Source organism: Ranitomeya variabilis, chromosome 2 (genome assembly GCF_051348905.1).
Source record: "Ranitomeya variabilis isolate aRanVar5 chromosome 2, aRanVar5.hap1, whole genome shotgun sequence".
Classification (NCBI taxonomy): Eukaryota; Metazoa; Chordata; class Amphibia; order Anura; family Dendrobatidae; genus Ranitomeya; species Ranitomeya variabilis.
Genome location: NC_135233.1, coordinates 45,681,977 through 45,826,155, shown reverse-complemented (window position 1 = coordinate 45,826,155; position 144,179 = coordinate 45,681,977). Strand labels below are relative to the sequence as shown.

Sequence of the window (144,179 nt, the reverse complement as noted above, 5' to 3'; positions counted from 1 at the left end):
GAAGCGCACTGCTCCCCTGCCTGTCGGCTTTCTGCTTTGCTGGGGGGTGCTGCGTTCCTGAAGACTGACAACTGCGACTGGCAGCATGTTTGCGCTGTCTGTCATGATTCTCAATGGCGAGAGAACATAGCCCAGCATATATGATAACTAGCTCTTGGAAGATGGAAACTATACTGACCATGAACTAAACCTGCCGCACAACTAGAAGTGGCCGGGTAGCATGCCTACGTTTTTTTATCCCTAGATGCCCAGCGCCAGCCGGAGAACTACCTAATCCTAGCAGAGGAAAAGACAGTCCTGGCTCACCTCTAGAGAAATTTTCCCAAAAGGCAGACAGAGGCCCCCACATATATTGGCGGTGATTTTAGATGAAATGACAAACGTAGTATGAAAATAGGTTTAGCAAAAATCGAGGTCCGCTTACTAGATAGCAAGAAGACAGAAAGGGCACTTTCATGGTCAGCAGAAAACCCTATCAAAACCCATCCAGAAATTACTTTAAGACTCTAGCATTAACTCATAACACCAGAGTGGCAATTTCCGCTCACAAGAGCTTTCCAGACACAGTAACGAAACAGCAGCTGTGAACAGGAACAAAATGCAAAAACACACAAGGACAAAAGTCCAACTTAGCTGGGAGTTGTCTAGTAGCAGGAACATGCACAGAAAGGCTTCTGATTACATTGTTGACCGGCATGAAACTGACAGAGGAGCAAGGTTATATAGTGACTCCCACATCCTGATAGGAGCAGGTGAACAGAGGGGATGATGCACACAAGTACAATTCCACAAGTGGCCACCGGGGGAGCCCAGAATCCAATTTCACAACAGTACCCCCCCCTCAAGGAGGGGGCACCGAACCCTCACCAGAACCACCAGGGCGATCAGGATGAGCCCTATGAAAGGCACGGACAAGATCGGAGGCATGAACATCAGAGGCAGTGACCCAAGAATTATCCTCCTGACCGTATCCCTTCCATTTGACCAGATACTGGAGTTTCCGTCTGGAAACACGAGAGTCCAAGATCTTTTCCACAACGTACTCCAACTCACCCTCAACCAACACCGGAGCAGGAGGCTCAACGGAAGGCACAGCCGGTACCTCATACCTGCGCAACAATGACCGATGAAAAACATTATGAATCGAAAAGGATGCAGGGAGGTCCAAACGGAAGGACACAGGGTTAAGAATCTCCAATATCTTGTACGGGCCGATGAACCGAGGCTTAAACTTAGGAGAAGAAACCCTCATAGGGACAAAACGAGAAGACAACCACACCAAGTCCCCAACACAAAGCCGAGGACCAACACGACGACGGCGGTTGGCAAAAAGCTGAGTCTTCTCCTGGGACAACTTCAAATTGTCCACCACCTGCCCCCAAATCTGATGCAACCTCTCCACCACAGCATCCACTCCAGGACAATCCGAAGATTCCACTTGACCGGAGGAAAATCGAGGATGAAACCCCGAATTACAGAAAAACGGGGACACCAAGGTGGCAGAGCTGGCCCGATTATTGAGGGCGAACTCCGCCAAAGGCAAAAAAGCAACCCAATCATCCTGATCCGCAGACACAAAACACCTCAAATATGTCTCCAAGGTCTGATTAGTCCGCTCGGTCTGGCCATTAGTCTGAGGATGGAAAGCAGACGAAAAAGACAAATCTATGCCCATCCTAGCACAGAATGCCCGCCAAAATCTAGACACTAATTGGGTCCCTCTGTCAGAAACGATATTCTCCGGAATACCATGCAAACGAACAACATTTTGAAAAAACAGAGGAACCAACTCGGAAGAAGAAGGCAACTTAGGCAAGGGAACCAGATGGACCATCTTAGAGAAACGGTCACACACCACCCAGATGACAGACATCTTATGAGAAACAGGCAGATCCGAAATAAAATCCATCGAGATGTGCGTCCAAGGCCTCTTCGGGATAGGCAAGGGTAACAACAATCCACTAGCCCGAGAACAACAAGGCTTGGCCCGAGCACAAACGTCACAAGACTGCACAAAGCCTCGCACATCTCGTGACAGGGAAGGCCACCAGAAGGACCTTGCCACCAAATCCCTGGTACCAAAGATTCCAGGATGACCTGCCAACGCAGAAGAATGAACCTCAGAGATGACTCTACTGGTCCAATCATCAGGAACAAACAGTCTACCAGGTGGGCAACGATCAGGTCTATCCGCCTGAAACTCCTGCAAGGCCCGCCGCAGGTCTGGAGAAACGGCAGACAATATCACTCCATCTTTAAGGATACCTGTGGGCTCAGAATTACCAGGGGAGTCAGGCTCAAAACTCCTAGAAAGGGCATCCGCCTTAACATTCTTAGAACCCGGTAGGTAAGACACCACAAAATTAAACCGAGAGAAAAACAACGACCAGCGCGCCTGTCTAGGATTCAGGCGCCTGGCAGACTCAAGGTAAATTAAATTTTTGTGGTCAGTCAATACCACCACCTGATGTCTGGCCCCCTCAAGCCAGTGACGCCACTCCTCAAAAGCCCACTTCATGGCCAAAAGCTCCCGATTCCCAATATCATAATTCCGCTCGGCGGGCGAAAATTTACGGGAAAAAAAAGCACAAGGTCTCATCACGGAGCAGTCGGAACTTCTCTGCGACAACACCGCCCCAGCTCCGATTTCAGAAGCGTCGACCTCAACCTGAAAAGGAAGAGCAACATCAGGCTGACGCAACACTGGGGCGGAAGAAAAGCGGCGCTTGAGCTCCCGAAAGGCCTCCACAGCATCAGGGGACCAATCAGCAACATCAGCACCCTTCTTAGTCAAATCAGTCAATGGTTTTACAACATCAGAAAAACCAGCAATAAATCGACGATAAAAGTTAGCAAAGCCCAAAAATTTCTGAAGACTCTTAAGAGAAGAGGGTTGCGTCCAATCACCAATAGCCTGAACCTTGACAGGATCCATCTCGATGGAAGAGGGGGAAAAAATGTATCCCAAGAAGGAAATCTTTTGAACCCCAAAAACACACTTAGAACCCTTCACACACAAGGAATTAGACCGCAAAACCTGAAAAACCCTCCTGACCTGCTGGACATGAGAGTCCCAGTCATCCGAAAAAATCAGAATATCATCCAGATACACAATCATAAATTTATCCAAATAATCGCGGAAAATGTCATGCATAAAGGACTGGAAGACTGAAGGGGCATTTGAAAGACCAAAAGGCATCACCAAATACTCAAAATGGCCCTCGGGCGTATTAAATGCGGTTTTCCACTCATCCCCCTGCTTGATTCGCACCAAATTATACGCCCCACGGAGATCAATCTTAGAGAACCACTTGGCCCCCTTTATACGAGCAAACAAATCAGTAAGCAGTGGTAACGGATATTGATATTTAACCGTGATTTTATTCAAAAGTCGATAATCAATACACGGCCTCAAAGAGCCGTCTTTTTTAGACACAAAGAAAAAACCGGCTCCTAAGGGAGATGACGAAGGACGAATATGTCCCTTTTCCAAGGACTCCTTTATATATTCTCGCATAGCCGCGTGTTCAGGCACAGACAGATTAAATAAACGACCCTTAGGGTATTTACTACCCGGGATCAAGTCTATGGCACAATCGCACTCCCGGTGCGGAGGTAGTGAACCAACCTTGGGTTCTTCAAAAATGTCACGAAAGTCAGACAAGAATTCAGGAATCTCAGAGGGAATAGATGATGAAATGGAAACCAAAGGTACGTCCCCATGAGTTCCTTTACATCCCCAGCTTAACACAGACATAGCTCTCCAGTCGAGGACTGGGTTATGAGATTGCAGCCATGGCAATCCCAGCACCAAAACATCATGTAGATTATACAGCACCAGAAAGCGAATAACCTCCTGGTGATCCGGATTAACACGCATAGTCACTTGTGTCCAGTATTGTGGTTTATTACTAGCCAATGGGGTGGAGTCAATCCCTTTCAGAGGTATCGGAGCCTCCAATGGCTCCAAATCATACCCACAGCGTTTGGCAAAGGACCAATCCATAAGACTCAAAGCAGCGCCAGAGTCGACATAGGCGTCCGCGCTCCGCGGTAATAGATGACAAAGAACAAATCAGGGTCACAGATAGAATAAACTTAGACTGTAAAGTGCTAATTGAAACAGACTTGTCAGGCTTCTTAGTACGCTTAAAGCATGCTGATATAACATGAGTTGAATCACCACAATAGAAGCACAACCCATTTTTTCGTCTAAAATTCTGCCGCTCGCTTCTGGACAGAATTCTATCACATTGCATATTTTCTGGCGTTTTCTCAGTAGACACCGCCAAATGGTGCACAGGTTTGCGCTCCCGCAGACGCCTATCGATCTGAATAGCCATCGTCATGGACTCATTCAGACTCGCAGGCACAGGGAACCCCACCATAACATCCTTAATGGCATCAGAGAGACCTTCTCTGAAAATCGCCGCCAGGGCGCACTCATTCCACTGAGTAAGCACAGACCATTTGCGGAATTTTTGGCAGTATATTTCAGCTTCATCTTGCCCCTGAGACAAGGACATCAAGGCCTTTTCCGCCTGAAGCTCTAAATGAGGTTCCTCATAAAGCAACCCCAAGGCCAGAAAAAACGCATCCACATTGAGCAACGCAGGATCCCCTGGTGCCAATGCAAAAGCCCAGTCTTGAGGGTCGCCCCGGAGCAAGGAAATTACAATCCTGACCTGCTGTGCAGGGTCTCCGGCAGAGCAAGACTTCAGGGACAAAAACAATTTGCAATTATTTTTAAAATTTTGAAAGTGAGATCTATTCCCCGAGAAGAATTCAGGCAAAGGAATTCTAGGCTCAGACATAGGTGCATGAACAACAAAATCTTGCAAATTTTGTACCTTTGTGGCGAGATTATTCAAACCTGTAGCTACACTCTGAAGATCCATTTGAAACAGGTGAACACAGAGCCATTCAAGGATTAGAAGGAGAGAAAGAGAGGAAGGCTGCAGTATAGGCAGACTAGCAAGTGATTAAATTAAGAGCACACTCAGAACTAGAGGAAAAAAAAAAAAAAAAAAATTGTAGCAGACTTCTTTTTTCTCTCCTTTCTCAGCCAGTAATTTAACCCTTTCTTTTGGGCCGGTCAAACTGTCATGATTCTCAATGGTGAGAGAACATAGCCCAGCATATATGAGAACTAGCTCTGGGAAGATGGAAACTATACTGACCATGAACTAAACCTGCCGCACAACTAGAAGTGGCCGGGTAGCATGCCTACGTTTTTTTATCCCTAGATGCCCAGCGCCAGCCGGAGAACTACCTAATCCTAGCAGAGGAAAAGACAGTCCTGGCTCACCTCTAGAGAAATTTTCCCAAAAGGCAGACAGAGGCCCCCACATATATTGGCGGTGATTTTAGATGAAATGACAAACGTAGTATGAAAATAGGTTTAGCAAAAATCGAGGTCCGCTTACTAGATAGCAAGAAGACAGAAAGGGCACTTTCATGGTCAGCAGAAAACCCTATCAAAACCCATCCAGAAATTACTTTAAGACTCTAGCATTAACTCATAACACCAGAGTGGCAATTTCCGCTCACAAGAGCTTTCCAGACACAGTAACGAAACAGCAGCTGTGAACAGGAACAAAATGCAAAAACACACAAGGACAAAAGTCCAACTTAGCTGGGAGTTGTCTAGTAGCAGGAACATGCACAGAAAGGCTTCTGATTACATTGTTGACCGGCATGAAACTGACAGAGGAGCAAGGTTATATAGCGACTCCCACATCCTGATAGGAGCAGGTGAACAGAGGGGATGATGCACACAAGTACAATTCCACAAGTGGCCACCGGGGGAGCCCAGAATCCAATTTCACAACAGCTGTCCTGAACGGACTCCTCCCCGATGCTGCAAACAGAAGCAGTCCTTGGCCCAAATAAGACGAGTAATATTATAAAAAATGAGGGAAACTTGGGAGGCCCCACTGTAGGGATTGTATTGGAGCCCACAAGCTTCAAGTTACGCCACTGGTGCCCAGCAGCGAGGTGGACACTATGGAATTAAAAAATCCCTCTAACTGGGAATTAGTTAAGAGGTAAATTGCAAAGTTGCTTATTTTTACAAGCACTATGCAATTTTACCCCTTTAAGAACTGGAGGCAACCCCTTTAATTCTATGTGGCATATCTTCAATGGCACTATACCACGTCAGTGTTAAAGTACTCACAAGTTGGGGGAACCCAGCGCCGAACCAACCATGCCTTGGCATCTGCTGACTTCCCAACATCAACCATACCAGCACGGTTGACGTCCGGCTGGATTAGTAAAAAACCGGGAGCGTCGGGGAAATGGGAGCGAGGCGCATGTGGGTTTTCTTTTTCATATGCGCATGGAATGTGTACATGTATATAGGGGGCTTTGTGTGGGCTCACACAGTATATAGGAGGCTATATGGGGGGCTCACACAGTATATAGGAGGCTATGTGGGGGCTCACACTATATAGGGTGCTATGTTGATGCTCACACTGTGTATAAGAGGCTATATGGTGGCTCACAGTACAAAGGAGGCTATGTGGGGGGCTCACACAGTATATAGGGGGCTATGTGGGGGCGCACACAGTATATAGGGGCTATGTGGGGGCTCACACAGTATATAGGGGGCTATGTGGGGGCTCACACTGTATATAGGGGGCTAAGTTGATGCTCACACAGTATATAGTGGGCTTTGTGGGGCTCACACAGTATGTAGGAGGCTATGTGGGGGGCTCACACAGTATATAGGGAGCTATGTGGGGGCTCACACGGTATATAGGGGCTATGTGGGGTCTCACAGTATATAGGGGGCTATGAGGGGGCTCACACAGTATATAGGAGGCTATGTGAGGGGCTAGCACAGTATATAGTGTGCTATGTGGGGGCTCACACAGTATATAGGGGGCTATGTGGGGGCTCACACAGTATATAGGAGGCTATGTGAAGGGCTCACGCAGTATATAGTGGGCTATGTGGGGGCTCACACAGTATATAGGAGGCTATGTGGGGGCTCACACAGTATATAGGGAGCTATGTGGGGGCTCACACAGTATATAGGGGCTATGTGGGGGCTCACACAGTATATAGGGGGCTCACACTGAATATAGGGGGCTATGTTGATGCTCACACTGTTTATAAGAGGCTATATGGTGGCTCACACAGTATATAGGAGGCTATGTGAGGGGCTTACACAGTATATAGGAGGCTATGTGAGGGGCTCACACAGTATATGGGGGGATATATGGGGGCTCACACAGTATATAGGGGGCTATGTGGGGGCTCACACAGTATATAGGGGCTATGTGGGGGCTCACACTGTATATAGGGGGCTATGTTGATGCTCCCACTGTATATAAGAGGCCATATGGTGGCTCACACAGTATATAGGAGGCTATGTGAGGGGCTCACACAGTATATGGGGGCTCACACAGTATATAGAAGGCTATGTGGGGGGCTCACACAGTATATAGGGGGCTATGTGGGGGCTCACACAGTATATAGGGGCTATGTGGGGGCTCACACAGTATATAAGGGGCTATGTGGGGGCTCACACTGTATATAGGGGCTATGTTGATGCTCACACTGTATATAAGAGGCTATACGGTGGCTCACAAGGAATATAGGAGGCTATGTGAGGGGTTCACACTGTATATAGGGGGTTATGTTGATGCTCACACTGTATATAGGAGGCTATGTGGAGGTTCATATTGTATATGGGGGCTATGACGAGGCTCACACAGTATATAGGAGACTGTGGGGGGGCTCACACTATATATAGGAGGCTATGTGGAGGCTCACATTGTATAAAGAGGGCTATGTTGATGCTCACACTGTATATAAGAGGCCATATGGTGGCTCACAAAGTATATAGGAGGCTATGTGGGGGGCTCACACAGTATATAGGGAGCTATGTTGGGGCTCACACAGTATATAGGGGCTATGTGGGGGCTCACACTGTATATAGGGGGCTATGTTGATGCTCCCACTGTATATAAGAGGCCATATGGTGGCTCACACAGTATATAGGAGGCTATGTGAGGGGCTCACACAGTATATGGGGGCTCACACAGTATATAGAAGGCTATGTGGGGGGCTCACACAGTATATAGGGGGCTATGTGGGGGCTCACACAGTATATAGGGGCTATGTGGGGGCTCACACAGTATATAAGGGGCTATGTGGGGGCTCACACTGTATATAGGGGCTATGTTGATGCTCACACTGTATATAAGAGGCTATACGGTGGCTCACAAGGAATATAGGAGGCTATGTGAGGGGTTCACACTGTATATAGGGGGTTATGTTGATGCTCACACTGTATATAGGAGGCTATGTGGAGGTTCATATTGTATATGGGGGCTATGACGAGGCTCACACAGTATATAGGAGACTGTGGGGGGGCTCACACTATATATAGGAGGCTATGTGGAGGCTCACATTGTATAAAGAGGGCTATGTTGATGCTCACACTGTATATAAGAGGCCATATGGTGGCTCACAAAGTATATAGGAGGCTATGTGGGGGGCTCACACAGTATATAGGGAGCTATGTTGGGGCTCACACAGTATATAGGGGCTATGTGGGGGCTCACACAGTATATAGGGGGCTATGTGGGGGCTCACACTGTATATAGGGGGCTATGTTGATGCTCACACTGTATATAAGAGGCCATATGGTGGCTCATACAGTATATAGGAGGCTATGTGAGGGGCTCACACAGTATATGGGGGGCTATATGGGGGCTCACACAGTATATAGGAGGCTATGTGGGTGGCTCACACAGTATATAGGGGGCTATGTGGGGGCTCACACAGTATATAGGGGGCTATGTGGGGGCTCACACAGTATATAGGGGGCTATGTGGGGGCTCACACTGTATATAGGGGGCTATATGGGGGTTCACGTTGTATATAAAAGTCTATGTGGAGGTTCACACTGTATATGGGAGCTCTGTGCGGTCTCACACTGTATATATGTGTGCTGTGCGTGGTCTCATATGGCATATAGGGGAATTTCAGCATAACTAATTCTGCTCAATATTAAGTGATACAATTAATATTAATATAAAACAATTATAAGTAATATGTTAATATTAATATTGAGTAGAATTACTTTCAGCCTATTGGTTCGGCCCCCACAATACTCACGGTCTCTCATGTTGCCTCTCTTGAAAATTAATTGTCCAGCCTATGTCTAGATACATAGAAAAAAATTAAATTAAATAAATAAATGCAAAATAAAGGCAAATTAATAATAAAAAAATAATCTAGATAGAAAAAAAAATGAAATAAAAAATAAAATATGAAATGGAGATAAAAATAATAATAAAAAAATCCATCTATCTGTATAGATAGAAAAAAACCTGAAGATAATTATAACTAAAAATAATCTATCTACCCATCTATTTATCTATCTGCCCTTCTATTTATCTGTAAAGGTAGAACAAATAAAGTTATATATATTAACCCCTTAATCCCATATGACGTACTATCCCGTCGAGGTAGGGTGGGCATTAATTCCCACCGACGGGATAGTATGTCATATGCGATCGGCCCACGGGGGGAGCGCGGCCGATTGCGGCCGGGTGTCAGCTATCGCAGCTGACATCCGGCACTATGTGCCAGGAGCGGTCACGGACCACCCACGGCACATTAACCCCCGACACACTGCGATCAAACATGATCGCTGTGTTCCGGCGGTATAGGGAAGCATCGCGCAGGGAGGGGGCTGCTTGCGGGCTTTCCTGAGACCCTCGTAGCAACGCGATGTGATCACATTGCTCCGAGTGTCTCTTACCTCCTATCCCTGCAAGCCAGGAGCGCTGTAAGTCAGATCGGTGATCTGACAGAGTGCTGTGCAAACTGTCAGATCAGCGATCTGTGATGTCCCCCCCCGGGACAAAGTAAAAAAGTTATAAAAAAAAAATCCTAAATAAAGAAAAAAAAATATATATATATATTATTCCCATAAATACATTTCTTTATCTAAATAAAAATAAAAAAAACAATAAAAGTACACATATTTAGTATCGCCGCGTCCGTAACGACCCGACCTATAAAACTGTCCCACTAGTTAACCCCTTCAGTGAACACCGTAAAAAAAAAAAGAGGCAAAAAACAACGCTTTATTATCATTCCGCCAAACAAAGTGGAATAACGCGCGATCAAAAAGACGGATATAAATAACCATGGTACCGCTGAAAACGTCATCTTGTCCCGCAAAAAACGAGCCGCCATACAGCATCATCAGCAAAGAAATGAAAAAGTTATAGTTTTCAGAATAAAGCGATGCCAAAATAATTATTTTTTCTATAAAATAGTTTTTATCGTATAAAAGCGCCAAAACATAAAAAAATTATGTAAATGAGGTATCGCTGTAATCGTACTGACCCGACGAATAAAACTGCTTTATCAATTTTACCAAACGCAGAACGGTATAAATGTCCCCCTCAAAAGAAATTCATGAATAGCTGGTTTTTGGTCATTCTGCCTCAAAAAAATCGGAATAAAAAGCGATCAAAAAATGTCATGTGCCCGAAAATGTCAACTCGTCCCGCAAAAAACAAGACCTCACATGACTCTGTGGACCAAAATATGGAAAAATTATAGGTCTCAAAATGTGGAGACGCAAAAACTTTTGTGCTATAAAAAGCATCTTTCAGTGTGTGACGGCTGCCAATCATAAAAATCCGCTATAAAAAACACTATAAAAGTAAATCAAACCCCACTTCATCGCCCCCTTAGTTATGGAAAAATAATAAAATTAAAAAAATGTATTTATTTCCATTTTCCCATTAGGATTAGGGCTAGGGTTAGGGCTAGGGTTAGGGTTAGGGTTATGGCTAGGGCTAGGGTTAGGGCTAGGGTTAGGGCTAGGGCTAGGGTTAGGGTTAGGGTTGGGGATAGGGTTGGAGCTAAAGTTAGGGTTAGGACTAAAGTTAGGGTTAGGGTTGGGGCTAAAGTTAGGGTCAGGGTTTGGATTACATTTACGGTTGGGATTAGGGTTGGGATTAGAGTTAGGGGTGTGTCAGGGTTAAGGGTGTCGTTAGGGTTACCGTTGGGATTAGGGTGAGGGGTGTGTTTGGATTAGGGTTTCAGTTATAATTGGGGGGTTTCCACTGTTTAGGCACATCAGGGGCTCTCCAAACGCGACATGGCATCCGATCTCAATTCCAGTCAATTCTGCGAAGAAAAAGTAAAACAGTGCTCCTTCCCTTCCGAGCTCTCCCGTGCACCCAAACAGGGGTTTACCCCAACGTATGGGGTATCAGCGTACTTGGGACAAATTGGACAACAACTTTTGGGGTCCAAGTTCTCTTGTTACCCTTGGGAAAATAAAAATTTGGGGGGCTAAAAATCATTTTTGTGGGAAAAAAAGATTTTTTATTTTCATGGCTCTGCGTTGTAAACTGTAGTGAAACACTTGGGGGTTCAAAGTTCTCACAACACATCTAGATAAGTTCCTTGGGGGGTCTAGTTTCCAATATGGGGTCACTTGTGGGGGATTTCTACTGTTTAGGTACATTAGGGGCTCTGCAAACGCAATGTGACGCCTGCAGACCATTCCATCTAAGTCTGCATTCCAAATGGCGCTCCTTCCCTTCTGAGCTCTGCCATGCACCCAAACGGTGGTTCCCCCCCCACATATGGGGTATCAGCGTACTCAGGACAAATTGCACAACAACTTTTGGTGTCTAATTTCTTCTCTTACCCTTAGGAAAAAAAAAAAATTGGGGGCGAAAAGATCATTTTTGTGAAAAAATATGATTTTTTATTTTTACAGCTCTGCATTATAAACTTCTGTGAAGCACTTGTTGGGTCAAAGTGCTCATCACACATCTAGATAAGTTCCTTAAGGGGTCTACTTTCCAAAATGGTGTCACTTGTGGGGGGTTTCAATGTTTACGCACATCAGGGGCTTTCCAAACATAACATGGCGTCCGATCTCAATTCCAGTTAATTTTGCATTGAAAAGTCAAATAGCGCTCCTTCCCTTCCGAGCTCTGCTATGCGCCCAAACAGTGGTTTACCCCCACATATGGGGTATCAGCGTACTCAGGACAAATTGTACAACAAGTTTTGGGGTCCATTTTCTCCTGTTACCTTTGGTAAAATAAAACAAATTGGAGCTGAAATAAATTTTGTGTGAAAAAAAGTTAAATGTTCATTTTTATTTAAACATTCCAAAAATTCCTGTGAAACACCTGAAGGGTTAATAAACTTCTTGAATGTAGTTTTGAGCACCTTGAGGGGTGCAGTTTTTAGAATGGTGTCACACTTGGTTATTTTCTATCATATAGACCCCTCAAAATGACTTCAAATGAGATGTGATCCCTAAAAAAAAATGGTGTTGTAAAAATGAGAAATTGCTGGTCAACTTTTAACCCTTATAACTCCCTAACAAAAAAAAATGTTGGTTCCAAAATTGTCCTGATGTAAAGTAGACATGTGGGAAATGTTACTTATTAAGTATTTTGTGTGACATATGTCTGTGATTTAAGGGCATAAAAATTAGAAGTTGGAAAATTGCGAAATTTTCAAAATTTTCGCCAAATTTCCATTTTTTCACAAATAAATGCAAGTTATATCGAAGAAATTTTACCACTATCATGAAGTTCAATATGTCACGAGAAAACAATGTCAGAATCGCCAAGATCCGTTGAAGCGTTCCAGAGTTATAGCCTCATAAAGGGACAGTGGTCAGAATTGTAAAAATCGGCCCGGTCATTAACGTGCAAACCACCCTTGGGGGTAAAGGGGTTAAATTAAAGCTAATGATAAATACATCCCTCTACTAGATATATGTATTATCCATGCTATCTAATCGCCTATGGAATTGTTGCAGCCTTCAATGATTCCTGCCGTGTAATCTCCCCCGGTGTCCGTGGATCACACACGGAAACCTCCACAATAATAAATTACTTTATAAATCCTGCAGGAAAAATTTCTGCTCCAGGTGAGGCTCGAACTCACAACCTCGGCATTGCTCTGCATTGTACTGCTGTATAAGTACCGCGCGCTAACCGATTGCGCCACTGGAGCTCTGGCTTGTCTGCCTGCAGAACGCTTCATCAGCCTTCTCAGAGGGCGGGCTGATGACGTCATAGGGCACGCCCCTCTCTGTACTCTCAGTGCCATGTCAGCCTGCAGCCTCGAGGTTCCCGCAGAAGTCAGTGAGTGCGCGCTGCCGGCCCCGCTTTGTGCGGCTCATATACTGCGGATTTGGCATTGTTGCACTGACCTCTAGCGGCGGATCGTCATATTGCAATAATAAAATATCAGCTTTTTACTCACTGATGACAGCGGCTGTGTGTGTGCAGATACAATGCCAGGCAGGATGCCCAGGATCAGCAAGCCACAAAATATCCCACAACAGGACGCCAGCTACAAAACGCTACCTGCCTAGTCACTCCTCCCCCCCATAACGCTGTCACAGGAGCCCCCTAACACTCATAGTCACAGGAGCCCCCATAACACTCATAGTCACAGGAGCCCCCATAACTCTGTCAATCACAGGAGCCCCCATATCTCTGCCAGATACAGGAGCCCCCATAACACTGCCAGAGGAACCCCCTAACACTCATAGTCACAGAAGCCCCCATAACTCTGCCAGTCACAGGAGCCCCCATAACTCTGCCAGTCACAGGAGCCCACTAACACTCATAGTCACAGGAGCCCCCTAACACTACACCGCTCACCACTAGTACTGCCTGACTCACTGACACCGCTCACCACTAGTACTACCTGTGCCCCAGCCATCGTTCCCTTCCTGCATTCAATTTCCTTTGCGTTTTAAAGACATGAATACACTTGATGTGAGCGCTGGTACCACAGCAGAGGAGGTCTAGTCAACTCCCTGATCTACTGGCAATTCCTTTAAGCCGCAGGCTACTTCAGACCTGTGCCCTATTGGAGTACGGTGCAACACAGGAGACCTCAGGCAGTGCGATGACATCACTGTATCGCACCGCACAGCACTCGCTGCAGGTATGCCAGATGGAAGAGAAGACGGCAGCCGCATTGGACAGCAACCTAGATTAGATGAGTGTAAGCTTTTTTATTTTTCCTATATTTTTGGCCACTGAATAGGGTCTGTGATTACATATATTATATGAGAGACTGTGGAGGACATTATATCTGGGCTGTAGGGACTTCATGCTGAATAGAGGTGTGAAGGACATCATACTGGGGGCTGTGGGGGACATTATTCAGGGGACTGTGCAGAACATTATAATGGGGGCTGTCTGGACACCATACTTTATAGGGGGCTATAGGGGATACTACTGTAACAAGAAGCCATGAGACCTCTAGTGAACTCGTGCAGGATGTGCCATTAATGAGGAGAGACGGCCATCTGCTGGCCAGCCAAAATCAAGTGGAACTAAAGTGTGCTGGACAATTTGCAGGGGGCACTGGATCAGGTGACCTACAGGAAGGACTTTCCTGATATAGAAGCCCTGCATGTCCTACCAGGATGAGATTTGGCGCTAGGAAAGAGAGCGGAGAAGATGTGCTCCAAAGACATCGATGAGACTAATGTGGCATGCCTCTGCAGGAAGTCTGCACCACCCTGGTACCAGTCACCACATGGAAAGGTTCGGATTCCCCGGGAAGATATCCCCAAGTACTGCTTATGATGGTCAGAGCCAGTATCTGCCTCCTGCGCTGGTCAAGCCATGAGGCCCGAGTACGCCTGTCAAGAGCTGAGGCCCGGTCCTCTCTGAGCCTGACAGACTTCCGCTGATAAGAGCCATGCGGCGACTGCGACAGGAGAGGCATGCCTGTGAGACAGGAGGAACAGTGCAAGTGAGCAGGGCCATCATTTCCAGCTATCACCTACAGAACAGGGGTCGGCTAGGTTTAGGAGTACAGGTTGGGAAGGGGCGTAACTGCAACAGGTGCAGGGGTTGCAATCGCACCTGGACCCTGGAGCCTAGGGGGCCCTAAAATTCCCTTTGGCCTATATAAAAAGACTATTGCTATTAAAGATTTAAAATATTTGGGGGCCCCGTTGGAGCTTTCGCATCGGGGCCCATGAGTTTCAAGTTACCCCACTGGTGGTGGATATAGCTGATTATAGCAGACAGTGTGGTGGTTATAGCGCAACAAGGTGGAGGCCATATTCCATAGGAGGCTTATTTAGGCTACAGTATGGACAGATATTTTCATGCAGAGGGTATTATAATGACACTCTTATTTTTAAGGGCACTGTGTCAGATGTGCTGCAGAAAATCAGAGAAGAGGTAACTCTACAGAGACTGAAAGGCTGTGAAAAGTCATCATGGCGTATGAACAAGATGGAGGCAAAAAGAAAGAACGACTTAATCGGAGAAGGAGTCACCTATAGGATGTATACATATACCTGGATGTAAATGTTTATATGTCATACCACCTGCATGTCATCAGTTCTGTGGTTTATGTATGGTCCACAGTCTGATTATGGCTGTTAACAACAACTCCCAATTGTTAAAGGGACTGTGTCAGCACAGAATGGTTGTTCAAACTAAAGGTACCGTTACACTAAATGATTTACCAACGATCACGACCAGCGATACGACCTGGCCGTGATCGTTGGTAAGTCATTGTGTGGTCGCTGGAGAGCTGTCACACAGACAGCTCTCCAGCGACCAACGATGCCGAAGTCCCCGGGTAACCAGGGTAAACATCGGGTTACTAAGCGCAGGGCCGCGCTTAGTAACCCGATGTTTACCCTGGTTACCATTGTAAATGTAAAAAAAAACCCCACTACATACTTACATTCCGGTGTCTGTCACGTCCCTCGCCGTCAGCTTCCCGCACTGACTGTGTCAGTGCCGGCCGTAAAGCACAGCACAGCGGTGACGTCACCGCTGTGCTCTGCTTTTACTTTACGGCCGGTGCTCACAGTCAGTGCGGGAAGCTGACGGCGAGGGACGTGACAGACACCGGAATGTAAGTATGTATTGTTTTTTTTTTTTTTACATTTACAATGGTAACCAGGGTAAACATCGGGTTACTAAGCGCGGCCCTGCGCTTAGTAAGCCGATGTTTACCCTGGTTACAAGCGAACACATCGCTGGATCGGCGTCACACACGCCGATCCAGCGATGACAGCGGGTGATCTAGCGACGAAATAAAGTTCTGGCCTTCTAGCTCCGACCAGCGATGTCAGAGCAGGATCCTGATTGCTGCTGCATGTCAAACACAACGAGATCGCTATCCAGGACACTGCAACGTCACGGATCGCTGTCGTTCTCGTTCAAAAGTTGCTCAGTGTGACGGTACCTTAAGTCCCAACATACAGTGCATCCTGGCAGGGCCAATTATTTAAATACACTTTCCCACCTGCATGTTGTCCCTTTGTCGCCACCCTCCCCCACTCCTCTCCCAGCTCCGGTTTCATAGAGCCAGAGAAGGGCAGATATAGATGGAAAACAAGTAGATGGGAAGGTGCATTTAGAAGATGGGCCATGTTGCACCGAGTGCCTCTATTTGGTTCAAACAGTCATTCTGTGCTGACAGAGTTCCTTTTGACATACTGGAAGTTGTAGTTTCATGTCATACAAATGCGTCTGATGCTGACCTAACATTACAATTGATTACTGTACTAAGCTTGGTTCTTGTAGTCAATTGCTGTTGGTGGTTCTAGTGGTGAAGTCATGTACTGATGATGTACTGGTGCTTTATTTATGTACTGGTTATGATCTGGTGCTATATTCATGTAATGAAATTGGTTGTGGTTCCATATCCATGTACTATTGAGGGAACTGATGTTCTATTTAGGTACTGGGGATGATTTTGGTTCTGTATTCATGTACTAAAGAACATTATTACTTTAATATCATTATCACTACTTTAATACATCACTAGAGGCATCAGTAGTACATGAATACAGCACCGGAACAACCCATTGCTACATGAATGTGTCAGAACCACCATTAGTACAGGAATACTGCACAAAAAACCACACTCAGTTTTGTGGCAAGCTGTATTTGTCTCATGATGGATGCAAATACCATCAGAAGTATCACTTTACCTACAATGGGATCTATTTAGTTTCCATTATGGTATACGCTTTAATTATATAGCGCCATCATATTCTACAGCGCTTTACAAACATCATCATCACTGTCCCCATTGGGGCTCACAATCTAAATTCCCTATCAGTGTGTCTTTGAAGAGTGGGAGAAAACCCACGCAAACATGGGGAGGACATACAAACTCCTTGCAGATATTGTCCTTGTTGGGGTTTGATCCCAGGTGCTATAAAGCTACAGTAGTAACCACTTAGCCACTTTAATATAAACCAAATGTCCCCATTATAGTTGAGCTATATTTGTTTCCATGACTCTCATTAGGTCAGGCATTTAAAATATGAGATGTCATGGATGAATATTTGGAGCGCCCCCAGACGCAGGGCCGCGGGGTACTCGGTACCGGGCCTCTCTGTCTCGGTCCTGGGGTTGTGACGGTGGCTAGACCCGGTCCGTGACCCTGCTAAGGGGCGTCCAATGAAAGATGGTGGTGGTTTGGTGCGTGGTGCAAGGCGCAGTAAATAACGAGGACACAGGGTTGCACTCTCTTTACCTCTTTACTGAAGGCTTCAGGATCCACAATCCAGAGTACTGCTAACAGGGCTGGCTGAGACCGGCCGGTCCGAAGGCACATCCAGAGTTCCCTTTGCAGGTGGAAATCAGTGTCTACCTTCTAGCGCCTGTGTGTTATAGTACTTCCCTGCTGAGCACCACGGGATAGTCCTCACAACTGTTGTGTCTGTTTCTGATGTTCTTTCTCTGATGTTCTTTCTCTGATGTTCTTTCTCTGATGTTCTTTCTCTGATGTTCTTTGTCTGATGTTCTTTCTCACAACTATTCTGATGTTCTTCTCCGTCCCCCAGATGATATGGATAGGATGCACCCGTATGACGGGTAGGCCTGGAGTTCTTCCGGGACCCTAGCGTCGCCCCTCTCCCACAATTGCCCCCTATGTCTGCTTAGGTGATTTAGGTGAGACAGCCAACCTGTAATCAACTGTCCTGCTGCTGTTTGAAGTAAATACCTGGAGCTAATACTTCCTCGGCGTTCCGGCCACCGGCTACGCGCCTCAGTAGGATGTTGCCACGATCTTAAGGCACGACTCCTACTGGCTTTTATCTCCTTTTTGCTGCAATCTCGTTTCTCACTTCTCCACAATAAACCTCTCTTCATTTCCTCTCTTAGGATGCCACCGCATTCGAGTGCAGGCACGGCTCCATAACGTTCTGTTCTGTTCGCTAGGTCACTGTCAGGATCCCACCCCTGACAGAGACCCCCCTGAATCTTTCCCTGCAACACCCTCTGCCACAGGATGTCGCCTGGATCCAACCCAGTCAACTTCTGACTAACTTCCTATCCAGCCCCCAGTTTTACCAGATTGTGAGGAGTGGCCTAATACATAGAACCTTTTACTCCCCCTGGTGGCCAGAGTGTGAAGTGTAATGTGTGACTGTGATACCTGGTCAGGTGAACTCCTTAAGTGCCATCAGACGTACCATCATTCCCCTTAGTGGCGGAGCGTCAGTACTGCAACGACCAGGACTCTGGGGCGCTGCACTCCCCCCCGGTTAAATCCAGTACTCCTGGACTGGGAAGAAAACAACAATACATGTCAGCAAAAGACATACAAAATTTTGAAATGCAATGAACAAGTAAATATAACAGTGCTTCCCTTTATGGGAGGTGAGGACTCTTGAACGTTACAAACAGAAACATATTTACATAGCACTCAAAGTTATAAATAACACTTATTAAATAACTGACTATAAATAACTATCTTTACCCAGCCGGGTACTCTACTAAGTGCAAATTCTGAACAATAATTTAACTTTTCCTTTAAGGGCATATAGGCTGAACCCACTAAAGGCCTACCATAAAACTCTAATATACAAATTAACTTTTTCTTTATTTTCTCTTTTCTAAGTGCAACATTTTTCTTTTTACTCTCTGATTTCTCATATGCAGGACCGCCTGTCTATCTGCCCAGGCCTACTGCCTCTTTTCTTAGTACAGGATCAATTAACCATCTCTCTATGGTTCTCAGGAGGACTCACTAACTAACCCCTATGGGTTCACTTTATTGAAATTCGGTAACATCATTAAACATTCCTTACTACCAGGGGCGGACTGGCCCTGGTTGCAGGAATGCATATGCCCCCCGGGCCGGTGCCTGAGCAGCTGCACAGGGCCGCTGGAGGACCGGCAGCGATTTTAATATATAGCGCATCTCGCCAGCCGACCCTTTAAATCTTGTCAGTCAGGTCCTATGTGCGCGCATTGCCCGCGCTGAGAAGTGCCGCGGCGGCCCGGGTAGTGCACGAGCACGGCCGCATTACTAGTTCCTGCGTGTGCTCGTCTGCTGCCTGTGCCAGCACAGGCAAGCAGGAGACCACGCGCGCACATGGAGAGATTTGAAAAGTCCGGCGCGCATAGAGGGCGCCTCCACCTGACTGTGTGTCTGACGCTGGCCGGCCTGTACCAGTGTCAGAGAAGACTGTTCTCCTCACCAATGCCTGGGATCCTCTCCTCTTCACCGCCTATGCTGGACAGGACCCGACCCACTTCAGCTCTTCATCCTCCCGACCTCCCCCCCCCCCCCCCCATCTCAGGGACCTGGGTGAGTCCCAAGATTAATTTTTTTAATGTATATACAGCAGTTGCACCTATATAATGTGTATAGACTGCTATATATACATTATATAGGTTAAGCTGCTGTGTATAATCACTATACCACCTATATGATGTATGTATAGCAGTCTATATCTTATATAGGTGACACTGCTACTGATGAGTATATACCTTATATAGGAGACACTGCGGGGTGGGTGTGTATGTATGTATATATATATGTACATGTATACACAGCAGTATCACCTATATAACGTATATACATCAGTAGCAGTATTGCCTATATAAGATATAGACTGCTATACGTACATTATATAGGTGGTATAGTGATTATATACAGCAGTATCACCTATATAATGTGTATAGGCTGCTATATATACATTATATAGGTGATACTGCTGTATATAATCACTATACCACCTATATAATGTACGTATAGCAGTCTATATCTTAAATAGGTGAGACAGCTACTGATGTGTATATACCTTATATAGGTGACACTGCGGGGGGGGGTGTATATATCACACCACTGTATACACAGCAGTATCACCTATATAACGTATACACACATCAGTAGCAGTATTGCCCATATAAGATACAGACTGCTATACATACATTATATAGGTGATACTGGCTGCTACTCCTGTATATAATCACAGTATCACCTATATAATGTATATATGGCAGTCTATATACATTATATAGGCAATACTGCTACTGATGTGTATATACGTTATATAGGTGATACTGCTGAGTATATACTGTATCGTTATATAGGCGATACTGGTGTGTGTGTGTATATATATATATATATATATATATATATATATACACACACACACGTACATATATACACAGCAGTATCACCTATATATAATGTATATAGACACTAGTAGCAGCATTGCCTATATAATCTATATAGACTGCTGTATATACACTATATAGGTGATACTATCATACACAGCAGTAGCAGTATCGCCTATATAATATGTATCCAACATTTGCAGTATCACCTGTATAATGTTGACTACTGCATATACGTTATATAGGTGATACTGCTGTGTACAGTCGCACTATATATCTATGTGTGTATGTATATATATATATATATATATATATCAGTTTCACCTAAATAATGTGTGTACAGCAGTCACAGTATCACATACAATATATAGGTGATACTACAACTATGCACATCAGTCGCAGTATCAACTATATATTGTATATACAGTAGTTTCAAAGTGATATATATTCAGCAGTCGCGGTGTCTCTTATGTGATGTATGCATCATAATATAGTATAATGGTGTCTTAATTATAATATATTGAGAGAGAGGGAGAGATGTTTATATAGTGTGGCGCTATGTACATAGTGTGGAATTCACACTATATATACACTGCTGCCACATCTCTACACTATATAATATATACACCGCTCTATATTCCTTAACACGATATATAATATGCAGCTGTGTATATAATAGATTGTAGTATACTGTATATACTCGTGTATAAGCCGAGGTTTTCAGCATATTTTTTTTAGTGCTGAAAACGCCCCCCTCGGCTTATACACAAGTCATTGTCACAGAAAGACGGAGGGGCAGCAGCGGGTCATAGAGGTAGGAGCCGGCGGCTGAGGCTAAAGTCTGTGCCGCTGCTAAAGAGAAATGAATATTCACTGCGCTGGCAGTGAATATTCATTTCTCTGAGGGCAGTCTCACACGTTCCGATAATTCCAGTACCGGAGTAATGTGTGCCCGTGAGCTCACGTAGGCCATACGTGCGGCACACGTGTGCCGCCCGTGTCGCGAGTGGGTACCACACGGAGCGTGCAGGAGACAGCGCTAAAGTTTAGCGCTGTCCCCTGCATCGTGCTGAAGCTGCGATTCATATGTTCCCTGCAGCAGCGTTTGCTGCAGAGAAGATATGAATAATAGTGTTTAAAATAAAGATCTATGTGTCCGCCGCCCCCCCACCCCCTGTGCGCCCCCCCGCTGGTCAGAAAATACTCACCCGCGTCCCACGTTGGCTGTCGGTGCTTCCTGGCCGGCGCCGCGGCTTCCACTGTATGCGGTCACGTGCGGCGGCCGATTACAGTCATGAATAGGCGGCTCCACCTCCCATAGGGGTGGAGCCGACTATTCATGATTTTAAATGAGCGGCCCCACGTGACCGCATACAGTAGAAGCTGGGGGGCAGAGAGGAAGGAGTGACAGCCAACGAGGAAAGCGGGTGAGTATTTTCTGACCAGCGGGGGGGGGGCGCACAGGGGGTGGGGGGGCGGCGGACACATAGATCTTTCATTTAACCCCTTCACCCCCGGAGCTTTTTCCGTTTTTCCGTTTTCGTTTTTCGCTCCCCTCCTTCCCAGAGCCATAACTTTTTTATTTTTCCGTCAATTTGGCCATGTGAGGGCTTATTTTTTGCGGGACGAGTTGTACTTTTGAACGACATCATTGGTTTTAGCATGTCGTGTACTACAAAACGGGAAAAAAATTCCAAGTGCAGTGAAATTGCAAAAAAAGTGCAATCCCACACTTGTTTTTTGCTTGCCTATTTTGCTAGGTTCACTAAATGCTAAAACTGACCTGCCATTATGATTCTCCAGGTCACTACGAGTTCATAGACACCTAACATGACTAGGTTATTTTTCACCTAAGTGGTGAAAAAAAATTCCAAACTTTGCAAAAAACAAAACAAAACAAAATTGCGCCATTTTCCGATACTCGTAGCGTCTCCATTTTTCGTGATCTGGGGTCAGGTGAGGGCTTATTTTTTGCGTGCCGAGCTGGCGTTTTTAATGATAGCATTTTGGTGTAGATACGTTCTTTTGATCGCCCGTTATTGCATTTTAATGCAATGTCGTGGCGACCAAAAAAACGTAAATCTGGCGTTTCGAATTTTTTTCTCATTACGCCATTTAGCGATCAGGTTAATGCTTTTTTTTAATTGATAGATCGGGCGATTCTGAACGCGGCGATACCAAATATGTGTAGGTTTTTGGTTTTTTTTATTGATTTATTTTGATTGGGGCGAAAGGGGGGTGATTTAAACTTTTATGTTTTTTTTATTTTTTTCACATTTTTAAAAACTTTTTTTTTTTACTTTTGCCATGCTTCTATAGCCTCCATGGGAGGCTAGAAGCAGGCACAGCCCGATCGGCTCTGCTACATAACAGCGATCATCAGATCGCTGTTATGTAGCTAAAATGCAGGTGTGCTGTGAGCGCCGACCACAGGGGGGCGCTCACAGCCACCGGCAATCAGTAACCATAGAGGTCTCAAGGACCTCTATGGTTACAATGGAGGAGCATCGCCGACCCCCGATCATGTGACAGGGGTCGGCGATGCGCTCATATCCGGCCGCACGGCCGGATGCGGTAGTTAAATGCCGCTGTCTGCGCTTGACAGCGGCATTTAACTAGTTAATAGCGGCGGGTGATCGCGATTTCACCCGCCGCTATTGCGCGCACATGTCAGCTGTAAAAAACAGCTGACATGTCGCGACTTTGATGTGCGCTCACCGCCGGAGCGCACATCAAAGCGGGGGTCCCGACATGTGACGTACTATACCGTCACATGTCGGGAAGGGGTTAAACACTATTATTCATACAGTATCTTCTCTGCAGCAAAGGCTGCTGCAGAGAAGATATGAATCGCGGCTTCAGCACCATGTCTCCTGCACGCCACAGGGACCGCACACGGAGAACGTCCGTGTCAGGTCCGTGTTTTACACGGACCCATTGACTTTAATGGGTCCGTGTAATACGTGCGCTCCCACGAACACTGACATGTCTCCGTGTTTGGCACACGGAGACACGGTCTGCAAAAAATCAATGACATCTGCACAGATGCATTGATTTTAATGGGTCTACGTGTGTCAGTGTCTCCGGTACGTGAGGAAACTGTCACCTCACCTACTGGAGACACTGACGTGTGAAACCGGCCTCACAGTGTGCACAGCCACAGCCGCCGGCTTCCAGCACACATCCTACTTACCTTCCCTGCGCGCCCTCACTGAATCTCATTCCGGGGCCAGCAGCTCTTCAGGCCGAGCGATCACGTGTCCTCCGCTCATTAAAGTAATGAGTATTCACCCCTCTCCACTCCCATAGGTGTGGGTAAATATTCATTACCTTAATGAGTGGGGGACATGTGATCGCCCAGCCATAGGAGCTGCTGGCACCAGAACGAGATGCTGCGAGGGCATGCAGGGAAGGTAAGTAGGAAGTGTTTTTTTTTTTTTTTTTTTATAGGAACCATGCATACAAGGGCGGGGGTAAGGAGCCATGCATACAAGGACGGGAATAAGGAGCTATGCATACAAGGACGGGGATAAGGAGCTATGCATACAAGGACAGGGATAAGGAGCTATGCATACAAGGACAGGGATAAGGAGCCATGCACACAAGGACAGCGGAGCCATGCAGACAAGGATGGGGATGAGGAGCTATGCATACAAGGACAGGGATAAGGAGCTATGCATACAAAGACAGGGATAAGGAGCTATGCATACAAGGATGGGGATAAGGAGCCATGCACACAAGGACAGGGGAGCCATGCAGACAAGGATGGGGATGAGGAGCTATGCATACAAGGACAGGGATAAGGAGCTATGCATACAAGGACGGGGATAAGGAGCCATGCACACAAGGACAGGGGAGCCATGCAGACAAGGATGGGAATGAGCAGCTATGCATACAAGGACAGGGATAAGGAGCTATGCATACAAGGACAGGGATAAGGAGCCATGCATACAAGGACAGGGATAAGGAGCCAGGCATACAAGGTCAGGGATGAGGAGCCATGCATACAAGGACGGGGATGAGGAGCCATGCATACAAAGACGGGGATAAGGAGCAATGTATACAAGGACAGGGATAAGGAGCCATGCAAACAAGGACAGGGATAAGGAGCCATGCACACAAGGACGGGGATGAGGAGCTATGAATACAAGGACAGGGATAAGGAGCCATGCACACAAGGACGGGGATAAGGAGCCATGCATACAAGGACGGGGATGTGGGGACAATGTATACCCGGCTTATACTCGAGTCAATAAGTTTTTGCAGTTTTTTGTGGCAAAATTAGGTGCCTCGGCTTATACTCGGGTTGAATTATACTCGAGTACATACGGTATGTTGGGAGCTGTGTATACTTCTACTGTCCTGCATAAATGGTGTAATTCTCAGTATCTATTCTTACTGTGTATGTGTGTGTATCTATATATCTATCTATCATTCCAATTAATTGTGAGAAAACTAGCGGACTCTTTATTAGTCCATGTGGCAACGTTTCAGATCCATAACTGAACATTTCTCTGATATGGAAGTGAAATGTTGCCACATGGACTAATAAAGAGTATCAAAAAAAATCGGTTCCATTTTCTTCCACAAAAGTGGTACGATTTTCTTCTCACATCCGATACCATATTCTACTGTGATTCCACCCTAATGAGTACCTGTATTAAGCCCACGTTCACACTATCAGTATTTGGTCAGTATTTTACATCAGTATTTGTAGCCAAAACCAGGAGTGGAACAATCAGAGCGAAAGTATAATAGAAACATATGCTCCACATATCACCCACTCCTGGTTTTGGCTACAAATACGGATAAAAAATACTGACCAAATACTGAACCTGTGGCCTTATTCTGTATATATACACTGCACAGTACCACTCCTCCTGTATATATACACTGCACAGTACCACTCCTCCTGTATATATACACTGCACAGTACCACTCCTCCTGTATATATACACTGCACAGCACCACTCCTCCTGTATATATACACTGCACAGTACCACTCCTCCTGTATATATACACTGCACAGTACCACTCCTCCTGTATATATACACTGCACATCACCACTCCTCCTGTATATATACACTGCACAGTACCACTCCTCCTGTCCTGTATATATACACTGCACAGCACCACTCCTTCTGTCCTGTATATATACACTGCACAGTACCACTCCTCCTGTATATATCCACTGCACAGTACCACTCCTTCTGTCCTGTATATATACACTGCACAGTACCACTCCTCCTGTATATATACACTGCACAGTACCACTCCTCCTGTCCTGTATATATACACTGCACAGTACCACTCCTCCTGTCCTGTATATATACACTGCACAGTACCACTCCTCCTGTCCTGTATATATACACTGCACAGTACCACTCCTCCTGTCCTGTATATATACACTGCACAGTACCACTCCTCCTGTCCTGTATATATACACTGCACAGTACCACTCCTCCTGTATATATACTGCACAGTACCACTCCTCCTGTATATATACACTGCACAGTACCACTCCTCCTGTCCTGTATATATACACTGCACAGTACCACTCCTGTATATATACACTGCACAGTACCACTCCTCCTGTATATATACACTGCACAGCACCACTCCTCCTGTATATATACACTGCACAGTACCACTCCTCCTGTATATATACACTGCACAGTACCACTCCTCCTGTATATATACACTGCACAGCACCACTCCTCCTGTATATATACACTGCACAGTACCACTCCTCCTGTCCTGTATATATACACTGCACAGCACCACTCCTTCTGTCCTGTATATATACACTGCACAGTACCACTCCTCCTGTATATATACACTGCACAGTACCACTCCTCCTGTATATATCCACTGCACAGTACCACTCCTTCTGTCCTGTATATATACACTGCACAGTACCACTCCTCCTGTATATATACACTGCACAGTACCACTCCTCCTGTCCTGTATATATACACTGCACAGTACCACTCCTCCTGTCCTGTATATATACACTGCACAGTACCACTCCTCCTGTCCTGTATATATACACTGCACAGTACCACTCCTCCTGTATATATACTGCACAGTACCACTCCTCCTGTATATATACACTGCACAGTACCGCTCCTCCTGTATATATACACTGCATAGTACCACTCCTCCTGTATATATACTGCACAGTACCACTCCTCCTGTATATATACACTGCACAGTAACACTCCTCCTGTATATATACACTGCACAGTACCGCTCCTCCTGTCCTGTATATATACACTGCACAGTACCGCTCCTCCTGTCCTGTATATATACACTGCACAGTACCGCTCCTCCTGTCCTCTATATATGCACTGCACAGTACCACTCCTCCTGTCTTGTATATATCCACTGCACAGTACCACTCCTTCTGTCCTGTATATATACACTGCACAGTACCACTCCTCCTGTCCTGTATATATACACTGCACAGTACCACTCCTCCTGTCCTGTATATATATATACTGCACAGTACCACTCCTCCTGTCCTCTATATATACACTGCACAGTACCACTCCTCCTGTATATATACTGCACAGTACCACTCCTCCTGTCCTCTATATATACACTGCACAGTACCACTCCTCCTGTATATATACACTGCACAGTACCACTCCTCCTGTCCTCTATATATGCACTGCACAGTACCACTCCTCCTGTCCTGTATATATACACTGCACAGTACCACTCCTCCTGTCCTGTATATATACACTGCACAGTACCACTCCTCCTGTCCTGTATATATACACTGCACAGTACCACTCCTCCTGTCCTGTATATATACACTGCACAGTACCACTCCTCCTGTCCTGTATATATACTGCACAGTACCACTCCTTCTGTCCTGTATATATACACTGCACAGTACCACTCCTCCTGTCCTCTATATATGCACTGCACAGTACCACTCCTCCTGTCCTGTATATATACACTGCACAGTACCACCTCTTCTGTCCTGTATATATACACTGCATGGTGCCATTTCTCCTGTTCGGTTGTCAGAGAGGCGACATTGGTCTTTGGGAAGGTCAATACTGGTTTATTATTTTCAGGTTTTTTATAGGAAAATTTTAAAAAATATTGGAAAATCCATTTAAATGGATTATCCCAAGTAATCTCCTATGCCGAGATCTTGGAATCGCCGGGGTCCAACCGCTGAGACCCCCATGATCCCGAGAGCTGGAGCTCTAAAGAGCACCATGTAAATGGACCTGTGGTCGATCATGCGCACTTCGGCGCCATTCACATATGGCTCTTCAAATAACTCCTTTAAGAGGATTGTTGAAGGGCAGAACAAAGTATAGCAAAATTCACTGATTGGGGGTGGGGAGTGTTTGAGTATGTGGACTGGTGGGGTTTTTTGTGGCAGGGCTGCTTTTTTGTCCCTGTCCGGCCCTGTGTGTGTGTGATTATACAGTGGGGCTGTGCGTGAGTGTGATTATACAGTGGGGCTGTGCGTGTGTGTCACTATACAGTGGGGCTGTGCGTGTGTCACTATACAGTGGGGCTGTGCGTGTATGTCACTATACAGTGGGGCTGTGCGTGTCAATTTTACAGTGGGACTGTGCGTGTGTGTGTCATATTATATATTGCAGTCACAAGACCACTTGTTCCCGGCGCAGGCACCGGAGAATCCTCACAGCGCACAGTGCGCACGATATGAGGATTCACACATAATGACTAGACCTGTAGCTTAAGATCCGACAACCCCTTTAAGGATGGGCCGCTACTCATGGGCCACTGCTGTGTGCTTGCCCCCCAGGCTAAAATTTGCCAGCCAGCCCCTGCTCATAGCTCCCCTATAAACAGTATGATGGTCCTATAGCTCCGCTATACACAGTATGATGGTCCCACAGCTCCACTATACACAGTATGATGGACCCATAGCTCCACTATATACAGTATGATGGACCCGCAGCTCCCCTATAAACAGTATGATGGTCCCACAACTCCCCTATATACAGTGTGATGGACCCATAGCTCTACTACATACAGTATGATGGTCCCATAGCTCCACTATACACAGTATGATGGTCCCATAGCTCCACTATGTACAATATGATGGGCTCATAGCTCCCTTATAAACAGTATGATGGTCCTATAGCTCCGCTATACACAGTATGATGGACCCATAGCTCCACTATATACAGTATGATGGTCCCACAGCTCCACTATATTCAGTATGATGGTCCCACAACTCTCCTATATACAGTGTGATGGACCCAAAGCTCTACTACATACAGTATGATGGTCCTATAGCTACACTATACACAGTATGATGGTCCCATAGCTCCGCTATACACAGTATGATGGACCCATAGCTCCACTATATACAGTATGATGGTCCCACAGTTCCCTTATAAACAGTATGATGGTCCCACAACTCCACTATATACAGTATGAAATCCCACTGCTTCCCTAAAACATAGTATAATGCGCCCCACAGAAGCCCTCACACTATATAATGACCTCCACAGTAGTCCCCACACTAGCTCTCAAACTGTATCATGGCCCCACATTAGCTACCATACTTTATGAAGACCCCTCACAGATGTCTCTACAGTGTATGAGGAGTCCGTCCACTGAATCATGGCCTCCATAGTATCCCCCAAACTGTATAATGGCCCCCACATTAGTATATACACTGTATAATGTCCCCTGCAGAGAAAAGGATGCAGAACTGAAACAGCCCGCATTTTCATAATGGGATTAAGAGGTGGAAGAGATCATAAACTGATGACATAGCCTAGTGAAAGTTGTGCTTTCCCTGCCCGATCTGTTTCCTGTGCTGTGGCGAGACGGAGTCTATAAACCACAGCAGATCAGTAGTGGAGGCATCCATATACCACCTGCACATATAGCACCCCCCTGCTGGACAAGGATGCACATGCGTTTTTCATGGGAGCAGGGAACAAGCAGTTGGCAGACACATCTGGCCGGGGGCAGATAAAGGGTAGCGAAGGAAGGCCCTGGGCAGTTTAGATTTTGTGGGTCACCTGACGTGTAATCTAAAAAAAAACTGACCATCACATCCAAACATGAACCAAGTGTGAACAGGTGCTGAACCTAGAGTCGCCAACTCGTAAACAGTCAAATAGATAAGGCAGCACACTGCGGCGCTAAGACATGCAAACATGAAAACTGAACTGCATTACTGCACTAGAAATATGAAAAATGAGAGCGTTTAGCGCACAAATTGGCCAATTTATGTGTACCTGGTAGCCACTTTACGGCATCTTTCGTATACCAGGTCCTACACTTGCCTTACCTGAATGAGAATAAACGTCTTCATCTGAATGGGAACCTACTGTGAATCCTCTTCTCAGACTAAATTTCTCTCTCTCTATGGAGGGGTAACAGACCGCAGTGTGCTGCCTTATCTATTTGACTGTTTACGAGTTGGTGACTCTAGGTTCAGCACCTGTTCACACTTGGTTCATGTTTGGATGTGACGGTCAGTTTTTTTTTAGATTTGTATCCATTAGCCTTCTGACTGAGCACTCCACCTCTTAGCCACAGGTGTTTTAATTGCAGCAGGTTCATTACCCCTCCATAGAGAGAGAGAAATTTAGTCTAAGAAGAGGATTCACAGTAGGTTCCCATTCAGATGAAGACGTTTATTCTCAGTGAGGTAAGGCAAGTGTAGGACCTGGTATACGAGAGATACCGTAAAGTGGCTACCAGGTACACATAAAATTGGCCAATTTGTGCGCTAAACGCTCTCATTTTCATATTTCTAGTGCAGTAATGCAGTTCAATTTTCATGTTTCATGTTTGCATGTGTTACCTGACGTGTAATATGACCGATCATATGACGTGTGGTATGTAGCGTTAGCGGGGACTCCTGTTGCTAGCAGTGTTAAGGGGGTTATGTGACTGGCAGAGTTATGGGGGCGCCTGTGATTGACAGTGTTAAGGGGGCTCCTCTGACTGGCAGAGTTATTGGGGGCTCCTGTGATTGACAGTGTTATGGGGGCTCCTGTGACTGGCAGAGTTATGGGGGCTTCTGTGACTATGAGTGTTAGGGGGTTCCTCTGGCAGTGTTATGGGGGCTCCTGTATCTGGCAGAGATATGGGGGCTCCTGTGATTGACAGAGTTATGGGGGCTCCTGTGACTATGACGTGTAAGTGAGTCAGGCAGTACTAGTGGTGGTGAGCAGTGTCAGTGAATCTGGCAGTACTAGTGGTGACCGGTATTGGTGAGTCAGGCAGGACTAGTGGTGAGCAGTGTCAGTGAGTCAGGCAATACTAGTGGTGAGCGGTATCAGTGAGTCAGGCAGTAAGAGTGGTGAGCGGTGTCAGTGAGTCAGGCAGTACTAGTGGTGAGCGGTATCAGTGAGTCAGGCAGTACTAGTGGTGAGCGGTGTCAGTGAGTCAGGCAGTACTAGTGGTGAGCGGTATCAGTGAGTCAGGCAGTACTAGTGGTGAGCGGTGTCAGTGAGTCAGGCAGTACTAGTGGTGAGCGGTGTCAGTGAGTCAGGCAGTACTAGTGGTGAGGGGTGTCAGTGAGTCAGGCAGTACTAGTGGTGAGCGGTGCCAGTGAGTCAGGCAGTACTAGTGGTGAGCAGTGTCAGTGAGTCAGGCAGTACTAGTGGTGAGCAGTGTCAGTGAGTCAGGCAGTACTAGTGGTGAGCGGTGTCAGTCAGGCTGTGCTAGTGGTGAGTGGTGTCAGTGAGTCAGGCAGTACTAGTGGTGAGCGGTGTCAGTGAGTCAGGCAGTACTGGTGGTGAGCGGTGTCAGTGAGTCAGGCAGTACTAATGGTGAGCAGTGTCAGTGAGTCAGGCAGTACTAGTGGTGAGCGGTGTCAGTCAGGCAGCACTAGTGGTGAGCGGTGCCAGTGAGTCAGGCAGTACTAGTGGTGAGCAGTGTCAGTGAGTCAGGCAGTACTAGTGGTGAGCGGTGTCAGTGGGTCAGGCAGTACTAGTGGTGAGCGGTGTCAGTGAGTCAGGCAGTACTAGTGGTGAGCGGTGTCTGAGTCAGGCAGTACTAGTGGTGAGGGGTGTCAAGTGAGTCAGGCAGTACTAGTGGTGAGCAGTGTCAGTGAGTCAGGCAGTACTAGTGGTGAGCGGTGTCAGTCAGGCTGTGCTAGTGGTGAGCGGTGTCAGTGAGTCAGGCAGTACTAGTGGTGAGCGGTGTCAGTCAGGCTGTGCTAGTGGTGAGCGGTGTCAGTGAGTCAGGCAGTACTAGTGGTGAGCAGTGTCAGTGAGTCAGGCAGTACTAGTGGTGAGCGGTGTCAGTGGGTCAGGCAGTACTAGTGGTGAGCGGTGTCAGTGAGTCAGGCAGTACTAGTGGTGAGCGGTGTCAGTGAGTCAGGCAGTACTAGTGGTGAGGGGTGTCAGTGAGTCAGGCAGTACTAGTGGTGAGCAGTGTCAGTGAGTCAGGCAGTACTAGAGGTGAGCGGTGTCAGTCAGGCTGTGCTAGTGGTGAGCGGTGTCAGTGAGTCAGGCAGTACTAGTGGTGAGCGGTGTCAGTGAGTCAGGCAGTACTGGTGGTGAGCGGTGTCAGTGAGTCAGGCAGTACTAGTGGTGAGCGGTGTCAGTGAGTCAGACAGTACTAGTGGTGAGCGGTGTCAGTGAGTCAGGCAGTACTAGTGGTGAGCAGTGTCAGTGAGTCAGGCAGTACTAGTGGTGAGCGGTGTCAGTCAGGCAGTACTAGTGGTGAGCGGTGTCAGTGAGTCAGGCAATACTAGTGGTGAGCGGTGTCAGTGAGTCAGGCAGTACTAGTGGTGAGCGGTGTCAGTGAATCAGGCAGTACTAGTGGTGATCAGTTTTGGTGAGTCTGGCAGGACTAGTGGTGAGCGGTGTCAGTGAGTCAGGCAGTACTAGTGGTGAGTGGTGTCAGTGAGTCAGGCAGTACTAGTGGTGAGTGGTGTCAGTCAGGCAGTGCTAGTGGTGAGCGGTATCAGTGAGTCAGGCAGTACTAGTGGTGAGCAGTGTCAGTGAGTCAGGCAATACTAGTGGTGAGCGGTGTCAGTGAGTCAGGCAATACTAGTGGTGAGCAGTGTCAGTGAGTCAGGCAGTACTAGTGGTGAGCAGTGTCAGTGAGTCAGGCAATACTAGTGGTGAGCGGTGTCAGTGAGTCAGGCAGTACTAGTGGTGAGCGGTGTCAGTGAATCAGGCAGTACTAGTGGTGATCAGTTTTGGTGAGTCTGGCAGGACTAGTGGTGAGCGGTGTCAGTGAGTCAGGCAGTAAGAGTGGTGAGTGGTGTCAGTGAGTCAGGCAGTACTAGTGGTGAGTGGTGTCAGTCAGGCAGTGCTAGTGGTGAGCGGTATCAGTGAGTCAGGCAGTACTAGTGGTGATATTATAACACACAGCATTGAAGCAAATAACCACAGAGATAGATATACAATAAATGTATCTTTTATTAACAATACATTACATTAATAAAATAGTGCCAACCAAAATAGTATATTACATGTAGGTAAATGCAACCAGAGAGAGTTTGTATAAGGTACAGACGTGCACTCACTAAAATGTGTGGCACAGTGGAGACCGCATGGGACTTAAAATTGGAAGATACAGGGCAAATAGCAACTACTATAGGTAATAATAAAGTGCTAATGCATATCGCCAATAGTTGCCTGTTATTCAGTGTTCATTGCATAAATACAATAATAGTAACAGCCCATCTAGCTCACAACACCAAAAGAGCTACTATATCCCATAAGAACAGTGTTCCCAATTGATAGTCTTACCCATGCTGAGATCCACGTGCACACACCCGCGCCCCAATGCGCGTTTCGCCCTCGGCTTCCTCGGGGGGCTACTTACTACTAGTGGTGAGCGGTGTCAGTGAGTCAGGCAGTACTAGTGGTGAGCGGTGTCAGTGAGTCAGGCAGTTCTAGTGGTGAGCGGGGTCAGTGAGTCAGGCAGTACTAGTGGTGAGCGGTGTCAGTGAGTCAGGCAGTACTAGTGGTGAGGGGTGTCAGTGAGTCAGGCAGTACTAGTGGTGAGCGGTGTCAGTGAGTCAGGCAGTACTAGTGGTGAGCGGTGTCAGTGAGTCAGGCAGTACTAGTGGTGAGCGGTGTCAGTGAGTCAGGCAGTACTAGTGGTGAGCGGTGTCAGTGAGTCAGGCAGTACTAGTGGTGAGCGGTGTCAGTGAGTCAGGCAGTACTAGTGGTGAGCGGTGTCAGTGAGTCAGGCAGTACTAGTGGTGAGCGGTGTCAGTGAGTCACTGACACTGCTTTCTTGTGCCTGCTCTTCAAGAGGCAAGAGGTAGCTCTCTAGGAGGTACCAAGCTTGCCTAAAAATCATTCTGGCCCTGTGCTGAGGCAAAGGAATAATAGTTAACATACATTTTTAACCTCTTCCTTCTTTCCTATTTTCTTGGATTAGCCGAAATCAAATCCCAAAAAGAATCCAAATTTTGGGGAAAATTTTACCGAAAATAATCCATTTAGAATCAATTTGCTCACTTCTAGCATTGTCATATCCTTGCTATACTCCATAATTTTATAACATGGAAACACCTAGTTGATATTAGGGCATTTTCCATTTCATTTAGAAAGTAATAATAATAACAAACAATCTAATTAATGTATTAGGTATTAATTAAAAAAAATATAATTGCTATTTTACTGGTATTCTGGTATTTTCCAGCTGGACCCTCATCTTGCCTTGTCACCAACTGGTTATGTAAGTGATCGCGTGGAGCTTGGCGGCCCATGATGCTCCTATCAGTCAATGCTTATTGTTTGCTATTGAAGTTGTGCCGCCAGAGAGAGTGACGGTTCAGTTTTCCAAGCCTCAGGCAGCTGCCGTCTTTGCTGAACTTTCTTCTCCATGAGAACCAAAGTCATTAAAACTTTCCAGTCTGTGGCTAATTGCCCCCTGCCAAGCACAAACATGTCCCCTCCATGTCATACAACTCACTTCAAAAGCTGAAATGAAATGATACTGATGGGACAAAAAACACATAACAGTGTCCTGCATCATAACGGAGGGCAGAACTGCTCATGTTGGCGATGACACCGGCAGATTGTCATTCTGTTTCTTAAAACTTCTGCCTATTTAGGCAATGGTGCGTCACCATGTGCCATAAGGCTCCATGTATACAGTCGATCTATGAGAACAAAACCTATATGACTTTCATAGTGCTCTGTGTGCTGCATTATGGTTCTATATGACTTTCATAGTGCTCTGTGTGCTGCATTATGGTTCTATATGACTTTCATAGTGCTCTGTGTGCTGCATTATGGTTCTCTATGACTTTCATAGTGCTCTGTGTGCTGCATTATGGTTCTACATAATATTCATAGTACTCTGTGTGCTGCATTATGGATCTATATGACTTTCATAGTGCTCTGTGTGCTGCATTATGGTTCTATATGACTTTCATAGTGCTCTGTGTGCTGCATTATGGTTCTATATGACTTTCATAGTGCTCTGTGTGCTGCATTATGGATCTATATGACTTTCATATTGCTCTGTCTGCTGCATTATGGTTCCATATGACTTTCATAGTGCTCTGTGTGCTGCATTATGGATCTATATGACTTTCATATTGTTCTGTCTGCTGCATTATGGTTCTGTATGACTTTCATAGTGCTCTGTGTGCCGCATTATGGTTCTATATGACTTTCATAGTGCTCTGTGTGCCGCAATATGGTTCTATATGACATTCATAGTGCTCTGTGTGCTGCATTATGGTTCTATATGACTTTCATAGTGCTCTGTGTGCCGCATTATGGTTCCATATGACTTTCATAGTGCTCTGTGTGCCACATTATGGTTCTATATGACTTTCATAGTGCTCTGTGTGCTGCATTATGGTTCTATATGACTTTCATAGTGCTCTGTGTGCCGCATTATGGTTCTATATGACTTTCATAGTGCTCTGTGTGCTGCATTATGGATCTATATGACTTTCATATTGCTCTGTCTGCCGCATTATGGTTCTGGATGACATTCATAGTGCTCTGTGTGCTGCATTATGGTTCTGTATGACTTTCATAGTGCTCTGTGTGTCGCATTATGGTTCTATATGACTTTCATAGTGCTCTGTGTGCTGCATTATGGTTCTATATGACTTTCATAGTGCTCTGTGTGCCGCATTATGGTTCTATATGACTTTCATAGTGCTCTGTGTGCTGCATTATGGTTCTATATGACTTTCATAGTGCTCTGTGTGCCGCATTATGGTTCTATATGACTTTCATAGTGCTCTGTGTGCCGCATTATGGTTCTGGATGACATTCATAGTGCTCTGTGTGCTGCATTATGGTTCTATATGACTTTCATAGTGCTCTGTGTGCCGCATTATGGTTCTATATGACTTTCATAGTGCTCTGTGTGCTGCATTATGGTTCTATATGACTTTCATAGTGCTCTGTGTGCTGCATTATGGATCTATATGACTTTCATATTGCTCTGTCTGCTGCATTATGGTTCTGTATGACTTTCATAGTGCTCTGTGTGCCGCATTATGGTTCTATATGACTTTCATAGTGCTCTGTGTGCCGCATTATGGTTCTATATGACTTTCATAGTGCTCTGTGTGCCGCATTATGGTTCTGGATGACATTCATAGTGCTCTGTGTGCTGCATTATGGTTCTATATGACTTTCATAGTGCTCTGTGTGCCGCATTATGGTTCTATATGACTTTCATAGTGCTCTGTGTGCTGCATTATGGTTCTATATGACTTTCATAGTGCTTGTGTGCTGCATTATGGATCTATATGACTTTCATATTGCTCTGTCTGCTGCATTATGGTTCTGTATGACTTTCATAGTGCTCTGTGTGCCGCATTATGGTTCTATATGACTTTCATAGTGCTCTGTGTGCCGCATTATGGTTCTATATGACTTTCATAGTGCTCTGTGTGCTGCATTATGGATCTATATGACTTTCATATTGCTCTGTCTGCTGCATTATGGTTCTGTATGACTTTCATAGTGCTCTGTGTGCCGCATTATGGTTCTATATGACTTTCATAGTGCACTGTGTGCTGCATTATGGTTCTATATGACTTTCATAGTGCTCTGTGTGCCGCATTATGGTTCTATATGACTTTCATAGTGCTCTGTGTGCTGCATTATGGTTCTATATGACTTTCATAGTGCTCTGTGTGCCGCATTATGGTTCTATATGACTTTCATAGTGCTCTGTGTGCCGCATTATGGTTCTGGATGACATTCATAGTGCTCTGTGTGCTGCATTATGGTTCTATATGACTTTCATAGTGCTCTGTCTGCCGCATTATGGTTCTATATGACTTTCATATTGCTCTGTCTGCTGCATTATGGTTCTGTATGACTTTCATAGTGCTCTGTGTGCCGCATTATGGTTCTATATGACTTTCATAGTGCTCTGTGTGCCGCATTATGGTTCTATATGACTTTCATAGTGCTCTGTGTGCTGCATTATGGTTGTATATGACTTTCATAGTGCTCTGTGTGCCGCATTATGGTTGTATATGACTTTCATAGTGCTCTGTGTGCCGCATTATGGTTCTATATGACTTTCATAGTGCTCTGTGTGCCGCATTATGGTTCTATATGACTTTCATAGTGCTCTGTGTGCTGCATTATGGATCTATATGACTTTCATATTGCTCTGTCTGCTGCATTATGGTTCTGTATGACTTTCATAGTGCTCTGTGTGCCGCATTATGGTTCTATATGACTTTCATAGTGCTCTGTGTGCTGCATTATGGTTCTATATGACTTTCATAGTGCTCTGTGTGCCGCATTATGGTTCTATATGACTTTCATAGTGCTCTGTGTGCTGCATTATGGTTCTATATGACTTTCATAGTGCTCTGTGTGCCGCATTATGGTTCTATATGACTTTCATAGTGCTCTGTGTGCCACATTATGGTTCTGGATGACATTCATAGTGCTCTGTGTGCTGCATTATGGTTCTATATGACTTTCATAGTGCTCTGTGTGCCGCATTATGGTTCTATATGACTTTCATAGTGCTCTGTGTGCCGCATTATGGTTCTATATGACTTTCATAGTGCTCTGTGTGCCGCATTATGGTTCTATATGACTTTCATAGTGCTCTGTGTGCTGCATTATGGTTGTATATGACTTTCATAGTGCTCTGTGTGCCGCATTATGGTTCTATATGACTTTCATAGTGCTCTGTGTGCCGCATTATGGTTCTGGATGACATTCATAGTGCTCTGTGTGCTGCATTATGGTTCTATATGACTTTCATAGTGCTCTGTGTGCTGCATTATGGTTCTATATAATATTCATAGTGCTCTGTGTGCTGCATTATGGTTCTCTATGACTTTCATAGTGCTCTGTGTGCTGCATTATGGTTCTATATGACTTTCATATTGCTCTGTCTGCTGCATTATGGTTCTATATGACTTTCATAGTGCTCTGTGTGCCGCATTATGGTTCTATATGACTTTCATAGTGCTCTGTGTGCTGCATTATGGTTCTATATGACTTTCATAGTGCTCTGTGTGCTGCATTATGGTTCTACATAATATTCATAGTGCTCTGTGTGCTGCCTTATGGTTCTATATAGTATTCATAGTGCTCTGTGTGCTGCATTATGGTTCTATATAATATTCATAGTGCTCTGTGTGCTGCATTATGGTTCTGTATGACTTTCATAGTGCTCTGTGTGCTGCATTATGGTTCTATATGACTTTCATAGTGCTCTGTGTGCTGCATTATGGATCTATATGACTTTCATATTGCTCTGTCTGCTGCATTATGGTTCTGTATGACTTTCATAGTGCTCTGTGTGCCGCATTATGGTTCTATATGACTTTCATAGTGCTCTGTGTGCCGCATTATGGTTCTATATGACTTTCATAGTGCTCTGTGTGCTGCATTATGGTTCTATATGACTTTCATAGTGCTCTGTGTGCCGCATTATGGTTCTATATGACTTTCATAGTGCTCTGTGTGCCGCATTATGGTTCTGGATGACATTCATAGTGCTCTGTGTGCTGCATTATGGTTCTATATGACTTTCATAGTGCTCTGTGTGCTGCATTATGGATCTATATGACTTTCATATTGCTCTGTCTGCTGCATTATGGTTCTATATGACTTTCATAGTGCTCTGTGTGCCGCATTATGGTTCTATATGACTTTCATAGTGCTCTGTGTGCTGCATTATGGTTCTATATGACTTTCATAGTGCTCTGTGTGCTGCATTATGGTTCTACATAATATTCATAGTGCTCTGTGTGCTGCCTTATGGTTCTATATAGTATTCATAGTGCTCTGTGTGCTGCATTATGGTTCTATATAATATTCATAGTGCTCTGTGTGCTGCATTATGGTTCTGTATGACTTTCATAGTGCTCTGTGTGCTGCATTATGGTTCTATATAATATTCATAGTGCTCTGTGTGCTGCACTATGGTTCTCTATGACTTTCATAGTGCTCTGTGTGCTGCATTATGGTTCTATATGACTTTCAAATTGCTCTGTCTGCTGCATTATGGTTCTATATGACTTTCATAGTGCTCTGTGTGCCGCATTATGGTTCTATATGACTTTCATAGTGCTCTGTGTGCTGCATTATGGTTCTATATGACTTTCATAGTGCTCTGTGTGCTGCATTATGGTTCTATATAATATTCATAGTGCTCTGTGTGCTGCATTATGGTTCTCTATGACTTTCATAGTGCTCTGTGTGCTGCATTATGGTTCTATATGACTTTCATAGTGCTCTGTGTGCTGCATTATGGTTCTATATGACTTTCATAGTGCTCTGTGTGCTGCATTATGGTTGTATATGACTTTCATAGTGCTCTGTGTGCTGCATTATGGTTCTATATGACTTTCATAGTGCTCTGTGTGCTGCATTATGGTTGTGTATGAATTTCATAGTGCTCTCTGTGCTGCATTATGGTTCTATATGACTTTCATAGTGCTCTGTGTGCCACAATATGGTTCTATATGACTTTCATAGTGCTCTGTGTGCTGCATTATGGTACCATATGACTTTCATAGTGCTCTGTGTGCTGCATTATGGTATGGTTCTATATGACTTTCATAGTGCTCTGTGTGCCGCATTATGGTTCTATATGACTTTCATAGTGCTCTGTGTGCCGCATTATTATTATTATTATTATTTATTGTTATAGCGCCATTTATTCCATGGCGCTTTACAAATGAGGAGGGGTATACATAATAAAAACAAGTACAATAATCTTGAACAATACAAGTCATAACTGGTACAGTAGGAGAGAGGACCCTGCCCGCGAAGGCTCACAATCTACAAGGGATTGGTGAGAATACAGTAGGTGAGGGTAGAGCTGGTCATGCAGCGGTTTGGTCGATCGGTGGTTACTGCAGGTTGTAGGCTTGTCGGAAGTGGTGGGTCTTCAGATTCTTTTTGAAGGTTTCGATGGTGGGCGAGAGTCTGATGTGTTGTGGTAGAGGGTTCCAGAGTAGGGGTGATACGCGAGAGAAATCTTGTATACGATTGTGGGAAGAGGAGATAAGAGGGGAGTAGAGAAGGAGATCTTGTGAGGATCGGAGGTTGCGTGTAGGAAAGTACCGGGAGATGAGGTCACAGATGTAAGGAGGAGACAGGTTGTGGATGGCTTTGTACGTCATGGTTAGGGTTTTGTACTGGAGTCTCTGGGCAATGGGGAGCCAGTGAAGGGATTGACAGAGGGGAGAGGCCGGAGAATAGCGGGGGGACAGGTGGATTAGTCGGGCAGCAGAGTTTAGAATAGATTGGAGGGGTGCGAGAGTGTTTGAGGGGAGGCCACAGAGCAGGAGGTTGCAGTAGTCAAGGCGAGAGATGATGAGGGCATGGACTAGGGTTTTTGCAGATTCTTGGTTGAGGAATGAACGGATTTGTGCAATATTTTTGAGTTGAAGTCGGCAGGAAGTGGAAAGGGCTTGGATATGTGGTTTGAAGGAGAGATCAGCGTCAAGGATAACCCCGAGGCAGCGAGCTTGTGGGACTGGGGAGAGTGGGCAGCCATTTACTGTAATGGATAGGTTCGTTGGGGGGGTCACGTGAGATGGGGGAAAGATGATGAATTCTGTTTTGTCAATGTTAAGTTTCAGAAATCTAGCGGAGAAGAAGGATGAAATAGTGGACAGACATTGAGGGATTCTGGTTAGTAGGGAGGTGATATCTGGTCCAGAGATGTAGATCTGTGTGTCATCAGCATAGAGGTGATACTGAAAGCCATGAGATTCTATGAGCTGTCCCAGGCCAAAGGTGTAAATGGAGAAGAGCGGGGGCCCAAGGACTGAACCTTGTGGGACTCCGACAGATAGGGGGCGAGGTGAGGAGGTGATGTGTGAGTGGGAGACGCTGAATGTCCGGTCTGTTAGGTATGATGAGATCCAGGATAGGGCCAAGTCTGTGATGCCAAGGGATGAGAGGGTCTGTAATAATAGGGAATGGTCCACTGTGTCAAAGGCAGCCGACAGGTCGAGGAGGAGGAGAACAGAGTAGTGTCGCTTGCTCTTGGCGGTTAAGAGGTCATTGGTGACCTTAGTTAGGGCAGTTTCAGTGGAATGGTGTGACCGGAAGCCATATTGTAAGCGGTCAAAGAGGGAGCAAGAAGAGAGATGGGAGGACAGTTCAAGGTAGACGTGTTGTTCCAGTAGTTTTGAGGCATAGGGGAGAAGTGATATAGGGCGATAGCTAGATACAGAGGATGGGTCAAGAGAGGGCTTTTTGAGGATAGGTGTGATGGAGGCATGTTTAAAGCTTGAGGGGAAAACACCAGTTGTTAGTGATAGGTTGAAGAGATGGGTTAGGGTTGGGATGAAGATTGTGGTGAGGTTTGGGATGAGGTGGGATGGGAGCGGGTCAAGTGCACAGGTGGTGAGATGCGATCTTGAGAGTAGAGTGGCGAGTTGATCTTCTGTAATGGTGGAGTAGTTGGTTTTGGAGGTGGAGGGTAGGGAAGTTGGGAGGAAGGGCTCTGGGGCTTGTTGACCAAAACTGTCTCTGATGTTATCAATCTTCTGCTTGAAGAATGAGGCAAAGTCTTCAGCAGAGATAAGTAGGGAGGGAGGAGGTGCTGGGGGACGGAGGAGAGAATTGAAGGTGTTGAATAACTGTTTAGGGTTGTGAGACAGGGAGGATATAAGAGATGAGAAGTAGGTTTGTTTAGCTGTGGCGAGTGCGGTCTTGAAAGTAGTGAGGGACTGTTTGAATGCGATTAAGTGGTCGTTGGAGTGGGATCTTTTCCATCTGCGCTCAGCAGCCCTGGAAGCTCGCCTCAGTTCTTTGGTCAGGCTGGTGTGCCAGGGCTGTCTGTTGATTTTGCGAGCTTTGGTATGTGTAAGTGGGGCAGCAGATTCCAAAGCTACAGCTATTGTGGTGTTATATAGAGCGGCAGCGTCATCCGCATTGTGTATGGAACTTATGTCTGTGAGAAGGAGGAGGGATTCAGAGAATGAATGTAGGTCAAGATGTTTAAGATTTCTGCGAGGGTGTGAAAGTTTGTGGGGTGGGGACTCTAGACATGGAGTGGAGAGAGATGAGAATGTGAGAAGGTTGTGGTCAGAGAGTGGAAGAGGTGAGTTAGAGAGGTTAGATAGGGAGAAGAGGCGGGTGAAGATGAGGTCCAGTGTGTGACCATCTTTGTGAGTGGCTGCAGAAGACCATTGAGTGAGGCCGAAGGAGGAAGAGAGAGATAGAAGTTTAGTGGCAGCTGAGAGGGAAGTGTCAATGGGGATGTTGAAATCGCCCATGATGATAGTGGGGATGTCTGCAGAAAGGAAATGAAGTAGCCGGGTGGTGAAGTGGTCAAAGAAGATGGTGGCTGGCCCTGGGGGGCGGTAAATGACAGCCAGTTGGAGGTTGGAGGGGGAGTAGATGCGCACAGAGTGCACCTCAAAGGAAGGGAGGGTAACAGAGGGTGGCAGTGGGATTGGGGTGAAGGAGCAGTTATCTGACAGGAGAAAACCAACTCCTCCACCATGCTTGCTGCTGGGGCGGGGTGTGTGAGAAAGGTGGAAGCCACCGTAAGAGAGTGCAGCAGGAGAGGCTGTGTTAGAAGGGGTGAGCCAGGTTTCGGTGATGGCGAGGAAGGAAAGTTTGGTAGTAACAAAAAGATCATGGATGTAGGAAAGCTTGTTACAGACAGAGCGAGCGTTCCACAGAGCTCCTGTTAGTGGGACTGGGGAAGCGGGGGCTGGGCGAATGGGTATAAGGTTAGAGAGGTTACGGAAGTTTGTGATGGAGCGTGGATGGGAGGTAGAAATTACTGTGGGAATGTGGTGAGGAGAACCAGGATTTGGAGAGATATCACCAGCAGTGAGAAGGAGCAGAGATAGTGTTAGCAGGTGGGAGCAGGAGAGGGCATGAGGGGGCTGCCTGTGTTTTGAGACAGAGGATTGTATGTTAAGGAACAGTTCTGAGGAGCAGGTGAGATGGATGGGGAGGATTGAAGAGCAGATGAACAGTTCCTTACTTGGTGTGGTTATGGTTATGGTTATGGTTCTATATGACTTTCATAGTGCTCTTTGAGCTGCATTATGGTTCTATATGACTTTCAAAGTGCTCTGTGTGCTGCATTATGGTTCTATATGACTTTCAAAGTGCTCTGTGTGCTGCATTATGGTTCTATATGACTTTCATAGCGCTCTGTGTGCTGCATTATGGTTCTATATAATATTCATAGTGCTCTGTGTGCTGCATTTTGGTTCTATATGACTTTCATAGTGCTCTGTGTGCTGCATTATGGTTCTATATGACTTTCATAGTGCTCTGTGTGCTGCATTATGGTTCTATATGACTTTCATATTGCTCTGTCTGCTGCATTATTGTTCAATATGACTTTCATAGTGCTCTGTATACTGCATTATGGTTCTATATGACTTTCATAGTGCTCTGTGTGCTGCATTTTGGTTCTATATGACTTTCATAGTGCTTGTGTGCTGCATTATAGTTCTATATGACTTTCATAGTGCTCTGTGTGCTGCATTATGGTTCTATATGACTTTCATAGTGCTCTGTGTGCTGCATTATGGTTCTATATGACTTTCATAGTGCTCTGTCTGCTGCATTATTGTTCAATATGACTTTCATAGTGCTCTGTATACTGCATTATGGTTCTATATGACTTTCATAGTGCTCTGTGTGCTGCATTTTGGTTCTATATGACTTTCATAGTGCTTGTGTGCTGCATTATAGTTCTATATGACTTTCATAGTGCTCTGTGTGCCGCATCATTGTTCAATATGAATTTCATAGTGCTCTGTGTGCTGCATTATGATTCTATATGACTTTCATAGTGCTCTGTGTGCTGCATTATGGTTCTATATGACTTTCATAGTGCTCTGTGTGCTGCATTATGGTTCTATATGACTTTCATAGTGCTCTGTCTGCTGCATTATGGTTCTATATGACTTTCATAGTGCTCTGTGTGCTGCATTATGGTTCTATAAGACTTTCATAGTGCTCTGTGTGCTGCATTATGGTTCTATATGACTTTCATAGTGCTCTGTGTGCTGCATTATGGTTCTATATGACTTTCATAGTGCTCTGTGTGCTGCATTATGGTTCTATATGAATTTCATAGTGCTCTGTGTGCTGCATTATGGTTCCATATGACTTTCATAGTGCTTGTGTGCTGCATTATGGTTCTATATGACATTCATAGTGCTCTGTGTGCCACAATATGGTTCTATATGACTTTCATAGTGCTCTGTGTGCTGCATTTTGGTTCTATATGACTTTCATAGTGCTCTGTGTGCTGCATTATGGTTCTATATGACTTTCATAGTGCTCTGTGTGCCACATTATGGTTCTATATGACTTTCATAGTGCTCTGTGTGCTGCATTATGGTTCTATATGACTTTCATAGTGCTCTGTGTGCCGCATTATGGTTCTATATGACTTTCATAGTGCTCTGTGTGCCGCATTATGGTTCTGTATGACTTTCATAGTGCTTTGTGTGCCGCATTATGGTTCTATATGACTTTCATAGTGCTCTGTGTGCTGCATTATGGTATGGTTCTATATGACTTTCATAGTGCTCTGTGTGCCGCATTATGGTTCTATATGACTTTCATAGTGCTCTGTGTGCCGCATTATGGTTCTATATGACTTTCATAGTGCTCTGTGTGCTGCATTATGGTTCTATATGACTTTCATAGTGCTCTGTGTGCTGCATTATGGTTCCATATGACTTTCATTGTGCTCTGTGTGCTGCATTATGGTTCTATATGACTTTCATAGTGCTCTGTGTGCTGCATTATGGTTCTATATGACTTTCATAGTGCTCTGTGTGCTGCATTCTGGTTCTATATGAATTTCATAGTGCTTGTGTGCTGCATTATGGTTCTATATGACTTTCATAGTGCTCTGTGTGCTGCATTATGGTTCTATATGACATTCATAGTGCTCTGTGTGCCACAATATGGTTCTATATGACTTTCATAGTGCTCTGTGTGCTGCATTATGGTTCCATATGACTTTCATAGTGCTCTGTGTGCTGCATTATGGTATGGTTCTATATGACTTTCATAGTGCTCTGTGTGCTGCATTCTGGTTCTATATGACTTTCATAGTGCTCTGTGTGCCGCATTATGGTTCTATATGACTTTCATAGTGCTCTGTGTGCTGCATTATGGTTCTATATGACTTTCATATTGCTCTGTGTGCTGCATTATGGTTCTATATGACTTTCATAGTGCTCTGTGTGCTGCATTATGGTTCTATATGACTTTCATAGTGCTCTGTGTGCTGCATTATGGTTCTATATGACTTTCATAGTGCTCTGTGTGCTGCATTATGGTTCTATATGAATTTCATAGTGCTCTGTGTGCTGCATTATGGTTCCATATGACTTTCATAGTGCTTGTGTGCTGCATTATGGTTCTATATGACTTTCATAGTGCTCTGTGTGCCGCATTATGGTTCTATATGACTTTCATAGTGCTCTGTGTGCCGCATTATGGTTCTGTATGACTTTCATAGTGCTTTGTGTGCCGCATTATGGTTCTATATGGCTTTCATAGTGCTCTGTGTGCTGCATTATGGTTCTATATGACTTTCATAGTGCTCTGTGTGCTGCATTATGGTTCTATATGACTTTCATAGTGCTCTGTGTGCTGCATTATGGTTCTATATGACTTTCATAGTGCTCTGTGTGCTGCATTCTGGTTCTATATGAATTTCATAGTGCTTGTGTGCTGCATTATGGTTCTATATGACTTTCATAGTGCTCTGTGTGCTGCATTATGGTTCTATATGACATTCATAGTGCTCTGTGTGCCACAATATGGTTCTATATGACTTTCATAGTGCTCTGTGTGCTGCATTATGGTTCCATATGACTTTCATAGTGCTCTGTGTGCTGCATTATGGTATGGTTCTATATGACTTTCATAGTGCTTGTGTGCTGCATTCTGGTTCTATATGACTTTCATAGTGCTCTGTGTGCCGCATTATGGTTCTATATGACTTTCATAGTGCTCTGTGTGCTGCATTATGGTTCTGTATGACTTTCATAGTGCTCTGTGTGCTGCATTATGGTTCTATATGACTTTCATAGTGCTCTGTGTGCTGCATTATGGTTCTATAAGACTTTCATAGTGCTCTGTGTGCTGCATTATGGTTCCATATGACTTTCATAGTGCTCTGTGTGCTGCATTATGGTATGGTTCTATATGACTTTCATAGTGCTCTGTGTGCTGCATTATGGTTCTGTATGACTTTCATATTGCTCTGTGTGCTGCATTATGGTTCTATATGACTTTCATAGTGCTCTGTGTGCCGCATTATGGTTCTATATGACTTTCATAGTGCTTTGTGTGCTGCATTATGGTTCTATATGACTTTCATAGTGCTTGTGTGCTGCATTATGGTTCCATATGACTTTCATAGTGCTCTGTGTGCTGCATTATGGTTCTATATGACTTTCATAGTGCTCTGTGTGCTGCATTATGGTTCTATATGACTTTCATAGTGCTCTGTGTGCTGCATTATGGTTCTATAAGACTTTCATAGTGCTCTGTGTGCTGCATTATGGTTCCATATGACTTTCATAGTGCTCTGTGTGCTGCATTATGGTATGGTTCTATATGACTTTCATAGTGCTCTGTGTGCTGCATTATGGTTCTATAAGACTTTCATAGTGCTCTGTGTGCTGCATTATGGTTCCATATGACTTTCATAGTGCTCTGTGTGCTGCATTATGGTATGGTTCTATATGACTTTCATAGTGCTCTGTGTGCTGCATTATGGTTCTGTATGACTTTCATATTGCTCTGTGTGCTGCATTATGGTTCTATATGACTTTCATAGTGCTCTGTGTGCTGCATTATGGTTCTATATGACTTTCATAGTGCTTTGTGTGCTGCATTATGGTTCTATATGACTTTCATAGTGCTTGTGTGCTGCATTATGGTATGGTTCTATAAGACTTTCATAGTGCTCTGTGTGCCGCATTATGGTTCTATATGACTTTCATAGTGCTCTGTGTGCTGCGTTATGGTTCTATATGACTTTCATAGTGCTCTGTGTGCCGCATTATGGTTCTACATGACTTTCATAGTGCTCTGTGTGCTGCATTCTGGTTCTATATGAATTTCATAGTGCTTGTGTGCTGCATTATGGTTCTATATGACTTTCATAGTGCTCTGTGTGCTGCATTATGGTTCTATATGACATTCATAGTGCTCTGTGTGCCACAATATGGTTCTATATGACTTTCATAGTGCTCTGTGTGCCGCATTATGGTTCTATATGACTTTCATAGTGCTCTGTGTGCTGCATTATGGTTCTATATGACTTTCATAGTGCTCTGTGTGCCGCATTATGGTTCTATATGACTTTCATAGTGCTCTGTGTGCTGCATTATGGTTCTATATGACTTTCATAGTGCTTTTGTGCTGCATTATGGTTCTATATGACTTTCATAGTGCTCTGTGTGCTGCATTCTGGTTCTATATGAATTTCATAGTGCTCTGTGTGCTGCATTATGGTTCTATATGACTTTCATAGTGCTCTGTGTGCTGCATTATGGTTCTATATGACTTTCATAGTGCTCTGTGTGCAGCATTATGGTTCTACATGACTTTCATAGTGCTCTGTGTGCTGCATTATGGTTCTATATGACTTTCATAGTGCTCTGTGTGCAGAATTATGGTTCTACATGACTTTCATAGTGCTCTGTGTGCTGCATTATGGTTCTATATGACTTTCATAGTGCTCTGTGTGCAGCATTATGGTTCTATATGACTTTCATAGTGCTCTGTGTGCAGCATTATGGTTCTATATGACTTTCATAGTTCTCTGTGTGCTGCATTATGGTTCTATATGACTTTCATATTGCTCTGTGTGCTGCATTATGGTTCTATATGACTTTCATAGTGCTCTGTGTGCTGCATTATGGTTCTATATGACATTCATAGTGCTCTGTGTGCCACAATATGGTTCTATATGACTTTCATAGTGCTCTGTGTGCTGAATTTTGGTTCTATATGACTTTCATAGTGCTCTGTGTGCTGCATTATGGTTCTATATGACTTTCATAGTGCTCTGTGTGCTGCATTATGGTTCTATATGACTTTCATAGTGCTCTGTGTGCTGCATTATGGTTCTATATGACTTTCATAGTGCTTTTGTGCTGCATTATGGTTCTATATGACTTTCATAGTGCTCTGTGTGCTGAATTTTGGTTCTATATGACTTTCATAGTGCTCTGTGTGCTGCATTATGGTTCTATATGACTTTCATAGTGCTCTGTGTGCTGCATTATGGTTCTGTATGACTTTCATAGTGCTCTGTGTGCTGCATTCTGGTTCTATATGAATTTCATAGTGCTTGTGTGCTGCATTATGGTTCTATATGACTTTCATAGTGCTCTGTGTGCCACAATATGGTTCTATATGACTTTCATAGTGCTCTGTGTGCTGCATTATGGTTCCATATGACTTTCATAGTGCTCTGTGTGCTGCATTATGGTATGGTTCTATATGACTTTCATAGTGCTCTGTGTGCTGCATTCTGGTTCTATATGACTTTCATAGTGCTCTGTGTGCCGCATTATGGTTCTATATGACTTTCATAGTGCTCTGTGTGCTGCATTATGGTTCTGTATGACTTTCATAGTGCTCTGTGTGCTGCATTATGGTTCTATATGACTTTCATAGTGCTCTGTGTGCTGCATTATGGTTCTATAAGACTTTCATAGTGCTCTGTGTGCTGCATTATGGTTCCATATGACTTTCATAGTGCTCTGTGTGCTGCATTATGGTATGGTTCTATATGACTTTCATAGTGCTCTGTGTGCTGCATTATGGTTCTGTATGACTTTCATATTGCTCTGTGTGCTGCATTATGGTTCTATATGACTTTCATAGTGCTCTGTGTGCCGCATTATGGTTCTATATGACTTTCATAGTGCTTTGTGTGCTGCATTATGGTTCTATATGACTTTCATAGTGCTTGTGTGCTGCATTATGGTTCCATATGACTTTCATAGTGCTCTGTGTGCTGCATTATGGTTCTATATGACTTTCATAGTGCTCTGTGTGCTGCATTATGGTTCTATATGACTTTCATAGTGCTCTGTGTGCTGCATTATGGTTCTATAAGACTTTCATAGTGCTCTGTGTGCTGCATTATGGTTCCATATGACTTTCATAGTGCTCTGTGTGCTGCATTATGGTATGGTTCTATATGACTTTCATAGTGCTCTGTGTGCTGCATTATGGTTCTATAAGACTTTCATAGTGCTCTGTGTGCTGCATTATGGTTCCATATGACTTTCATAGTGCTCTGTGTGCTGCATTATGGTATGGTTCTATATGACTTTCATAGTGCTCTGTGTGCTGCATTATGGTTCTGTATGACTTTCATATTGCTCTGTGTGCTGCATTATGGTTCTATATGACTTTCATAGTGCTCTGTGTGCTGCATTATGGTTCTATATGACTTTCATAGTGCTTTGTGTGCTGCATTATGGTTCTATATGACTTTCATAGTGCTTGTGTGCTGCATTATGGTATGGTTCTATAAGACTTTCATAGTGCTCTGTGTGCCGCATTATGGTTCTATATGACTTTCATAGTGCTCTGTGTGCTGCGTTATGGTTCTATATGACTTTCATAGTGCTCTGTGTGCCGCATTATGGTTCTACATGACTTTCATAGTGCTCTGTGTGCTGCATTCTGGTTCTATATGAATTTCATAGTGCTTGTGTGCTGCATTATGGTTCTATATGACTTTCATAGTGCTCTGTGTGCTGCATTATGGTTCTATATGACATTCATAGTGCTCTGTGTGCCACAATATGGTTCTATATGACTTTCATAGTGCTCTGTGTGCCGCATTATGGTTCTATATGACTTTCATAGTGCTCTGTGTGCTGCATTATGGTTCTATATGACTTTCATAGTGCTCTGTGTGCCGCATTATGGTTCTATATGACTTTCATAGTGCTCTGTGTGCTGCATTATGGTTCTATATGACTTTCATAGTGCTTTTGTGCTGCATTATGGTTCTATATGACTTTCATAGTGCTCTGTGTGCTGCATTCTGGTTCTATATGAATTTCATAGTGCTCTGTGTGCTGCATTATGGTTCTATATGACTTTCATAGTGCTCTGTGTGCTGCATTATGGTTCTATATGACTTTCATAGTGCTCTGTGTGCAGCATTATGGTTCTACATGACTTTCATAGTGCTCTGTGTGCTGCATTATGGTTCTATATGACTTTCATAGTGCTCTGTGTGCAGAATTATGGTTCTACATGACTTTCATAGTGCTCTGTGTGCTGCATTATGGTTCTATATGACTTTCATAGTGCTCTGTGTGCAGCATTATGGTTCTATATGACTTTCATAGTGCTCTGTGTGCAGCATTATGGTTCTATATGACTTTCATAGTTCTCTGTGTGCTGCATTATGGTTCTATATGACTTTCATATTGCTCTGTGTGCTGCATTATGGTTCTATATGACTTTCATAGTGCTCTGTGTGCTGCATTATGGTTCTATATGACATTCATAGTGCTCTGTGTGCCACAATATGGTTCTATATGACTTTCATAGTGCTCTGTGTGCTGAATTTTGGTTCTATATGACTTTCATAGTGCTCTGTGTGCTGCATTATGGTTCTATATGACTTTCATAGTGCTCTGTGTGCTGCATTATGGTTCTATATGACTTTCATAGTGCTCTGTGTGCTGCATTATGGTTCTATATGACTTTCATAGTGCTTTTGTGCTGCATTATGGTTCTATATGACTTTCATAGTGCTCTGTGTGCTGAATTTTGGTTCTATATGACTTTCATAGTGCTCTGTGTGCTGCATTATGGTTCTATATGACTTTCATAGTGCTCTGTGTGCTGCATTATGGTTCTGTATGACTTTCATAGTGCTCTGTGTGCTGCATTCTGGTTCTATATGAATTTCATAGTGCTTGTGTGCTGCATTATGGTTCTATATGACTTTCATAGTGCTCTGTGTGCTGCATTATGGTTCTATATGACATTCATAGTGCTCTGTGTGCCACAATATGGTTCTATATGACTTTCATAGTGCTCTGTGTGCTGCATTATGGTTCCATATGACTTTCATAGTGCTCTGTGTGCTGCATTATGGTATGGTTCTATATGACTTTCATAGTGCTCTGTGTGCTGCATTCTGGTTCTATATGACTTTCATAGTGCTCTGTGTGCCGCATTATGGTTCTATATGACTTTCATAGTGCTCTGTGTGCTGCATTATGGTTCTGTATGACTTTCATAGTGCTCTGTGTGCTGCATTATGGTTCTATATGACTTTCATAGTGCTCTGTGTGCTGCATTATGGTTCTATAAGACTTTCATAGTGCTCTGTGTGCTGCATTATGGTTCCATATGACTTTCATAGTGCTCTGTGTGCTGCATTATGGTATGGTTCTATATGACTTTCATAGTGCTCTGTGTGCTGCATTATGGTTCTGTATGACTTTCATATTGCTCTGTGTGCTGCATTATGGTTCTATATGACTTTCATAGTGCTCTGTGTGCCGCATTATGGTTCTATATGACTTTCATAGTGCTTTGTGTGCTGCATTATGGTTCTATATGACTTTCATAGTGCTTGTGTGCTGCATTATGGTTCCATATGACTTTCATAGTGCTCTGTGTGCTGCATTATGGTTCTATATGACTTTCATAGTGCTCTGTGTGCTGCATTATGGTTCTATATGACTTTCATAGTGCTCTGTGTGCTGCATTATGGTTCTATAAGACTTTCATAGTGCTCTGTGTGCTGCATTATGGTTCCATATGACTTTCATAGTGCTCTGTGTGCTGCATTATGGTATGGTTCTATATGACTTTCATAGTGCTCTGTGTGCTGCATTATGGTTCTATAAGACTTTCATAGTGCTCTGTGTGCTGCATTATGGTTCCATATGACTTTCATAGTGCTCTGTGTGCTGCATTATGGTATGGTTCTATATGACTTTCATAGTGCTCTGTGTGCTGCATTATGGTTCTGTATGACTTTCATATTGCTCTGTGTGCTGCATTATGGTTCTATATGACTTTCATAGTGCTCTGTGTGCTGCATTATGGTTCTATATGACTTTCATAGTGCTTTGTGTGCTGCATTATGGTTCTATATGACTTTCATAGTGCTTGTGTGCTGCATTATGGTATGGTTCTATAAGACTTTCATAGTGCTCTGTGTGCCGCATTATGGTTCTATATGACTTTCATAGTGCTCTGTGTGCTGCGTTATGGTTCTATATGACTTTCATAGTGCTTTGTGTGCTGCATTATGGTTCTATATGACTTTCATAGTGCTCTGTGTGCCGCATTATGGTTCTATATGACTTTCATAGTGCTCTGTGTGCCGCATTATGGTTCTATATGACTTTCATAGTGCTCTGTGTGCTGCATTATGGTTCTATATGACTTTCATAGTGCTCTGTGTGCCGCATTATGGTTCTATATGACTTTCATAGTGCTCTGTGTGCTGCATTATGGTTCTATATGACTTTCATAGTGCTTTTGTGCTGCATTATGGTTCTATATGACTTTCATAGTGCTCTGTGTGCTGCATTCTGGTTCTATATGAATTTCATAGTGCTCTGTGTGCTGCATTATGGTTCTATATGACATTCATAGTGCTCTGTGTGCCACAATATGGTTCTATATGACTTTCATAGTGCTCTGTGTGCTGAATTTTGGTTCTATATGACTTTCATAGTGCTCTGTGTGCTGCATTATGGTTCCATATGACTTTCATAGTGCTCTGTGTGCTGCATTATGGTATGGTTCTATATGACTTTCATAGTGCTCTGTGTGCTGCATTATGGTTGTATATGACTTTCATAGCGCTCTGTGTGTTGCATTATGGTTCTATATAATATTCATAGTGCTCTGTGTGCTGCATTATGGTTCTATATGACTTTCATAGTGCTCTGCGTGCTGCATTATGGTTCTATATGACTTTCATAGTGCTCTGTGTGCTGCATTATGGTTCTATATGACTTTCATAGTGCTCTGTGTGCTGAATTTTGGTTCTATATGACTTTCATAGTGCTCTGTGTGCTGCATTATGGTTCTATATGACTTTCATAGTGCTCTGTGTGCTGCATTATGGTTCCATATGACTTTCATAGTGCTCTGTGTGCCGCATTATGGTTCTATATGACTTTTATAGTGCTCTGTGTGCCGCATTATGGTTCTATATGACTTTCATAGTGCTCTGTGTGCTGCATTATGGTTCTATATGACTTTCATAGTGCTCTGTGTGCTGCATTATGGTTCTATATGACTTTCATATTGCTCTGTGTGCTGCATTATGGTTCTATATGACTTTCATAGTGCTCTGTGTGCTGCATTATGGTTCTATATGACTTTCATAGTGCTCTGTGTGCTGCATTATGGTTCTATATGACTTTCATAGTGCTCTGTGTGCTGCATTATGGTTCTATATGACTTTCATATTGCTCTGTGTGCTGCATTATGGTTCTATATGACTTTCATAGTGCTCTGTGTGCTGCATTATGGTTCTATATGACTTTCATAGTGCTCTGTGTGCCGCATTACGGTTCTATATGACTTTCATAGTGCTCTGTGTGCAGCATTATGGTTCTATATGACTTTCATAGTGCTCTGTGTGCTGCATTATGGTTCTATATGACTTTCATAGTGCTCTGTGTGCTGAATTTTGGTTCTATATGACTTTCATAGTGCTCTGTGTGCTGCATTATGGTTCTATATGACTTTCATAGTGCTCTGTGTGCTGCATTATGGTTCCATATGACTTTCATAGTGCTCTGTGTGCCGCATTATGGTTCTATATGACTTTTATAGTGCTCTGTGTGCCGCATTATGGTTCTATATGACTTTCATAGTGCTCTGTGTGCTGCATTATGGTTCTATATGACTTTCATAGTGCTCTGTGTGCTGCATTATGGTTCTATATGACTTTCATATTGCTCTGTGTGCTGCATTATGGTTCTATATGACTTTCATAGTGCTCTGTGTGCTGCATTATGGTTCTATATGACTTTCATAGTGCTCTGTGTGCTGCATTATGGTTCTATATGACTTTCATAGTGCTCTGTGTGCTGCATTATGGTTCTATATGACTTTCATATTGCTCTGTGTGCTGCATTATGGTTCTATATGACTTTCATAGTGCTCTGTGTGCTGCATTATGGTTCTATATGACTTTCATAGTGCTCTGTGTGCCGCATTACGGTTCTATATGACTTTCATAGTGCTCTGTGTGCAGCATTATGGTTCTATATGACTTTCATAGTGCTCTTCGGCTAAATTGTACAGCGGCTCAGGTGAGCCTACAGCGCCCTGCGCTACAATACACACTTCTGGCCAATCAGAAGCCGGCATCCATGAGGATACATTGCAGTTACAACATACACCATGGCAGACATGCTGAAGTCAGCTGCTGGTTTCTATGGCGGCTGTAGAAGAGAACGCCGTGTAATGTGTGAGCATGGGGGAAGCTTAATAGTATCATTTTGTCTGTTTTTAATGTATTGGAGAACAGAGAACATTATATAGGAAATGGAAAGGGATGGGACACATTTTCAAAGGTTGGGGACCAGGATAGAGCCATTATACCAGAAAGAGGACCAGGATGGGAAACATTATATCAAGAAGGAGCCCAGATTGGGAAATATTATTATTAAAGAGCATTCAAAAATGTTTCTGGATTGAACTTATGATATATAGAGTACTATGCGCTTTGTTTTACACTTCGAAGATATATAACTCTCAAAAAAAATTGCAAACATTTTCAGAGTTGAATTTGTTATCCATAGAGTATTACATGCTTTACGGTGGTATTAGGCTACTTTCACACATCAGGCACAATCCGGCGAATGTTGGAAAAAACGGATCCGGCGCAGATTGTGAAAAACTGATGCGACAGATCCGTTTTTTCAACGGATCCGACTAGCATATCCAGATAATTGGATAAAAAACATTTTGGAGCATGCTCAGTTAAAAAAACGGAATCCGGAGCCGGAATCCATCATTTTCCTGATCCGGCTCCCATAGGCTTCCATTCTAGCAAACAGCTGGAAGCGCCGGATTTGGCGCTTCCGGCTTTTACACCAGAGACAAAAAACGTTGCTATGGACTTTTTTTCCTGAAACCGGAAATGGCAGATTTGCTGGATCCGGCGAAAACCGGATGAAACACAATGTTATCCGGCGCAATCCGGCACTAATATAAGTCTATGGGAAAAAAATATGGATCTGGCGGCAACATTCGCCGGATTCGTTTTTTTTTTTTTTTTATTTAGCCGGATTGAGCCTGACAGTGAAAACCTGATGTGTGAAAGTAGCCTTACACTCCAAAAAAATCTTCGCCTGCTGCAGGTGACCAATTATTATTTTATCATTAAAAATAAAACTTGGTCTCCAGAGACCTAGCAATTAGAAAATGCCTAAGGCGTGCGGTAAGAGACAGAGAAGTGTAAGTGATGATGATGGTGCACGCGGATACCAAGGACGTGGGGCAGGTGCGACTATGCCTGTTGCAAGAGCACAAGGAACACGCCCATCCATGACACATAGCTTCCTGTCCCACTTTCCAGGGAGGCATGGTACACCACTTCTGAAGCCCAGGGTGCACAGGTGGTAGGTTGGATATCAGATCATGTTTCCAGCATAATTTCCAGCACCACCCAGTCTTCTACACAGTCCAGTCACTCCATCCAACAGTCTGGATCACTTAAAGGGAACCAGTCAGCAGAATTGTGCACAGTAACCTATAGACAGTATCAGGTTGGCGCTGGAATACTGATTAAAATGATACCTTAGTTGATGAAATCCGTCTTGTGGTTGTTGTTCAATCTATATTTTCAGTTTTGAGTTAATGATATGCTCGTGCTTCGTGGGGGCGGGGGTCTTCATGTGGTGCTCTGCTTAAGTATTCACCAGTGTGGCTTCTGACCGGTCACTGATCCTTCACTGACCTGCCCCCAGTTTACATAATGAATATTATATACTGTATATACAGTGTACATAAAGTCATAGTGCACTTTTGACGAGTACATTTTGGCGCCCTTTCTCTCGCCCTGTTCATGAGGAGAGATAACAAGAACCAATCAAACACAAGCTCATTTAAGCTGTTGCTGAGCCCCCAGTCAGATTAACCCCTGATAAACTGAACTTTGATTAATACACTGTAATACACTGATTAATACACTCCTCTATCGTTTGGATGTGTGTAGAGCAACAAATGGAGCCCACATTGAACTGTGCTGAATAGGTACCGTATGAAACTAGGAGAGTTTTTCTTTTATTTGGAGCAGATTTCACATTTCTAGCATTTTTTGTTGCTTTCCAGTGACTGGTCAAAAGTGCACCATGACTTTACTGACACACTGTATATATACATACAGCTCTGGCAAAAATTAAGAGACCACTGCAAAATGTTCAGTTTGTCTAATTTTTCTCTTTATAGGTATATTTTTGAGAAAAATGTAAGTTGTTCATTTATTCTATAAACTTCTGACAACATGTCTCCGAATTTCTAAGCAATAAATATTGTATTTTTTTTTCTGAAAAGGAGAAATGGTCAAAATTACAAAAAAAAACACTGCTTTCAGACCTCAAATAATGCAAAGAAAACAAGTTCATAATCATTTAGAAACAACAATACTAATGTTTTAACTCACGAAGAGTTCAGAAATCAATATTTTGTGGAATAACCATGATGTTTAATCACAGCTTTCATGCGCCTTGACATGCTTTCCACCAGTCTTTCACACTGCTCCTGGCACAAAAATGTAAGCAGTTTGATGGCTTGTGACTCTCCATCATCCTCTTGATTACATTCCAGAGGTTTTCATCGGGGTTCAGGTCTGGAGATTGGACTGCCCATGCCATATATATATCCTGGAGAAAAAAATCCCCTTCTGCAGGCAGGCGCCGGTGGTGGGCGCCTGCTCTGCAGCATGATTGTATATATAATGTGTATGTACACTGGGGGACATAAGTATTTGATCCCATGCTGATTTTGTAAGTTTGCCCACTGACAAAGACATGAGCAGTCTATAATTTTAACATTGAGAGATAGAATATAAAAAATAAAATACAGAAAATCACATTGTATAAATTATATAATTTGCATTTTGCAGTGAGAAGTAAGTATTTGATCCCTCTGGCAAATAAGACTTAATACTTGGTGGCAAAACCCTTGTTAGCAAGCACAGCAGTCAGACTTTTTTGTAGTTGATGATGAAGTTTGCGCACATGTCAGGAGGAATTTTAGTCCACTCCTCTTTGCAGATCATCTCTAAATCATTAAGATTTTGAGGCTGTCACTTGGCAACTCGGAGCTTCAACTCCCTCCATAAGTTTTCTATGGGATTATGGTCTGGAAACTGGCCAGGCCACTCCAAGTCTTTGTCAGTGGGCAAACTTACAAAATCAACAAGGGATCAAATACTTATTTCCCCCACTGTAATTCATTTGTTTGATGTTATCCTGAAATGTATAAAAAAAAATCCAATCGATGATAGCTGCTACTGCGCAGGCGCCATCTTTGAGGGGGATTTTTTTTTTCAACAAGATGGTGCCACGAGCGCCTGCACAGTAGCAGGTATCGGATCACCTATATCTGCTACTACGCAGGCTCAGCCGGCGACATTTTCAAATGGTTATTTTTTCTTTTTTTTATGAATTTCAGGATAACCTCAAACAAATGAATTATATAAAAAATATATGTGATCATGCTGCGGCGCAGGCGCCACCGCCGGTGCCTGCCTGCAGAAGGGGATTTTTGTTTTTTCCAAGATATATATACTGAACAGCACGAAAACGTATTGACAAATCTAGTGTTTCTGGTCTTTGATTCCGGAAGGAAAAGATGGTCCATAGAGTCAATAACTAATAGACTAACTAACGAAAGGCTTTCTTGCGGCCTTGTGTCTTTTGGCGCCAAAATACATTGTGATGCGTGTACATTTACTTACTGCATTACTGCGGGGTCGCAGTGGTTTTTAATGTTCCTTACCACCGGGTCTGCTCCGAACGATACAATCAGGACATGCAAGTGGATGCAGAGCTCTTCCAGCCGGTGAGCAATACCGAGGAGGCTTGTGCTATAGCGCTTCCACAGGATGCAGCACCTTTCACTTCACAGGACCCGGGCTCCTTCTGTTCTTTAACAGCTTTTACAGCAGGAATTCTCTCCTATCCGGGCAGGTTCGGATACAGTTTCAGTTCAGTTTCACTTTGCCGATGTTCTTTGCTCAGTCGGGCGCTGTCACGAGGGGATGTCACCATATTCCTCTCCAGCACAGCCTCATACACTACTCATTCCTGCAGGCTCTGCCCAAGAAGGCTTCCTCTTCCTGTCTTTCACTTTATAAAACATCTTACAGACATATCACAGTCTCTTAACCATGTTCAAACAGCGACATCTTGTGGCCAGTTATCAATATTAACTATAAAGAAACAAATCTATTGACAACAAGTACAATGATTATTCAGGAGTGAGTACAATAACATTTATCTTCAATTATACCACCCTGGTGAGCCGACACACACCTGACACATTTGCTGCATCTTTCCCCATTGGGCTTCTGCTCTCTTTTAGGCCTGTCCCACACGTCCAGATAATTCCGGCACCGGAAAAAATCGGTACCGGAGTTATCCGTGTCCGTGTGTCCGTGAGCTCACGTAGGCCATCCGTGTGGCACACGTGCGGCAGCCGTGTGCCGCCTGGGTACCACATGGACCATGCAGGAGAGACAGCGCTACAGTAAGCTCTGTCCCCCCAGCATGGTGCTGAAGCCGCCATTCATCCGTTCTCTCCAGCTCGCTGGGGAGAAGGGATGAAAAATCTTTTTTTTTGTTGTTTTTATGTGTTTAAAATAAACTTTAGGGCATCCTCCCCCCTCCTGTGCGCCCGACCGCCGGCATTAAAATACTCACCCGCCTCCCTTGACGCTTGCTCTTCACCCCGCAGCTTCTCCTGTATGAGCGGTCACGTGGTGCCGCCCATTACAGTTGATGAGTATGCGGCTCCACCTCCCATAGGGGACCGCTCATACAGGAGAAGCTGCGGGGCGGAGAGCAAGCGTCGAGCGAGCGCTGGAGAGAACGGATGAATGGCGGCTTCAGCACCATGCTGGGGGGACAGCGCTTACTGTAAGCGCTGTCTCCAGCACGGCACACGGACTGCACACGGAAAACATGGGTCCGTGTAATATGTGCGCTCCCACGAACACTGACATGTCTCCGCGTTTGGCACACGGAGACACGGTCCGCAAAAAATCTATGACATTTGCACAGATGCATTGATTTCAATGTGTCTACGTGTGTCAGTGGCTCCGGTACGTGAGGAAAACTGTCACCTCACGTACCGGAGCCACTGACGTGTGAAACCGGCCTTAGACTGATGTGTAAAACGCACGTCTTGGGGCCACACAAATGATGTTTAAATGTGAATTCTGTCTCTTCGACTGAACCTTGACCCATTAAAGTCAATAGGAAAATTGACATGAGCAATTTTCCGAAAGAGCTGTTGGTCCTTGCAGAATGTGCTACTTTGGTGCAATTATTGGATGAGTCCTCACTATTCAATGTCAATAAATTCATGAAAAAATGGAAAGCACAAAGACACAAACCTGATTTTTTTGTCCTATGAATATTCATATATACATAAATTCAGTATATGTGCCTAAATACATTACATGGGTACACCCGAATAGGCACTTCCCCCTATTACAGTGCTATTTAAAGTGCCCCCATTAAATGTTACCCGGCCACTAGAGGGAGCTACACAAATTCCAAAGAAACAATGCAAGCATTAGTAAGCCAGTGGCTCTGGGGTCCTTGATTTTTCAAGGATCCCTGGCTGACAAATCCGCACATAAGCTATGTATGGAGGTGGCTTCATCATAGGTAAAGGGAAAAATAATCATTACAAAATTATTCAGGATGATGTGCAATTCTACATCACAGGCACAAGAGGGAGACAAAGGGCAGTTATCATTCATAGTAACAGTAACACTTCCATTTCACTGCACTTTTTTTTCATTTCCTGAGATGGAGTTTGGATATGCATCATAGTAATAGAAATATATTCAGTACTGACTCTCCGGTGCCAAGCATGATTGTGCATCATAAAGGAATCCATAGCTGAATTCCTGCAGAAGTGTATAATCAGATCCAAGGTTGCAATATACCGTTCTTATACCATACAAGCAGGGGCAGACTTTTCATTTGTGCAACCTATGCAGCCGCACAGGGGCCCCGAGAGGAACAGGGGCCATGTCCACCTAAAAAGCAGGTGAAATTGTGCTGTATGATGAGCTATTGGACTCCAAAGGGCCGATATATTGTTCTGGCACAGGAAACCGACATACAGGCATGTGTTCTTTAACCCCTTAATCCCGTATGACGTACTATCCCGTTAAGGTGACCTGGGACTTAATTCCCAGTGACGGGATAGTACGTCATATGCGATCGGCCACGCTCACGGGGGGAGCGCGGCCGATCGCGGCCGGGTGTCAGTTGTCTATCGCAGCTGACATCCGGCACTATGTGCCAGGAGCGGTCACGGACCGCCCCCGGCACATTAACCCCCGGCACACTGCGATCAAATATGATCGCAGTGTACCGGCGGTACAGGGAAGCATCGCGCAGGGAGGGGGCTCCCTGCGTGCTTCCCTGAGACGATCGGTACAGGGCGATGTACTCACCTTGTACCGAGCGTCTCCTCCCTGCAGTCCCCGGATCCAAAATGGCCGCGGGGCTGCATCCGGGTACTGCAGGGAGTACTTCCGGGTCCACAGCAGGCACTGGTAAGCCTGCAGCCCTGTCAGTCAGATCGCTGATCTGACAGACTGCTGTGCAAACTGTCAGATCAGCGATCTGTGATGTCCCCCCCTGGGACAAAGTAAAAAAAAAAAAATTCCACATGTGTAAAAAAAAAAAAAAAAATTCCTAAATAAAGAAAAAAAAATATTATTCCCATAAATACATTTCTTTATCTAAATAAAATGAAAAAAACAATAAAAGTACACATATTTAGTATCGCCGCGTCCATAACGACCCAACCTATAAAACTGTCCCACTAGTTAACCCCTTCAGTGAACACCGTAAGAAAAAAAAAAAAAAACGAGCCAAAAAACAACGCTTTATTATCATACCGCTGAACAAATAGTGGAATAACACGCGATCAAAAAGATGGATATAAATAACCATGGTACCGCTGAAAACGACATCTTGTCCCGCAAAAAACAAGCTGCCAAACAGCATCATCAGCGAAAAAATAAAAACGTTATAGTCCTCAGAATAAAGCGATGCCAAAATAATTATTTTTTCTATAAAATAGCTTTTATCGTATAAAAGCGCCAAAACATAAAAAAATATAAATGAGATATCGCTGTAATCGTACTGACCCGAAGAATAAAACTGCTCTATCAATGTTAACAAACGTCGAACGGTGTAAACGCCTTCCCCAAAAGAAATTCATGAATAGCTGGTTTTTGGTCATTCTGCCTCACAAAAATCGGAATAAAAAGCGATCAAAAAATGTCATGTGCCCGAAAATGGTACCAATAAAAACGACAACTCGTCCCGCAAATAACAAGACCTCACATAACTCTGTGGACCAAAATATGGAAAAATTATAGCTCTCAAAATGTGGAGACGCAAAAACTTTTTTGCTATAAAAAGCGTCTTTTAGTGTGTGACGGCTGCCAATCATAAAAATCCGATATAAAAATACGCTATAAAAGTAAATCAAACCCCCCCTTCATCACCCCCTTAGTTAGGGAAAAATAATAAAATTAAAAAAATGTATGGATTAGGGTTAGGGTTAGGGCTAGGGTTAGGGTTAGGGCTAGGGTTAGGGTTAGGGCTAGGGTTAGGGCTAGGGTTAGGGCTAGGGTTGGAGCTAAAGTTAGGGTTAGGGTTGGGGTTGGGGTTAAAGTTAGGGTTAAGGTTGGGGCTAAAGTTAGGGTTAGGGTTTGGATTACATTTACAGTTGGGATTAGGGTTAGGGGTGTGTCAGGGTTAGGGGTGTGGTTAGGGTTACCGTTGGGATTAGGGTTAGGGGAATTGGGGAGTTTCCACTGTTCAGGCCCATCAGGGGCTCTCCAAACGCGACATGGCGTCCGATCTCAATTCCAGCCAATTCTGCGTTGAAAAAGTAAAACAGTGCTCCTTCCCTTCCGAGCTCTCCCGTGCGCCCAAACAGGGGTTTATCCCAACATATGGGGTATCAGCGTACTCGGGACAAATGGGACAACAACTCTTGGGGTCCAAGTTCTCTTGTTATCCTTGGGAAAATAAATATTTGGGGGGCTAAAAATCATTTTTGTGGGAAAAAAAAGTTTTTTTTATTTCCACGGCTCTGCGTTGTAAACTGTAGTGAAACACTTGGGAGTTCAAAGTTCTCACAACATATCTAGATATGTTCCTTGGGAGGTCTAGTTTCCAATATGGGGTCACTTGTGGGGGGTTTGTACTGTTTGGGTACATCAGGGGCTCTACAAATGCAACGTGATGCCTGCAGACCAATCCATCTAAGTCTGCATTCCAAATGGCGCTCCTTCCCTTCCGAGCTCTGCCATGCGCCCAAACAGTGGTTCCCCCCACATATGGGGTATCAACGTACTCAGGACAAATTGGACACCAACTTTTGGGGTCCAATTTATCCTGTTACCCTTGTGAAAATACAAAACTGGGGACTAAAAAATCATTTTTGTGAAAAAATAAATAATTTTTATTTTCACGGCTCTGCATTATAAACTGTAGTGAAACACTTGGGGGTTTAAAGTTCTCACAACACATCTAGATAAGTTCCTTGGGAGGTCTAGTTTCCAATATGGGGTCACTTCTTGGGGGTTTCTACTGTTTGGGCACATCAGGGGCTCTGCAAATGCAACGTGACGCCTGCAGACCAATCCATCTAAGTCTGCATTCCAAATGGCGCTCCTTCCCTTCCGAGCTCTCCCGTGCGCCCAAACAGTGGTTCCCCCCCACATACGGGGTATCAGCATACTCAGGACAAATTGCACAACAACTTTTGGGGTCCAATTTCTTCTCTTACCTTTGGGAAATTAAAAAATTGGGGGCGAAAAAATCATTTGTGTGAAAAAATATGATTTTTTATTTTTACGGCTCTGCATTATAAACTTCTGTGAAGCACTTGGTGGGTCAAAGTGCTCACCACACATCTAGATAAGTTCCATAGGGGGTCTACTTTCTAAAATGGTGTCACTTGTGGGGGGTTTCAATGTTTACGCACATCAGGGGCTCTCCAAACACAACATGGCGTCCCATCTCAATTCCAGTCAATTTTGCATTGAAAAGTAAAATGGCGCTCCTTCGCTTCCGAGCTCTGCTATGCGCCCAAACAGTGGTTTACCCCCACATATGGGGTATCAGCCTACTCAGGACAAATTTTACAACAACTTTTGGGGTCCATTTTCACCTGTTACCTTTGGTAAAGTAAGACAAATTGGAGCTGAAATAAATTTTGTGTGAAAAAAAGTTAAATGTTCATTTTTATTTAAACATTCCAAAAATTCCTGTGAAACACCTGAAGGGTTAATAAACTTCTTGAATGTGGTTTTGAGCACCTTGAGGGGTGCAGTTTTTAGAATGGTGTCACACTTGGGTATTTTCTATCATATAGACCCCTCAAAATGACTTCAAATGAGATGTGGTCCCTAAAAAAAATGGTGTTGTAAAAATGAGAAATTGCTGGTCAACTTTTAACCCTTATAACTCCCTAACCAAAAAAAAAAATGTGGTTCCAAAATTGTGCTGATGTAAAGCAGACATGTGGAAAATGTTATTTAATAAGTATTTTGTGTGACATATCTCTGTGATTTAAGGGCATAAAAATTCAAAGTTGGAAAATTGCAAAATTTTCAAAATTTTCTCTAAATTTCAATTTTTTTCACAAATAAACGCAAGTTATATCAAATAAATTTTACCACTATCATGAAGTACAATATGTCACGAGAAAACAGTCTCAGAATCGCCAAGATCCGTTGAAGCTTTCCAGAGTTATAACCTCATAAAGGGACAGTGGTCAGAATTGTAAACATTGGCCGGGTCATTAACGTGCAAACCACCCTCGGGGCTTAAGGGGTTAACCCCTTCATGACCTTGGGATTTTCCGTTTTTCCGTGTTCGTTTTTCGCTCCCCTCCTTCCCAGAGCCATAACTTTTTATTTTTCCGTCAATATGGCCATGTGAGGGTTTATTTTTTGTGGGAGGAGTTCTACTTTTGAACTACATCATTGGTTTTACCATGTCGTGTACTAGAAAACAGGAAAAAAATTCCAAGTGCGGCGAAATTGCAAAAAAAGTGCAATCCTACACTTGTTTTTTGATTGGCTTTTTTGCTAGCTTCACTAAATGCTAAAACTGACCTGCCATTATGATTCTCCAGGTCACTACGAGTTCATAGACACCAAACCTGTCTACGTTCTCTTTAATCTAAGTGGTGAAAAAAAATTCCAAACTTTGCTAAAAAAAAAAAAATTGCGCCATTTTCCGATGCGCCATTACCCGTAGCGTCTACATTTGTCATGATCTAGGGTCACGTAAGGGCTTATTTTTTGCGTGCCGAGCTGGCATTTTTATTGATACCATTTTGGTGCAGATACGTTATTTTGATCGCCCGTTATTTCATTTTAATGCAATGTCGCGGCGACCAAAAAAAATTCTGGCGTTTCGATTTTTTTCTTGCTACGCTGTTTAGCGATCAGGTTAATGCTTATTTTTATTGATAGATCGGGCGATTCTGAATGCAGCGATACCAAATATGTGTAGGTTTGATTTTTTTTTAATTGATTTATTTTGGATGGGGCGAAAGGGGGGTGATTTAAACTTTTATATTTTTTTATTTTTTTCACTTTTTTTAACTTTTTTTTTTACTTTTGCCATGCTTCAATAGTCTCCATGGGAGGCTAGAAGCTGGCACAACTCGATCGGCTCTGCTACATAGCAGCGATCATCAGATCGCTGCTATGTAGCTGAATTGCAGGCTTGCTATAAGCGCCGACCACAGGGTGGCGCTCACAGCTAGCCGGGATCAGTAACCATAGAGGTCTCAAGGACCTCTATGGTTACTATACAAAAGTATCGCTGACCTCCGATCATGTGACGGGGGTCAGCAATGCGCTCATTTCCGGCTGGATGGCCGGAAGCACTGGTTAAATGCCGCTGTCAGCGGCATTTAACTAGTTAATAGCGGGGACTGAATCGCGATTTCACCCGCCGCTATTGCGGGCACATGTCAGCTGTTCAAAGCAGCTGACATGTCCCAGCTTTGATGCGGGTTCACCGCCTGAGCCCTGCATCAAAGCGGGGGATCTGACCTCAGACGTACTATCCCGTCCGAGGTCAGAAAGGGGTTGAAGGGGACATGTCACGTTGTACATGCAGTCTGGGAGAAGCTGAGCAGAATCATATACGGGTTTGTTGGAAAAAAATTCAGTATAACGTGTACTTTATTTATTGAAATGTTTGTATGTAGAGTAGTCCAATGGGTGTTCCAAATAGTGATTGGCAGCTATCTCTGCACAGTCATTCCCCCTGACGACGGATTATCCAAAACGCACGTCGGGGTGCGCTGTGCTTGGAAAGTCGGGCATTAAAGGTATACACCATCTTTGAATTTATGTACAGTCTTGGTGTGCACGTTGTGTATAGATATAGGAAATATATGTATATATATCATATTACCCTCACTTTGGTTATTTGCACCTTTTTGACTATACTATCATTATCTGTTTGATTCTTTGTATCATACATATATTTTTGTATTGCACATGCACTTTCGCTTTTTTACACTACACTTAGTGAATATTGATTAGTGTCCATTGCACATATGCAGCGCCCCAGAGTCCTGGTCGTTGCAGTACTGTAGCTCCGCCACTAAGGGTATGTGTCCACGTTCAGGATTGCATCAGGATTTGGTCAGGATTTTTCATCAGTTTTTGTAAGCCAAAACCAGGAGTGGAACAAGTAGAGGAAAAGTATAACAGAAACATATGCTCCACTTCTGCATTTATCATCCACTCCTGGTTTTGGCTTACAAATACTGATGAAAAATCCTGACCAAATCCTGATGCAATCCTGAACGTGGACACATACCCTTAGGGGAGTGATGGTACGTCTGATGGCACTTAAGGAGTTCACCTGACCAGGTATCACAGTCACACATTACACTTCACACTCCAGCCACCAGGGGGAGCAAAGGTTCTATGTATTAGGCCACTCCTCACACTCTGGTAAAACCCCCAGCTGGATAGGAAGTTAGGAGAACCTGGGTTTTGCCCAGGCAACACCTAGTGAGAGAAGAGGTTGCTTGGGAAGATTCAGGGGGGTCCCTGTCAGGGGTGGGATCCTGACAGTGGCCTAACGAAAAGGACAGATTGTTACGGAGCCGCGCCTGCACCTCATTGCGGCGGTATCTTAAGAAAGGATAAGAAGCGAGGTTTATTGTGGAGAAGTGAGAAACGAGATCACAGCACAAAGGCGAAAGAACCAGGAGGAGTCGTGCCCCGAGATCGGCAACATCCTACTGAGGCGCGTAGCCGGTGGCCGGAACGCCGAGGAAGTATTGGGCTCCACGCATTACTTCAAACCAACGGCAGGACAGTTAATTATAGGTTGGCTGCCTCACCTAAATCACCTAATGAAGACAACGGAGGCAATTGTGGGAGAGGGGCGTCTCTAGGGTCCCTATAAAATAACTCCAGGCCTACCCCGTCATACGGGTGCATCCTATCCATATCATCTGTGGGACGGAGAGAAAGAACAGAAACATACATGACAGTTGTGAGGACTATCCCGTGGTGCTCACCAGGGAAGTACTACAACACCCAGGCGCTAGTAGGTAGGCTACTGATTTCCACCTGCAAAGGGAACTCTGGATGTGCCTTCGGACCGGCCGGTCTCAGCCAGCCCTGTTAGCAGTGCTCTGGATTGCGGATGCCGAAGCCTTCAGTAAAGAGGTAAAGAGACTGCAACCCTGTGTCCTCGTTATTTACTGCGATCTACACCGTCACCTACACCTTTTATTGGGCGCCCCTTAGCAGGACCACGGACCGGGTCAGGCCACCGTGACATCCTCAGAACCGATAGACCCGGTACCGAGTACCCCGCCGTCCTGCGTCTGGGGGCCGCTCCACATATATTGTTGCATTTTTATACATATATCTTTTTGTGGGACTGATTATATGTATACACCATTGTCCCATTTTCAGATTGATTTTTGTCTACTACACACATATTAGTTATTTTTTATATATATAAATATATATATATTTCTTTTTTTTGTGGGACTGATTGTATGCGCACACCATTGTCCTATTTTTTCTGATGGTTGCATAATCTTTTGTATAATTTATATTTTATATTTTATCTCCCTCTTTTGTGTTATTATTTCCATTTATATTTTGTAATACATATGTATTCTTATGTATTTTTGTGGTATTCATTACATCCAAGTACGTGCACATTGTTTTTGCCATTGTCTGCCAATAATACGAGTATATACTGTAATAAAGGCATATTTTATTGTACTTATTTCGTATATATTGTCTTATTATATATCTATATACAGTATACATTTTTTTGAACTCCTATATTGTGTTTTTTTTCTTTTTTTTTTTTTTACAGTCATAGAGGGAAGACTGTCAATCACTGAGCAGGACCGCCCACTGGATTTATGCATACAAATAACAGGGGTTTCAATGAGTAAAATGGAAATTTTGCAGAAACTTTTCCCACAAAAATGTATATATACTCTTATCAGCTCCTCCTGCCTGCAGATCAGATCCCATTCTCACTGTGACAGGTTCCCTTTAAATTGTCACCCGCTCTGCACAGCTTTACCTTTGCACCTTTCAACCTTTGCTTGGTAAACATTCACTAGTTTTAAAATGCGCAGTCTGCTTTTCTCCATCAAGGCTTTTATATTAGCCGGTTATCCATTTTCCTACATACGGCGAACCTCTGCTGTCAGATAAGGCGATGCCACCGATTAATGTAAAGAGATGGGTACAAGAGAACAAGGCGAATTTCTTACCCCCCGTGTGCAACAAACTGATGTAAGTGCAAAGTGTTTATCCCGGATATTGCTGTCATATGGTGATTGTAAGTGCTGCTTTACCAGACCGACCACAGACAAATGGTTCTCATTTTACAGATAATATCATAAAGAGACAATCTGCAATTCACTTGCTTAAAGAGATAGGCTGCGTTCACACGTTGCTTTTTTTGCTGCAATTTTTTTCCGCAGGCAAAACCTGCTCTCATGGCTGTAAAGAAGCTGATAACAAAATGCAGATTTTGCCAAGTTTTTACTGCGTTTTTGTTGTCTCTTATGCATGTTGATAAAGTTCAGTGCCCCCCCAAAAAAGCACGATTTAACTTCCTTAGGTATCTGCACTAAAAAAATGATTTTTGCTACGGTTTTGCATTTACCCATTGTTTCCTATGGGTAAAAAAAACGTTGCAAATATGCAGAAAAAACGCTGAAAGAAAAGACATGTTGCAGTTTCACAAATCAGTCAGAAAAAAAAATGTATGTGCAGGAGATTTCTGAAATCTCATAGAACTTTTCTGGTACTGTAAAGCAAAGCTTAAGCTTAAAATTTGAATAAAAAAGCGCAGCAAAAACGCAACATGTGAACATAGCCTAACAGTCATTTCATTTTTTTATTTCATAAATCAATAGTGCACATGAAAATAAGCAACTTTTTAATATATCTTATCAGAGAAATCTGCTTCTTTCTCTGACAAAATTGATCGGTCATTATGAAAATTCTCAATTGTTAGGTAAAATCTGTATTCAGTGAAGACTTTCCCATCACTGAGATAGTAGATAAGAGCTGATACTTATGAGATTCTATCTAGCTAGGGGGAGAGGGGGATGAAGGAGATCTGCCTCTAGCTCCTCCATCCTTCCGTCTACATAGAATTCTATCCATAGCAACAGTCATTTGCTTTCCTAGTAATGGGAAAGTCTTCACTGAATACAGATTTTACCCCCGAATTGAGAATTTTGATAATGGCTGATCAATTTTGGCAGAGAAAGAAGCAGATTTCTCTGATACAGTATATCACACATATATATTTCATGTGTACCGTTGATTTATGAAATAAAAATTAAAACAATGGTTACTCTTTAAGCATGAAATACCACTCCAAAGTGTCGGCTAATAGGTGTCTCCCTTCTGAGTAACTTGGTGTCTGCTGCCTGTTGTCAAGTATAATCAGTCACTAGCAGCTGGGTCATCAAGACAGATAACAGGAAGAGGCAGCAGGTCTTTCTCGCTACAGAAAGTGGAACTTTTTTTCTAAAGGAAGTGATGGCAGGTAGAGATGAGCGAGCACTCAAATGCTCGTTACTTGAACCAAGAAATTCCTAATCCTCTGATGCTCAGTTCGAGTATAATGGGAGTCAACAAGAAATCAGACTCTACATGGAGGTCTGCGGGGCAGTGAAAATATTGAAGTAGATGTCCTTTTATAATTCCTGATGATGTCACACGGCCATCCAATCACAGTAGTGGCACTACCAAGATGGCTATGGCATTACAGGCAATCGCTCCATGCTTATTGGCTGTATAACAGGCACCAAACAAGTGGGGATTCGCATTTGAAATCATGTAGCGGCTAATGCTCGCAGAGTGCCGAGCACTCATATACTCAAGTGACAGACATCTGAGTATCACCGAGGATGTTTGCTCATCCCCAGAGATAGGTTTATGTCTCGTTAAGAAGTGGGGATGGGTCTTTGTCTTTACAGGAAGTGGGGGTGGATCTTTGTCTCTACAGTAAGTGAGGGAGGGTCTTTGTCTCTACAGGAAGTGGAGGGGTCATTGTCTCTACAGGAAGAGGAGGGGTCTTTGTATATAAAGTAACTTGGGGTGGATCTATGTCTCTGCAGGAAGGGGGGTGAATCTTTTTCTCTACAGGAAGTGCGGGAGGGTCTTTACCTATACAGTGGAAGTGGAGGCAGATCTTTGTCACTGCAGAAAGTGAGGGTGGATCTTTGTTTCTCTACAGGGAGTGTAAATAGGTCTTTCTTTGTCTCTACCTGAAGTGGGGATGAGTCTTTGTCTCTAGAGGAAGTGGAGGCATATCTTTATCTCTACAGGAAGTGTGTATTAATGGACCTTAAATAGGCCTAGGCCGATGATGCCATTGATCCAGGAAAGACAACTTGCAAATCCCAACATGCAGCATAACAGAGAGAAATGGACCCAGGGAAATGAAGTGGAGTCCGAGATACCCGAGATAGGTACATCACTTTAAAAGGTCCCAAAATATTGGCTGATGTCTATGTCTTCATCACCTTACCTAGTGGAGCCAATCACTATACACCCCTACTTTAAACTGATGAACAATAGTAAATGTAAGGGAAAGTAGCTGACCCACAATTTCATACACAACCCCTAAATAAGAATGATTTTGTTTAGGGAAAAAGCTGAACTTTTCCTAGTATCACACAACCCCAATTAAAATGTACACTGCTCAAAAAAATAAAGGGGACACTTAAACAACAGAATCTAACTCCAAGTAAATCAAACTTATGTGAAATCAAACTATCCACTTAGGAAGCAACACTGATTGACAATCAATTTCACATGCTGTTGTGCAAATGGAATAGACAACAGATGGAAAGTATTGGCAATTATCAAGACACTCTCAATAAAGGAGTGGTTCTGCAGGTGGGGACCTGTTGTGAATTCTGCTCTTGGGCTCCCTCCGGTGGTTGTTAGTGGTAGTGCAATGGTCTCTGGATTATAGGCCAGGGCAGGTGTTTCTGCTTATTGCAGCTCTGTTAGGTATTTAGGTTTGTAGGATCCATCAATCCCTGACAGTTGTCCATTGTATCTTGGAGGGATTGCATCTCTGTCTGGCTCCACTGCCCTGCTGTCATTTCAGCTAAGATAAGTGCCCTGTTTTGGTTCTCTGTAGCTCGCATGCAGTGTGCTTTTATGTGCAGTGCAATCTATTTTGTTTTTGTCCAGCTTTGACTTGTTTGGATTTTTCTGTCATGCTGGTTTCTCTGGAGATGCAGATATACATCCTATGTCTTTAGTTAGAAGTAGTATATAGTATATTCTGCTGTGGATTTTTCTAGTGTTTTAATGCTGACCGCTTAGAACTCTGTCCTATCCTTTCTATCTAGCTAGAAGTGCCTCTTTTGCTAAACTCTGTCTTTTCTGCCTGTGTACGTATTTCCTCTTAAACTCACAGCCAATATTTGTGGGGGGCTGCCTATCCTTTGGGGCTCTGCTCTGAGGCAAGATAGGATTTCCCATTTCCATCTTTAGGGGTATTTAGTCCTCCGGCTGTGTCGAGATGTCTAGGCCTGGTTAGGTACATCTACTTCTAGTTGCGGTATCAGTATTAGGATTGCGGTCAGTACAGGTTCCACCTACTCCAGAGATAGTCTCATGCGGCTCCAGGGTCACCGGATCATAACAGTACAACTGGCCATCAATGAGTTAAATGCATCTCAGAAGAAGGGAAGAAAAGTCTTGAGCCATTTTTTTTTTCTGCAGTCTGTTTTGTCTTTCCTTCCCTCTTTTCCTCTGGGTGACTGAGGAGCTGTGTGCTAGCATGGATGCTCAGGGATTAGCTTCTCGTGTAGACCAACTAGCTGCTAGGGTACAGGGTATTTCCGATTATATTGTTCAGACTCTGGTTTTAGAGCCTAGGATTCCTACTCCTGAGTTATTTTTTGGGGACAGGTCTAAATTTTTGAGTTTTAAAAATAACTGTAAACTGTTTTTTGCTCTGAAACCTCGTTCTTCTGGTGATCCCATTCAGCAGGTTAAAAATGTCATCTCCCTGCTGCGTGCCGATCCTCAGGATTGGGCATTTTCCCTGGAATCTGGGAATCCTGCCTTGCTTAATGTAGAAGCCTTCTTTCAGGCTCTAGGGTTATTATATGATGAACCAAATTCTGTGGATCATGCTGAGAAGACCTTGTTGACCCTGTTTCAGGGTCAAGAAGCGGCAGAATTGTATTGTCAGAAATTTAGAAAATAGTCTGTGCTGACTAGATGGAATGAGGATGCTTTGGCGGCAATTTTCAGAAAGGGTCTTTCTGAATCTGTTAAAGATGTTATGGTGGGGTTTCCCACGCCTATTGGTCTGAGCGATTCTATGTCTCTGGCCATTGAGATTGATCGGCGCCTGCGTGAGCGCAGAGTTGTGCGCGCTGTGGCGTTGTCCTCAGAGCAGATACCTGAGCCTATGCAGTGCGATAGGATTCTGTCTGGAGCTGAACGACGGGGATTCAGAAAGGGTTGTGTTTTTACTGTGGCGATGCTTCTCATGTCATTTCGGTCTGCCCAAAGCGTATTAAGAGAATCGCTAGTTCAGTTACCATTGGTACCGTACAACCTAAATTTCTGTTATCTGTGACATTGATCTGCTCATTGTCGTCATTTTCTGTCATGGCGTTTGTAGATTCTGGCGCCGCTTTGAATTTAATGGACTTTGAATTCGCTAGATGTTGTGGTTTCCCCTTGCAGTCTTTGGAGAACCCTATTCCTTTAAGGGGCATTGATGCTACACCTTTGGCTAAAAATAAACCCCAGTTTTGGACACAGGTGACCATGTGCATGGAGCCAGCCCATCGGGAGGATTGTCGCTTTTTGGTGTTGCATAATTTGCATGATGCTATTGTGCTGGGTTTTCCATGGTTGCAGGTACATAATCCAGTGTTGGATTGGAAATCTATAAGTAGAAAATACTTGGCACTCTGGAGAGTTTTTTTGCAAGTTTAAGAAATAGATTTTTATTCGGTGCATCCAGCTCAATATTTAAACGTTTTCGGTCTTATACAATCAGACCTTCATCAGAAATAGTTGTGAGAACTGGAGACCGCAGTATGTGTGTGTGTGGATATACACACAACGGTCAGAAGACAGCAGGGAAGCAGGAGCGCAGGGCGTCTTGCTGCTGGTGGCAATAAGTGAGAACAGCGCTGAGGAGGGCGAGAGACTGGCAGGGACAAAAGCGCTTAGACCGCCAGTGTTGCGTGCGCCGTGCCACGAGGATAGACGTCTATCCTCGTGGCACGGCGCACGCAACACTGGCGGTCTAAGCGCTTTTGTCCCTGCCAGTCTCTCGCCCTCCTCAGCGCTGTTCTCACTTATTGCCACCAGCAGCAAGACGCCCTGCGCTCCTGCTTCCCTGCTGTCTTCTGACCGTTGTGTGTATATCCACACACACACATACTGCGGTCTCCAGTTCTCACAACTATTTCTGATGAAGGTCTGATTGTATAAGACCGAAAACGTTTAAATATTGAGCTGGATGCACCGAATAAAAATCTATTTCTTAAACTTGCAAAAAAACTCTCCAGAGTGCCAAGTATTTTCTACTTATGTTTGACGGGTTGGATACCTAACTTGGGCACCTCCAAGAAGCCCTGAGTGCCGTGGTTTATATCTCTACGGATTGGAAATCTATGTCTGTGACTAGTTGGGGTTGTCGGGGAGTTCATGGTGACGTTCCTTTGATGTCAATCTCCTCTTCCCCCCTTCTGAAATTCCAGAGTTCTTGTCTGATTTTCAGGATGTGTTCAATGAGCCCAAGTCCAGTTCCCTTCCACCGCATAGGGACTGTGATTGTGCTATTGACTTGATTCCAGGTTGTAAGTTTCCTAAGGGCCGACTTTTCAACCTGTCTGTGCCTGAACATACCGCCATGCGGAGTTATATTAACTCCACCATTGGGAGCGGGATTTTTTTTTGTTGCCAAGAAGGATGGCTCCTTGAGACCTTGTATTGATTATCGCCTCTTGAATAAGATCACGGTCAAATTTCAATACCCTTTGCCTTTGCTTTCTGATTTGTTTGCTAGGATTAAGGGGGCTAGTTGGTTTACTAAGATTGACCTTCGAGGGGCATATAATCTTATTCGTATTAAGCAGGGTGACGAATGGAAAACTGCGTTTAATACGCCCGAGGGCCATTTTGAATACCTTGTGATGCCCTTCGGGCTCTCTAATGCTCCATCTGTTTTTCAGTCCTTCATGCATGATATCTTCCGGAATTATCTTGATAAATTCATGATTATATATTTGGATGACATTTTGATTTTTTCCGATGATTGGGAGTCTCATGTGAAACAGGTCAGGATGGTTTTTCAGATCCTTCGTGACAATGCTTTGTTTGTGAAGGGGTCTAAGTGTCTTTTTGGAGTGCAGAAGGTTTCTTTTTTGGGCTTTATTTTTTCTCCCTCATCTATAGAGATGGATCCGGTTAAGGTTCAGGCCATTCATGATTGGATTCAGCCCACGTCTGTGAAGAGTCTTCAGAAATTTTTGGGCTTTGCTAATTTTTATTGCCGTTTCATTGCTAACTTCTCCAGTGTGGTTAAACCCCTGACCGATTTGATGAAAAAGGATGCTGATGTGATGAATTGGTCCTCTGCGGCTGTCTCTGCCTTTCAGGAGCTTAAACACTGATTTACTTCTGCTCCGGTGTTGCGTCAGCCAGATGTTTCTCTTCCATTTCAGGTTGAGGTTGACGCTTCTGAGATTGGGGCAGGGGCCGTTTTGTCTCAGAGGAATTCTGATGGTTCCTTGATGAAACCATGTGCCTTCTTTTCCCGAAAGTTTTCGCCTGCTGAACGTAATTATGATGTCGGCAATCGGGAATTGTTGGCTATGAAGTGGGCGTTCGAGGAATGGCGACATTGGCTTGAGGGAGCTAAGCATCGCATTGTGGTTTTGACCGATCATAAAAATCTGATTTACCTCGAGTCTGCCAAGTGGCTGAATCCTAGACAGGCTCGATGGTCTTTGTTTTTCTCCCGTTTTGATTTTGTGGTCTCGTATCTTCCGGGTTCTAAGAATATTAAAGCTGATGCCCTCTCTAGGAGCTTTTTGCCTGATTCTCCGGAGGTCCTTGAACCGGTCGGCATTCTAAAGGAAGGGGTGGTTCTTTCTGCCATCTCCCCTGATCTGCGACGGGTTCTTCAGGAATTTCAGGCTGACAAACCTGACCGCTGTCCAGTGGGGAAACTGTTCGTTCCTGATAAATGGACTAGTAGGGTGATTTCGGAGGTTCATTGTTCTGTGTTGGCTGGTTATCCTGGTATTTTTGGTACCAGAGATTTGGTTGGTAGGTCTTTTTGGTGGCCCTCTTTGTCGCGGGATGTGCGTTCTTTTGTGCAGTCCTGTGGGACTTGTGCGCGGGCTAAGCCTTGTTGTTCCCGCGCTAGTGGGTTGCTTTTGCCTTTGCCGGTCCCTGAGAGGCCTTGGACGCATATTTCTATGGATTTTATTTCAGACCTTCCGGTTTCCCAGAGGATGTCAGTTATCTGGGTGGTTTGTGACCGGTTTTCTAAGATGGTTCATTTGGTGCCTTTGCCTAAGTTGCCTTCCTCTTCTGATTTGGTTCCATTGTTTTTTCAGCATGTGGTTCGTTTGCATGGGATTCCGGAGAATATTGTGTCCGACAGAGGTTCCCAGTTTGTTTCTAGGTTTTGGCGAGCCTTTTGTGCTAGGCTGGGCATTGATTTGTCTTTTTCTTCCGCATTTCATCCTCAGACAAATGGCCAAACCGAGCGAACCAACCAGACTTTGGAAACTTATTTGAGATGCTTCGTGTCTGCTGATCAGGATGATTGGGTGGCTTTTTTGCCATTGGCCGAGTTTGCCCTTAATAATCGGGCTAGTTCGGCTACCTTGGTTTCGCCTTTTTTTGTAATTTTGGTTTTCATCCTCGTTTTTCTTCAGGGCAGGTTGAGCCTTCTGATTGTCCTGGTGTGGATTCTGTGGTTGACAGGTTGCAGCATATTTGGGTTCATGTGGTGGACAATTTGGTGTTGTCTCAGGAGGAGGCGCAACATTTTGCTAATCGTCGTCGGTGTGTTGGTTCCCGGCTTCAGGTTGGGGATTTGGTCTGGTTGTCTTCCCGTCATGTTCCTATGAAGGTTTCTTCCCCTAAGTTTAAGCCTCGGTTTATTGGTCCTTATAGGATTTCTGAGATTATCAATTCGGTGTCTTTTCGTTTGGCCCTTCTGGCATCTTTTGCTATCCATAATGTTTTCCATAGATCTTTATTGCGGAAATATGTGGTGCCCGTTCTTCCCTCTGTTGATCCTCCGGCTCCTGTGTTGGTTGATGGGGAGTTGGAGTATGTGGTTGAGAAGATTTTGGATTCTCGTTTTTCGAGACGGAAGCTTCAGTACCTTGTCAAATGGAAGGGTTACGGCCAGGAGGATAATTCTTGGGTTTTTGCCTCTGATGTCCATGCTGCTGATTTGGTTCGGGCATTTCATCTGGCTCGTCCTGATCGGCCTGGGGGCTCTGGTGAGGGTTCGGTGACCCCTCTTCAAGGGGGGGTACTGTTGTGAATTCTGCTCTTGGGCTCCCTCCGGTGGTTGTTAGTGGTAGTGCAGTGGTCTCTGGATTATAGGCCAGGGCAGGTGTTTCTGCTTATTGCAGCTCTGTTAGGTATTTAGGTTTGTAGGATCCATCAATCCCTGCCAGTTGTCCATTGTATCTTGGAGGGATTGCATCTCTGTCTGGCTCCACTGCCCTGCTGTCATTTCAGCTAAGATAAGTGCCCTGTTTTGGTTCTCTGTAGCTCGCATGCAGTGTGCTTTTATGTGCAGTGCAATCTATTTTGTTTTTGTCCAGCTTTGACTTGTTTGGATTTTTCTGTCATGCTGGTTTCTCTGGAGATGCAGATATACATCCTATGTCTTTAGTTAGATGTAGTATATAGTATATTCTGCTGTGGATTTTTCTAGTGTTTTAATGCTGACCGCTTAGAACTCTGTCCTATCCTTTCTATCTAGCTAGAAGTGCCTCTTTTGCTAAACTCTGTCTTTTCTGCCTGTGTACGTATTTCCTCTTAAACTCACAGTCAATATTTGTGGGGGGCTGCCTATCCTTTGGGGCTCTGCTCTGAGGCAAGATGGGATTTCCCATTTCCATCTTTAGGGGTATTTAGCCCTCCGGCTGTGTCGAGGTGTCTAGGCCTGGTTAGGTACATCCCACGGCTACTTCTAGTTGCGGTGTCACTATTAGGATTGCGGTCAGTACAGGTTCCACCTACTCCAGAGATAGTCTCATGCGGCTCCAGGGTCACCGGATCATAACAGGGACCATAGACTACATCTCAGTACCAATGCTTTCTGGCTGATGTTTTGGTCACTTTTGAATATTGGTTGTGCTTTCACACTTGTGGTAGCATGAGACGGACTCTACAACCCACACAAGTGGCTCAGGTAGTGCAGCTCATCCAGGATGGCACATCAATGCAAACTGTGGCAAGAAGGTTTGCTGTGTCTGTCAGCGTAGTGTCCAGAGGCTGGAGGTGCTACCAGGAGACAGGCCAGTACACCAAGAGGTGTGGAGGGGGCCATAGGAGGGCAACAACCCAGCAGCAGGACCGCTGCCTCAGCCTTTGTGCAAGGAGGAACAGGAGGAGCACTGCCAGAGCACTGAAAAATGACCTCCAGCAGGCCACAAATGTGTATGTGTCTGCACAAATGGTTAAAAACCGACTCCATGAGGATGGTCTGAGTGCCCGACATCCACAGATGGGGGTTGTGCTCACAGCTCAATACTGGGCAGGATGCTTGGCATTTGCCACAGAACACCAGGATTGGCAAATTCGCCACTGGTGCCTTGTGCTCTTCACAGATGAAAGCAGGTTTACACTGAGCACATGTGACAGACGTGACAGAGTCTGGAGACGCCATGGAGAGTAATCTGCTGCCTGCAACATCCTTCAGCATGACTGGTTTGGCAGTGGGTCAGTAATGGTGTGGGGTGGCATTTCTTTGGAGGGTCGCACAGCCCTCCATGTGCTCACCAGAGGTAGCCTGACTGCCATTAGGTACCGAGATGAGATCTTCAGACCCCTTGTGAGACCATATGCTGGTGCGGTTGGCCCTGGGTTTCTCCTAATGCAGGACAATGCCAGACCTCGTGGCTGGAGTGTGTCAGCAGTTCCTGCAAGATGAAGGCATTGAAGCTATGGACTGGCCCGCCCGTTCACAAGACCTGAATCCGATTGAACACATATGTAACATCATGTTTTGCACCATTCACTGTCACGTTGCACCACAGACTGTCCAGGAGTTGGCAGATGCTTTAGTCCAGGTCTGGGAGGAGATCCCTCAGGAGACCATCCGCTGCCTTATCAGGAGCATGCCCAGACATTGTAGGGAGGTCATACAGGCACGTGGAGGCCACACATACACTACTGAGCATCATTTCCTTGTCTTGAGGCATTTCTGTTGAAGTTAGATCAGCCTGTAACTTCATTTTCTGCTTTGATTTTGAGCATCATTCCATCTCCAGACCTCCATGGGATATGAGTTGTAATTTACGTTCATCATTTTTAGGTTTTATTGTTCTCCACACATTCCACTATGTAATGAATAAAGATTTACAACTGGAATATTTCATTCAATGATATCTAGGATGTGGGATTTTAGTGTTCCCTTTATTTTTTTTGAGCAGTGTATATTTAAGGGGCAGTCAAGGCTTATGATACTGATGAAATTTCACTTGGATTGATCATCAAAACAATTGGTGTGGGATCCAACATTCAGGCAAGAGACTTGTAATGAAGTCTATGGCGAGTGAGCCGTGAGTGTGTTGCGACCAATGACAGAAAATCAAACACATACAGAAACATTTAGATCACTGTGTTGCCGTTTCAGGTCGCATGTTGCAATGAGATACCATAGGAAATATTTAGATGCGTTGTGTCAATGCGACACTGCGATCTCAATGTCAAACGACAGGAAATATCAAGCTTCCCCTTCCATACACACTCTCATTAGACACTTCAATATAAACGATAGGGTCGAGGTCTGACCTTTGTGGATAAAGTACATGTGTTGTTTTCTGAAAAAAAAACCAGGTGGCTTTAGTTTAAAAAAAAAAAAAAAAACCCCGGTGGCCAGTGTGAAAATTGCAAGATTTCTTATTTTTATTTTTTAATATAGTTTGTGATATGAGAAAAAAAATTGCCAAATATTAAAAAGAAAACAAATTTCACATAAAAATCTAAATTTAAACAATCTGATGGCACAATCCTGTTAGGATTAACTCAAATAATCAGCTACATTATTACCACCTGATATATTCTTAGTTTATTTTTTCAGTTTCAAACCACTGGGCGAAAACAAAACTTTATGTAATATACCTAAGTGTTGACTGGATACTTATTACTGTGCAAGGGAGACCGGACTGTTCTCCTCTCCATTACCTTGTGTATACTTTAATCCTAATGCACCAATGTATCCCATAATGTAATTACGGCATGAACACGATAGAAAGAAAAACAACAGCAAAGGAAGTTATCTCTGTGGCCGGACTAACAATTAGCTTGCAGGAAAGCCAAGAGAATTACAAATTAGGATTTGCTTTCGGGGGTCATCATTTTCAAATTGTAATATTTTATAATTGTTTTTACAGGCACAATAATCAGCTGACAGTAATGTTCGTAGGAGGTCCGAACCAGAGGAAAGATTATCACATCGAAGAGGGGGAAGAGGTAATGCAGACCTTTTAGTGACCGGGCCAAATTTTTCAAATCTTACTTGTCACTTTATGCGGGAATAATTCTGGAATGTTTTAACATATCCCAGTGATTCTGAGATTGTTTTTTCATGACACATTGCACTGTATGATAGTGGTAAAATTAGGTCTATATATTTTGTGTTTATTTATGAAAATTTCATAAATTTGCGAAAAATGGCCGAAAAATTTGCAATTTTTTAACTTTAATTGTTTATCCCTTTAAAGGGACACTGTCACCTGAATTTGGAGGGAACAATCTTTAGCCATAGGGGCGGGGTTTTCGGGTGTTTGATTCACCCTTTCCTTACCCGCTGGCTGCATGCTGGCTGCAATATGTGATTGAAGTTCATTCTCTGTCCTCCATAGTACACGCCTGCATAAGGTAAGATTGCCTCGTGCAGGCATGTACTACGGAGGTGTATGGAGCAGAGCTGTGTGTGTACGAGGTGTATGGAGTGGAGCCGTGTGTGTATGAGGTGTACGGAGCAGAGCCATGTGTGTGCGAGGTGTACGGAGCGGAACAGTGTGTGTACGAGGTGTATGGAGTGGAGCCGTGTGTGTATGAGGTGTATGGAGCAGAGCCGTGTGTGTATGAGGTGTATGGAGCGGAGCCGTGTGTGTATGAGGTGTACGGAGCGGAGCCGTGTGTGTATGAGGTGTACGGAGCGGAGCCGCGTGTGTATGAGGTGTATGGAGCGGAGCGCATGTGTACGGAGTGGAGCCATGTGTGCAAAGTGTACGGAGCGCAGCCGCGTGTGTAGGAGTAGCTATGTGTGGCCATTATACACGGTATGGAGCATCATGTGCGGTCATTATACAGTATGGAGCATCATGTGTAGCCATTATACAGTATGGAGCATCGTGCGGTCATTATACAATATGGAGCATCATGTGTGGCCATTATACACGGTATGGAGCATCATGTGTGGCCATTATACAGTATGGAGCATCATGTGCGGTCATTATACAGTTTATACAGTATGGAGCATTATGTGTGGCCATTATACACTGTATGGAGCATCATGTGTGGCCATTATACAGTATGGAGCATCATGTGTGGCCATTATACAGTATGGAGCATCATGTGTGGCCATTATACAGTATGGAGCATCGTGCAGTCATTATACAATATGGAGCATCATGTGTGGCCATTATACACGGTTTGGAGCATCATGTGCGGTCATTATACAGTATGGAGCATCATGTGCGGCCATTATACGGTATGGAGCACTGTGTGGCCATATTTTTTTGTTTATAATTATTGCATATGAAACAGTGTGATCAGCAGTGCTAAATGGGTGTGGTTGGGACGTGGATATGGGTGTGACTAATTATCAATGGGTGTGGTCAGAGGCGTGGCCTAAAATTTGCTACCAAACTTTGTCACTCTTTCCCATCTTCAAAAGTTGGGAGGTATGCATTAGGACCACACAATTGTGATCTCAGGATGCTGATGAGGTTAAAGAGGGAGCTCCCATGCTCTGTTAACTATCTAGATGCCGCTGTTACTATTGACAGCAGCATCTAGGGGGTTAAACAGCCATGGTCAGTGCCAACACCATTCATGGCTGGTGCAACAGGGTGTCAGCTACTGTGTACAGCTGAGAAATGTTGCATTTTCACCCATTAGGGGATGCTTTCTCCTTATATATCAGGTCTGTAAATAGGTGTATTGGTGGTCACTAAGGTGATAGCACAATCAGGGCCGGAACCAGGGTCCTTTCTGTCTGTTGCGACATTTACCGTACTGTACAGCTGATGGATTTGCACACTACAAATGCGGAGTTGGTGATGGCTGTGTTACACAGCTGGCAAACAAGTGTAATTAAGGTTGAGGCTACATAGCGACTTTGGCTGTGACACCTGTTGAGATATAAAAGTTCACTAGGTGTCGGCGTTACATTGTAGTGTAATACAAGTGAATAGGAGAAGATGTACCAGCGAAAATATTAAACTACATGATATTAGGATAACCAGGCACACTGACCAACGCATTTCAGCTTAGAAAGCCTTATTCATGGTATTCAAGCCATAAATAATTCTTTCTAAGCTGAAACGCATTGGTCAGTATGCCGCTGGTTATTCTACCTTGATGTTTTTTAATATCTTCTAATAAAGTTTTTTCTAATATTTTACCACATTTTCATCTGGAACATCTCCTCCTATTCACTTGTACTCCCACAGATAAGAGTGCAGAGTAAGTACAGTGGCTTTTTGGCACAGTACTCCCACAAGCGGGACTGCAGAGTACACACAGAGGCTTTCTGGCACAGCACTCCCACAGGCGTGGGTGCAGAGTACACACAGCGGCTTTTTGACACAGTACTCCCACAGATACGGGTGCAGAGTACAACAAGCAGCTTTCTTGCAGAGTGGGCAGTCTAATTCTGACCCTTACTCCAGCTGCATTCTATCCCTATACTAATCAAAGCAGAAAGGCGGTGGCACTCATGATCCGGCATTTATACAGACCGGGTCACGTGGTGTGCCGGTCAATCACAGCCATGCTAATAAGTGCAGTCTTTCAATAAACTTTATGGCATCTGAACCTGAACAGCAAACCAAACATCCTGTTAAAAATCAATGTTTGGGGTTCGGTACCGGACACTACGGACCCCGAACTTTGCAGTTCAGGTTCGCTCATCCCTATGCAGCACGTATCGCAAAAAAAAGGTACAACTCTTGGAAGGCGAAGAGGAAAAATTTGAAAGTGAAAAGGGGCAAACTGGAACTCTGTCACCCATGGGCCCACAGAAACCTGAAGCCGGTTTTGAGTACAGTAAGTGGAGGCCACATTTGAATCTCCTGAGTCCCAATGCAAAATATGCAATTGATCCCCCTTATCTACCATGTATGACACTTGTTTATCATACATGCCGCTGTGACAGTGGTCAGCGCGTGGCTCCGCTCCGTGGGGGCGATAGGGACTTCTTTCTTAAGGGGTTGATGCTGTGTGGCGGTCATTGTTGCTGTGGTTTTGTACTGTTGGGGCGGCACGGTCTGAAGACAACGGGCTGTCTGCCCTGCCTGTGCATTGCCACTGTGACCGTGGTCGGTACGTTAGGGCGATAGGGACGCACTAAGAGGTTCATCGTCAAGTGACAGTGGGCTTCATACAGTCTGATCAGTATGTTAAACTAAGAACCTCATGTTCAATTACATATACATTTATATATACATATATATATACATTTATACATGCCCCCTGAGGAAGGTGTTTAAATCCGAAACGTGCGTCGGGGAGGGCGCACGGATCCTGTGTACACCCCACCCTGTCTCCTACTAAAAGGTAAAATACGTCCTACTTATTTGTTATGCCACTATTGGATGTTTTGACTTATATTAGATGGACCATTTTGTTAGGCCCAATTATGGGTATTCAGTCATTACATACGTTTTATATCTATTTCTTCTTGGTCGACATATATATACTGAGTAACATGGGTGGGTTTGTCCTCGGTTCCATGCGCCCTTAACATGTTCTTTTAAACCTATGCAGTGCCTCGGCACTTTGTAGCACTGAACCTCACTTTTTCTTTGTTTCTTTCTTTCTTTGTAATTATTATGTATATTTATATACTATGTTATTGAATTTGTGATCTAAATAAAAATTTGTACTTTTTATATACATTATTATATTTGGACTTATTGGTCGTTGTTGTTTTGGGTCCCCTGTGACCCATATCCCTCATGTATGACACTTGTTTATCATACATGCCGCTGTGACAGTGGTCAGCGCGTGGCTCCGCTCCGTGGGGGCGATAGGGACTTCTTTCTTAAGGGGTTGATGCTGTGTGGCGGTTGCCTAGCGGCTCTAGATCAACGTATGATTTTTCAAGGTTCAGTTCATGCTCTTTTTTTGGTACATAATATATCTGTGACACTTCACTCTTCCAGCCAGCACCCTGCTCCTTCTGGGCCAGGCTAGGACAGTTTTCCTTCTCTGGGGCGGTCTTCGAGAACCCTTCCCTTCTTCTTCTTTTGTACAGCTACAGTAACACCACAAACCCACAGTCTCACTCACCAGTGGCTCCATTTGTCCAGAAGCCTATTGTACCATTCTACTTGATCTTTTTGAAACACGGTCATCTGTAAGCAACTGAAATAAACAGTGAACATAACATACAGTATACAAAAATAATATGCAGGACATGTACATAAAAGTAATATCTGGGCAGTCCATTTACTACAAACAATTTTTTATTTCACCTTTCAGTTGGCTATTGGCTAATAAACAGACTCTCTTCCTAATGGCCAGCCATTCCCCTACCAATTAATGGCCATTCAAGTCTTATGACATTTATGGCCAGCCTCTTTGATGACTACACCTATGCACTATGATCCCATGTGACATCGCATGAGAGAGAAATGGGGCCCAATTTGAACTTTTGTATGGGACCAACATGTACTCCACTGGCTATGCTACACCAATGTTGGTAGCCACCAGAAGCAAGTGTTCTCAACAAAACACCTTCTCATCCAACATTGGCCACGTCTTCCATGTGCTCTGTCCACACCTTTACCAGCAGAGGCCACATAGGGAGCGCTATAGACCTTTCTTGTTCCAATGGATTAGATTCAAGTTGAATGTTCTACAAGAGTTTATTGGTTTACCTGGAATGAAACTCCAGGCTATGCATTAGGTTAAAAGTTTTAATAGCTATCTGACTGTGAGAGGGTTAATATTAAAAATCTTGGTTCAGTTAAAATCGAGCTAAAATTGCAAAAGTGCACGGTCACCAAAAAACAATTTGTCTCAAAACAGAAAGCGCTGAAGCAGAGATGATGAACATTGTTGCCGGCTGTTTATAATGAGCTAATTTAATAACACGTTACTTGTATTTAGGTGAACGCCGCTTCCGAGAAAATTAATTAATTACCGAAATGCATCAAACTATCAAGTAATAAATATGAAATGGAAACCTTTGACTTATTTTGTCTGCTCTAGATAATTATTCATTCACATGGCAGCAGATACTATATTACATATTTCAAAGACCAATATCCCAGCATGGGAAATAATGAAAATGTACGGTGTTCCGCGAAGTCCCCAACATGGGGTTGACTATGACTATTGACTTATAGAACGTCTTCTGCATAAAAAAGAGACAGTAGTAGTTTTACAAAGGTGAATGTCTCCAACATCATTTCAACTCTTGCCAAACACACTTACGGTTTTTGTGTGTGCCCACGGTTATATCACAAGCTATGACTACCAATCAGTTCATCACTAAATGCCAACCACAACGCCAAACTGCAAAGCACAGAACTCCACATGATAGTCAGCTACAATTCCATCAAATCAGTGACCACAAAAAAAAATTGTCCACCTTCTCCTTTCTGACAGTCCGTGAAAATCGGACCACAAAATGGAAATATCTCTATGATTTTCTGCGGACCGTATAGACTATCACAGGTATGAGCCCTATTCGTGAAAACCACAGATAGCACTCATGCGTGAAAATCAGACATCTGAATTATACTTTAGGCTAAGTTCACATGTCCAGTGATCAAAGGTGGGAAAAGGATCCAGTGAGCAAAAAAATGGATCCCTTTCAAATTGAAGAAAAAGAGATGGCTATTTAATGAATCCTTTATCCTTGACTTCAATGGTAAAAAAAAATAGACCACCGATGCAATCCATTTTTTTTAGCGAGGCAAAAAATGCTGTCTCTCCACAATTTTTTTTTATATTGCTAAGTTAACTGATCGCGGCTGAATCCGTTTCAAAACGATGATTACTGGACATGTGAACTCGGCCTTACATGATGCAACAGGTTAACTTGGGCAGACTCAGATCATCAGTTTAAGCCCCAGTGGGCTTGCACTTTCTACATATATTTAGACTTCAAAAATAAAAAGCAACGAAGCATAGGGGAGATAATCAATAGATGCCGTGTCCGACTTACGACTATTATACCAGCCTAATGCTCTACAACGTAAGTAGCAAACACCTTCTTATCAGATACTAGCCATACAAAATCAACCCCCAATAAGATGGCAATCCTAGCAAAACAATCAGAAATGAGCCATAGTAGGTCGGTGTGTTGGGGGAAAACCCAGACGCAAGTTTCTCCTCGCTTGATTATGGGGGAAAAAGTTGCCGAACCTGTATCCTGCTGATTCTTATAATATCAGTGTTGTTCCCCCACAGCCATTGGAGTGATGGTGTTAATTTATATTAGTTTATCCTATCAACCTAGCTTCCTGCTTTATAGGGTGTGGAATATCCAGAAAAAAAAACATAATTCCATAATCATCTGATCACCTATGTCAGATATGGGTCGCCAACCAGGGCAGCGGGGTACTCAGTACTGGGTCCGGTACTTAAAGGGATGTCACTGTGGCTGCGACCCGGTCCATGGCCCTGGGTGCCCAATTTAAGGGGAATGTCTTTTAGGGTTTTATGAATAAAGTTTATTGTTTGTGACGCCACCTGTGGTGTTCTGTCAGTGGGGACTGACGCTGCTTAAAGGGGTCCTCTGTGGTGATGGTATGCAGCAAGATCGTGACGCTTCCCACAGGTGAAGCGGGGTCCCCAGGGCTTCCCAGGTGTAAGGCACCAATGGTGTGGTGGATGGTATGGCAAAGAACGAGGACACAGGTTTGCAGTCTTTACCTGGTTTACTGATGATAGCAGTCCTCAGTCCAGTGTACCAAGTGCAGCTTGGATGCTTATCAAGCCTCGACAACCCTCCTTTCTGTTGGTATACACTCTTTGGGTGCTAGACTTAGGGTGGAGACCTCCATGCATTGTGAGGAGCTTTTGTATCTTCAAACCTGCAGCTTCCATCTCTTCTTTTGGCCAGCACACAGTGCCAGCAGGGTATCTGATAACTGGCAGGGCTTATGCATTAATGGCATGGATTTTATTCTTCCCATTGAGCTCGCTCTTCAGGACCTGTCTTACCCTTTGATGGAATTTGGATGTTGCTTCTTTCCTTGCCTCCTCATCATGGTTACCTTATCCCTGTGGGATGCCGAGGTACTAGTAGCATGTCTATACATCTGCTATGTGCCTTGATGGTAATTCCACTCCATCAGTCTTGACTACCTTGCCTCTCTTTATTACCAGCCAGCCACACTTCTCTAGTCTGAAGGACATTCCGATGTCTTCACTGTAGATCCTTGTCAGGTGGATCAGTGAATTGATGTCTCGTTCGTTTTTTGCATTGAGCTTGATGTCATCCATGTAGAGGAGGTGGCTGATGGTGCTTACACACTGCTAGTTGTCTTGAGTTGACTTCCAATGTTGTTCTCCATAGCCCCACTGAGTTTCTCAGAAAGGTTCTTAATTTCCTGTTGACATTGTAGAGAATCAAGCATTCACAGATCCTTGTGTGTGGTATTGAGTCATAGGCTTTCCTGTAGTCAATCAGGTTGTGCTGAGATTGGTCTGTCTGGATCTTGAGTTTTGAGCGACTGCTCTATCTACTAGGAGAAGGTGCTTAGAGCCTCTGGTGTTGGTCCCAATTAGTGATAAGTAGTGTTGAGCGATACCTTCCGATATTTGAAAGTATCGGTATCGGATTGTATCGGCCGATATCCGAAAAATATCGGATATCGCCGATACCGATACCAGATACCAATACAAGTCAATGGGACACAAATATCGGAAGTGATCCTGGATGGTTCCCAGGGTCTGAAGGAGAGGAAACTCTCCTTCAGGCCCTGGGATCCATATTCATGTGTAAAATAAAGAATAAAAATAAAAAATAGGGATATACTCACCCTCGGACGCGCCCTGGTTGTAACCGCTGCAACTGGCAGCCTCCGTTCCTAAGAATGAGCGAGTGAAGGACCTTCAATGACGTCGCGGTCACGTGAGCGGTCACGTGAGCGTTTACGCGACCAATCACAAGAACGCGACGTCATCGCAGGTCCTTCACTCGCTCATTCTTAGGAACGGAGGCTGCCGGTTGCAGCGGTTACAACCAGGGCGCGTCCGAGGGTGAGTATATCCCTATTTTTTATTTTTATTCTTTATTTTACACATGAATATGCATCCCGATCCCGATTCCTGATATCGCAAAAATATCGGAACTCGGTATCGGAATTCCGATACCGCAAATATCGGCCGATACCCGATACTTGCGGTATCGGAATGCTCAACACTAGTGATAAGCGAGTGCGCTCGTTACTTGAGATTACCGAGCATGCTCGGGTGTTCTCCGGGCATGTTCTTGGGCATGCTCGTAGATTATGTTTATGTTGCCGCAGCTGCATGCTTGGCGGCTGTTAGACAACCTGAACACATGCAGGGATTGCCTGTTTGTAAGGGAATCCCAACATGTATTCAGGCTAATCATGCAGCTGCAGGGACACAAACATAATATACGAGCACGCCCAAAATACTAGGAGAACCCTCGAGCACCAGAAATCTCGAGTAACGAGCACACTCGTTCATCACTAGTCCCAATGCTGTGCTGAACTGGATTCATGTACTGGTTCATATGGTTCTGTAGATTGGTGGCTATGATGCATGATAGGAGTTCCCATGCTGTCGTAAGGCAGGTTATTGGGTGGCAGTTGGATGGAACTGTTCCTTCGTGAGGATCTTTCATGATCAGCACTGTTCTTCCTTGTGTTAGCCAAGCTGGGTGGTGGCCTGCTTCTAGCAGTTGGTTCATCTGCTTTGCCACGCGTTCATGTTAATTTCTTTAGCCAGTAGATGTAGATCATGTCTAAGCCAGGTGTTGTCCAGCTCTTCATGTTCTTGACCCGCTGTTGGATGTCTGCTTCTGTAATGATGACTGGTTCTTGCTCTAGGTGGTTGCTGTGTTTCATTCTCAGATCTTGCAGCCACATTGCACTGGTGTTCTGCATTTTTTCCTTTTCCCATATCTTCCTCCAGACCCTCGTCTGATTGGAGCTGAGGCTGAGCATGCCCACCTTTTCTCCATTCATTCTCTATGAGACTACAGAGATAGCTGGGCACTGTTTTCAGACATCTTTTGCAGACCCATAGATAATATATAGATTAAAGGTATGCCTGCCAGACCTCTATTTCAATCAGATGCGGCTCTGCAGGGTGCCTTCATCGGGGTCACAATTGGACCTCTAGCAATAAAGGTACCGTTACACAAAACGACTTACCAACGATTACAACCAGCGATGCGATCGTTGGTAAGTCGTTGTGTGGTCGCTGGGCAGCTGTCACACAGACAGCTCTCTCCAGCGACCAACGATCAGGGGAACGACTTCGGCATCGTTGAAACTGTCTTCAACGATACCGAAGTCCCCCTGCAGCACCCAGGTAACCAGGGTAAACATCGGGTTACTAAGTGCATGGCCGCGCTTAGTAACCCGATATTTACCCTGGTTACCATTGTAAAAGTAAAAAAAAACACTACATACTCACCTTCTGATGTCTGTCACGTCCCCCGCCGGCGGCTTCCCTGCACTGAATGTGTCAGCGCCGGCCGGCCGTAAAGCAGAGCACAGCGGTGACGTCAGAAGGTGAGTATGTAGTGTTTTTTTTTTTACTTTTACAATGGTAACCAGGGTAAATATCGGGTTACTAAGCGCGGCCCTGCACTTAGTAACCCGATATTTACCCTGGTTACAAGTGAACACACCGCTGTATCGGTGTCACACACACCGATCCAGCGATGACAGCGGGTGATCAGCGACGAAATAAAGTTCTGGACTTCTAGCTCCGACCAGCGATATCACAGCGGGATCCAGATCGCTGTTGCGTGTCAAACACAACGAGATCGCTATCCAGGACGCTGCAACGTCACGGATCGTCGTCGTTCTCGCTGCAAAGTCGCTTAGTGTGAAGGTACCTTAAGTAATATTATCTCCTATCCTATTGATAGGAAATAGGCCAGATTAAAATTTAATTTATCTGATCCTCCTTTTCATCGATGTTATAGACATGACATTATTGAGTGATAACATAAGAATTAGCAGAAGAAACCGACGATTATTTAATCTCAATGGAGAGGTGAAGAAGTTCGCCAATGGCTCATGATAATGACACAACTTGCTAATTTTGTTGTTTTACAGTTATTTTACCAGTTGGAAGGTGATATGTGTCTGAAGATAATCGAAAATGGAAAACATAAGGACATTTACATTAAAGAAGGGGAGGTAAGGATATCCGTTAGTGATAGATTGTAGCCCTGAACGTATCACCTTTGGAGCCTCTTACGGTTGTTAAAGGGGTGGTTCGACACTAATTTTGATCTTCATCCTAAATAGCTATCTATTTATTGAAATAATGTGAAAGCTTTTCTAGCATACATAAATTAAAAAGTCCTTATCTTTTGATGACATTCTATTTGAGAATCCTCAGTACATGCTGGGATGCTAAAGTGTGACGTCATCAGGGGGCAGAGGCTGCGGTCCCTGCCACAGCCTCTGTTCCCACCCTGAAGCAAAGTATCATCAGTGACATCTGTTTCAGGGTCTGGGCTAGTCCCTGCTCTACTGAGTATGTCATCAGTTGTCAGTTTTGATGTTTGCTCGGTAGAAGCATCCTTCTTTTCATGTGATAGTCCTCTCAGTACACAATGACAGTGCGCTCCCTAGCTGGCTTTAATGGGAAGTGATGAGCCAGCAACAAAGTGCACTGTTAGTGCAAATAGTACGAAAAGAACGCCAAAATCAGAGAGAGCTGGGACCAGCACTGCCCTCGAAACAGACTTCACTTTTAGGGGTGGGGTTGGTACCTGCTTGCTGCATAATTTCCTTACAATCCAAGCTAGCGAAAGTCACTTGTCATGAGAGCCGGTGAGGAAGTGCACTGTCACTGTGCACTATGAAGAATATTGCACAGTAAGAAGGACGCTTGTACTGAATATATGTTGGAATTGACAATCAATGCATGCTCAGTACAGCAGGGACTAGCCCAGAAGCCGGAAAGGAACATCACTGATGACATTTTATTTCAGTATGGGAACGAGGCTGTAGCAGCGACCGCAACCTCTGACCCTGGAGATGGCCCGTTTGAGTATCCCAGCATGCACTACCGATTCTTAAACATCAAAACGGAAAGCAGCAAAAAAAATATACAAAGAAGAGCAAGGACTTTTTAATTAAAGCATATTAGAAAGGCCATTAAAATATTACAATAAACAGATGGTTATTTAGGATGAAAATCAATATTAGTGTCAGACCAGTCCATTAAGGTGTACTGATGATGGCCACTCAAGTTTGACATGTGCAAACAATAATTAAGCAGGTATTCTGTTTCTTTTAGTGAGAGCAGCAACATTTTGCTTCTTTACATTTTATGCCACAATGTGGTTTATACAATGGAAATTCCTTCCCTTTCATCAAGACTAAAGGCAATTAAGATTAAATAGCTCTTTAATTCTGCCTGGTTATAATAGATTTCCCTAGGTAAAATGTTGCTGTTTGTGCGCTCCATAGTGACTTTGAAGCTACTTTTAGACTTACTTGTCGCTTAGAATTGCAACTTTTTTTTTAAAGTGAACTTGGGTTCCATGAAGGAGATGTTTAACAATGGGTCGAATATACTTATTTCAGACAGTGTCCTCTATAGTGATTTCTGCTTCAGTCTAAGTCATCGTGCTATCTAGCTAGTCTTTGGGCCTTTCCTGATTCGTAATTCCTTTTCAGCCCACTATATACAAGTGCCAGCCAAAAGTTATTCCAAATCATATTTATCTCCACCTGTGACTGTCAGCTATTGTGAATGGTAAATCCTGTCTCAGGCTTTAACTGTAATCGTGCCTGTGATGATAATGAAGTGACGGCTGAGAAGTGATCTCTATAGAATACAAAGTGTCAGTCTAATGCTAGATCAGAGTAAAAACTGCAAGTTTTCATGATTTTTAAAGCGTACCTGTCAGCAGACTTTTGATAAGTAAACTACAAGCACTGTCATGTTGATGTTGTTAACCTGATTAAAATTATACCTGGGGTGAAGAAATCCATCTTGTGGTTCTTGTGTAATTAGTGTTAGAAGTTTTCAGTTAATAATATGCCAGTGATCTGGGACGGGACTGTAGGCAGACCTTGCATTAGAGAATGGCCGACAGCACAACAGATACGGGGATGCACGTCCTAGTTCCACTGGGCCCAAAGGAGAGATACATACCACAAAAAAAAGTGAAGGACAGCATCCAATCCAGGTGAAATATCAAAAGTTTTTTATTGTGCCAGATGCATCTGGCACAATAAAGAATTTTTGATATTTCACCTGGATTGGATGCTGTCCTTCACTTCTTTTTGGGGGACTGTAGGCAGATTTTTATCTTCCTGCTCTAAGCCAGAGAAACCAAGGAAAGACCTGACTCCAGGCCGCCTCCAAAGTACAAACATGTTCCTCATCATAGAGACAGACTGCCTGTTGCAGGTCTTTCATTGGTTTCTCTGGCTTAGAGCAGGAAGATAAGACTCTGCCTACAGTCCCGCCCCAGAGCACTGGTATCACTTTAATCAGTATAACAGCGCCTGATCTGGCACACCCCAATAAGTTTGCTAAGTTGGCAGATGAGGGGGGTGCCAGTACAGGGGTAGCACTGCTGCAGCCAGGCATGTCCTCTGAAAGCCGGAGGAGTGACTGCTCCAGTAAGGAGGGAAATAGGAGAGCAGGGCAGGCCAGACAGGTGCTGGTAGTGGGGGACTCAATTATTAGGGGAACAGATAGGGCAATCTGTCACAAAGACAGGGATCGTCGGACGGTGTGCTGCCTACCTGGCGCTTGAGTCCGACACATCGCTGATCGGGTGGACAGATTACTGGGAGGGGCTGGTGAGGACCCAGCGGTCATGGTGCACATTGGCACAAATGACAAAGTTAGAGGTAGGTGGAAGGTCCTTAAAGATGATTTCAGGGAATTAGGCTGCAAGCTGAAAGCAAGGACCTCCAACGTGGTATTTTCTGAAATACTGCCTGTACCACGTGCCACGCCAGAGAGGCAACGGGAGATTAGGGTGGTTAATAAGTGGCTCAAGAATTGGTGTAGGAAGGAGGGGTTTGGGTTCCTGCAGAACTGGGCCGACTTCTCAGTGGGCTACAGGCTCTACGCTAGGGACGGGCTGCACCTCAATGGGGAAGGTGCAGCTGTGCTGGGGGAGAAAATGGTTAGAAGGTTGGAGGAGTGTTTAAACTAGGGATTGGGGGGGAGGGTATTCATTTTATAGGAGGGGAAGATAGTGCAGATAGAGACCTGGGCACAAATAAGGAAGTTGGGGGTGGCGGTGGCATGGGGGGTGGGGTTAGAACAGTTAGTAATTTAAGAAAGAATAGAGTACAGAGAGGAACATCAAGTGCATGTATACTAATGCCAGAAGCCTCGCCAACAAAATGGATGAATTAGAATTAATGTTGTTGGAGCATAATTATGACATGGTGGGGATATCTGAGACGTGGCTGGATGAGAGCCATGACTGGGCTGTTAACTTGCAGGGCTATAGCCTTTTCAGAAATGACCGTACAGATAAGCGAGGGGGTGGGGTGTGTCTGTTTGTAAAATCTTCCTTAAAACCCATCCTGCGTGATAATATAGGTGAATTTAATGAAAATGTAGAGTCCCTGTGGGTGGAGATAAGGGGAGGGGGAAAAAATAATAAATTACTGATAGGGGTTTGTTATAAATCTCCAAAACTAATGGAAGCAATGGAGAATATCCTCGTAAAGCAAATACATGAAGCTGCGACTCAAGGAGAAGTCATTATTATGGGGGACTTCAACTACCCTGAAATAGATTGGGGAACAGAAACCTGCAGTTCCAGCAAAGGTAATTGGTTTTTGACAACTATGAGAGACAATTGGACAACTGGTTCAGGACCCAACAAGAAGGGGGGCACTGCTAGACCTAATATTAACCAACAGGCCAGACCGCATATCAAATATAAGGGTTGGGGGTCACTTGGGGAATAGTGATCACAAAATAATAAGTTTTCATGTAACCTTTAATAAGATGGGTAGTAGAGGGGTTACAAGGACACTAAACTTCAGGAGGGCAAATTTCCAACGGATGAGAGAGGATCTTGGTGCAATTAACTGGGACGATATCCTGAGACACAAAAATACACAAAGAAAATGGGAGACGTTTATTAGCATCCTGGATAGGACCTGTGCACAGTATATACCGTATGGGAATAAACATACTAGAAATAGGAGGAAACCAATATGGCTAAATAGAGCTGTAAGGGGCGCAATAAGTGACAAAAAGAAAGCATTTAGAGAATTAAAGGAAGTAGGTAGTGAGGAGGCATTAAATAAATACAGAAAATTAAATAAATTCTGTAAAAAGCAAATCAAGGCAGCAAAGATTGAGACAGAGACTCATTGCCAGAGAGAGTAAAAATAATCCCAAAATATTCTTTAACTATATAAATAGTAAGAAACTAAAAAATGACAGTGTTGGCCCCCTTAAAAATAATCTGGGGGAAATGGTGGATGAGGATGAGGAAAAAGCCAATATGCTAAATGACTTTTTTCATCACTATTTACAAAAGAAAATCCCATGGCAGCCAATATGACTAGTGATAAAAATTCCCCATTAAATGTCACCTGCTTAACCCAGCAGGAAGTACAGCGGCGTCTAAAAATAACTAAAATTGACAAATCTCCGGGCCCGGATGGGATACACCCCCGAGTACTGCAGGAATTAAGTACAGTCATTGATAGACCATTATTTTTAATCTTTAAAGAGTCCATAATAACAGGGTCTGTACCACAGGACTGGCGTATTGCAAATGTGGTGCCAATATTCAAAAAAGGGGCAAAAACTGAACTCGGTAATTATAGGCCAGTAAGCTTAACCTCTACTGTGGGTAAAATCCTGGAGGGCATTCTAAGGGATGCTATGCTGGAGTATCTGAAGAGGAATAACCTCATGACCCAGTATCAGCACGGGTTTACTAGGGACCGTTCATGTCAGACTAATTTGATCAGCTTCTATGAAGAGGTAAGTTCCGGACTGGACCAAGGGAACCCAGTGGACGTAGTGTATATGGACTTTTCCAAAGCTTTTGATACGGTGCCACACAAAAGGTTGTTACATAAAATGAGAGTAATGGGGATAGGGGAAAATATGTGTAAGTGGGTTGAGAGCTGGCTCAGGGATAGGAAACAAAGGGTGGTTATTAATGAAGCACACTCGGACTGGGTTGCGGTTAGCAGTGGGGTACCACAGGGGTCAGTATTGGGCCCTCTTCTTTTTAACATATTTATTAATGACCTTGTAGGGGGCATTCAGAGTAGAATTTCAATATTTGCAGATGACACTAAACTCTGCAGGGTAATCAATACAGGGGAGGACAATTTTATATTACAGGATGATTTATGTAAACTAGAAGCTTGGGCTGATAAATGGCAAATGAGCTTTAATGGGGATAAATGTAAGGTCATGCACTTGGGTAGAAGTAATAAGATGTATAACTATGTGCTTAATTCTAAAACTCTGGGCAAAACCGTCAATGAAAAAGACCTGGGTGTATGGGTGGATGACAAACTCATATTCAGTGGCCAGTGTCAGGCAGCTGCTACAAAGGCAAATAAAATAATGGGATGTATTAAAAGAGGCATAGATGCTCATGAGGAGAACATAATTTTACCTCTATACAAGTCACTAGTTCGACCACACTTAGAATACTGTGCACAGTTCTGGTCTCCGGTGTATAAGAAAGACATAGCTGAACTGGAGCGAGTGCAGAGAAGAGCGACCAAGGTTATTAGAGGACTGGGGGGTCTGCAATACCAAGATAGGTTATTACACTTGGGGCTATTTAGTTTGGAAAAACAAAGACTAAGGGGTGATCTTATTTTAATGTATAAATATATGAGGGGACAGTACAAAGACCTTTCTGATGATCTTTTTAATCATAGACCTGAGACAGGGACAAGGGGGCATCCTCTACGTCTGGAGGAAAGAAGGTTTAAGCATAATAACAGACGCGGATTCTTTACTGTAAGAGCAGTGAGACTATGGAACTCTCTGCCGTATGATGTTGTAATGAGTGATTCATTACTTAAATTTAAGAGGGGACTGGATACCTTTCTGGAAAAGTATAATGTTACAGGGTATATACACTAGATTCCTTGATAAGGCGTTGATCCAGGGAACTAGTCTGACTGCCGTATGTGGAGTCGGGAAGGAATTTTTTTCCCCATGGTGGAGTTACTCTTTGCCACATGGTTTTTTTTTGCCTTCCTCTGGATCAACATGTTAGGGCATGTTAGGTTAGGCTATGGGTTGAACTAGATGGACTTACAGTCTTCCTTCAACCTTAATAACTATGTAACTATGTAACATGACAATGCCTGTAGTTTACTTAGCAAAATCCTGCTGACAGGTTCACTTTAAATGTAAATAGCAATATGGACATTAGTATTAGAAAATTGACAACAATATAAAAAAGGTTTGAAAAAAAACCCTCGTCCTGATTTAAACAATAGATTATTTTCTGATGTCACTTTTGCTTTGGACACATTCAAAGCTTAGGGAATCCCCATATGGTTTTTCTTGCAGATTAAACAGAACACAGAACTTCTCTCATTGTTTGATTAAAGATCCTGACATGGGATGCTCTCTGTAATTGTAAATGGAGCGAATGAATGATTAAAGGGGTTTACATCTTTTCATTTACTTATTTTTTTCTAAATGCATGTATTTGGGCCATAAAATAATTTTTGTGTTTGATTTTCATTAAAAATGTTGGACCATTTTCTTTCTATAGCCTGTGTGTTGCCCTATGTGTTACTTCCTGCAGAATGAGTTATCTGAAAATTTGTCAGTAAGCTCGTTCTGACGATGTGATGGGAGAGTTCGTAACTCTTTTATCTATGTTTTTTTTATCTCTTCTGAGCTGATTTACAGTGACCATAATCAAAGTTGAATGTGCAGTGAAACAAAGAGCCTCTAAAAAGTAAATGGTGCAACAGTTTTAACGTTACCAAATTGTACAAAATGATATGCAGCTCCAAATACTTGAATTGAATCTGCCTAAATCCTTCTATATTTGTGTGAATCATCTCCGATAATAAGAGTTACTGTGTGGACAGATGTTTCTGCTTCCTGCTCGGATTCCGCATTCTCCGCAAAGATTCGCGAACACGGTGGGGCTTGTCTTTGAGAGGAAGAGATCACATCAAGAGAAAGATGGTTTAAGGTATATTTTATTCTTGCCACCATATTAATAAAACCCTGAATAGCACATTGACAGGGTGGAAACAGAACAGATACAGCATTGCTTACTGATGGGAAGCACATAAACAACATACATGCTCTGTCCAGAGAATTGGTGATGTATGCTTGCTGGGGAGTCATATGCTGAGATCCCCAGAAATCCCAAGAATGCGTTTCGTTAAGTCCATTTTGTGAACGGATCATTATTGCGCATGTGCTCCATTGATTATTACTGGACTAGTAGTCGCTCATTAACTTCTCATTCAGGGGACGTTGGGAACGTGGCTCTCAAAGATCAGACACGTAGGTCCAGATTTCTCATTTGCGTTTTTATATGTTATTTTCTTTACTTTCTCCTTTGTTATTCCTTGCTGGGGTTTTTTTTTGCACCAACTTCTTCAAAACGGCGGTTCATGAATTTTTCGCAAAGTCAAAAATTGTCTTTTTTTCAGTCTTGAACTGATTTTGCAACTGTTAACGCAGAGTCACACATTTTGCAAACTGGCACAAAAATTTGCCGGAAAAATAGCAAGCTCAAAAGCTCATCAAGGGACAGGGAATGGGTACAAAAAGATTCAAAGGCAATGATGAATCGGGGCTCAGGTGTTCAACTTAGCTTGTGTTTTTTTGCGGAATAAGAACAGAAATTCATAGAACACAAAGTGGGAATGAGAAGTTCCATTTTTTATCAGTGTTGCATGATGTTGGATAAATTTTACAAATATAGTTTGTCTTTTTTAATGCCCCTTCCCAGGAGTGAGAATTGCAATTTTTTTGTGCCTATTGAAAAATGTTACAACTCATAACATTATGGCCGAATAATTAACCATGGCCACTTTTCCGACCACTTTTTTTAAAAAGCGACGAGAGCAACATAAACACAGCAAAAGACAGAAATGTCTGCTAAAAAAAGTCAAATTTGCTAAATTCTTTAATAAATTTCCGCAAAGTCTCTGACGGAGACATAGTATGACGCTGAGTCACTTCTTACGGACAAGCCATGAGGCAGTGAGGTCAAGGAGTCCGAAATCAAAACCAAGAGAGTGTGTCAGAGACAAAGGGATAAGACAAACAAATAGTCAAGAGCAAGTTCATGGTCAGGAACCGAGGGTCAGAGAACGTCAAGGCAAAGTGGCAATCCGAGCAAATGATCAAAGAGGCTAAATTCGAGATCTGGCAACAAAGGACACACACCACTGTGCAAAAACTCTGACTGGCAATAGTCCAAGCATAGCCAGCCAGCTAAATAGCCAGGCAATCACCCTGAAAGGTCGACACCTAAAGGATTTCCAGCAGGCCCGACCTAATTGGCAGCAGGGAAATCCCATACACAACACTGATAGCCCAGCATGCCTCTTCATGCTATAGGATGGCCAAGCTGTCACTCACAATGCGGACAGTCCAGCACGCCCCGACAATCCATAGGACTGCTGAGCTGTCACTCACTGCAGTGAGTAGTGGGATCACGACACATAGCACTTCATTGGTTCCTTAGCGGGAACTCGAATAAAGTAAAATAGGAACAGCGGCCAGGTGGTCTCTCTCTCACTTTCACTTGATATAAATGCTACTCTACAGCGCAGAGCAGGTGGGAAGGAAATCATCCCTTTTCTCTCAATAGTCAGCCAAAGATACACCTGAGTGACTTTGTCATCTTCCAGCACAAGGCCCGTTCTTGGGAATTGGCGTTGTCCACCGGCTTTGCAGCGTTCTCTCCACATTAGCTTCTCTAATTATGTTTTCCTGTTTGGCGGTTTCTCACATCCACTAATAATCCCATTTTCTTTCGAAAGGTATTACGTGGAGAACTCTACTGAAGTTCTATTCGAAAGGTGGTTTCACTGTAAAGATCTTGGAGTAGAACTTGCACCAATAATTAAGGAGTAAGTCCGTCATCCACTTTATATACTTTGCGTTATGTGGCCGGCGTGTTGTTTCCTTATATGTTTGGGTGACAGTAATTTTAAGTTTGTGAAAGTTGGTAGAAATAGAGTTTATCGATGCAACAGAGCAGACTATTTTTCAGATGTCATCAGGAGCGGACATGTCATTGGTGACACGGGGGTCCCATAGGTAAGGAGGCCACATCCAAAGTAGCAAGCAGCTTCTGTCATAGACAAAACTATTGGACTGCAGGCGGCCCATACACTGTTTCTATCTTATACCATGATTTCAAGAAAAAGCCTGTGTTTATAGATCCAGTATTTCTGGTTTTGGGTACACAAAAACTAGAAAAAAACATGGTAATGCAGTACACGATGATTTGAAATGTCCTAAAAGGTCTCCAGTTTAATTGCAATTCATGTAAATTCGGATTTAAAACACGGGCCAATTCATGAAAGGGAACCTGTCACCAGAAAAAAATGCAATTAACCTGTAGATATGGGGTTAATCTGCAGTTTAACAGCATTATTAACCTGTTTGTCCCCCCGCACTTAGCCGAACGCTGCGGGGAGAAAATAAACTTTATTCCCCCCAGCAGTATTCCGGTTGCAGTCACGGGGGCGGCGCTGGCGCTGGTTCAGTAACCACTCTGAGAATACACAGCGACGGCTGTAACCGTGCCCCCGGCCCTGACTGACACTGGCTCTGTATTGGGGCCGGCTGTCAGTCACTGCTGGGGGCCCTTTAAAACTGCTCATGCCACACTAGTCTTTCTGGAGTAGAAGGAGAAGCCCTGCTATGTGTAGCACAAGCGATCGGATGATAGCAGTTTCAAGTCTCCTATTGAAGCAAGTATAAAGATAGAAAAAAATACAAAAAAATGCTAAAAATATAAAAGTTCAAATCACCCTCCTTTTGCCCCATTGAAAATAAAACAATAAAAAAATACACATTTGATATCGCCGAGTTCAGAATCGCCCGATCAATCAAAATATAAAAAGAATTGATCCGATCGGTAAATGACGTCACGAGAACAAAAAGCGAAACGGCAGAATAACATTTTTTCTGTCGCTGAAACATTGCAATAAAATGCAATAACGGGCGATCAAAAGATCGTATCTACCCCAAAATAGTATCAACGAAAACATCAGCTCAGTGCACAAAAACTAGTCCTTCACTAAACCCCATCATGAAAAATGGAGATGCTACAAGTGTTGGAATATGGCGCCATTTATTTTTTATTTTTTTACAAAGGTTGGATTTTTTTTTCACTACTTAAATAAAAAAGAACCTATACATGTTTGGTATCTGCAAACTCATAATGACCTGGAAAATCGTACTGGCAGGTCAGTTTTAGCCTTTAGTGAACATCGTGGTGAAAAAAAAAATAAATTGTGGAATTGCACTTTTTTTGGGAATTTTACCACACTTGGAATTTTTTTTTGCCGTTTTCCAGTACACTATATGGTAAAATAAAATGGTGATGTTCAAAAGTACAACTCGTCTCACAAAAAACAAGCCCTCACACGGCCATATTGATGGAAAAAGTTATGGCTCTTGAAAGATGGGGAGCAAAAAACAAAAGTGTAAAAAACGGAAAATCCCCAGGTCATGAAGGGGTTAAAGCTCAATTGCAAAAAATATATTTAGCTGAAAATATATGAATTTAGTGTAAAAAAATGATCTCAAAGGCATCCACATACTTTAGGGATTTATTTAACGATGTTAATCATAACTGATTCCCTTTATATGACGCTAACTTTGCTCAGCAGATATAGAATTTGGCCCCTTTATATCATTATTTTATTTTTTGTGGTTTTCCTATTTTTTAGATTGTATTTCAGTCATATTAAAAAATCCAGCTTTTACACACCCGAAATACAGAATCTATGGAGCCAAAAATGTGTTTTAAAATTTATTTTTTATGTCATGTCAATCTGACTTACAAATCTGATTAATAGTGGTCTGGTGTACACTGAGCAAGAGCACGGACCACAGCCAGTTAGACCCCACTAATGATGACAATTTTACATACAGTGGGTACGGAAAGTATTAATTTTTCACTGTTTCATTGCAGCCATTTGGTAAATTCAAAGAAGTAAATTTTTTTTCTTATTAGTGTACACTCTGCACCCCATCTTGACTGAAAAAAACCCAGAAAAGTGGAAATTTTTACAAATGTATTAAAAAAAGAAAAACTTAAATATCACATGGTCATAAATATTCAGACCCTTCGCTCAGAACTCGTATTTACGTCACATGCTGCCCATTTCCTTGTGATCCTCCTTGAGATGATTCTACTCCTTCATTGGAGGCCAGCTGTGTTTAATTAAACTGATAGGACTTGATTTGGAAAGGAACATACCTGTCTATATAAGACCTCACAGCTCACAGTGCATGTCAGACCAAATGAGAATCATGAGGTCAAAGGAACTGGCTAAGGAGCTCAGAGACAGAATTGTGGCAAGGCACAGATCTGGCCAAGATTACAAAAGAATTTCTGCAGCACTCAAGGTTCCTAAGAGCACAGTGGCCTCCATAATCCATAAATGGAAGAAGTTTGGGACCATGAGGAGTCTTCCTAGACCTGGCCATCCAGCCAAACTGAGCAAAGTCAACTATCACTGCAACCCTCCACCAGTTGGGCCTTTATGGCAGAGTGGCTCGACGGAAGCCTCTCCTCAGTGCAAGACATATGAAAGCCTGCATAGAGTTTGCTAAAAAACACATGAAGGACTCCCAGCCTATTAGAAATAAGATTCTCTGGCCTGGTGAGACGAAGATAGACCTTTTTGGTGATAATTCTAAGTGGTATGTGTGGAGAAAACCAGGCACTGCTCATGACCTGCCCAATACAATCCCAACAGTGAAACATGGTGGTGGCAGCATCATGGTATGGGGGTGTTTTTCAGCTGCAGGGACAGGATGACTGGTTGCCATTGAAGGAAACATGAATGCGGCCAAGTACAGAGATATCCTGATGAAAATCTCTTCCAGAGTGCTCTGGACCTCAGACTTGGCTGAAGGTTCACCTTCCAACAAGACAATGACACTAAGCACACAGCTAAAATAACAAAGGGGCGGCTTCAGAACAAGTCTGTGACCATTCTTGATTGGCCAGCCAGGGCCCTGACCTAAACCCAATGGAGCATCTCAGGAGAGACCTGAAAATGGCTGTCCACCAACCTTCACCATCCAACCTGACGGAACTGGAGAGGATCTGCAAGGAAGAATGGCAGAGGATCCGCAAATCCAGGTGTGAAAAACTTGTTGCATCATTCCCTAAAAGACTCATGGCTGCACTAGCTCAAAAGGTGCTTCTACTCAATACTGAGCAAAGGGTCTAAATACTTATGACCATGTGATATTTCAGTTTTTCTTTTTTAATACATTTGCAAAAGTTTCTACATTTCTGGGGGGTTTTTCAGTCAAGATGGGGTGCAGAGTGTGCATTAATGAGAAAGAATTGAACTTTTTTGAATTTACCAAATGGCTGCAATGAAACAAAGAGTGAAACCGTTAAAGAGGTCTGAATACTTTCCATACCCACTGTAATGTCTCTGTAGCTTTCATTGTAATATTTCCTTTTTACCTGCAGGTGTCACACATTTTACAACTTTCTTTAATGAAACTATCTATTCTCAAAACAATTGTGTTTTACAGTATATAAAAGTCTGCTTCCGATATGACTATAGAAATAATATAATTGTTATACACATAATAATCTCCCTCATTGTTTCACATTTCAGATTTTTCAACTCAAAACAATATAAAACAGGAAAACCTGACCCAGGTAATGGAGATTATTAAACCTCTAAAATATTACAGTATATGTTATGAGAGCTGGAAGGTTGACAGCTGGATATTTCTCTTGTTCATGCCAATTTGCTTCGCATTTCACCATGTTTTACTAAGAATGAAAACTCACCAAGAAAATGCGTAGCGTGCCATGATTATGGATTCCATGTACCGTACATATCTTACACAGCATGTTTACTAAATGTATGCACTTACTAGAATGTGCTGTAGATTTGCCACTTGTTAAATCTGGAAGTGGAAATTCCACAGTATACCTGCCTGTGTGAACAGTGAGAAGATCGAGCAATAAAGAAAACCCTGGTGCTTAAATTCAGATCCTTAACATCTCAGAGATCTGTAGTTACTCAATCTAATCCCAAAGAGGCAGTTGCCCCACCCCAGAATTATCTAAGATCCACCCATGAAGTTCTTAAAAAGTTACTTCTTTCTCCTTCCTTTCTCCTTCCTTCTTTGCTTTCTTCCTTCTTTCCTTCCTTTCTTTCATTCCTTCCTTCTTCCCCTTTCACTCTATATTTCCTCCCCTCTCTCTCTACCTCTCTCCCTCTATTTCTTTTGTTTTCTCTCTCGCTTTCTTTTTTCTCTTTCTTTCCTTCTTTCCATCCTTCCTTCCCTCCTTCCTTCCTTCCTTTCTTCCTTCCTTCCTTCCTTTCTTTTCTTCCTTTCTTTTCTTCCTTCCTTCTTCCCTTCCTTCCCTTCCTTATTTTACTTACCTTTCTTCCTCCCATCCTTTCTTCTTGTCCACTACTCGGACAACATCTTCTCAATTTAATATAAAAGCATCTTGTAGCCACCTCCGGTGCCGTTCCAGCCTCATTGGCACTTGCTCTCCCGAGGCTCATGTTACCTTGTTACGTCATGTGAGCCCTGGAGCCAATCAGTGGTTGCTAATTAGTCGCTTCACCCTCACTTCTTTTGGATGTAACTTATATCTAGAGGTAGTCGGAGAGCAGCAGCAGTCCTTACTTCTTATGCACTTTTTTATATTCCATCCTAGAGTAATGAGCAAAATAGCCACCAGCAGATCCATAGAATTTCGGCAAAAGGTTAAAAAAGAAAAATAACGCCTCACTGCTCACCTGTCCTGCCACTCCCGCACCCTACCGTCCTTCCCTTCACACCTCTTCTTTCCATCTTTACTTGTGCGCATCTTAACTCAATGGTTTACTGTTTACCCCTCCCTCAAAGGAAACCTATCAATCTGTTTATATCTTTCAAAGTCAAGTCCAGCAATACCTTTACTTGGCCAGTCCATTCCTTCATTGCTGAGACATCAATTTGAATTGATATGCAAATGCGGCTGAAGGACTATGGTAGATCTGAAGCCTCTGTCACTCCAGTTCTATTCTTGGCCCAACAATGCCTGCTTCTGCTTGGCTGTCTCCCCTTTTGCATGAAGTCACATAGCATAGAAGCTGGCAGTCAACCAGAAGGAGGCGGCGCTGGATGTTGAATAGAGCTGGAGTGACAGAGGCTTCAGATCTACAAACAGTTTTTCAGCCTTGCTTGCGTATCAATGCAAACTTGTTTTCTTAGTATCAATGGAACGGACTGGCCATGTAAAGGTATTGCTGGAGTTGTCTTTGAAAGAGCTACATGTGCATATAAATAGTTTGGGGGTGAAATCCTGCTGACAAATTCCCTATAAGGGATAAACAGTTTCTTATGTTAGTGTAAGGTGCTCAGGGCGATAGTCATGGCCGAGGGGCTGCTTCTTCCAGTTCATCTGTGCTTTGTTTGTAGTTTGTAGTGCAGAACAGTCACGTTTCGGCCGCAGGCATCTGCTGTCTCCATGCTTTCAGATCCAGCAACAGCCGCACATAAATCAGTCAAAGTTCCATAGATGACAACATGGAGTATTGGGCACAATCTTCCTTTCCGTTTAAGTCCATAGCATAGTACACTTCTACGTTCTCCACTTGTTCATCCTGAACTATCCCTCTGCTTGCTTCCTCCTTCAGCCCCTGGGATTTCCCATCTGGCCCCGCAGTTGACTCATGAGATTCATTATGTTCCTCTCACAAGGTTCCACTTCCATCTTCCACACTACGGATGGTTTGTCAGCCCTCTCCATAGCCAATGACTCAAACCCGAGGCGCTGGACGTTACAAGAATGTCAATAAGGAACTTCCAATGATCCTATACCACCAGAACAATGGGTACTTCTCGTGCCATTGCCCACTGCCATTGAACTTCAGCTTTCTTCTCTGTCTAATACTGAACACAATCTCTTTCTGATCGAATCAGGAAATGTTTCCCATTTTTATCTAATCTTTTCCCCTTCCATGCTGGGCCGGTTCCAAACATATTAACTGTATCCTATCTCATACACTATATCCTGTTACCAATATGCCAACCACTGCATATCTCCTTTCCTAATCTACGCAATACTACTGTAAACTTTATGTCCTCAATCTAGCTCTATTCTTTCTCTATGCCCTAGACAGTCTCATATTGTACATTATTTACATTACATCACAAGAACAGCATACAGTAGTGCCTATAAGAGTCCATGCACTTTACATTTTATATGTCAAAATAAACATAATAAAAGTACAAGTCATAACACACATGTTACCATTATTGGCTCGAGTCCCTGTCAAGAGGGGGGGTGTTATGATCCTTAGTGGTTGAGGATCACAAATTACTCCAGCTAAGTAACAAACATAGGACAAGCTCTAGGGAGGTGGCAAACTGGACTGACCGCAAATCTGAACCTATCCAAACACACTAGAAGTAGCCGGCCTAAAAATCCTAGACGTCTCGAGCCAGCCTGAGGAACTAACTACCCCTAGAGAGAAAGAAAGACCTCTCTTGCCTCCAGAGAAATAATCCCCAAAGATATAGAAGCCCCCAACAAATAATAACGGTGAGGTAAAAGGAAGGCACATACACAGGGGTGAAAGCAGATTCAGCAAATGAGGCCCACTAATACTAGATAGCAGAAAATAGAAAAGGGAATCTATGTGGTCAGTAAAAAACCCTTACAAAATATCCACTCTGAGATTTCAAGAACCCCCACACCAACTAACGGTGTGGGGGGAGAAACTCAGTCCCCTAGAGCAACCAGCAAGCCAGGAAATCACATTTTAGCAAGCTGGACAAGAAACATAATGAATGCTGATAATCAAAAATGAACAAACAAAAACTTAGCTTGTCTTGGAGAGACTGGGAGCAAGGTAGTCACAAGGAATCGGAAGAGCACTGAATACATTGATAGCAGGCAAGGAACTGAGTCTCCAGGTGAGCTAAATAGGAAACCAACCAAGGATAACGAACCAGCTGATGCTGCCAACCTGCAGAAAGACAACACTACACAGTACCGCTTGTGACCACTAGAGGGAGCCCAAAAATAGAGTTCACAACAGTACCCCCCCCTTGAGGAGAGGTCACCGAACCCTCATCAAGACCCCCAGGGCGATCAGGATGAACCGCGTGGAAGGCACAAACCAAATCGGCCACATGAACATCAGAGGCGACAACCCAGGAATTATCCTCCTGACCATAGCCCTTCCACTTAACCAAATACTGAAGCCTCTGTCTAGAGATACGAGAATCCAAAATCTTCTCCACCACGTACTCCAATTCGCCCTCGACCAGCACCGGAGCAGGAGGCTCAACAGAAGGAACCACAGGTACCACATACCTCCGCAACAAAGACCTATGGAACACATTATGAATGGCAAATGATGCTGGGAGATCCAAACGAAAAGACACCGGGTTAAGGATTTCCAAGATCTTATAAGGACCGATGAAGCGAGGCTTAAATTTAGGAGAGGAGACCTTCATAGGAACATACCGAGAAGACAGCCACACCAAATCCCCAACACGAAGTCGGGGACCCACACCGCGGCGGCGGTTGGCAAAGCGCTGAGCCTTCTCCTGTGACAACCTCAAATTGTCCACCACATGGTTCCAAATCTGCTGCAACCTATCCACCACAGAATCCACCCCAGGACAGTCAGAAGGCTCAACCTGACCCGAGGAAAAACGAGGATGGAAACCAGAATTGCAGAAAAAAGGCGAAACCAAAGTAGCAGAACTAGCCCGATTATTAAGGGCAAACTCGGCCAATGGCAAAAAAGTCACACAATCATCCTGATCAGCAGAAACAAAACATCTCAAATAAGTTTCCAACATCTGATTAGTTCGCTCGGTTTGGCCATTAGTCTGAGGATGGAAGGCCGACGAAAAAGACAAATCAATGCCCATCTTAGCACAAAAAGTCCACCAAAACCTGGACACAAACTGGGATCCTCTATCAGACACAATATTTTCAGGAATGCCGTGCAAGCGAACCACATTCTGAAAAAATAGAGGAACCAAATCGGAGGAAGAAGGCAACTTAGGCAAGGGCACCAAATGGACCATCTTGGAAAAACGATCACACACCACCCAGATGACAGACATTTTCTGAGATACTGGAAGATCCGAAATAAAATCCATGGAAATGTGCATCCAAGGCCTTTTCGGAACAGGCAAAGGCAAAAGCAAACCGCTGGCACGAGAACAGCAAGGCTTAGCCCGAGCACAAATCCCACAAGACTGCACAAAGGAACGCATATCCCGCGACAAGGAAGGCCACCAGAAGGACCTAGCCACCAAATCTCTGGTACCAAAAATCCCAGGATGACCCGCCAACACCGAAGAATGGACCTCGGAAATAACTCTGCTGGTCCATCTATCCGGGACAAACAGTCTCTCTGGTGGACAACGGTCAGGTCTATCTGCCTGAAATTTCTGCAGCACTCGTCGCAAATCTGGGGAAATGGCAGACAAAATCACTCCCTCTCTGAGAATACCAGCCGGCTCAGAAACTCCTGGAGAGTCAGGCACAAAACTCCTAGAAAGTGCATCAGCTTTCACGTTCTTCGAACCAGGCAGGTATGAGACCACGAAGTTGAAACTGGAGAAAAACAACGACCAACGAGCCTGTCTAGGATTCAGGCGCTTGGCAGATTCAAGATAAATCAGATTTTTGTGATCAGTCAAGACCACCACACGATGTTTAGCTCCTTCGAGCCAATGTCGCCACTCCTCAAATGCCCACTTCATAGCCAACAACTCCCGATTACCAACATCATAATTCCGCTCGGCAGGCGAAAACTTTCTTGAAAAGAAAGCACATGGCTTCATCACAGAGCCATCAGAGCTTCTCTGCGACAAAACAGCCCCTGCTCCAATCTCATAAGCATCAACCTCGACCTGGAAGGGGAGAGAGACATCTGGCTGACATAAGACTGGAGCTGAAGAAAACCGGTGCTTCAGCTCCCGAAAGGCCTCCACGGCCGCAGGAGACCAATTAGTCACATCAGAACCCTTCTTGGTCAAATCCGTCAAAGGTTTAACCACGCTAGAAAAATTAGCGATGAAACGACGGTAAAAATTAGCAAAACCCAAGAACTTCTGAAGACTCTTAACAGACGTGGGCTGAGTCCAGTCATAAATAGCCTGGACCTTGACTGGGTCCATCTCCACAGTAGAAGGAGAAAAAATAAAACCCAAAAAGGAGACCTTCTGTACTCCGAAGAGACATTTTGAGCCTTTCACAAATAAAGCATTAGCACGCAGGACCTGAAACACCATCCTGACCTGCTTCACATGGGACTCCCAATCATCAGAAAAGACCAAAATGTCATCCAGATAAACAATCATAAATTTATCCAGATATTCTCGGAAGATGTCATGCATGAAGGACTGAAACACAGAAGGGGCATTAGAGAGTCCAAAAGGCATCACCAAGTACTCAAAATGGCCTTCGGGCTTATTAAATGCTGTTTTCCATTCATCTCCCTGCTTAATGCGCACAAGGTTATACGCACCACGGAGATCTATCTTGGTGAACCAACTGGCCCCCTTAATCCGAGCAAACAAATCAGACAATAGTGGCAAAGGATACTGAAATTTGACTGTGATTTTATTCAGAAGACGATAATCTATACAAGGTCTCAAAGAACCGTCCTTCTTGGCCACAAAAAAAAATCCTGCACCAAGAGGGGAAGAGGATGGGCGAATATGTCCCTTCTCCAAAGACTCCTTTATATAACTCCGCATCGCGGCATGCTCTGGTATAGACAAATTAAAAAGTCGTCCCTTAGGAAATTTACTACCAGGAATTAGATTTATAGCACAGTCACAATCCCTATGAGGGGGCAGGGCACTGGACCTGGGCTCATCAAATACATCCTGGTAGTCAGACAAAAACTCAGGGACCTCAGAAGGAGTGGAAGAAGCAATAGACACCAACGGAGCATCGCCATGAATTCCCTGACAACCCCAACTTGACACAGACATAGCTTTCCAATCTAAAACTGGATTATGAGCCTGCAGCCATGGCAGACCCAAAACGACAACATCATGCAAATTATGCAGAACAAGAAAGCGAATCACCTCCTGATGTACGGGAGTCATGCACATGGTCATTTGCGTCCAATACTGAGGCTTATTCTCAGCCAATGGCGTAGCATCAATTCCCCTCAGAGGAATAGGAAATTCCAAAGGCTCCAGGACAAAACCACAGCGCCTGGCAAACGACAAATCCATCAGATTCAGGGCAGCACCCGAATCCACAAAAGCCATAACCGGGTAGGACGACAAAGAACAAATCAAAGTAACAGACAAAATAAATTTAGGCTGTATAGTACCAATGGTGACAGGTTTAGCAATTTTTTTAACGCGCTTAGAGCATGCTGAGATAACATGAGTAGAATCACCACAGTAAAAGCACAACCCATTTTGACGTCTATGACTTTGTCGCTCAATTCTGGTCAGAGTTCGGTCACATTGCATAGACTCAGGTCTCTGTTCAGAAAACACCGCCAAAGGATGAGCAGATTTGCGCTCCTGCAAACGCCGATCAACCTGAATGGCTAAAGCCATAGAATCACTCAGACTTGTAGGGGTGGAAAACCCCACCAAAACATTCTTAACGGCCTCAGAAAGACCTTCTCTGAAATTTGCAGCCAGGGCACACTCATTCCATTGAGTAAGCACCGACCATTTCCGAAATTTTTGACAATACACCTCTGCTTCATCCTGACCTTGAGAGATAGCCAGCAACGCTTTTTCTGCCTGATTCTCAAGATTACCACATAAGAAAGGAAGGACAGCATCCAATCCAGGTGAAGGTGTTCAAAAGTGAATTCCTTTATTAAGCCACGGTGCGACGTTTCGACCCCGGTGGGTCTTTATCAAGCATAAAAAATGTTGGTAATGGTGGACCTTTATAGGGAGTGGATTACCATGAACCAATCCCCACAAAGAACCCACCTACATCATAAATATCATAAATATCATAAAAAACAATACAATAGTGTACATACATATAACACATCTTATATACATAACAAATATCAGAGCAGAGTCAAAAAAATCAATACACATATGTCACTATATTATACAAAAACACCCACTGCAGCCTCATTATAAATCCGTCAACGTGTTCATAGTGACCATGAACCAATGATCGGGTGTGTTTTATCCAGTGCATCAACATCTTACCTATCAGGTCTAACCTGGTATCGCACTCGGACACATGCATGGAAACCACCAATCTGCAGCCAATCCATGTCACACCAATCACCCGTAGCATCCAGAATGCAGTGCTCACCATATCCACCAATCACGCCGCAGCAAGTGTATCATATTTACTAACAATCGCTCCTAACCAATAGATGAGCCGCTCATACCGGCACCATGTGCACTTCCTCCAATCGATCAGTCGGTCTCAGGAGCTGTAAACAGATGTCCCACAACAGCGTGCAAGCGTGCGGACGCACATAGCTCCGCCCCCAGCCACGCCATCACTGATGACGCACCATGGTGAGGGAGACAACGCACGCCCACCGCCGCACAGCCGCGCATGCGCTCTGGACCCTTATCTGACTGCAGCTCGATCGCTGAATCACCTATCTACACAGAGGCATAATGTGTGCAGCATTGTACAGAAACGCTTCACTATAATGGAGAGCGCCCCCTGGATGATTGTATAGTATATGAACATCAATAGCAGTGGAACACATATGACAGTGGAGTGGTAGAGCATATATTATAATAGGGTTGGTGAATTCATAATCAATCACATATTAGATCACAATTTCATAAGTAGGCCAGTAAGCAAAATGACATATGTATTAAACAAAATCCATAGAGTAACATTCAACTCACAAAGGCCATCAGCCTCTGCATCTTCTATCAAGGTGGTCATGTATGTATAAACCTAAAAACACAGAAGAGAAATATATAAAACCAATAAAAACAATCCTATACCTCGATAAGGTCACAGGGTAATGTCACAGCTAATTATGATACACAAATTTGGAGATTATATTCAATATTTAGTCCTCCAGGTTGCAAAGAGCCTAGCCTGGAGATCCACCTCAATTCTTTTTGCTTCAACAACAAAGTACGGTCTCCACCTCTCCTAAGTGGTGGCACCCCATCAATCACCCTGAACCTCAATTGGCTCACAGTATGCCTATTGTCACAAAAATGTTTAGGGACCGGTAGTTCTAACATCTTATTCCTAATGGTACTCTTATGTTTCCCTATTCGTGTCTTGACCTCTTTCGTTGTCTCGCCAACATAGACTAGCCCACAAGGGCACACTAGCATATATATGACGAAACTAGACATACAAGTATATCTACCTTTGATAATAATCTCCTTCCCCGAATGGGGGTGATGGAAGACATCCCCCTTAATCATGTTGCTACAGCAGGCACAACCAAGACAGGGGAAATTCCCCTGTCTCGGAGGGGCCAAGGTCCTCTGTATAAGAGTCTTACCAGGCCCTATATCGGACTGCACAAGCCTATCTTTAAAATTGCGTCCTCGTTTATATGAAAAGACCGGAGCGTGTGAAAATTCGGCTACATTTGGAAGACCTTTCTGCAATATATGCCAATGTCTCCTCAAAATACCGCCAATCTGACTACTGGCAGTATTGAATGTAGAAACAAAAGGTATACGTTTGTCAACAATCTTGATTCTCTTATTTCTGAATTCCTGTCGAGTCCCATTTTTAACTTTATTTCTAAAGATCCTCACATCGCTAGCTGGGTAACCCCTATCAATAAACTTACTACACATGTCATCAAGTCTGGGATCAAGAAAAGAATCATCCGACACTATTCTTCTCACCCTCACCATCTGACTCCACGGTAAGGATTCCACCATTTTCCTAGGGTGGTGGCTATTAAAACACAGTAAACTGTTCCTGTCAGTCTCCTTAACGTATAAATCTGTCTTCAAAGTTAACCCCTCTTTGTACACCATCGTATCCAAGAATTGGACCCGCTCCGAAGAATACATCAGAGTAAAGTCCAATTCCGGGAAAATGTCATTGAGTTCCCCCTGAAATTCGAGCAACTCCGTCACATTGCCATCCCAGACCACAAAGATGTCGTCGATGTAGCGCCACCAGGCCCGGACATGGGTCCAATGTTGCACCCACTTATGCTAACATCTACATGGCGGTGCTTGAGGACCGGCATGTGTACAGTTCCAAATATTGGCCCCATGTCCGGGCCTGGTGGCGCTACATCGACGACATCTTTGTGGTCTGGGATGGCAATGTGACGGAGTTGCTCGAATTTCAGGGGGAACTCAATGACATTTTCCCGGAATTGGACTTTACTCTGACGTATTCTTCGGAGCGGGTCCAATTCTTGGATACGATGGTGTACAAAGAGGGGTTAACTTTGAAGACAGATTTATACGTTAAGGAGACTGACAGGAACAGTTTACTGTGTTTTAATAGCCACCACCCTAGGAAAATGGTGGAATCCTTACCGTGGAGTCAGATGGTGAGGGTGAGAAGAATAGTGTCGGATGATTCTTTTCTTGATCCCAGACTTGATGACATGTGTAGTAAGTTTATTGATAGGGGTTACCCAGCTAGCGATGTGAGGATCTTTAGAAATAAAGTTAAAAATGGGACTCGACAGGAATTCAGAAATAAGAGAATCAAGATTGTTGACAAACGTATACCTTTTGTTTCTACATTCAATACTGCCAGTAGTCAGATTGGCGGTATTTTGAGGAGACATTGGCATATATTGCAGAAAGGTCTTCCAAATGTAGCCGAATTTTCACACGCTCCGGTCTTTTCATATAAACGAGGACGCAATTTTAAAGATAGGCTTGTGCAGTCCGATATAGGCCCTGGTAAGACTCTTATACAGAGGACCTTGGCCCCTCCGAGACAGGGGAATTTCCCCTGTCTTGGTTGTGCCTGCTGTAGCAACATGATTAAGGGGGATGTCTTCCATCACCCCCATTCGGGGAAGGAGATTATTATCAAAGGTAGATATACTTGTATGTCTAGTTTCGTCATATATATGCTAGTGTGCCCTTGTGGGCTAGTCTATGTTGGCGAGACAACGAAAGAGGTCAAGACACGAATAGGGAAACATAAGAGTACCATTAGGAATAAGATGTTAGAACTACCGGTCCCTAAACATTTTTGTGACAATAGGCATACTGTGAGCCAATTGAAGTTCAGGGTGATTGATGGGGTGCCACCACTTAGGAGAGGTGGAGACCGTACTTTGTTGTTGAAGCAAAAAGAATTGAGGTGGATCTCCAGGCTAGGCTCTTTGCAACCTGGAGGACTAAATATTGAATATAATCTCCAAATTTGTGTATCATAATTAGCTGTGACATTACCCTGTGACCTTATCGAGGTATAGGATTGTTTTTATTGGTTTTATATATTTCTCTTCTGTGTTTTTAGGTTTATACATACATGACCACCTTGATAGAAGATGCAGAGGCTGATGGCCTTTGTGAGTTGAATGTTACTCTATGGATTTTGTTTAATACATATGTCATTTTGCTTACTGGCCTACTTATGAAATTGTGATCTAATATGTGATTGATTATGAATTCACCAACCCTATTATAATATATGCTCTACCACTCCACTGTCATATGTGTTCCACTGCTATTGATGTTCATATACTATACAATCATCCAGGGGGCGCTCTCCATTATAGTGAAGCGTTTCTGTACAATGCTGCACACATTATGCCTCTGTGTAGATAGGTGATTCAGCGATCGAGCTGCAGTCAGATAAGGGTCCGGAGCGCATGCGCGGCTGTGCGGCGGTGGGCGTGCGTTGTCTCCCTCACCATGGTGCGTCATCAGTGATGGCGTGGCTGGGGGCGGAGCTATGTGCGTCCGCACGCTTGCACGCTGTTGTGGGACATCTGTTTACAGCTCCTGAGACCGACTGATCGATTGGAGGAAGTGCACATGGTGCCGGTATGAGCGGCTCATCTATTGGTTAGGAGCGATTGTTAGTAAATATGATACACTTGCTGCGGCGTGATTGGTGGATATGGTGAGCACTGCATTCTGGATGCTACGGGTGATTGGTGTGACATGGATTGGCTGCAGATTGGTGGTTTCCATGCATGTGTCCGAGTGCGATACCAGGTTAGACCTGATAGGTAAGATGTTGATGCACTGGATAAAACACACCCGATCATTGGTTCATGGTCACTATGAACACGTTGACGGATTTATAATGAGGCTGCAGTGGGTGTTTTTGTATAATATATTGACATATGTGTATTGATTTTTTTGACTCTGCTCTGATATTTGTTATGTATATAAGATGTGTTATATGTATGTACACTATTGTATTGTTTTTTATGATATTTATGATATTTATGATGTAGGTGGGTTCTTTGTGGGGATTGGTTCATGGTAATCCACTCCCTATAAAGGTCCACCATTACCAACATTTTTTATGCTTGATAAAGACCCACCGGGGTCGAAACGTCGCACCGTGGCTTAATAAAGGAATTCACTTTTGAACACCTTCACCTGGATTGGATGCTGTCCTTCCTTTCTTATGTGGTATGTTATTTTCCATGGGGGTCCAGTGGAACTAGGACGTGCATCCGCCCATCTGTTGTGCTGTCGGTCAGCTGCTTTATTTCTATGATTCTCAAGATTAGGCTCCTCATAAAGCAGTCCAAGAGCCAGAAAAAATGCATCTACATTAAGCAGTGCAGGATCTCCTGGCGCCAGAGAGAAGGCCCAATCTTGAGGGTCGCCACGCAACAAGGAGATAACAATTTTAACTTGCTGAGCGGAATCACCAGAGGAACGAGGTCTCAGAGATAGAAATAACTTACAATTATTTTTAAAATTTAGAAACCTAGAGCTATCTCCAGAAAACACCTCAGGAATGGGTATCTTTGGTTCTGACATAGGGCTATGAATAACAAAATCCTGAATACTTTGCACCCGTGCCGTAAGATGATCCACACTAGAAGTCAGAGTCTGAATATTCATGTCTGCAGCTGAGCTCAAAACCACCCAGAGTTCAAGGGGATGAAAGAAGCTAAACAGACTGCAGCAAAGGAAAAGCAGGAGGGAAAAAAAAAAATGTACTCAGGTCTTCTTTTTATCCCACTTCTGCGATGCATTAAACACTTTTTCGCCTGCTATACTGTTATGATCCTTAGTGGTTGAGGATCACAAATTACTCCAGCTAAGTAACAAACATAGGACAAGCTCTAGGGAGGTGGCAAACTGGACTGACCGCAAATCTGAACCTATCCAAACACACTAGAAGTAGCCGGTGAACGTGCCTAAAAATCCTAGACGTCTCGAGCCAGCCTGAGGAACTAACTACCCCTAGAGAGAAAGAAAGACCTCTCTTGCCTCCAGAGAAATAATCCCCAAAGATATAGAAGCCCCCAACAAATAATAACGGTGAGGTAAGAGGAAGGCACATACACAGGGGTGAAAGCAGATTCAGCAAATGAGGCCCACTAATACTAGATAGCAGAAAATAGAAAAGGGAATCTATGCGGTCAGTAAAAAACCCTTACAAAATATCCACTCTGAGATTTCAAGAACCCCCACACCAACTAACGGTGTGGGGGGAGAAACTCAGTCCCCTAGAGCAACCAGCAAGCGAGGAAATCACATTTTAGCAAGCTGGACAAGAAACATAATGAATGCTGATAATCAAAAATGAACAAACAAAAACTTAGCTTGTCTTGGAGAGACTGGGAGCAAGGTAGTCACAAGGAATCGGAAGAGCACTGAATACATTGATAGCAGGCAAGGAACTGAGTCTCCAGGTGAGCTAAATAGGAAACCAACCAAGGATAACGAACCAGCTGATGCTGCCAACCTGCAGAAAGACAACACTACACAGTACCGCTTGTGACCACTAGAGGGAGCCCAAAAATAGAGTTCACAACAGGGGGGCTGTATGGGGCGCAGCTAGAAGAAAGCCCCCACATGACTGCGTTGCCATGGGGAGCAGTGCAGTATTTTTTAAATAATTAAACAGGGGGTCCAGGGATTGGTTGGGATAAGAATGGGGGTGGGGATTTTGTGAGAATGGGAGGAGGGGGCTAGGGAAAGTGCGGGAAGGGGATCATTGGATTAGAGACAGGCGAAGTGAGTCCCTCCCACCCACCCTTTTTTGGTGGCATAACCAAGGGAACATAATTTTAGGCGAGGTCCGTGGGGGTGGTTACTTTGTAATTTTGTTTTTGAAATTTTCTGTTATGCTCAACTCATTGAAGGGAAGGAATTTTTTGTTATTATCGTCACAGTGGCGGGTTGGCGGGGGGTGGGGTTCTTGGAGTTGGTGATGATGCTTATAGGGTTGATCTGGCTTTTGTTACGGGCTCTGGACGGGGTGTTTACCTCGGGAGCTTTGTGGTTGGTTTGCCCGAAATGGGTTACATGGTGCCCTCGAGCTGGTGGTCACGGCTGAGGGTAAATACGTGTTTTGGTTAAATTTGTGGTAGGCTTTCTGCCTATTATGAGCCAGATTTCTTAGCTCCAAGAACCCTCCCCTCGAGGTTTTTACATTTACAATGTTTACATGTTGTTATTCATGTATTTGTTTGTTAATAAAATGGCCGCTGTGGCCAAATTATCCAAAAGAAATTAATGTGTTCGTGTGAATTCATTAGGTGGTTAAACGGAATGGTAAAAAGGGAGCAAGGTAGTTGGGGTGGAGGATTTCTTACGGAAAGGATCCTTTATTGGCTATACGCGGTCATGCTCTTACATTAGATCCCCTTAATTGAACAGTAATTGAGAATATCAAGAATATCATACTGTAATGGACAAGCTACTTCTAAACTGAGGACAGGGGCAGTATAGCTTAGATTTAATGCATGGACATGGGGTTTTCTTGGCTTAATAATTAGGGCATAAAATTATATTATGTCAGTAAATCAATGCAACGTTAATAGTGAAGAATATAAGAAATGTTTGTGATCGGAGAATGCATTATTAATTTCACTTCTCTGGATTAATGACTACTTTAATCGCATGTTTCTTATTCTTTTGCTTGGGGGATGTGAATTTGTTAATTTAAAAAAAAAGTATTTCTCGTATTTAATGCAGTAAAGTTCCCTATAATATGAATTATTGTGTTATGCAGGGTAGCAGTTGCAGACAATGACGACATTAAATATTATTCCCCAAACCCAAAATAATGGCATACGGATAAGATATTCCATCACGTTCTAGTTTGTGGGGTCTGATTGCAGGGATCCCACACTGATTTTGAGATTGATCTGATTTAGAATAAGCCATTCACTGGCTGGGCTGTGACTAGGAATTTCGGGGCCCCATACTGGCAAAAATTTTTGGGACCTCCTTGTGACTCTGCCCAGGCTCCACCCCAGACCCGCCTCCACCCCTCGAACTGTCCACAGTCAAAAGATTTTGCTGCCACCACGACAAGGTAGACTCTTTTGTCCGGACCCTACTCTACTCTATCCTATTAATCATTTGTTAAAATATCCAATACAATTTAGGTATATTTGTATTTTTCAATTTTTAAAATGACCAATAATATCACATATAGAGGACAAAATACCACCGCACTATGACCAGACACCATATTACCACCACATAGTGACCTACAATACCACATACAAGGAACAAATACCGACACACCATGTCTAGACACCATATTACCACCACAGTGACCAAATAATATCACATACAAGGGACAAATACCACCGCACCATATCCAGACCACATATTACCACCACATGATGAGAAATAATACCACATACAAGGAACAAATACCACCACGCCATGACCAGACCACATGTTACCACCACATAGTGTCGAAATAATAGCACATACAAGGAACAAATACTGCCACACCATGGCCGGACAACATATTACCAGCACATAGTGACTGAATACTAAAATACTGATCAGTAATAAAAAAAACACAATACTAATATCACCATAAGTGCCATTATATACAGGAAATCTGTACTTAGTATGCAGTGTCTGTGTACAGGTAATACAGTGATCATTGGTGACAATGTACACAGGACCGCTGTATATAGTATACAGTGAATTGTGTCAGTGTACAGGTAACACACTGACTCACCAGTGATGTCTACTCTCTAGGTGAAGTGCTTCATCTTTGCTTTTCATCTTCATCCAGCACAGACCCGGTCACTTCTTCCAGCCAGGGCTAGTCTTTGCAGGAAATAACACAGTTATCTAGCGCTCCACTTGCAGAACACATTACTTATTTTTTCCCAAATTCTAAACTACACCAGATGAAGAAAAAAAGGCGACAGTGTTGCTCTGCACAGTAACAGGACTGCATCCCCCATTTAAAACATTATCCTCAAAAAATAAAATAAATACCTCACTGCAGTAATAATATCCCCCGTCCTGGCCCCTGTGTCTCTCATTCTTGGCTCCAGCCATATGTTCTCCCATCCTGCCTCCATGTGATGTCCCATGGTGCCCTATCTGATCTCCCCATCCTGCCCCATCTGCCCCATGATCCTGCCCCATCTGTCCCATGAGCCTGCCCCATGATCCTGCCCCATCTGCCCCATGATCCTGCACCATCTGTCTCCATCCTGCCTCATATTCCTGCCCCATCTGTCTTCATCCTGCCCCTTTGTCTCCATTCTACCCCCTTGTCTCTATTCTACCCCCTTGTCTCCATTATGCCCCCTTGTCTCCATTCTGCCCTTGTGTCTCCATTCTGCCCGTGTCTCCAATCCTGCCCCTGTGTCCCCAATCCTGCCCCGTGCCTCCATCCTGCCCCTGTGTCTCCCATCCTGCCCCTGTGTCTCTCATCCTGCTCCGTGTCTCCATTCTGCCCACATGTCTCCTATCCTGCCCTTGACGCCATTCCTGCCCCTTGTCTTCATTCTGCCCCTTGCCTCCAATCCTGCCCCTTGTCTCCATTCTGCCCCGTGTTTCCCATCCTGCCCCCTTGTCTACATTCTGCCCCTTATCTCCATTCTGCCCCCTTTTCTCCATTCTGTCCCCTTGTCTCCATTCTGCCCCTTGTCTCCATTCTGCCCCGTATCTCCATTCTGCCCCCGTGTCTTCAATTCTTCCCCCATGTCTCCAATCTTGCCTGTGTCTCCATTCTGCCCCTGTGTCTCCCATCCTACCCCAGTGTCTCCAATACTGCTCCCGTGTCTCAAATTCTGCCCTGGGTCTCCATTCTGGCCCTTGTCTCTATTCTGCCCCCGTGTCTCCCGTCCTGCCCCCGTGTCTCCATTCTGCCCACCTGCCACTTTCAATTAAAAAAAAAAAAGAAAAACCTTTCTTCTTAACTTGCCGCGCTCCTGCGGCGATGATGATACCTTCAGACGTCTCAAGTGTGCACTCACCTACGAATGACAATGACGTCATACACCGGCGACGTGAATGCTGACGTCAGCTACCAGCCTCCGATTGGCTGGCGGCCCGCACGGCAATAGAGTAACTGTACCTGCGTCTCGGACGCAGGTTCAGTTAATGCATCGGTAGAAGCCTGCCACTGGGGTCCGATCAGCAGAAGAGACGGGGCCCGATGCGGGCCCCCTCTGCTGATTGGGCAACATACGGCAGTCAGGGAAGTAATGTCCTGATGGCGGTCCTGTTTACTGGTATGAATGAGCAATGATAAGAAATATTAGGAAGGTGGCAGATATTTTTCCATAGCACCCTAGTTGCATAGGAAAGTAGATTTAATTTTTACTGAAGTCCATTCGGAAAAAGAAGGTTTAAATATACATTTATAGATGAGCGAGTATTAAAATGTTCGAGTGCTTGTTACTAGTGTTGAGCATTCCGATACCGCAAGTATCAGGTATCGGCCGATATTCGCGGTATCGGAATTCCAATACCGAGTTCCGATATTTTCAGTATATCGGATATCAGAATCGGAAGTTCCCATAATTCAAAGAGCCAGAATTCAGCCAATGAGGAATCATTAGAAGTGTGGGCACATCCTGTTCTGCATGGTAGGCATGTAACTACTGGCATGGCTGTGATTGGCTGCTGAAATGATGTCATGATGCACTATAAAAGTCACCGCCACCATTTTGGGTTCACTCTGCTGTGAATTCAGTTAGGGACAGGACGCTGTGTTCTGACTGAGGGCCAGTTTAGAGATAGCGATTTGCTTCATTGTGCTTTACCCAGGCTAATTTAGCAACCGCTGTGTGAGATCCTTTTTTTGGCCTTGCAGCGCTGTTCACGGCAGTCTGCACGGTCTCTGTGTGAGTGCAGCTCACTCTGTAGTCTGTTCTGCCGCCACCGCTGGTTGTAGTCAGCTCAGGGCGCGTCACTGCCTCATACCGTTCCATTGTCTGTTTCTCAATTAGTGCAGCCTGCTGCACTTTTTTTCAAATTTATCCTATTTGTGGCTTTCCATCCGTATCCAGCTAGATTGTGGAAAAACACTATATAGGATTACATAGAGGAGGTTTTTTTGGCCTTGCAGTGCCGTCAGGGCCGGCGTCAGCACCCGGCGCACCTGGGCAAGTGCCAGGGCCCTGGCGAGACAGGGGGGCCCACTCATGCTGTCTGAGATACAGCCAGGGCCGGCGTTAGGGGCCCCCCAGCCACTACAGCAGAAGCTCCACTGATAATCATAATCAGTGAAGCTTCCGATGTAGAGACTGGTTGAGGACCTGTAGTGACATCACGATCATGTGACCTGCCATGTGACCGTGATGTCACCACAGGCCATGTATTCATAGGCCAGTGCACCGTCCTCCTGTACTCCTGCACGGAGCTTCTGAGGGGAGGGAGAGCTAAGACCTGGGCTGGCACCTACATACCTGAGCTGTGATGTGAGGTACCATAAGTCGTGCAGCACCCTTTGTGTGTGCTGCTCCTGTGATGGCTCCTGTCAGCAACTCCTGCTCTTGTTGGCAGTCCCAGCAGAGGAGAGGGCAGGGAGGTGTCTGCTGGGACAGTGCTGCTGGGAGCAGCAGGAGCTGCAGCTGATACTGTGGAACATCTCATTCCCTACAGCATAAAGCATTGTATGTGAGGTGTGTGTGATTGATGTGTGTATAGTGTGTGGTATGTGTAGTGTGTGCTGTCTGAGCTATGTGTATGTGTTTATATGAATCACATGTATCAAATGAGCATTTGTTGTGCAGCATGTGTGTGCCATGTATGTATGTATGTGCCATGTATGTATGTGTGTGCCATGTATGTATGTGTGTGCCATGTATGTATGTGTGTGCCATGTATGTATGTGTGTGCCATGTATGTATGTGTGTGCCATGTATGTATGTATGTGCCATGTATGTATGTGTGTGCCATGTATGTATGTGTGTGCCATGTATGTATGTATGTGCCATGTATGTATGTGTGTGCCATGTATGTATGTGTGTGCCATGTATGTATGTGTGTGCCATGTATGTATGTGTGTGCCATGTATGTATGTGTGTGCCATGTATGTATGTGTGTGCCATGTATGTATGTGTCATGTGTGCCATGTATGTATGTGTGTGCCATGTATGTATGTGTGTGCCATGTATGTATGTATGTGCCATGTATGTATGTGTGTGCCATGTATGTATGTGTGTGCCATGTATGTATGTGTGTGCCATGTATGTATGTGTGTGCCATGTATGTATGTGTCGTGTGTGCCATGTATGTATGTGTGTGCCATGTATGTATGTATGTGCCATGTATGTATGTGTGTGCCATGTATGTATGTGTGTGCCATGTATGTATGTGTGTGCCATGTATGTATGTGTGTGCCATGTATGTATGTGTCGTGTGTGCCATGTATGTATGTGTGTGCCATGTATGTATGTGTGTGCCATGTATGTATGTGTGTGCCATGTATGTATGTGTGTGCCATGTATGTATGTGTATGCCATGTATGTGTGTGCCATGTATGTGTGTGTGCCATGTATGTATGTGTATGCCATGTATGTATGTGTGTGCCATGTATGTATGTATGTGCCATGTATGTATGTGTATGCCATGTATGTATGTATGTGCCATGTATGTATGTGTGTGCCATGTATGTATGTGTGTGCCATGTATGTATGTCTGTGCCATGTATGTATGTGTGTGCCATGTATGTATGTGTGTGCCATGTATGTATGTGTATGCCATGTATGTATGTGTGTGCCATGTATGTATGTGTGTGCCATGTATGTATGTGTGTGCCATGTATGTGTCGTGTGTGCCATGTATGTATGTGTGTGCCATGTATGTATGTGTGTGCCATGTATGTATGTGTGTGCCATGTATGTATGTGTGTGCCATGTATGTATGTGTGTGCCATGTATGTATGTGTGTGCCATGTATGTATGTGTGTGCCATGTATGTATGTGTGTGCCATGTATGTATGTGTGTGCCATGTATGTATGTGTATGCCATGTATGTGTGTGTGCCATGTATGTATGTGTGTGCCATGTATGTATGTGTGTGCCATGTATGTATGTGTGTGCCATGTATGTATGTGTGTGCCATGTATGTATGTGTGTGCCATGTATGTATGTGTGTGCCATGTATGTATGTGTGTGCCATGTATGTATGTGTGTGCCATGTATGTATGTGTCATGTGTGCCATGTATGTATGTGTGTGCCATGTATGTATGTCTGTGCCATGTATGTATGTGTGTGCCATGTATGTATGTATGTGCCATGTATGTATGTGTGTGCCATGTATGTATGTGTGTGCCATGTATGTATGTGTGTGCCATGTATGTATGTGTGTGCCATGTATGTATGTGTCGTGTGTGCCATGTATGTATGTGTGTGCCATGTATGTATGTGTGTGCCATGTATGTATGTGTGTGCCATGTATGTATGTGTGTGCCATGTATGTATGTGTATGCCATGTATGTGTGTGCCATGTATGTGTGTGTGCCATGTATGTATGTGTATGCCATGTATGTATGTGTGTGCCATGTATGTATGTATGTGCCATGTATGTATGTGTATGCCATGTATGTATGTATGTGCCATGTATGTATGTGTGTGCCATGTATGTATGTGTGTGCCATGTATGTATGTCTGTGCCATGTATGTATGTGTGTGCCATGTATGTATGTGTGTGCCATGTATGTATGTGTATGCCATGTATGTATGTGTGTGCCATGTATGTATGTGTGTGCCATGTATGTATGTGTGTGCCATGTATGTGTCGTGTGTGCCATGTATGTATGTGTGTGCCATGTATGTATGTGTGTGCCATGTATGTATGTGTGTGCCATGTATGTATGTGTGTGCCATGTATGTATGTGTGTGCCATGTATGTATGTGTGTGCCATGTATGTATGTGTGTGCCATGTATGTATGTGTGTGCCATGTATGTATGTGTGTGCCATGTATGTATGTGTATGCCATGTATGTGTGTGTGCCATGTATGTATGTGTGTGCCATGTATGTATGTGTGTGCCATGTATGTATGTGTGTGCCATGTATGTATGTGTGTGCCATGTATGTATGTGTGTGCCATGTATGTATGTGTGTGCCATGTATGTATGTGTGTGCCATGTATGTATGTGTCGTGTGTGCCATGTATGTATGTGTGTGCCATGTACATGTGTGTTCCATATACGTATGTTCCATGTACTGTATGTACGTGTGTGCCATGTACATGTACTGTATGTATGTGTGTCATGTACATGTACTGTATGTATGTGTGTCATGTACATGTACTGTATGTATGTGTGTACCATGTATGTGTGTGTGCCATGTACATGTACTGTATGTATGTACCATGTATATGTGTGTACCATGTACGTGTGTGCGATATGTACATGTACTGTATGTATGTGTGTGTGCGCCGTGTACATGTACTGGAAGTATGTGTGTGCCATGTACGTGTGTGTGTCATGTATGTGTGTGCCATGTACATGTACTGTATGTATACATTTTTGCACATGTCACTTATTGGGGTCAGTCATCAGCACTACAAATCGACAGTGAATTCAAAACAACGGGACAACGAATACTGATGTGTTGTGATGCTGCAACCTGCAACCCATTTTGCCCTTTTACAAATGTTCTACGTTAATACTTTCTAATGTTTACTTTAAGGCTGTGTGCACACATTCAGGATTTTTTGCTTTTTTTCCGCGTTTTTTCTCTATAAAAACGCAAAAAAGCGCATACATTAAGCATCCTATTATTGGAATGCAATCTGCAATTTTTGTGCACATGCTGCGTTTTTTTTCCACTGCGCAATCGCATTCTGGAAAAAAATGCAGCATGTTCATTCTTTGTGCGGAATCGCAGGGATTCCGCACACATAAGAAAGCATTGATCCACTTACTTTCCGCATGTGGCTATGCCCACCATGCGGGAAGTAAGCGGATCATGTGCGGTTGGTACCCAGGGTGGAGGAGAGGAGACTCTCCTCCAGGCCCTGGGAACCATATAATTGTTAGAAAAAAAAGAATTAAAATAAAAAATCATGATATTCTCACCTTCCAGCGTCCCCGACAGCCTTTCCGCTCCTTGCGATGCTTCTATTCCCAATAATGCATTGTGAAAATGACATGTGATGACGTCGGTCTCGCGAGACTGCTACTTCATCTGGGGTCATTGCCGCAATGCATTATTGGGACCGGAGCATCGCGAGGAGCAGGAAGGCTGTCGGGGATAGGCAGCATAGGCAGCATGAATAGTAAAAAGTTGGTCACACTTGTCAAACACTGTTTGACAAGTGTGACCAACCTGTCAATCAGTTTTCCAAGCGATGCTACAGATCGCTTGGAAAACGCTAGCATTCTGCAAGCTGCAGTAATTACGCTTGTAAAACGCTAGTGTTTAGCGGGAAAACGCATTCCAATTCCGCATGCGATATACCCGCAGCAGGAGTTGCGGAATTGCCATGGAAATTTCCGCAGCAATTCTGCAACATGTGCACATAGCCTAAAAGAGTTTTCCACAAAAATTGGCATATAAGGGCTTGACTTATATAAAGCCCCTCTGCTGTATGGTATTGTAGAATTTACAATAGCTATCACTCATGTAAGAAGTGAATTCTGGCATTGGACTATACCTATATTTCTCTGCTGTATCTGTGATTCATGAATTGTGGTATGTGTTAAAGGGGGGGCCCAATGAGACTTTCGCCCGGGGCCCTCAAAAACCTGGAGCCGGCCCTGAGTGCCGTTCAAGGCTGTCTGCGCAGCATCTGTGTCTCTATATGCCTTTAATGTCTCCTCCACCTCCCCCAATACATCCTACATTATTCTTAGTTGTTTTCCTTCATGTAGAATTAACCTACAAGGAAAAAAAGGGTTTATTTTAATTCCGATATTTTTGTCCCATTGACTTGCATTGGTATTGGGTATCGGTATCGGCGATATCCGATATTTTTTGAATATTGGCCGATCCAATCCGATACCGATACTTCTGGATATCGGAAGGTATTGCTCAACACTACTTGTTACTCGAATTCTGCAAATCGGACGCTAGGACGGGCTCGACTGAAGTAACAAGTACAATGGAAGTCAATGGGAAACTCAAGCATATTTCCCCAACACCCTAACAGGAAGTATATAATGGGGGCAGAAAAATCGCTGAAATGGATGGAAACAGTGCACAAATTCAATCGAAACAGCATGGGAAAGATGCCTGGTAGCATATTGGACTCCCAGGTCACTGATGGGAACTAAATAAATAAATAATTTTAGAAAACGACTTGGGGTCTCCCCATTTATTAAAAGCAGCCAAGGTAAAGCAGACAGCTGGAGGCTGATATTATCAGGCTGGGAAGGTCCATGGATGTCGGTTCCTTCCCAGCCTAAACGTACCAGCCTGCAGCCTTCCCAGAATTGGTACATCATCATAGATGCGGCAATGCTGGCGCTTTGCTCGGTTTTTCTCAATTGCTCTGGTGCGCTGGCCATTGGGGTAGTACTTTTTGGAGTTTATGTCAGCTGTGTATTATCAGCTGAAATTAAGCCCAGGGGTTAGTAGTGTATAGGCCACTCCCATTACTAACCCGGTAATAAAAAAATAAAAACATACACATAAAACACACAGAAAAAATAGTTTATTTGAAAAAAGACCCCCCCCACAAAATCCCTTGTTTACCAATCTATTTAAAAAAAATGTTCCCATGAGGCTCCTCCATCATAGCCCACGTTCCTCATTGTCTCCAGCATTTGTGAAATGGCAGAAAGTACTGCTATTCACAGACGTCGATTAGTGAGGACAACTTTCATCAGAGCCGCTGGCTCTCGCTGAGTACTTTGTTGAGTTAGCTGCTCTGTAGGTTGTTATCACCACTACCCGGCGCCTGTTAATAGCAGTACTTTACTGCTATTCACAGATGTTTGAGCCGGATGCGAGGAATGTGGACTACATCGGTGAAGCTTCGTGGGAAGAATTTTGATAATAAATTGGTAAACGAGGGATAGTGTGAAAAAAAATATTTTTTTCTTTATGTCTGTGGGGGTTTTTTATTACTGGGCTTTATGCCAGCTGATATTAAACATCTAACTTCAACTAAACATTACCCTTATTGCCACCATACCAGGGCAATCAGAAAGAGCCCAGCAAAGCACCAATTCTGGGGAGGGTGCAGGCTGGTATTTTTAAGCTTGGAAGGGGCCAATATCCATGGACATTCCCAGCATGATAATATCAGCCCCCAGCTGTCTGCTTTACCTTGATTGGTTATCAAAAATAGGGGGGACCCCACATAATTTTTAAAAATTTGTTATTTGCTTAATAGGTCAAAAAAGGGGAAAACACCCTTTATTGCCACATGAACTGCTTCCAGAGGACAGTGTGCATCACCGGGTCTTCTATTTGACCCGATGACTGGTTGAGGCCAGCCAATCACAGTAATGCCAGTAGCCAACATGGCTAGCAATCCCTGCATGTTTATTGGCTGTCTAACAGCTGCAAAACATGCTGGCCAGGGACTCGAGCATGACGCTGGAGCCCCCACGATTTTCAATCAAGTAACGAGTTTGCCCAAGCACCCCAACGTTTGTTCGAGCATCGAGCAGTGGTAAGCATGTTCGGTCATCACTAGTACAGACCTCTTTGAGGGCAATTTTTGCATTTTATGTGTATCTGGCTTAGAATTGCTAATAGGGTTAAATTATAGTATTAAGACATTTGTCTTCTACAGCCTCTATGATTCATGGTACATAGCAGATTGCAGAAAAAATTAAAGGTGGTGTTCCACTGGAGAGGTGATAACTTTCTGGGGGTCTCCGCACTGCTATCTTTGGCAATCCCAAAGGCTTTGCAATTGTTTATTAGCCACAAATACATGCATTTAAAATGCCCTGAAAGGTGATCATATCCTGTAGTTTTTGAAGAACACTGAGTCAATTTTTAATGACCATCAAATTGGTATAATTTGATTGGACCACACTTTTTTCTAGTACTAACTTCTCATTGTTTTGTTTCCTTGTAGACCAAGTACCAGCAAAAATTCCATTCAAACTGAATACTGAAAAAGTGATGGAACCATTTTCCTTTCAGAGCTGGTTGGATACACACTGTTCGGGAATAGAAAAGAAAAAATATGCACAATTGTTTGAAGATCGTTATGAGACTAAGGTATGAGATCAAGTATTGGGAAAAAAAATGAAAGGTCAACTTATTATAACACAGATGACCGCACATATTTATTATATGAGTCAACTGTTTGGGAAAGCCAAACAACTTTTCTGTCCCCATACAGCACCATGTTGTTGGCATGTTGTTGTTTAGTTTTTCAGGTAATCGGCAGTATGCAGATGAATCGCCCCCACGTAAGGGCAATGGGGTACTCGGCACCGGGTCCTTCAGTTCAGGGGATGTCATGGTGGCTGACCCGGTCCGTGGCCCTCAGGGGGTGTCCAGTAAAAGAGTTTATATATGGGGAAAGGTCTTTAAAGGGATAATGTTTGTGACGCCACCTGTGGTATTCGGTCAGGGTGACCGATGCTGCTTAGGGGTCCGCTGGGGATGATGTGATGGCAGCTAGATGGTATACCTTCCCACAGGTGAAGTGTATCCCCAGGGCTTCCCAGAAGTGTAGGTGGTGATGGTGGATGATATAAGGCGCAGTGAAGAACGAGGACACAAGGTTGCAGTCTCTTTACCTTTACTGAAGATTTCAGCATCCACAGTCGAGGGTACAGACCACAGGGTAGGCAGTCTGGCCGGTCCGAAGGCAAATCCAGAGTCCCCTTATCCAGGTGGAAATCAGTAGCCTTCCCCTAGCGCCTGTGTGTTGTAGTACCTCCCTGCTGAGCTTCTTGGTAAGGTCCTCACAACTATTGTAGATTTTCTAGATGTTATGTCTTCCTCTCTGTCCCCCAGATGGTATGGATAGGACAAACCCATATGACTGGTGGCCTGAGGCTTTTTACAGGGACCCTACGACGCCCCAGCCCCCACAAGTTGCCACCGTGCCTCCTGGGTATATGGTGGGGGCAGCCAACGTGGAATTGACTGTCCTGCCGGTCTCTGAAGCAAGGCTTGGAGACAATTGATTCCTCGGTATCCTGGCTACCGGATTCTGCGCCTCTGAAGGAAGCAGCTTGCTCCTAGCTGATCTCCCTCTGATATTCTTCTCCTGTGCTCTGCGTTCCTGCACACTCTCTGCAATATGTTCTCTTCCCAGGAGCTGTAGCACTTCATGCCACCGAGCTCCTCTTCCTCTGTCTTCCTGACAGGAACTGAACTCTCAACTCCTTTTCCCTCCAGATCAGGATGTTATATAGGGGAGTTCACCTTAAACAGGCTTAGAGCTCCCCCTTCTGGTCTGGATTGTGAACATGTTGCATGCATTGTGTTTACCTGGTGAGGAGATCTCCTTTATTGCCTTCAGACGTAACATCACTCCCCCAGGTGGAAGAATGACCTTACTGCAACGACCACTTACACAGCCCTATAATTGAGAATGAGCATTCTCTTAAATGCTTGTTTGCTGATTTGTGAACCATGTGAAGGCGCCTTAATTAGAGATCAGCGAACCCGTGAAAGTTCTGGTTCGCCGAACATACAGTAAAAAGTTCAGTTCGGGTCTGAACTTGACCTCGGAATTGACCTCAGACTCAAATTCAATAGAAGTCAATGGGGACCCGAACTTCAGTACTTTAAAATGGCTGTAAAATTGTCATAGTCAGGGATATGGGGCTGCAAAAGGAAGCAAAATGGGGCTAAGAGCAAGACAATTGCCCTACAAACAAATCTGGATAGGGAAATGGCTTAAAATAACAGAATGAAAAAAAGGAAAAAATAATAATCTTCAACCAGGAGGCAGAAGTCCAAGTGGACGAGGTGGACGTGGCGGTGTAGGTCGAGGAGGCAGGGGAGGAGCTATCCAATACTGTTTTTGTGTTGTTTTTTTTTGTCAGGGAACAGACTTAAAGGAATATAGAATAAAATAAAAATAACAATGTAGAACCAGGAGGCAGAGATCATAGTGGAGGAGGAGGTTTAGGTGTAGGTGGAAGAGACGTAGGAGGAGGAGGTAGCCAATTGTAGTTTTGTGGAGTTTTTTTTGGGGGGGGATACTCTGAAAACAGGCAGTATGATAATCTGCTGGCCATTTTCTATCTGTATTCAGGCTGTGTAATATTCTGCACTTTTTTGAGTTGAAATCAGCGAGGATTGCAGTCAGAGTTGATGTCCATTTTGGTGGAGTTGGTATAAAATGGACCGACTCCGACTTCTAAAATATATAATAAATTGGGTACAGTAGTTCAATGCAGGATTTGTTATGTTCCTGATCTAAGAATCTCAGCTTTTAGTTGAGATGAATCTGTGCTGCACTTTATGTACATGCTCAGTAGTGACCGGGGCTGTGGAGTCAGGAGTCAGGGAAACTGAGGAGTCGGAGGTTTGCCTTACTGACTCCACAGCCCGCCCCTGCCTGCTACACACCCAAATGAAACACCTTCCTCTGGTGCACATAGGTGTCAGGACAGCTGCCGAGTATGCTCATTTTTTACACACACTACCTGCAAAAAATAGCTGCAGAGTACACTTTATTTTTGTACACACTACTCATATAGACACAGCAGTACAGTAAAATTGTTGGTTTGGTCTATAAATGTCAACGAGATGGCTGATTACAATAGTAACAGTACTCCCACAGGCAAGCGGGTGCAGAGTACACACAAAGGCTTAAAGGACAGTACTCCCACAGGCAGGGGTGTAGAATACACACAGTGGCTAACAGGACAGTACTCTAACAGGCAGGGGTGGCAGAATACACACAGTGGCTTACAGGACAGTACTCTAACAGGCAGGGAGTGCAAAGTACACACAGAGGCTTAAAGGACAATGCTCCCACAGGCAGAGGTGTAGAATACACACAGTGGCTTACAGGACAGTACTCCCACAGGTAGGGGGTGCAGAGTACACACAGTGGCTTAAAGGACAATAATCTCACAGATGGGTTTTCAGAGTATTCAAAGAGGCTTTTAGCACAGTACAAGCACAATACTACCATAGATATGGAGTGTAGAGTAGACATTTTTTTTTTAAGAGTGCGGCACAGTCACTATCTGTCTTTCACCCCATCTGCGTCCTATCCCTACACCAATTAGAGCATAATAGCAGCTGCACTCATGATCCGGCCTTTATACAGGTCAGGCCACGTGCTGCGCCGGCCAATCACAGCCAAGCCAATACTTGGCATGGCTTTGATAGCACCGGAAGTTCCTGTAGTCTAAAAGCTTGTTGATTGGCTGCAGTGTAGCCTGTTGTGAATTTGGATTCTGGGCTCCCCCGGTGGCCGCTTGTGGAATTGGACTTGTCATCCTCTTTCCTGTTTCACCTGATTCCATCAGTAGTGGGTGTCGCTATTTAAGCTCATTTCTCTGGTGGTTTCTTGCCGGTCAACAATGTTATCTGATGCCTCTCAGTGCTTGTTCCTGCTTCTGACAACTACTAGATAAGTTGGACTTTTGTCCATGTTTTGTTTTGCCTATTTGTTCCAGTTCACAGCTGAAGTTTTGTTACTGTGTCTGGAAAGCTCTCGTGGATCAGGGATTGCTACTCTGGCGTTATGAGTTAATGCCAGAGTTTAAGGTAATCTCTGGATGGTGTTTTGTTAGTGTTTTTCTGCTGACCATGAAAGTATACTATCTGTCTTCTGCTATCTAGTAAGCGGACCTCAAATTTGCTAAGACTATTTTCCTGCTGCGTTTGTTGTTTCATCTGAACTCACCGTCATTATATGTGGGGGGCTACTGTCTTCTTTGGAATATTTCTCTAGAGGTGAGCCAGGTCTTATATTTCCCTCTGCTAGCTATTTAGGTCTTAGGCCAGAGCTGGGCATCTAGCGATAAATAGGAAATGCTACCTGGCTATTTCTAGTTGCGCGGCAGGCTTAGTTCATGGTCAGTATAGTTCCATCTTCCGAGAGCTTGTCCCTCTATAGGCTTGCTATGTTCTCTGCCTGCAGAGATCATGACAGTTTGACCGGCCAAATAAAGTGTTAAAGACCCTGGTTGAGAAAGGAGAGTGATAAGAAGTCTGCTGGAATTTTTTTTTTTTTTTTTTCCTCCAGTCTGCCTTGCTGCAGTCTTTTTTCTCTCTCTCCTCCTAATCTCTGTATGCTCTGTGTGCACCTGACAATAATGGATCTCCAGAGTGTAACTGCGGGTTTGAATAATCTCATCACGAAAGTACAAAATTTACAAGATTTTGTGGTACATGCTCCGGTATCTGAGCCGAGAATTCCTTTGCCGGAGTTCTTCACAGGGAATAGAGCTAGCTTCCAGAATTTCCGAAATAATTGTAAGCTTTATTTGTCCCTGAAGTCTCGTTTAGCTGGAGACCCTGCTCAGCAGGTTAGGATTGTGATTTCCTTGCTCAGGGGTGACCCTCAAGATTGGGCCTTCTCATTGCCAGCAGGGGATCCTGCGTTACGCGATGTGGATGCGTTTTTTCTGGCCTTGGGCTTGCTTTATGAGGAACCTCATTTGGAACTTCAGGCAGAAAAAACTTTGATGGCACTATCTCAGGGGCAAGACGAAGCTGAAGTTTTCTGCCAAAAATTCCGTAAATGGTCTGTGCTTACTCAGTGGAATGAGTGCGCCTTGGCGGCAACTTTCAGAGAAGGTCTCTCTGATGCCGTTAAGGATGTTATGGTGGGGTTCCCTTTGCCTGCAGGTCTGAATGAGTCCATGACAATGGCTATTCAGATTGATAGGCGTCTGCGGGAGCGCAAACCGGTGCACCATCTGGCGGTGTCTATGGAAAAGACGCCAGAAAGTATGCAGTGTGATAGAATTCTGTCCAGGAGCGAGCGACAGAATTTTAGACGGAAGAATGGATTGTGTTTCTATTGTGGGGATTCTACTCATGTTATATCGGCATGCTCTAGGCGTACAAAGAAGCTTGATAAGTCTGTTTCCATTGGCACCATTCAGTCTAAGTTTATTTTGTCTGTAACCCTGATTTGCTCTTTGTCATCCATTGCCACGGACGCCTATGTTGACTCTGGCGCCGCTCTGAGTCTTATGGATTGGTCCTTTGCCAATCGTTGTGGTTTTGATTTAGAGCCTTTGGAGACTCTTATTCCTCTGAAGGGGATTGACTCCACCCCATTGGCTAATAATAAACCACAATACTGGACACAAGTAACCATGCGTATCAATCCGGATCACCAGGAGATTATTCGTTTCCTGGTGCTGTATAATTTACATGACGATGTGGTACTGGGATTGCCATGGTTGCAGTCTCACAACCCAGTCTTGGACTGGAGAGCAATGTCTGTGTTGAGCTGGGGATGTAAGGGTATTCATGGGGACGTACCTTTGGTTTCTATTTCGTCGTCCATTCCCTCTGAAGTCCCTGAGTTCCTCTCTGATTATCAAGACGTCTTTGACGAACCCAAGCTTGGGTCGTTACCTCCGCACCGTGAGTGCGATTGTGCCATAGATTTGATACCGGGTTGTAAATATCCAAAGGGTCGTTTGTTTAATTTGTCTGTGCCGGAACATGCTGCTATGCGGGAATATATAAAGGAGTCTTTGGAAAAGGGACATATTCGTCCATCTTCTTCTCCCTTGGGAGCTGGGTTTTTCTTTGTCTCAAAAAAAGACGGCTCTTTGAGACCATGTATTGATTATCGGCTTCTGAATAAGATCACTGTTAAGTATCAATACCCATTGCCATTGCTTACTGATTTGTTTGCTCGTATAGAGGGTGCTAAGTGGTTCTCTAAAATTGATCTTCGTGGGGCGTATAATTTGGTGCGGATCAGGCAGGGGGATGAGTGGAAGACCGCATTTAATACGCCCGAGGGCCACTTTGAGTATTTGGTCATGCCTTTTGGTCTTTCTAATGCCCCTTCAGTTTTCCAGTCTTTTATGCATGATATTTTCCGCGATTTTCTGGATAAATTTATGATAATATATCTGGATGATATTCTGATTTTTTCTGATGACTGGGACTCTCATGTCCAGCAGGTCAGGAGAGTTTTTCAGGTTCTGCGGTCTAATTCTTTATGTGTGAAGGGGTCTAAGTGCGTTTTTGGGGTCCAGAAAATTTCCTTTTTGGGGTATATTTTTTCTCCCTCTTCCATTGAGATGGATCCCGTCAAGGTGCAAGCTATTTGTGACTGGACTCAGCCCTCCTCTCTTAAGGGTCTTCAGAGATTTTTGGGCTTTGCCAACTTTTACCGCCGATTTATTGCTGGTTTTTCGGATGTCGTTAAACCACTGACTGATTTGACCAGACAAGGCGCTGATGTTGCTAATTGGTCCCCTCATGCTGTAGAGGCCTTTCAGGAGCTTAAGCGCCGTTTTGCCTCTGCCCCTGTGTTGCGTCAGCCTGATGTGAATCTGCCTTTTCAGGTTGAGGTTGACGCTTCGGAGATCGGAGCTGGGGCAGTGTTGTCGCAGAAAGGTTCCGACTGCTCCGTCATTAGGCCTTGTGCCTTCTTTTCTCGCAAATTTTCGCCCGCAGAGCGGAATTATGATGTTGGGAATCGGGAGCTTTTGGCCATGAAGTGGGCGTTTGAGGAGTGGCGCCATTGGCTCGAGGGGGCTAGGCATCAGGTGGTGGTATTGACTGACCACAAAAATTTGATTTATCTTGAGACTGCCAGACGCCTGAATCCTAGACAGGCGCGCTGGTCTTTATTTTTTTCTCGCTTTAATTTTGTGGTGTCATACCTACCGGGTTCTAAGAATGTTAAGGCAGATGCCCTTTCTAGGAGTTTTGACCCGGACTCTCCTGGTAATTCTGAACCCACAGGTATCCTTAGGGAGGGAGTAATTTTGTCGGCCGTTTCTCCTGATCTGCGGCGGTCCTTGCAAGAGTTTCAGGCGGATAGACCGGATCGTTGTCCGCCTGATAGACTGTTTGTTCCGGATGATTGGACCAGCAGAGTCATCTCTGAGGTACATTCTTCTGCATTGGCAGGTCATCCCGGAATTTTTGGTACCAGGGATTTGGTGGCAAGATCCTTCTGGTGGCCTTCTCTGTCACGAGATGTGCGAGTCTTTGTGCAGTCATGTGACGTTTGTGCTCGGGCCAAGTCTTGTAGTTCTCGGGCTAGCGGACTGCTGTTGCCCTTGCCTATTCCTAAGAGGCCTTGGACACACATCTCGATGGATTTTATTTCAGATCTGCCTGTTTCCCAGAAGATGTCTGTCATCTGGGTGGTCTGTGACCGTTTCTCTAAAATGGTCCATTTGGTTCCTCTGCCCAAGTTGCCTTCTTCTTCTGAGTTGGTTCCTCTGTTTTTTCAGAATGTTGTCCGATTGCACGGTATTCCTGAGAATATTGTTTCTGACAGAGGTACCCAATTTGTGTCTAGATTTTGGCGGGCATTCTGTGCTAGGATGGGCATAGATTTGTCTTTTTCATCTGCTTTTCACCCTCAGACTAATGGCCAGACCGAGCGGACTAATCAGACCCTTGAGACATATCTGAGGTGTTTTGTTTCTGCTGACCAGGATGATTGGGTTGCTTTTTTGCCATTGGCAGAGTTCGCCCTCAATAATCGGGCCAGTTCTTCCACCTTGGTGTCCCCGTTTTTCTGTAATTCGGGGTTTCACCCTCGATTTTCCTCCGGTCAGGTGGAATCCTCGGATTGTCCTGGAGTGGATGCGGTGGTGGAGAGATTGCATCACATCTGGGGGCAGGTTATGGACAATTTGAAGTTGTCCCAGGAGAAGACTCAGCGTTTTGCCAACCGTCATCGTCGTGTTGGTTCTCGGCTTTGTGTTGGAGATTTAGTGTGGTTGTCTTCTCGTTTTGTCCCTATGAGGGTCTCTTCTCCTAAGTTTAAACCTCGGTTCATCGGCCCTTATAGAATATTGGAGATTCTTAATCCTGTTTCTTTCCGTTTGGACCTCCCTGCGTCCTTTTCCATTCATAACGTTTTTCATCGGTCGTTATTGCGCAGGTATGAGGTACCTGTTGTACCTTCAGTTGAGCCTCCTGCTCCGGTGTTGGTTGAGGGTGAGTTGGAGTACGTTGTGGAGAAAATTTTGGACTCTCGTGTTTCCAGACGGAAACTCCAGTATCTGGTCAACTGGAAGGGTTACGGCCAGGAGGATAATTCTTGGGTCAATGCATCTGATGTTCATGCTTCTGATCTTGTTCGTGCCTTCCATAGGGCTCATCCTGGTCGCCCTGGTGGATCTGGTGAGGGTTCGGTGCCCCCTCCTTGAGGGGGGGGTACTGTTGTGAATTTGGATTCTGGGCTCCCCCGGTGGCCGCTTGTGGAATTGGACTTGTCATCCTCTTTCCTGTTTCACCTGATTCCATCAGTAGTGGGTGTCGCTATTTAAGCTCATTTCTCTGGTGGTTTCTTGCCGGTCAACAATGTTATCTGATGCCTCTCAGTGCTTGTTCCTGCTTCTGACAACTACTAGATAAGTTGGACTTTTGTCCATGTTTTGTTTTGCCTATTTGTTCCAGTTCACAGCTGAAGTTTTGTTACTGTGTCTGGAAAGCTCTCGTGGATCAGGGATTGCTACTCTGGCGTTATGAGTTAATGCCAGAGTTTAAGGTAATCTCTGGATGGTGTTTTGTTAGTGTTTTTCTGCTGACCATGAAAGTATACTATCTGTCTTCTGCTATCTAGTAAGCGGACCTCAAATTTGCTAAGACTATTTTCCTGCTGCGTTTGTTGTTTCATCTGAACTCACCGTCATTATATGTGGGGGGCTACTGTCTTCTTTGGAATATTTCTCTAGAGGTGAGCCAGGTCTTATATTTCCCTCTGCTAGCTATTTAGGTCTTAGGCCAGAGCTGGGCATCTAGCGATAAATAGGAAATGCTACCTGGCTATTTCTAGTTGCGCGGCAGGCTTAGTTCATGGTCAGTATAGTTCCATCTTCCGAGAGCTTGTCCCTCTATAGGCTTGCTATGTTCTCTGCCTGCAGAGATCATGACAGTAGCCTTTCAACAAGCTTTATTAGACTGGCGAACCCAAAAAGGAAACCGGACATACAGTAAAAAGTCTGTGTTCGGGGATCGGTACCGGACACTAGGTGTCCAAAAGGAAACTTGAACTTTCCAGTTCGGGTTCGCTCATGCTAAGACTCAATACATTAAATACAGCATGACTATGCTTAGTCATTGCACTGGAGCATGAAAGTCTGGCAACAAGGTATTAGTGAATTCATTTTTATGATAAGAATATAAAAATGTATTCTTTCCTTATTTAAGAGGATCATTTAAAGGCAGACAAGCTTCAGCTGGAGCTACCGTGCTGTGTTTGCCACTAGGGATTGGAGAGCCACTGCCTAAGGCGGGCAGCACCAGGCAATAGGAACAATTATGTTTTTTCAATTTTATCAACTTCCTACACTGCCTTCAGCTTGTCTTGCAGCTAATTTAGGTGACTGAGGTTTGCTCACAACATTGGCATTGAGAGAGCAATGGAGGGAACCTAAAATCTGCAGTAAATAAGCCCAGCACAGTAATGATTGAGCATCAGTCCGCAGCAGAGTTGGACTGGCCCACCAGAGAACTGTAGAATCCTCCGGTGGGCCCTGGCTTCTCCTTCCGGAGAGTTCATAGTGCAAACCTTGCAGCTGCTAAGGTGCTCTTCAGCGGGGGTTAAAGATGGACCCTTAGAATCAAATCCTCCGGTGGAGCCAATGTTCATCAGTCTGACAATGGTCTGCAGGGGCTGAGAGGCAGACTGGAAGGCTGCACTGCTGAGGAATTTCATTGTTCCACTGAGCAGTGATTTATCCTGTAAGGGTGAGGTCACGGGAACAGAGACCACCACCACACTGGGACACATTCACAATTTGTACTGTAAAGTACAAATTCAACTCAAGGCACTGTTATCTTCTGTGGGACTAAAACATTCAACATGACCCATCTGGCTGAAAGTAATAGTTTTAAAAGAGGTGGCAGCCACATAGTTAAACAGACTATAAGATATAAAGGTACAAGCTATTCTTTGGGTTGCACTCTGGTACAGAGGTTTCCTATTGGCATTGCTTTTTGGACCCATCACTTCACTTTCCTCCTACCAGTAGCTTAAGCTGACCGAACACATGAAATAACTGTTGGATGAACGTTCAGTCATCTGCGGCTATGACTTCCAACTTCCCCATACAAACCAACATTTGGCTGAGCTGACTTGGCTTTTCAACAGGGAGAGAAGAGAAAACGTAAGGATCGAACATTGAAATTCGAATGGCCTAATCGTTCTCTTCCCTGACATCATCAGCTAGGGGAGATTGGAGAAGGCCCCATGTACATTAGACTGTCAGCCGATCCGGCCAATATCGGGAGGTTCAGATGACTTTGTCTAGTGTGTATGTGCATATGGGGACCTTTTGGGTCACTGCAGTTTTTGTCTACTTTGTAGCTGCAGCATGTCCACGCAACCTTAGTCTTAATATCTAGGGCCAATCTAGGGCTTATAGATTGTAAGTTTGCGAGCATGGTCCTCACTCCACCTCTAATTGCTGAACTATATGCTACTTCGGGATGTCTTTATTGTTTGTGCATGGCCCCGCTTTATTGTAAAATGCTTGCTGCGGAATATGTTGGCTTTATATAAGTAAAATTATTATTATATATTATTAGGTCAACTGTAATAACAGTTTTGACCCCACCTTAGATAAAGAAGGAGTCTTGGGTGGAAAGGAGACCTTTATTGCCTACACCCAGACCATCCTCCATCAACCCTCTCATAAAAAGTACGTTTTTCCTTTTCATTTCAGGCTTCAGTGTATGGCGCTGGAGAAACCGCAGAGAACACATTACATACAGATACCTGGATATGGCAACTGGTGTGTCCAAAAATATATTTATTGTATTACATGGAGGAGGTTTACTATGAAGCATTTTTATGACATATAATCTAATTATTATCTACTGTCGACAGTCCAAGGCAAAAAATGGATGGAAAAATGTCGGAAAGCTAATTTAAAAAAATTGCCTTTTTTTTTCAATTTTTTCCTCCATTTTTCTTAAAAGGGCTGTCTTGGCACAAACATTGATAACATACTTGTAGGATATGCCATCAGTGACTGGTAGGTGGAGGTCTGATCAACACTATCTCTATAGTGAACGGTTCTCTATTCACTATGATGGTCTGACCTTAGAGTTCCTCAAAAAAATAACTGAGCGGCATGGAGCCAAGTAATGCTTCCATTTTGGCGCATCAATCGTCAAAGGTTAAAGGAGAGCTGCTCCCATTGATTGAACATTAATGGCATTTCCTGGCAGTATGCCATCAAAGTATACGGCAAGACAGCCCTTTAAGATTGCGGTACTGCAAGTGTTTTTATGTCACTTTAGTTTTTTGTTTTTTTTAAGTTTCAAGATATGTTTATCAGGTGAACTTACTAAAATGTTCATCAGTCTTATGAATAATGCTTTTCTGTGAATGATTGCCAGTAGGGTCCTGCCCTATGTTTTTTAAGAAACATCATGTTTTTAATTGAGTGCAATTTAAAAAATGGTGACTGAAATCAAAGGATAAGATGGCAATAAGTAAATAATTTTGCACTCTCTTACTATCATGCAGTGGGGCATATCCAAAATGGATAAATTTTGCAGCAAAGTCCTCTGTATGTTAAAGAGTAACTATTTTTTTTTCCTTACATTTATGTTTCCCTTCATACACTGCAAAGTTATAAATGTTTGAAATATACTTCATTACTTTTTTGTTTCCTTCTGCTCTCCCAATCTTCAACAGTGCTGTTTCAATGTCCAGTTTATGCTCCTTTAGAAGCTGCTTTCAACTGCTGATCCGTGCGCTCCATTAACCCCTTACAGACATATGACGTATCGGTACATCATAAGCCGGCTCCTTGATATTGATGCAGGCTTGCAAGCTGTGCCCACATCTTTTCCTTCACATGAAAGCTTATTTAATCAGCCATCATCTGTCTCTAACAAATACAGGTAGATCGGAGCTTCACCTGGTCCTGTTAACTTGTGAAGTCCCATTCTCATTCTCTGGCAGCAGAATTTAACACTAGCTGACGGGGGTGTGCATCCTTCCACACTCCCATTGGCGGGCCGGTGCTGTGATCGTGGGCACCAATGGGTTATCATTATCATGACAGCTGAGGGTCTGCTGAAGACCTCCTTGCCTGTCATTATGATCCTCCTGTGAAAGTCAGCTTGTGGCCGGCGTTCATAGGAAATCGTGATTTTTGCTATACATAGCAGCACTGATACCCTACGATGTATAGCACAAACAAAAAAAAAATAAAAAAAACCACAAAAATTTAAATTACCCCCCTTTTGCCCATTAAAACTAAAACAATTTTTTTAAAAAGTGCTCCTGCGTTAATAAAAGTCTGATCTCTCAAAATATAAAATAAATGAAAGCGATCGGAAAATGGCATAATGAAAAAAATGGCTGCAACACTGGAATAAAATTGTCACGCTGAGTGAAGGATAAGTAAGTGCACAACAACGGGAAGAGGGAAGAGGGAGTCCAAACATTAGGGAAGAAGGGAGTGGGGACCCCTAGACAGATCTAAAATCACCCTGTCTGCCCTAAATGTCCCTATATATGTTCTGCACCTATCGCCGAGAAGGAACCTAATCCCTGCCTGACCCTAGCAATAGACCCTACATAGGGAGGGGATGGGGTATGCACTAGTCAGTCCCCACTAAAACTAATGACAGAGAGGGAAGACGGATTGGGGGGAAACGCTAAGCTTGAGAAGACAACCAAGATGTCATGCCAGCAATCCTCCAAGGGTCCTCAGGGAAAGACACTAACCGACTGCTAGAACTTCCACCAAGACTGAGGCAAGTATGAGCTATCACCCGCACCATGCTGCAGCAATTGAATGTATTTAAATCTTCAGCACAGTTGTGTAATTAGCAGCAGAAGGTGGAGGTAACTATTGGGTCCTAGGGGGAGAAGGATATCACTCCATAACAGAGATGCAAGAATCGCAAAGACCTTCTACAGCCGGATCCAGGATAACAGTCTGTCACACTTGACACACCCGTGACAAAAATGCAATAAGAGGCAATCAAAACATTGTATCTACCCCCAAATGGTATCAGTAAAAATCTCAGCTCAGGGCACCAAAAATAAGTCATCACACAGCCTCAGATGCCGAAAAATGGAGACGTTCTGGGTCTTGGAAAATGACGACAAAAGCAACATTTTTTTTCTGTTGCAAATTTTAGAATTTATTTTTTGTCACTTAAATGAAAAAAAAAAACCTATATGTATTTGGTATCTGCACACTCATACTGACCTAGAGAACCATATTGCCTGATCAGTTTGAGCATATAATGAACATGGTAAATAAACAATCCCAAAAAACGAATATGAAATTGCACTTTTTTGGCAATTTGAACGCACTTCGAATTTGTGTCCTATTTTCCAGTGCACTGATTGTTTAATTATAGTTTATGATGAATCTCTGCTGAGCAGCAGCTCAAAGCAGCCTCTAAAGGAGCATGAACTGGACATTGAGGCAGCACTGATGCATACTGCTTGGAAGAGAAAGAAACAAAATAAGATAAGGAAGCATAATAACCTGGAGGTTAAATTAAAAAAAAAGTTAATGTTGTGGTTGTTTGCCTGGTTCCTTAGTATCATATTATGTTATGTAACTTGAACTCCATAATATGTAAATGCTATATTGAAAAAAATCCTATAATTTTTGGTTGAATCCATATTTTATTTCTCTAAGTAGTTATATGGAGCTAAGAAAATAAATCTATAAGGCCTCATTTAGCTGTATGATGTTCACGGATAGTACTTGCACCTGTGATAGTCTATGTGGTCAATCACCTTACTTAGAGAGGCGTCGGATCGGATCAAAATCAGCAGTACAAGTCAATGGGTTCGTGAAAAAAATCTCACCGATTTTTACAGACTGTCAGAATGAAGAAGGTGGGGAATTTTTTTAAAAAAATGTCTCCACGTACAAGAAAATCGGATGACACTCGGAACACACTCTGATCGATTTTCTCATATGTGGAAAAATCTGAATGAGGCTTTATATTGAGTTTTCGATAAGCACTTACCGATCCATCAGCTCCTCTTTGGGGGAATATACTGGAACAGCGCAACTTATTTCTCACACATAGGCCCCCAGTCGTGCCGTATTAGGACCGTGCGGCGGCACAATTACTTGGAACCAGTCTGTCAATGCAATATTGTGTATTCTAAACAGCGTAATAATAAACCATAATATAGTTTACAGTGACATTTTCTTATGGCAACACATTGCAGGAAGGCTCCTCTGCGGTAGCGGCTGGTGACAAAGTTCTGACGTTAGAGACTGGAGACAGCCTGCTCGTACCAGAACAGTCTGCGTAAGTTAAGAGATAAAACCTTCATGCCGTACAATATGCAGAACTGTACGGTTTAACCCTACAGGACCATAGAATTCAGATCTCAACAGCAAAATGTCACCCTTTTGGAATGACAAATTTTAATATTGAGTTTAATTTTATTTTTTATTTAGACTTCGATCAAATATTGATTTTTTTTGCATGATTTTTTTTTGGCCACAGATTGGGGATTTGCGTCAAAAAAATCAGAGGACTCTTCATTTTAATTTTTATTTAATAAATTTAAATGTCAAAATAAACAATAATAATATATCTTATTAGAAAAATTTGCTTCTTTCTCTTTCTGGATTTATTAGTCACTCTCAAGAGATGGGTAAAATCTGTATTCATAGCTGAGATGGGAGATGACGGTTGGTGCGTGAACAATGCTATGGAGGGGGATATGCTAGAGGAAGACACTGACATTCTGCTGAAAGTTCTCCTGGATGACTGTTATCATTCTCCATGGAAGTTTATGAGCACCAGTTGTCAGGCAAAAATCTATCCGGTGGATTGTTGATGAGTGATTTAGACTGAAATAAATACTGGCTTGTGAATACAATACTTACTGGAATATCCTGGAATTATTGAATACGCGTGTGTTGTTTTCTGTGCTGTAACAGTTTCTTACTATTTTACTTGGAACAGGTTTTCCTGGAGGAGACATGACGGATGTGTTGCCTTCTGCATTCGCATGGAACCGGCTCAAAGGAAAGCAAATAATTAATCACTTGATCAGAGCACTTTCCGACGCGAGCAGCTGCACTTTTATCATGACACAGTTGCCACTAAACACGTTCATGAATAAATTTGATATCGGATACGTTGTCCTTGAGAGGAGTTTCATATATATCGAAATGAAAGGAACACGATCCAGCTTTATGCAAAAGCCTTTATGTCAGAGGCCGGTAATTAGACTAATAATAATTTAAACAGTATATGTGTAATAAACTGAAATCCTAGTATAAAGGGAAATGTCAGTGTATTCATCTGTCTGAAAACTGTTTGGTGTGGTTTCCCATTTTGCACAATTCTTTTTGTTGGACCGCTTTTGGTGATAGGACAGGATTTTTTAGCAATGTGATTTTAACTTAATATGACTTTGTTGCTTTTTTATTTGAGGAATTTTTTTTTTATTAATTGTTCATCCGCAAATGTAATCACCTCTATAGAAGCAGATTTTTTTCTCAGTTTTGCTGGTTAACGCATGGCCAAGGAGCAATGATCTTAGAGAAGCAATTGCGGCTACCCGTCAATATGGAAAGAACTTTTAAGGCCATTGCCAAAAAAATTGGAGTCCAACTTTCTAAGGTGATAAAGAATATCTACAAGTGGCATACATTTAAGACAGGAGGGGATGTCCCAGCTAATTAACCCTAAAGTCAGACCATGCAAAGCTTAGAGAAATTGCAAAAAACCCAAGAACTACAGCTCAGACTCTAAAGGCCTCAGTTACATTTTCAAGTTCGTGATAATACAAACTGAACAAGAATGACTTGGTTTGAAGGGTTTTGTCATGTGCCACGATTTGAGAATCACACAGTATTGAATTGCCATTGAATTGTTGCTGTTATACTGCTATGCAATCAGGTTTACCTTTTAGAAGTTTCTCCTGTCTCTCATCCTGTAGCCCAGCTCTGATTTCAGTAACCCCTCCCGTCTTCCTCCTGTGTCACTGTCTGACAACCAGATTCATTTGAGGTTGATCTCTATACATTTCTACTTTATCTTTTTACCTACTACAGTTGTTTGTAGCTACTGTAATGACTACAGCTGCTTCTGTTACTATTGGGCATAATACAAGAATTCAGATTGAAAATAAAGAATTCAGATTGAAAATAAATTTCTTCTGGATTCTTCATACGTGCCTCTCTCTGCAGTAGTAGTAGAGTTAAAACTATCTGATGAAATCTCTTTGTGTGAGTACTGGTACATAGAGATATCCATAGATTTGGTGTACCAAGAGCCTCACATTCACAGCCTAGTTATGGAGTCAGAATACGTTTGATTGGAGAAAGCCTCTTTTTTTAAGTTGCAGAGTTGTAAAGTTTGCAAAGTTGCATATGACCACTACTGGAGCAATGTCTCTTGGACAGACAAGACCAAAGTAGAGATGTTTGGTAATAATGTTGTGCGTCATGTTTGGCAAAAAAAACAAACACAACAGACACCTCATTCGAACTGTCAAGCAAGGTGGTGAAGGGGTGATGATTGGGTTTGTTTTGCGCACAGGACTTGGGCACCTGTTATGGACCTGGTGGTTAGGAGCACCCGGAATGACCTGATGGTTAAACTAGAAATCTGGGACAAGCTCTGGGGAGGTGGGAACTCTACTGACCGCAAACCCTAATCCTATCACGCACACTAGAAATAGCCGTGGAGTGTTCCTAACTCTCCCTAGATGCCTCTTCACAGCCTAAGAGCTAACTACCCCTCAAGATAGAAATAGAAGCCTTACCTTGCCTCAGAGAAATTCCCCAAAGGAAAAGGCAGCCCCCCACAAATATTGACTGTGAGTTAAGAGGAAAGTACAAACATAGGAATGAAACAGGTTTTAGCAAAGGAGGCCCAATCTTCACTAAATAGTCAGAGGATAGGAAAGGGAACTGTGCGGTCAGTACAAAAAACTACAAAAACCACGCAGAGTGTGCAAAAAGACCTCCACACCGACTCACGGTGTGGAGGTGCAACTCTGCACCCCCAGAGCTTCCAGCTAGCAAGGAAATATCATGATAGCAAGCTGGACTAGAACATAGCATGTACAGAGAAATATTTTCAAAAAGCAATGATCAACAAATGAACTAGCATGGACTTAGCTTCTGCTGGAGCAGACAGGTCATCAGAGAAATCCAAGAGAGATCTGAACCAGTACTGAGACATTGACAGCTGGCATGAAGTAAGGATCTGAGTGGAGTTAAATAGGGAAACCAGCAAAGCAATAAA

At 43.8% G+C, this 144,179-nt stretch overlaps 1 protein-coding gene and 1 non-coding gene across 3 annotated transcripts; one reads left to right on the top strand and one right to left on the bottom strand.

Annotated features, from left to right (window-relative positions):
- Nucleotides 1-12,932: 12,932 nt before the first annotated feature.
- TRNAI-UAU (transfer RNA isoleucine (anticodon UAU)) lies at nucleotides 12,933-13,026 on the bottom strand. Its single transcript has 2 exons — nucleotides 12,989-13,026; nucleotides 12,933-12,968 (listed from the first exon to the last, which is right to left on the bottom strand). It is a non-coding gene; the product is annotated as a tRNA-Ile (tRNA).
- Nucleotides 13,027-67,771: 54,745 nt separating this feature from the next.
- Nucleotides 67,772-143,071, top strand: HAAO (3-hydroxyanthranilate 3,4-dioxygenase). 2 transcript variants are annotated; one of them, XM_077282377.1, is made up of 10 exons: nucleotides 67,772-67,946; nucleotides 79,316-79,394; nucleotides 89,432-89,515; nucleotides 96,392-96,513; nucleotides 98,324-98,413; nucleotides 102,164-102,207; nucleotides 126,904-127,049; nucleotides 137,639-137,707; nucleotides 141,136-141,218; nucleotides 141,885-143,071. In XM_077282377.1, exons 1-10 carry the CDS (start codon nucleotides 67,870-67,872, stop codon nucleotides 141,961-141,963), a joined length of 873 nt encoding a protein of 290 aa, XP_077138492.1. In that variant the 5' UTR covers nucleotides 67,772-67,869; the 3' UTR covers nucleotides 141,964-143,071. The 2 variants fall into 2 exon arrangements, with proteins under 2 accessions (XP_077138492.1, XP_077138493.1); XM_077282378.1 differs by having other exon boundaries at nucleotides 67,773-67,946; nucleotides 96,407-96,513.
- Nucleotides 143,072-144,179: the final 1,108 nt, after the last annotated feature.

Excerpts from the sequence above, each read along its gene's own strand:
- HAAO (XM_077282377.1), top strand. The coding sequence starts at position 67,870 with ATGCCACCGATTAATGTAAAGAGATGGGTACAAGAGAACAAGGCGAAT. Across the intron at positions 79,395-89,431 it reads ACATCGAAGAGGGGGAAGAG|TTATTTTACCAGTTGGAAGG; the intron begins GTAATGCAGACC and ends GTTGTTTTACAG. Across the intron at positions 141,219-141,884 it reads CTCGTACCAGAACAGTCTGC|GTTTTCCTGGAGGAGACATG; the intron begins GTAAGTTAAGAG and ends TACTTGGAACAG.